At 40.6% G+C, this 135,966-nt stretch overlaps 2 protein-coding genes and 1 long non-coding RNA gene across 3 annotated transcripts; 2 read left to right on the plus strand and 1 right to left on the minus strand.

Annotated features, from left to right (window-relative positions):
- The first annotated feature begins 43,232 nt into the window (after positions 1–43,232).
- Positions 43,233–73,645, plus strand: FBXO28 (F-box protein 28). Its single transcript, XM_082833780.1, has 5 exons — positions 43,233–43,528; positions 53,924–54,033; positions 57,684–57,822; positions 67,060–67,255; positions 69,013–73,645. The coding sequence occupies exons 1-5, from the start codon at positions 43,262–43,264 to the stop codon at positions 69,405–69,407; spliced, it is 1,107 nt and encodes a 368-aa protein (XP_082689906.1). The 5' UTR covers positions 43,233–43,261; the 3' UTR covers positions 69,408–73,645.
- Positions 73,646–75,142: 1,497 nt separating this feature from the next.
- LOC309958142 lies at positions 75,143–111,141 on the minus strand. The gene is made up of 2 exons (XR_014326007.1): positions 110,384–111,141; positions 75,143–75,290 (listed from the first exon to the last, which is right to left on the minus strand). It is a non-coding gene; the product is annotated as an uncharacterized lncRNA (long non-coding RNA).
- Positions 111,142–112,454: 1,313 nt separating this feature from the next.
- On the plus strand, positions 112,455–121,058 carry DEGS1 (delta 4-desaturase, sphingolipid 1). Its single transcript, XM_082833782.1, has 3 exons — positions 112,455–112,665; positions 117,246–117,988; positions 120,554–121,058. Exons 1-3 carry the CDS (start codon positions 112,584–112,586, stop codon positions 120,698–120,700), a joined length of 972 nt encoding a protein of 323 aa, XP_082689908.1. The 5' UTR covers positions 112,455–112,583; the 3' UTR covers positions 120,701–121,058.
- The last annotated feature ends 14,908 nt before the right edge of the window (positions 121,059–135,966 follow it).

The raw sequence follows: 135,966 nt of genomic DNA on the forward strand, positions 1-135,966 counted from the left end.
GACCAGAGTTCGAACCCGTGTCCGCTGCATTGGCAGGTGGATTCTTAACCACTGCACCACCAGGGAAGTCCCAGTAATTGTTTTTTAAATTCTCTTTTCTCCTCTGTTACTAGTCTATTAAATTTTGTATTCCTTATAGCAGTTGGATGCAAAATTAAAAATTAAAAGTATTTAAAGAAACACGGGGAAAGTTCTACATAATCTTAGTGGAAGAAGCTATCCTAAGTGTGACACAAAACCCAGATACCATTTTTTTAAAAGATCGATGAATTAAATTACATTTTCAAAAAGAGATTCTAAGCAGAAACTAACACGCCATTGTAAAGCAATTATACCCCAATAAGATGTTAAAAAAAGAAAAAAAAGAGATTCTATTGGACACAGAGAAAGGAACTTATTAAAAGAAATTACTAACACAATATACCATTAGTGGGACATATTGTAAGGACAAAAAGAACTAGAAAGAAATATTGAAATTTATAGGTTTATTTTTAGTAGTTGCATTGGTGATATAGCTCCAAAACTATCTTGTGTATATTGTAGGGTAATGGGTAAATTCATTAATGTTCCAGGGAACAAGGTTTTCTTTAGGAAAAGGAAGATACAATAGGGAATAAGATAAGGTGGGGAAAAAACTTGTGATGTCAGATTTGGATGGTAATATAAACTCATGATATACATAATATATATACATATAAATGTACATATGTATTTTAATTGCACATATTTAATTTCATAAATATTAAAATTCTACAGGAAAATATGATTAACAAAGACAAAAGACAAGCGAAAAACCAAAGAAAATATTTATAACACATATGACAAAGAGCTCATATTTTTACTATTTAAAGAACTCCTATATATCAATTTTTTTTTTCTTTTTTTTTTGCCGTACGCGGGCCCCTCACTGTTGTGGCCTCTCCCGTTGCGGAGCACAGGCTCCGGACGCGCAGGCTCAGCGGCCATGGCCCACGGGCCCATTAATTAATTAATTATTTAATTAATTATTTTTAATTTTTGGCTGCATTGGGTCTTCGTTGCTGCATCTGGGCTTTCTATAGTTGCGGCGAGCGGGGGCTACTCTTCGTAGCGGTGCGCGGGCTTCTCACTGCGGTGGCTTCTCTTGTTGTGGAGCACCGGCTCTAGGCACGCAGGCTTCGGTAGTTGTGGCACGTGGGCTCAGTAGTTGTGGCTCGCGGGCTCTAGAGCACAGGTTCAGTAGTTGTGGCGCACGGGCTTAGCTGCTCCGCGGCATGGGGGATCTTCCCGGACCAGGGCTCGAACCCGTGTCCCCTGCATTGGCAGGCGGATTCTCAACCACTGTGTCACCAGGGAAACCCTACAATTCTTGCTATAGGGACTTCCCTGACAGTCCAGTGGTTAGGACTCCGTGCTTCCACTACAGGGGGTGCAGGTTCAAACCCTGGTGGGGGAACTAACATCCTGCATGCTGCGTGGCGTGCCCAAAAAAAAGAAAAAAAAATTCTTGTTATATATTCCCACATGACTTTACAAGAAAAAAATATATTTTTTTCAATTGTCACTTTTCCTAAAGCCTCTAACTCCTAATAAAAAATAAGTTGCTGGTATTTTGAGAAGTTGAAATATGCTCCCTCACCTTCCCCACTTTATGTATGACTTGCCACCTTCTCTATTCAATTGACTGTGAACTTGTTCCTTCTGAAAGATTAGGTAGGATGAGAACTTAAATGTATTTCAGCTGATACATATCAACAATGTTTAGGGAAAAGTGTTCAGACTCCATTCGAATGATAGAACCATTTCAAAAGTTTCAGGTTTATTGGTTTTCATCGTTGATAGTATAATGTTTTCTGCTTTGCCCGAATCTTTACTTCTTTCATTAGTAACACACGTTAGCCCTCCCCTGCAGTGATTACCTGTTTTCTATTTACTTGTCTGAAAATGACTCACCACCTCTGACCACTCGTCACGGGAAATCTGAGCACCAACTTTGTTTTTTTTAATATTTTGTTGGTAAGTTATGTTTTTCACCTTATTTTCCCGATTTTCATCAAAATTTTTGTTGCATTTTTCTTGTGAAGAAGCTGGGTTTTTTTTAAATCAGATGGTCATCAATTTTAAAATTTTTTATTTATTTATTTTCTTTATTTTTTTTGGCTGCATTGGGTCGTAGTTGCAGCACGCAGGGTCTCCGTTGAGGCATGTGGGATCTTTCATTGTGGCTCGGGCTTTTCTCTAGTTGTGGTGTGCGGGTTTTCTCTCTCTAGTTGTGGCACGCGGGCTCCAGGGCACATGGACTCTGTAGTTTGCCGACTCTCTCATTGAGGTGGGCAAGCTCAATAGCTGTGGCACATGGGCTTAGTTGCCCAGGGGCATGTGGGATCTTAGTTCCCCAACCAGGGATGGAAGCCGCGTCCCCTGCATTGGAAGGCGGATTCTTTACCACTGGAACACCAGGGAGGTCCCAAGGAAGCTGTTTGGAAATTAAATAATTAATTGCTTTCAAGTAGGCTAATAAAATCCAAAATGATCAATAGATTATAAGTGAAAAGGAGGTGTCCACCCTTCACCAAGTCTCCCAATTTCCTCTGCCAGAACCAACCACTGTTCTTGGTTTTTTTATATTTCCCAGATATAGTCAACGTATAAACAATGTGTATGTATTTGTATTTATATATGTGCTTTTGTTTTTTAAACACCGAGATAACTACATATATACGATTTTAGTACCTTGCTTATTTTTAAATTTTATGATATATCTTGGAAATCTTTCCATATCAAGATGTATGACCTGTCTCATTGTTTTAACAGCTGCAGAGCATTTCGTTGCATGGCTGTATCATAATTTATTAAGCAGTCTCCTTTGGATGGGCATTCATGTGATTTCCAAACTTCTATTACTACAAATAGTAGTGCAGTGAATATCCTGGTATTTATGTTTTGCATCCACTTGCAAGTGTGTCTGCCAGACAAATGTTAGAAGAGGAATTGCTGGGTCAGAGTATCTGAATTTGAAATTTGATAGCTATTGCCACTTTTGCCCCAGAGAATTTTTAATTTGCAATTTTAACATTATAAGTAAGGTCAAGTATTTTTTGATAAATTAAGAAGCCACCTGTATTTTCTCTTCTGAGGAATATCTATTCTTTTGTTTTAAAAAGAATTTATTGATGTGAAATTCACATAACACAAAATTAACCATGTTAAGGTGAGAAATCCAGTGGCATTTGGTGTATTTACAATATTGTGCAACCCCACCTCTGTCGCGTTCCAAACATTTTCATCACGTCAGACAGAAATCCCATACTCATTAAGTAGTCCTCACTCCCCTTCTCCTCAAGCCACCCCTGGCAACCACTAGTCTGTGTTCTGTCTGTGGATTTATCTATTCTACATAAGAAATATCTATTCTTGTCCTTTGTGTTTTATCGAGTTTTAAAAATTGATATATAGGGCTTCCCTGGTGGTGCAGTGGCTGAGAGTCCGCCTGCCGATGCATGGGACACGGGTTCGTGACCCGGTCCGGGAGGATCCCACATGCCGCGGAGCAGCTGGGCCCATGGGCCATGGCCGCTGAGCCTGCGCGTCCGGAGCCTGTGCTCCGCAACGGGAGAGGCCACAACAGTGAGAGGCCCGCGTACGGCAAAAAAAAAAAAAAAAAAAAAAAAATTGTAAAATCATTTTTTATCTTTTATTTCTATTTTGGATCAAAAAGCCTCATGCTCCTACCCATGCAATTTATAATAATGAAAACATGTGAAATGCACTGAAACAATATTTAACTTTCTAAAATATATGTATGTAGACTATACTAATTCTAATATGTGAAATAACATTGAATTAAAAGCAGAACACCAAATAGTAGATAAAAACTTGTTATATAAAGCCTGTGTAGAGGCATTATCAAAGATTTAAAAAAGTTAATTTGGAGGAATGGAAACAGTTTATAATGAAGTCTTCATTAGGCTTGGGTTGAATGGTTGCTTCAATTCTCAGAAAAGAGCACATCCATCTGGCAAGCATTAAGGCAGAACAAGGAGGGGCAGATGGGCACAGTAATAGGTCAGTACCGGCAGAGGAAAGAATACCTCGATCGGGCTACTGATATCCCACCTTTGGCACCAAGGCAGTCCAACTGGCCAGCTAGACTTGGCCGGTGCACACCCAAGGGAATTCAAGGCCACCTGGCGGCTGTATCATAAAATTACACCTCAATTGATTCCTGGAGTTCAGATGTAGCAAGACAAACTAAGTAGGACTTGGATTGACCACCATTTATTGGCCAACTTTACATGCACACAAAAGCACCTTACTGGCTCCTGGTTTATCATCACAATTTCCTACAAATCGTACTACTTCCTCTCATCTTTGTCAGGGTTCTTAGTCACGCCTTCTGTCACCCTCAATCAATATAATCTCTCTCTTTATCATCTTTCCTCTGGAAATACCACATACTACTGCACGTGAGCGATCAAGATTCAGTCCTTAATGACAGGAAAACCACCCCTTCACCGCAGCACATTCTCCAATTCTCCTCCAGAAACACAGCAATACATTTTATTATTAAACAATAAACATAATAAAGTAGCACTTGGTTCACAAAGATAAATACATATTATGTTTCACTGTTCTTTTTTTTAAATGGCCCAATCATTATAGAACATTATTCTCATCATTGTCAACTCTTGATTATCCTTTGGGATAGTCTGGGTAATAAAAAGAGCAGCATTTAATCTCAGGTCTATTTCTGTTACTGTTGTTATTAGTACTCTCCCCGGAGAGCTCTATCTGCCTGAAAGGACAGCCCCCTCCCACCAGGTGACAAGTTCTGCTATGACATTTGAAAGACTTTAAAAAGGTAAGGAAAGTCTCTCTGGAAAGGAACTTCTGGATGTGGACACTTGACTACCTTAGCTTTTGTTTGATTACTCTTTCTGATGACCTCTACTTCCTGATTACTCAACTTTCCATTCTGCATCATGAAAGTACATGGGTCATAGCAGGAGCTCAATAAACGTCAGTCCCTTCGCTTCTCATCCAACTGATCCAGCACACTTGTGTAAAGACCGGAAGTATGAAGCAGGATGGCGAGTACCAGTCATACAAGATATGAAGTCGGGGGAGGTGAGTGTGTGTGTGGTGGGGATGTCAGGCCCCTCCTTCCAATCTTCAGGTCCATCTATGGCTTTGATGAGTCCCAGGACCAAAGCTCGCCCTCTCTACTCAAAAGTGGGGCGCCCATCAGCCCTGCAGTTCATCTCCTCCCAGCCTCAAATTGTTTCAAATCCTCTTTCCCTAAATCCATCTTGTTACAGCACTACAATTGTTTGCTTTTTCCAAACTAATTGAAAATTAGAAGATGTGGACAAAAAGAAACTTGAAAACAGAGACACAAAAAAACTTCAGAAAATTTATGGCATTAGTCTGAGCAGTCCTCCACTTAACTGGGTTCCAACACATTTGTTATTCATTGTTCCCTCAGTGTTTACTGTGCTTGTCAGTGATTAAAACACCAGAAATAGTTAACCTCACCACTGGTGGAACACAGTGACAGTCTGAGTTTCCCAGGGTAATGCACCTGGAAGGGTGCACCACCACTTCTGTGCTGTTCTTCTAAAAATGAAACTACCCACGGGAAAACATAAAACAAACGCAAATCGAAAGACATTCTACAAAACTACAGACAGATACTTTTTAAAAATGGCAGAGTCATGAAAGATAGCAAAGGCTGAGGGGTTTGTTGCAGATCAAAGGAGGCTAAAGAGTCATTTCAAGGACATTATTGAGACAAGTGGCAAAATTTGAATATGGACTGTATAGTATTAGGTAATAGTATTATATCAAGGTTAAACTTCCTGAATTTTATAAATAAACTATTGATATACAAGAGAATGTCCTTGTTCTTAGTAGATACCTGCTAAAGTATTCTGAAGCAAAAGGGCACAAATAATTTAGTGAACAAAATAATGTGAACATACAGAGAGAGAACAGTGATAAAGCCAATGTGGCAAAACGTGAAAAATTGGGATAAAGAAAATGTGGGCGTTCTCTGTATTATTCTTGAACTCTTCTGTAAATTTGAATTTTTTTCTTTAAAAAGAAAGAGAAGGGGCTTCCCTGGTGGCGCAGTGGTTGAGAGTCCGCCTGCCGATGCAGGGGACGCGGGTTTGTGCCCCGGTCCAGGAGGGTCCCGCATGCCGCGGAGCGGCTGGGCCCGTGGGCCATGGCCGCTGGGCCTGCGCGTCCAGAGCCTGTGCTCCACAATGGGAGAGGCCACAGCAGTGAGAGGCCCGCATACCACAAAAAAAGAAAAAAAAGAAAGAGAAAAGAGGAAACACAAAAATAGAAGAACATTCAAGAATCAGGTCTTCCACTTCTATCTTTTGATAGGTTTTTCATGCAAGTAAGAGAAGAGAAGAGTTTACATGTAGCTCTTATAGCAAATGCATTTTTAAGTTGAGAATAATACTGGTCGACCATTGGGGGGTTAGATTATTTTTCTAGGTGGCCCTCGCTAGGTTACTCTCTAACCAGAAAGAAGGCATTGATTTGCTTCATAGATTCTCCTAATTAATCCCGAATTATTCTACACATTCAGTTCAAGGGAGGGTGTGCTGTTCAATGATCACAAATAATAATAGTTGATGAGTAGTAAGTGTTTATGTGTGATGTGTATGAAACACTGAGTTAATCTTTTAACGGTATTGGGACATTTGGTTCTCAACAGTCCTATGAGATGTGTACTATTATTATAGCCATTTTTACAAATGAAGAAACTGAGGCACAGAGACGGTAAATACATTTCACAAGGTCACAAAACTACTCCATGGAGGAGCCGGGAATGAATCGGGTCTATCTGACTCCAGCACTGATGCTTTTAACTGTTGCACTACTACCAGACATCCAGACACAAGGAGCTCTTGCTAAGCCAGTATCTTGTCAGGAGTAGCATTTATCTGCTGTGCCTACTCTTAGCGCTAGGATTGGATACCATGGTAAGTCTGGGTATCTCCCTAACCATCACATGCCAGAGAAGGCTATGAAGACTTTAAGGGCAGAGGAAGGGCCTCATCCCCTGCCCTGACCCCAGTCGTTTTTTCCACCTTCCACTCTGTACACCAGCACTGGATGGGGGCTTTAACTCAGGCTTGTAAAGACAGCCAAGACCATGAACGAACTCACACTGTGGAATGAAATCTACATGAAGTTGGCAGAGATGAACTCTGACGTTAACGTGCCTTGTCTTGCATTTCCCCCTTGCTTTTCGGGGCCTCTAGACCTTCTTCCATGCATGCCTCCCCCATCCCTTTCCCTTGAGCCTCTTCTACAGGAGAGGAGGCACTGGCTCTCCCCTCACTTTGTTCCACACCAACTCAGAGTTCAGCTGAAGTCCCAGATGGGATGGTTCTTCCCTCACACGCATCGTACAAAACACCCACAGCTTGTCACAGGTTCTGTCTCCCTCCACCCTGCATGTTTCTATAATTCCCTGGCAGCAACCACTGAGTTCCACCATTCTGTCCCCTGCCCTGTCCTCCTTGGGGCAACAGGAGGGGTATTTTTTATTCCACTACTTTGGGCAGGAAAAGCAAATTATAGAAGGGAGTTCAAGCTGAAAACAGATTGCTCTGTCAAGCAGAAGCATGGATGCCTGTGACACCTTCTGACTAATACCACTCAAAACCCACTCTGGACGCAGAAACCCATAAGCAAAGTGTAGGGAATGTGTAATGGAGAGGGAGGGGAGACCCAGTGCCTTCAACCTCCCAGAGGGAGAGAAACTTACAATGACCTGGAAATAATAAAACTGTTGGAAGCTTATGAAATCAGCCTTATAGAAAGTTCACCATTCCTGATGACACTGTTCCATTTGTTCTCCAATTATGTATAACCCACAAATGAGTCACCAAAATAGAACATTTAAACTTAACACCATCCCATTTGGGCATCTTTGTTTCCATACACTTGAGTCATGCTCAGGGCTGCACCTGTTTTGCATGTAGTCACATTTCTGTCACTCTGAGCTCTAGGCTTTGGCACAGCAGCAGGATGGGCAGATGGGGAGGCCCCAGATCTAAACTGGATCTGTCAGCTGGAGAATGGCAGCATTTGGACAGCATCTGGTCTAAGAGAAGACGGTCTCCAGGAAGGGCAGAGCATTGACTTAGGTGATATACAGGTCACAGCTAGTATCTGTGACTAACATGATATGTCATGTGCCCTGATAGGCAGGTGGAACCCTACCTGTAATAGTCAGAAATCCAGGGAGTTAACATCCGGTAATTGTCAGATGGTTGCACCAACCACTAGACTGTGCCTCTTGGGCAGATTCTAGTACTTGGTGGTAGGACAGTACTGGTGGGAAGAAGGCAAAGTACCCCGATTTTGATGGAGAGGGTACCAGGCAGACATAAGCACATCAGAGACCACACTGAACCAGTCATCAGGCTCCTGCAGCCTGGAAGCAAGAGTGCATTGGGAGCAGTCCTTGATGAGCTATAAGGTCAAATGCCCTTCTACAAGGTCATGATAGGTCCTAGACACTGATGCTCCAGGTCACACATGGCAAGGCCTGTAAACCCAGGGAAATGGCTTCAATCTGGGCTCTCCACTGTCAGGAAGAGATCCTTCATTCTTGTGGTCAGTATCTTCTGAGCACTCAGTATGTACCAAGCACTGGTTTACAACGGAGACTAGTCTCTGCCCTCAAGGAGTCTTGAGAAACAGGACTCATTTGACCATCAGTGGGAAAGCACTGAGACAAATCTTTACAGTGCCTCTGGTGCAACCCTTACAGACTGGAGGCCAGTCTCTACACAGGTCCTGCAGACTCGTTTTTTCTTTTTATGCTCTGCACAGCAAAATACATAATGCAGTAAAGTGCACAAGGAACCAGCTTGATGACTTTAAAAACCCACCAGCACAGTGTTTTAAAAGGTTACATACACATCGGGCTTCCCTGGTGGCGCAGTGGTTGAGAATCTGCCTGCCAATGCAGGGGACACGGGTTCGAGCCCTGGTCTGGGAGGATCCCACATGCCGCGGAGCAACTAGGCCCGTGAGCCACAACTACTGAGCCTGTGCGTCTGGAGCAACAGGAGAGGCCGCGATAGTGAGTGGCCCACGCACTGCGATGAAGAGTGGCCCCTGCTTGCCGCAACTGGAGAAAGCCCTCGCACAGAAACGAAGACCCAATACAGCCATATATAAATAAATAAATAAATAAATAAGGTTACACATAAAATGTCAACCCTGACTACAGAGAAGAGGAAAGGTAAGTTTGGTGGGCAGAATAATAACCCCCAAACATGTGCATCTCCTAATCACCAGAGCATGTGAATAAACACAGGACACTTACACAGCAAAAAGGACTTTGCATATGTGATTAAGTTAAGGACCTTGAGATGAGAAGATGATTCTGGACTATCTGGGTGGGCACAATCTAACCACATGGTCCTTAAGATCAGAGAAACTTTCTCAACCAAGTTCAAAGTCAGAGGGAGATGTGACAACAGAAGAATAGTTGGAGAAATGTAACATCATTGGCTATAAAGATTGAGGAAAGGGACGCCTTTATATGAGCTTTATATCATGCTTTGCGAGCACAAATCGTCACGAGCCAAGAGTCCTAGCAGCTTTTAGAAGCTGGAAAAGGTGGGGAGGATTCTCCCCCTGGAGCCTCCAGAAAGCAACACAGTGCACCTCGACTTCAGTCGGCCTTTTGTCAGACTGCTGACCTACAGACCTGTAAGATAATACGTTTTATTGTCTTAAGCCATTACATCTGTGGTCATTTGTACAGATGGCAATAGGAATCTAATAAAGTGAGAGATGGTGCCACATTTATGAAGCTAAAAGGATTGAATACTTTCTATTTCCTTCCCTAATATTCATTAAATCTTCCTCTATCATAACAGAAAATCAATAGGTAATGTCCAAAATCAATAAATCAAAAAATAACAGTTTAGCATATTCTTTATACATGGAGATAAGTACCAGAAGAAAAGCCTAAACGAAGGGAAAGTGGGTGACTCTGGGGAGTGAGATTAAAAGGCAGGGCAGGGTCTGCTGTTTTTAGTACCATTAGTGCTATTTTTAAAAATCTAAGGGGGGGACTTCCCTGGTGGCGCAGTGGTTAAGAATCCGCCTGCCAATGCAGGGAACACAGGTTCGACCCCTAGTCCGGGAAGATCCCACATGCCACGGAGCAACTAAGCCCATGTGCACAACTACTGAGCCTGCGCTCTAGAACCCGCGAGCCACAACTACTGAGCCCACGTGCCACAACTACTGAAGCCCGCACGCCTAGAGCCCATGCCCTGCAACAAGAGAAGCCACCGAAATGAGAAGCCTGTGCGCAACGGAGAGTAGCCCCCCGCTCGCCGCAACTAGAGAAAATCCCGCACGCAGAAACGAAGACCCAATGCAGCCAAAAATAAATTAATCAATTAATTAAATAAATTTAAAAAAAAGAATCCTTTACAAATCTAAGGGGAATTAAACTTTGATTTAAAAAATGCTAACGCCATGTAATTAGGCAGTTGTTATCCTTGGTCCAAGCATCTTATCATCTAATGTCTAGAGTTGTTCTGGTGTATATGATAGCCACTAGCTCTATGTACCTTTTACATTTTAAATCAAAATTAATTTAAAATTAGTTCCGGGTGGGGGATATACTAGGAGTTCAGGATTAGCAGATACAAACCACTATACATAAAATAGATAAACAACAAGGTCCCACTTTATAGCACAGGGAACTATATTCAATATCCTGTAATAAACCATAATGAAAAAGAATATATATATATATCAGAATCACTGTGCTGTACACCAGAAACTAACACAACATTGTAAATCAACTACACTTCAATTTAAGAAAAAAAAAGAAAAGAAAATTCAGTTCCTTAATCGCACTAGCCACATTTCATGTGCCGGACAGGGTGTATTAGATAGCATAGGTTTAGAACATTTCCATCATCGCAGAAAATTCCATGGTCTGTATCCTTCCTGCACTCTGCCCTACACACCCTGCATTCATTTTTGGGTTGGTGACCCCTGCCTAGAGGCAAGATAGGGCCGAAGATGTGAAGTATAAGAGACAACAGGCCAGTTAAAGAAATTCTACCTGCCAGCCAGGATTAAGGGAAATGGGATTAGGAAAGGAACAGATAGGCTAAATTCCAGTTATCTAGGGCTTCGTAATACACCACTTCAAAACCTATATGTCATAAAATAACCTGTTTTGTTTTGGTTTGTTTTGGCCACACAGCTTGTGGGATCTTAGTTCCCTGACCCGGCCCCTGGCAGTGAGATCTCGGGGTCCTAATCCCTGGACTGCCAGAGAATACCAAAATAACCATTTTTTATTGTACCCATAAACTCCATGGGATAGAAACTCTGACCGGGCACATAGGGGAGGCTTGTCTCTACTCCAGAATGCCTGGGCCCAAAGATGCAATGAGTGGGGCTTGTATCACCTGGAGTCATCTCTACTCACGTTTGGCAAGAGATACTGGCTACTAGCTGGGACCTCCAGCTGGAAGCTTAGGCTGAATATCTAAGCAGAGTCTCCCTGTGTGGCCTGGGCTTCGTCACCACATGACGGCTGGGTTCCAGGAGGGAGCAAGCAACCAAGAGACAGGAAGTGGAAACTGCCAGGTTCTTAAGGCCTGGGCCCAGAGATTGGTACCATTCTCTTCTACCATGCTTTATTGGTCAAGCAGTCACAGAGCCCAGATTCAAAGAGAGGGGACGTGAACCCCACCTCTCAATTAGAGGAGGGTCAAAGAATTTGGGGGGCATGTTTTAATACTGCCAGAGCTCACAACTCCCCTCCCTTCCTTATCAAAGCCTACTTTTCAAGGAGAGCATATTTTTCTTGACAAAACAAGTCTTTATAAAACTTGCATCAAAAAATATTCTAAAAGTATAATGTGCCCTACTCTGTGTCAAACACTGTTCGCCTACTTTTTTTTTTTTTTTTTTTTTTTTGTAGGCTACTCTTTTGAGTAATGATGTAAAGGAGAAAATAGAGACATGCAGTGTGGAGAAAGCTGCTTTCTTAAATGGGAGAAAATTTGAACATGTTTATAGGCTCAGAGGGAAAAGGGTGTTGCAGATATAGAAAAATAATCCAGATATGGGCAGGGAAAGTAGGGCTTGAATGAAGAGTACCAGGGAGGAAATTTACATCCAGCAGCAGGGGGCTATTCCTCCTTGGTCCCTTCCAGAGATTTCCTTTTAATGCAGATGTACCTTTTCCCTTCTGAACATTTAAAACACTTTTGCACAGAAAACTGTGTGTTTCTTAGTAGAAACACCCATGGGGAGTGGGACATTTAATTTAAAGGTGCTGGGGCCCCCAGTGGTATTATTTCTACTACTATTCCTCCCACTTAAAAGAGGGTGAACACAGTTAGTGTTAAATATCGCTCCCCCAAGGGAATTTGCAAGAAGCAGAAGAACTCAGACAGCTGCAATGAGCTCTCTGAGAGATTCTGATTTGCAAGGAATTGCAACATTTTGCCTTCACCCAAGTGTTCCCTGAAGTTTTGCTTCCATCTTCAAGAAAAGAACCCTTTACTGCTTTCCAACTCTTTTGCGGTACGCGGGCCTCTCACTGTTGGTGGCCTCTCCCGTTGCGGAGCACAGGCTCCGGACGCACAGGCTCAGCGGCCATGGCTCACGGGCCATAGCTCACGGGCCCAGCCGCTCCGCGGCATGTGGGATCTTCCCGGACCGGGGCATGAACCCGTGTCCCCTGCATCGGCAGGCGGACTCTCAACCACTGCACCACCAGGGAAGCCCGTCTTTTTTTTTTTTTTTTAAATTTATTTATTTATTTATTTTTGGCTGTGTTGGGTCTTTGTTGCTGCGTGCGGGCTTTCTCTAGTTGCAGCAAGTGGGGGTTACTCTTTGTTGCGGTGCGTGGGCTTCTCATTGCAGTGGCTTCTCTTTGTTGTGGAGCACAGGCTCTAGGCGCGTGGGCCTCAGTAGTTGTGGCACACGGGCTTAGTTGCTCCGTGGCATGTGGGGTCTTCCCCAATCCAGGGCTCAAACCTGTGTCGCCTGCATTGGCAGGTGGATTCTTTTTTTTTTTAACTTTTTTTTTTTTTTTGCGGTACGCGGGCCTCTCACTGCTGTGGCCTCTCCCGTTGCGGAGCACAGGCTCCGGATGCGCAGGCTCAGAGGCCATGGCTCACGGGCCCAGCCGCTCCGAGGCGTGAGGGATCTTCCCGGACCGGGGCACGAACCCGTGGCCCCGCACGAACCCGTGGCCCCTGCATCGGCAGGCAGACTCTCAACCCAAGGGCAATTTTCTTCCTATTTTTTTTAAAATTTTTTCAAAGTCAGTTATCAACCTTTATCATGAAAAATTCCCTGAAATATAAATTTATTCCAAGCCACAGCATACACGAAGACTCACTCATCATTGCCAGGTTTACATCTTAGATTCTGATCACAAGGAACAAATGAAAGGATGGAGGCTCTTCTTGAACTCATTTTCCATCTGCAAAAACCACTGTCTAAACAAATCTTTCCCCAGAAAGAAAGCATCATCTTTGTTGCAAAAGCAAGATTGTCTAATAGTGTTACCAGAGCTCTCTGTACCTCAGGTTCCTCATCTGTACCTGCCATGCACAGCTGAATGAATGCCCTAGGGCTGGTGTTTAAAGTGTACCACAAATATTAAGATGAGTTCCAAATGAAACTTTTGGTAGAGTTGAGTAATACAACTTGTAGCTTCCCCTTTAAGAATTAATTTCCCTGTGGAATCACTTAAAACCAAAAGGGCTCTACAGATTACCTCTGGGTTTAATCCTTTAAAGAAGCAAGAAACACCGGGATGAATTTAACTGAAACCCAACACTTAAGTACTTGCCTAAGTGCCTAAAATGGTTATAAGCCCTTCCCTGAGAGTTTTTAAGAAAAGAAGTTCCTTTTCCTGAAGTAGTTCAGGTTTCAAGTGAAGCTGCTACTCAGGGGAGTTAAATTAAATAACCTCTAAAAGTTTTTCCCAACCATTGGGGTTTTTTTGTAATTCTCTTATGCTTTCCCCTTCTCTCTCATTTCAAAGGTAATCAGGAAGTCTCCTAGGATAAGGTTATCATATTCATGTCTTGCCAAAAATGTAAGAAAAAAACTCCTCTTTGATTGGATCAAGAGGAACAATTATACTTCCTAAAATGAGCTTAAGCTAAGAAAATGAAAAGGTTTATAAATAAGAAGTTCAGTGCTTCTTTTTTGGTCTCCTTTCATCACTGTGTGATTTACTTTAATAGTAGCCTGTCATTTCCAACTAGATGACTAGTGGCCTGGTCATGGGTTCCAGGGCATTTCATCTGTGGTCACCCATCTTACCCATGAAGAAATTAATATTTAGTCTACTTTTTTTACTATTATTCTCTACTGTAACCTCCTGACCCTTGCCCAATCAAAACGATCGGTGCGGGTTTGAGAATCTGCAGTGGTTGAGAATCTGCCTGCCAATGTGGTTGAGTGGTTGAGTGGTTGAGTGGTTGAGAATCTGCCTGCCAATGCAGGGGACACGGGTTCGAGCCCTGGTCTGGGAAGATCCCACATGCTGCGGAGCAACTGGGCCGGTAAGCCACAGCTACTGAGCCTGCGTGTCTGGAGCCTGTGCTCCGCAACAAGAGAGGCTGCGACAGTGAGAGGCCCGCGCACCGCGATGAAGAGTGGCCCCCGCTCTCCGCAACTAGAGAAAGCCGTCGCACAGAAATGAAGACCCAACACAGCCAAATAAATAAATTTATAAAACAAACAAACAAAAAGATCGGTGCTATTCTGCTTTTACCTACAGAGAAAGAACAAGGAGAAGACAAAACAGGACCTTGCTATTAGGGGGTGCTGGTTCATTTCTGATGGTCAAACAGGAAAAGCTGTTTTGAACTTTGCCCCATCAGTTCCTAAAACTGCAGCATAGGAACTTATAATTGTAACTGCCCTTTATCTTCCAAGAATGAAACTGTTTTCTCCAGTTGAAATTTAAGGGAATGAATTAATTGGTGTTTCTGGCAGGAGTGCTCTATAATTGCAAAGCATTGTTGAGTATCACCATATAGTTTTTTCCTTAGATGGTCAATTAGGAGGAAGTATGACATTCTCAAAGCTATTCTCTAATTTGGTCAGCAGACCCTACCAAGAATATGATCCCCTCTCTGACCAGGTATAATCACAGTGATAAGTGACTCTCAAGCTTATGCCCATACCGTCCTAAATTCCTGATTTGCCCCGGAAGGAGGTTCCCATCACAGTGTTCTGAGTGCTGGCCTTTGGGCCTGACTTCCCAGTGTGCTTGGATTTGAGACTTTTTGCCTGTCCTTTAACTTGTGATTTGCCCCACCTCATGTTTAATTAGGGTTTTTATTCGGAGTGTAGAATCTTAAAGTTTACCCCTGTTGGATTTCATCTTGTTAATATTGAAAGATTCCATAAGAAAATCTCAAGGCAAAAAGGGATCATAGGCTTCCCTGGTGGTGCAGTGGTTGAGAGTCCGCCTGCCGATGCAGGGGACACAGGTTCGTGCCCCGGTCCGGGAAGTTCCCACATGCCGTGGAGCGGCTGGGCCCGTGAGCCATGGCCGCTGAGCCTGCGCGTCCGGAGCCTGTGCTCCGCAACGGGAGAGGCCACAACAGTGAGAGGCCCGCGTACCGCAAAAAAAAAAAGATCATAATGGACCTTCAAGGAAAGGAAATAGGAAAGAAGTCCAGAGAAGCAAAGAGTTAACTAGGAAGCCTAGTTGAGTGACTTCTAAATTAAGAGGGCAGACTGAACCCTGCATTTACTTTTGCTGCCTCCTAAAACCCAATAACAGGGATTTTTGGTTTAAGGCACAAACTCACAAAGATAAAGAGAATGGAGTGGCCATGACAGTAAGAAAATTTTGGCATCTGAAAGCTGATGGACAAGTGGTAACTAAATTAGCACTTCAGAGAATGCTAGTCCCTAAACCAGCAGTGGGGAAAGACACAATTCCATGCGCTCCCCCAAGTCCTAAAAGCTTTAAGAACTGATGGCTTCGGGTTCTACTGAGAGTGAAGAGGAAGATGGGCTAAAACAGTTGATTGGATGAAGGTTGCTATTCAACCCCTGGAGCCCCTTCCCTACCCTCTTCGTAGGAGGTGTATTATCTGGACAATAAGGCACCATGGAAGGTTGGCATACTGTTTTCAGAGGATTAAAGGGAATATTTTCGGCTCAGTATCATTCTTATAGACAAAATGTTAGTGGTTTCTTCTGTACAGAATCCAACCAGTCGAACAGGAAAGTGCCAAGAACTGAGGCTTTAGTGTTCCTCAAACACACACCTCAGCCGGGTCATCGTCATAGGTGAAGTCCACAAACAAGCCCCACCCACACCCTCAGAGTTTCCAAACAACCTGCAAGACTGCTTCTCTTAAATATAAGAAGCCTTCTAAGGCTCACCATGCATCTGAGGAAAATCCCCAGTGTGAAAAAACAGGTCACCACACACACACACACACACACACACACACACACACACACACACACACTTGGAGGAAACAGAAACTGCAGAGATAAAACATCGCAAAACAATGATTAATAACCTCACAATGTTAAGAAGATGTTGCATTCATGAAATAAGAATATTTAGAAACCATTAGCAGAAATGAAAATCCCAGTGAAAGGTTTAGAAGAGTTGAAGAAATTTCCCCAAAAGTAGAGGAAAATGACAAAAAGATGGGAAACAGGAGTGTGGAGATAAGAAAATAAAAAGATCATTCAAGAATGTCTAATATTTGAACAGTAAGTTTTCTATAAAGAAAGAACAGAAAAAAAATGGAGGAGAGGAAATCTTCAAAGAAGACAGGCCATAGATCATCAGGAATCAGAACGTCTGGAAGACAGAATAAAATGAAGCATTGCTGTCAAAATTTTGAGGGAAAATGATTTTTCAAACCAAAATTCTATCTCATATATCAATTAAGTATAAACATAAACTAAGATATTTTTAGATATGAATGGTCTCAAAATTTTCCCTCCTATGTACAGTTTCTCAGGAAGCTCCTGAAGTATGTACGCCACCAAAACAAGGAGTCAACAATGGGAGGGGAAGTTACAAGAAACAGAAGTTCCGAGTCAAGAGGAAGGCAAAGGGTTTTTCTAGAATGATGGTGCAGAGATATTCTGGGAAGACAGCCGTGCTGCAGGCACAGAGAGCAACCAAGTCAGACTGGAGCATGTTGGAAAGCTCAGGGAAAGATTTCTTCAAGAAGATGAAAATGATAGATGAGGTTGAAAGTGAGGAGATTTAGACAATTGTGGAAAGTTTGTGGTTGATTTAATACAAGTATAAAGAAAGTTTAAAGTATAAAGAAAGTTTGTGGTTGATTTAACACAAGTATAAAGAAAACCAAGGAACAACAACAATTTTTTTTAAAGACAATTATTAACCTCAGAGAAAATAAAAAGTTCTGTAAGAGGGCTTCCCTGGTGGTGCAGTGGTTGAGAGTCCGCCTGCCGATGCAGGGGACATGGGTTCGTGCCCCGGTCCGGGAAGATCCCACATGCCGCGGAGCGGCTGGGCCCGTGAGCCATGGCCACTGAGCCTGCGCGTCCGGAGCCTGTTGCTCCGCAACGGGAGAGGCCACAGCAGTGAGAGGCCCGCGTACCGGGAAAAAAAAAAAAAGTTCTGCAAGAAAGGGTAATCATAGTATGCTCCCTGGGTCATCTGTGAATAGTATCTACATAGTTATAATAATGAAAAGATGGAATCATCCTCTAAACAAGATGGGATGGTGTGATGGGAAGTGTGTGTACGTGTGTGTGTATATATATATATATATGTATATAATATATATGGTAGTGGAGGCAGTGGTGAAAGAGAATTAAATCTTTACCTTTCATGGAAGGAAGTCAACAGATAATGTCTAAAATGGGAATACCAAGAAATAACAATATAAACAATATCTCTAAATGACAATTTTTAGAGATAGGAAGATAAATATTAAAAGAAGCAGCTTAGGACTTCCCTGGTGATGCAGTGGTTAAGAATCCGCCTGCTAATACAGGGGACACGGGTTCGAGCCCTGGTGTGGGAAGATCCCACATGCCGTGGAGCAACTAAGCCCGTGTACCACAACTGCTGAGCCTGTGCTCTAGAGCCTGCAAGCCACAACTACTGAGCCCATGTGCCACAACTACTGAGCCCATGTGCTGCAACTACTGAAGCCCACGTGCCTAGAGCCCGTGCTCTGCAACAAGAGAAGCCACAGCAATGAGAAGCCCGCGCACCGCAATGACGAGTAGCCCCCGCTCACCTCAACTAGAGAAAGCCCGTGCACAGCAACACAGCCAAAAAAACAAAACAACAAAAAAAAGCAGCTTAAAGATTTGAAAGTCGTTACCTCTAAGGAAAGAAATACGATGCAGAGGAAAGCAGTACTTTTTGTAACAAGTCTTGTAGAATTGACTCTTTATGTGCACAAAAAATTGTAATAAAAATAAAAACTAATTTGAAACCAGAATGAATAAATGAAGGAAAAAAAAGGGAATTGAGAAAGCCATTTAGCCTTGCTAAGAAAATGCTTTGATGATGAGTGAAGAGGGAATAGAACTCATCCAACACTTCAAAGCCAAGTGGAAAAGGGTCCAGAAATGAAGCAAAGGAATAAAGACCACCACTTGAACATATCACTGGATTTGGAAGAAAGAGGACATAAATCTGTCACCAAGGACGGTCAATTAACGGCCTCTTCAGCTTCATTTCTCCCCACTACTCAACCATATGAAAATGGTATCTTTGCTCCATTTTACCCCACTCTCTCTCCACTGAGCTTTCACACTCTTGCCCCTATTCACCTGCCTAATTCCTACACAATCCTTCAGGATGTAGCTGTGCAAAACATTCCCTGACATCCTAAACTAGGGTGGTTTCCCCTACTGGGAATTCCTCTAGGACCCCATCACAGCATTCAGCACATGTATTCCAGTTTCTAGAACTCTCCCACTTAGCTCTACCAAAACTGAGGCAATGACTGGCTTCATGCCCCTATTCGTCATGACTCAACTTGTTGCAGATGAGAGATTTCCAATTCCAAACAGCTAACACAAATGGGAATTTATTGCCTCATAAGTGTTCAGGAGTGGAGTAGGTCTCAACCATAGCTGGAGCCCTCAGCTCTCATCCTCTACCTCTATCCATTCAGATTCTGTCTGTGAATTGGTCTTATTCTCTCCTACAATGGTCAGGCTTTCTCCATGTTGGGATTCAAAGTAAGGGGGAAGTCTTCTCTACTGGCTCCACAGAAGAGTCCTGGGAAACACTCAGATTTTCCTTGCTTGGGTATATGCCAATCCCTGAACAAAGGAACAGAGTACTCTGGCCAGGCCTGAGTTATCGTGGCTAAAGGGATTGGGCAAGGCCTGGATCTGTTATTAGAAGATGGAAAGGATAGGGACTTCCTTGGTGGTGCAGTGGTTAAGAATCCGCCTGCCAATGCAGGGGACACGGGTTTGAGTCCTGGTCCGGGAAGATCCCACATGCAGCGGAGCAACTAAGCCCATGCACCGCAACTACTGAGCCTGTGCTCTAGAGCCCACGAGCCACAACTACTGAGCCCGCGTGCCTAGAGTCTGTGCTCCGCAACAAGAGAAGCCACAGCAATGAGAAGCCTGTGCACCACAACGAAGAGTAGCCCCCCGCTTGCAGCAACTAGAGAAATCCCGCATACAGCAACGAAGACCCAATGCAGCCAATAAATAAATTTAATTAATTAATTTTAAAAAAAGAAGATGGAAAGGTTAACAGTGTTCTCAGAACAACACTTGCCACTGAACCTCTCTGTGGGTGCTCACGTTGTGTCCCCTCTATGTGCAGTGTCCTGGCTCATCAGACCTATTCTGGAGCAGCTCGAGCCATAATAAAGTGGCCAGTTGTGAAACTGAGCAGAGCCTAGACACTTAACAAGCTAGGACTGAGGGCAGCCAAGAAACCCAGCCTTGAGACACCCTAGTTCCAAGAACATTTGGGAGAATTTTTGATCACGGGATAAGGGAACATGAAACAGTTCCTGAAGAGAAAGAGGAAAAATAAAGAAAAATTAAGGGTCAAAACCAAGAGTCAATGGCAAAACAGAACAATTTCAATCACTGCTTAAGCCTAGAACCAACTCTCTCACTGGCTGACAATGCCACATCTCTTGACTTACCCCAAACTAGAATGATGGCTTGTTTTTGTGGCTTCCTTGTACCATAATTAGTTTTCTTTTTATTTGTTTGCTTGTGTGTTGTTTAGAACCTGGTTTATTAAAAAAAAAAAATTAGGTAGCATGCTACTATAATATGTTCAGAGAGAAACTGAACAGACTGTGTGGTTTACTTTACTTCTCATAAAAAGGGATTTCTACTGACTGGGGAAAATTATCCAAGTGGGAAAGGAGTACCATATCCTAGTATGTTAAGATAAGATTACAAAATTCTCTGCATCAACAGAATGACATCCAAAGTATGCATTTCGAAGCCAACATTTTGCAGAGGAAAGAATACTATGTGCTATGTAAATACTTAGAGGAAGTTAGATTTTTTTTTAAGCTACAGAGATGAAGGTGGTACTGTTGGAGATACCTCTGTGGTATGATGATGGGCCAAGCTTTGTGACAGAAACCATTCATTGCAAGAATTTAAAATGCAGTCATAAAATAACCCACAAATACTGAATGCCTAACCAGCAGTCAGCTCTCGATAATGCTAAGAACACATTATTTTTCACTGGTTATTTTTCTAGCCTGTTAAATATATTGATGGCTTTTTAAGCAAAAGTTTATTACTGTGAATCTCCTTCACTTGAAAAGCTTATTTCTGACATTTCTCACCTCACCTCTTCGGGGAGATCATTATACTGATGGATTCTTAAGCTTGTGTTATAGGAAAGGAAAGCCTGGGAAGATTAAGCCATTTTTCCTCGGTCACTGCTATAGGAACTGGCTGGAGCCATGTCCTTGGATGACAGCAGCTCTTTGCTGCCACCTCAAATTTTGACCTTCGATGACATTTCAGAAGGCCTGGGAAGTGTTTCAATGTAAATGGGAAGAAAAATACCTTAAGTTTTGGCATTCCCAAGCCTAGAGCAAGTTTTTCTGGAACCTCCCAGAAATTTCAATTTTCAATATTTTGCTTTTGTTCAAAATAATGCTGCATATATTTCCAATAACCATAAGTATGAGTAAAGTTTGATAAATAATGAGCAGTCCCCCACCAACTTGTACAGGTGGAAATGGGCCTGAGGGTCACTCACCATTCTCAAATATTTATAGAACAACAACTGTGTATGTAGCGCTATCAGATGCCAGCATCACAAAGTCCCAGCTAGAAAGGGTCCTTCAGGCCAGCGGGGAAATAAGACAATTACATATGCAAAATGAAACAATAGTATAGGGCCATGAATCATTAAACGATAAATGAATGGATGGGCAGCAAGCGGCTAGTAATTGCTGAGAAAGGAGGTACCCTTGAGAATGGGCAGCTATCGTCATCCAGTGGAACCCGGCCACCTGTGTTCACATCCACTCCACCGTCTGCCACCCCTACAACCTGAAGCAAATTATTTTACCTCTCTTTGCTTCCGTTTCCTGATCTGTAATGAGCCAAGATAGGGGTGGGGCATATGTAGAAGGAGAAACTGATACTTTGCCTTGTTTTCAACATGATTATGTTCTTTACGGTTCATAGTCAGATGAACAGAAACCACTGTGACTCCGAGATGAACCAAAAATGTCTGATTCTGTCCCCCCAAATAAAGAAATCTTCACTATTTCCCATAAACTCCCTTAAAAAAGCAATTCTATCTATTTCATGCAACGTTGTCTGAAAATACATCATGACTTTTTTTTGAATTTTATTTTATTTATTTTTTATACAGACATCATGACTTTTGAGAATATGATAATCACTTGAGAAAGCTGTTTTTTACTGTGAACAGATATGTAACCTTGGCAACTTGGTAGGTTTTATCTGTTTAAATCCTTGTGTTTGGGTTTGCTGTGCCAGACCTTCTGAAGTTTGACTCTCCTGCATTCTTTGCAAGTAAACTTTTTCTTTCCTTTTGGAAATGCTCCTGTCTCTGAGCCTTCCTTTGACAGTAACAATAGTAACCACCTCTTAAAGCTATTATAAGGATTGAATTAATATTTATAAAGCACTTAGCACAGTGCTAGGCTTTTGTTCAATGATAAAGTGGTAGTAGTATGAGAAGGCTTCCCAGAGAGGAGCAGACTTTATCTGGTCCAGAAAAATGAGGAAGATTTAGATGGAATAGGGAAAGGCATGAGGGCAAAAATGTCACAGCCTGACTGAGGAACCCTGAGTAACCTTGTGGGAATGGAACAAAGGATTCGCTTTGAGTGTGGCGAGAGAGACGACACTGCTGGGAGTATCGGTTGTGAATTACACATTGAAGGGCACGGTCTTATTGGTGAAGATAATAGAGTTAGTGATATTGTTTGTAGTCAGTGACATGACCACACTCTACTGTAAGAAGTCCTTTTGTCCAATAATGCCTTTGGAAGCCAGAGCCCCTGTTAGTCCTGAATCGCTGTTTGAAGTTTAACTTGACTTTGCAAGCTGCCTTCTGCCTTTGCTGAAAATGAAGCAGACCATTGCTTCTTACCCACTGCCTCCAACCCCGACAATGCCAAAGTCTGCTGTTTCCTGGCAACCTGCTCAGAAGTCAGAATCGAAGCTATTTTGTAAACCAATTAGAGAAGCCACAATTAGCTCCTTTATTATGTCCTAATAGCATTTTTTTCTGCCCATCTTATTTGAGCGGAAAATCAGCTCATCATATAATTTCTGCCAGCGTGTTGTGAGCTGTGCAACATTCATTTCAGTACTGGTTCTAGAACTCCTCTGCCACTGATCACGACACTAGTCAAGAAGCTGAATTCACATATGGACCAGTCTAGAGAACATGACTAATACTCTGTGAACTATGAGTCTGAAGCTTAATTCCCTTTTGCTTCTACATTTTGTTTTCTAACCTCTGAAATTCTAGACTTCCTTCTTAATTTGATTTTCTAATTTTTTAAAAATCACTGCATCAAAAAAAAAAATCACTGCATCATGTACTGGAAACAAAGAGCTTTTCCAATTTTCTGCCAGTTAAAATCTTTGCCTTTCAAAATCTTTGACCCTACCTGAATCTTCTCATCCTGGGAGTTTTTCTGCCTTGGCTAAGGAGCTCATAAGCTTTGTGAATGTACTTTAATGAATGTAACTATTTATCTATAGCGGTTTTAATTTACTTATTGGCTCGATTAAATAATTTAGTCAGCATGGTATTGGGAAAAGAGCATTGAGTTCTTGTCCTGACTTTGACACTGGCTCATCACATGCTCTCAAACAAGACACCTACACACACTAAGCTTGACTTTTCTCATCTGTAAAACAAGAGGGTTGAACGAGACTAGACAATACCTAACATCCTTTCCAGCATTAAAATTTCATAATCCATGATCTCATGTGCATCTAATCGATCAAGATGTTCTAAGACAGATCACCTTACTCCGTGGGGCTACACTGACTGTGATCAAAAACTTCTGACAAGGCTGCCAACGTTCTCTGCCTCCCGGGGTTCACACCCTAATGCAATCCTCTTCTCTCCAGTGTGAGCTGAACCTCGTGACTCCTTCTATCCAACAGAATACAGCCAAAGTGATGGGATGTCATTTCATGATTAGGTGCAATACTGCAATGCAATCTGACACTAGCCACTGGGAGTGACCACAGAGTCCACAGATTTAAGGGCACAGACCCCAACAAAATTGCCCACACTTTAAATGCCAGCCACAAGTTTGGGCATCCCCAAGCCACTGACCCTTCTAACCAGCTGGCTCCAGATCCAGGGATTCTCACTACCCTCTAGGGTTCAACAATTCATTAGAACAACTCACAGCACTCAGGAAAGTGCTATATTTAGAATTACAGTTTTATTGTAAAGGATACAAATTAGGACCAGGCAAATGAAGGCACACAGAGCAAAGTTGGGGAGGGCCTCAGATGCAGAGTTTTCACGTCCTCTCCCTGTAAAATTAGGACACAGCAACCTGACACACGTCAGGGCGTTCGCAAGCCAGGAAGCTCACTGAGCTTCAGTTTCCAAAGTTTTTATTGCAGTTTCATTACTTGTCCTGGGTTGATTTAATCATTGGTTGAGCTCAGTCTCCAACCCCTTTTTCTCCCTGGAGGTTGAGCTAAAAATTCCAGCCCTCTAATCTGACTTTGCATCCTTTTCATCTCATAAACTCAGGTATGGTTGGGGGTCCCACCATGAATAACAAAGACACTCCTATAACTCAGGAAATTCCAAGGATGTAGAGGTTATCTTCCAGGAACCAGGAGCAAAGATGAGAAAAATTCTTTATTATACTTTAGGTTACAAAAGATTGTAACCTTTCATCTTGCTAGCAGATCAAATCTATTACTGGTTTCGATGAAGCAAAAGGCAAGGTATTGAGGGAGGCCTCAGTCCAACAACCCTCAAAGAACTGAATCCAAATTATTAGAGAAATGCAAATCAAAACCACAACGAGGTATCACTTCATACTGGTCAGACTGGCCATCATCAAAAAGTTTACAAATAATAAATGCTGGAGAAGGTGTAGAGAAAAGGGAACCCTCCTACACTGTTGGTGGGAATGTAAATTGGTGCAGCCGCTATGGAGAACAGTATGGAGGTTCCTTAGAAAACTAAAAATAGAGTTACTGTATAACCAGCAATCCCACTCCTGGGCATATACCTGGAAAAGACTAAAACTCTAATTTGAAAAGATACATACTCTGCAATGTTCATAGCAGCACTATTTACCATATCCAAGACATGGAAACAACCCTAGTGCCTATCAACATACGATTGGTTTAAGAAGATGTGGTATATATATATACAACGGAATATTACTCAGCCATAAAAAGGATGAAATAATGCCATTTGCAGCAACGTGGATGGACCTAGAGATTATCATACTAAGTGAAGCAAATCAGACAAAGACAAATATTACATGATATCACTTATATGTGAATTCCAAAAAATAATACAAACGAGCTTATTTACAAACAGAAACAGACTCACAGACATAGAAAGCAAACTTATGGTTACCAAAGGGGAAGGAGAGGGAAGGATAAATTAGCAGTATGGGATTGGCAGATACATACTACCATATATAAAACAGACAAACAACAAGGATTTACCAGATAGCACAGGGAACTATATTCAATATCTTGTAATAACTTACAATGGAAAATAATTTTTAAAAAGAATATATATATCAGAATCACTTTGCTGTATGCCTGAAACTAACATGATATTGTAAATCAACTATATTTCAATTTTTAAAAAATCCAAAAGGAACTGAATCCAGTCAACAACCATGTGTGTGAAGTTGGAAGCTGATCCCTCCCCAGTTGAGCCTTCAGGTAACACCCTGATTTCAGCCTTATAGGAAATTATATATATATATATTTTTTTGGCCACGCCGATGTGGGATCTTAGTTCCTGGACCAGGGGTTGAACCTGTGCCCCCTGAAGTAGAAGCACGGAGTCTTAACCACTGGACCACCAGGGAAGTCACAGCCTTATAAGAAATTCTGAAGCAGAGGACCCAGCTAAGCCCATCACAGATTTCTGACTCACAGTAACTATAAAATAATAAATATGTGTTGTTTTAATTTGCTAAAATTTTGGGATAATTTGTTACATAAGAATACACATAACTACTATACTGACCACGTTGTGACTAAAAGACAGTGATGTCCTGAACGCAGAGAACCTAGAAGGTTAAACCAAATAAATGGATTTCCTAAGTAATGCTAAGTAAGTGAAAAAAATGAGATGGATCTGCTTAAGCAGAAAACTACTGGCATGGAGAGATTAAGTGACTTCCCTTAGATCAAACAGGAAGTAGTAAAGTGAAGATTTGAACCCCCAGTGGCCAGAGTCCAGAACCTGTGCAATAAAAATTCAAACTGCAAAACCACAAGATAACTGCCCAAGGTCCCTTACTATCAAGGCATTTCTCCCCGACAAGTTCTTATTTACATGCCATTGTTTCCAAAGAGGATATAGAGTGTCTCAGTAATCCTACAATACACTGTAATAAAATTAAAATAAAATCTAGTGAGGAAATCAGAATGAAGGGACTATCAGGATAGAAAAAATAGAAGGAAGCTACGAGGGCTTATTCACTGGGTAGAGGTGGGAGCCACAAATTCTGAACTCTGAATATTCAGGATTCTAGAAGAAAAAAATATGATCAATTACATGACGCACGGTGCTCTCAGACGTTTAAAGCAATTTGTTGCACAGGAAAAGAACAACTATTAAAATCAGAGAAAATTTTTTTCCTGCAGGCTCTCACAAAGGAAATAGTGTGTAATATAGTCATCGACAACCACAAAAACATCTATAGGGAACAAAAATAATGTTATGCAGCTTCCTGCTGATGTCTCAACACATGCACAGATTTTAGAGTAGCTAGAAAAACGGATGCAATGTCTAGCTTCTCTCTCTTTCATATTTTTTCTTTCTCAGTATTTTTTTTATTCCTCCTACTCTGATACCTGCTCTTTGGTAATTTGAGCATTAGAGAAAAAGCTGTGAAATCTTGGGCTGAAAATGAAAACCAAGTACAAAATCACTATGACAATTACTGTTTTCATAAAGAGGAATTGGAAGAGGAAGAAGAGGAGGATGTAGTTCCCTAAGTAAATCAACTGCTTCTTTCCTTTGGACAAACTAACCCTCCTCCATAGCTGTGTGACCTGCATTCCGCCATCCCACTAGTCAAAATTTAAATGTGCTATTAGGACACATTAGATTCCAACACTTGTATGCTCTCCGTTTGCAGTTGCAGTATGATACTATTTGCTTTCTTTGCTGTGAAAGCTAAATCCTACAACAGCCCAGCTGGGAATGTCCTGCCTCTTGTAACTATTTGAAGTCTCTGGATAACCTATTTGAACGCTCATTACTTCGTGGATCCCAATGACCTTATAAATGAAGCTATTATATGATTATGGAAGAGCTATTAAAAATAATATCAGGAAGCCAAGGGATATAAAACAAAAACATGAGTAATTGCTTTGGTCTGTGATCGTGAAATGTTTGGTTTCCATAAAAGGACAAGCCCTTTAAATCGAGGCAGGGAGAGGCAAAACGCTGTACAACTTCTTCCCAGAATGTCCTTTGGCAGATCAATGCCAATAGTTAGCCATTTAATTTCCATGTGATTGTTAGAAGAGACAAGCGATGGGATTTCCCTGACAGTCCAGTGGTTAGGACTCTGCACTTTCACTGCCGTGGCCCGGGTTCAATCCCAGGCTGGGGAACGAAGATCCCACAAGCCATCCCCTGGGACAAAAAAATAGACAAGTGATTCTCAAAGGTAAGGACCATCCCCCCACCCAAGATGGGGACTTCTCAGAATTTGGAGAAGTGAACTATGTAAGTTGAAATCACATTATAATGTTCTAATATTACTTTACATTGGAAAAAAGGAAAGTGTACATTTTCGATATGAAAATGTCTGAAAGTAATTCTCAACAAGATCTTTGCTGCAGAGAACACAAAGAAGCACTGTTTCTCAAGGTCATAAGTAGGGGACATGGGGGCATGCCTCGCTATGGACATACCCTGTAAATCAGTACAGGATCTGAGATTTCTATCGTTATCAACGAGGACACAGACTTAAAAGTTGAGAAACGTGCTGGACAGTTGACCATGACTGATTCATCTTCCTGTCCCCGGCACCTATCATTCCATTTACACAAAAATCCAGGACAAAAAAATCCAATCTGTGATTATAGAATGCATACCAGTGGTTGTCTGGAGCGAGGGGTATGAGGAGTGGGGATTGACGGGAAGGAACGCGAGGGAATCTTTTGGGGTGATGAAAATGTTCGGTTTCATTTTTACCTTAATTAAAAAATACGTCATTGATTAAAAATGCTAACCATCAGGCTTCCCTGTTGGCGCAGTGGTTGAGAGTCCGCCTGTCGATGCAGGGGACATGGGTTCGTGCCCCGGTCCGGGAAGATCCCACATGCCGCAGAGCGGCTGGGCCCGTGAGCCATGGCCTCTGAGCCTGCGCTTCCGGAGCCTGTGCTCCGCAACGGGAGAGGCCACAACAGTGAGAGGCCCGCGTACCGCAAAAAACAAACAAACAAAAAAGCCTATTCAGTTACTCTGCCCATTTTTTAATTGGATTGTTTGGGTTTTTTGCTATTGAGTTGTATGAATTCTTTATATACTTTGGATATTAACCCTTTATCAGCTGTATGATTTGCAAATATCTTCTCCCATTCAATAGGTTGCCTTTTCATTTTGTGGATGGTTTCCTTTGCTGTGCAGAAACTTTATAGTTTGATGCAGTGCCACTTTTTTTTTTTCCACTTTTGTTGTGTTTGCTTTTGGTGTCAAATCCAAAAAAATCATTGCAAAGACTGACATCAAGGAACTTTCTGCTTATGTTTTCTTCTGGAAATTTTATGGTTTCAGGTCAAATTTATTTCTTAATTAGTATAAACATATGTTTGTTTTAGGGTTTTTTTCCTTTGTACTTATACCACCTAATTCCTCTAAAGTTATACTTAGTAAACTTTTTTGGTAGTTCTCTCTTTCCTGCTAGACCATAAGATTAATGAAGGCATGAAACCTGTGAATCTGGATCAGCAGTGTATCTCAGGCATAAGCACTTAACACAAGTAAGTGTGAAAAAATGTTTGCTAAAAGCTACAAGCTTCGGGGCTTCCCTGGTGGCGCAGTGGTTGAGAGTCTGCCTGCCGATGCAGGGGACACGGGTTCGTGACCCGGTGCGGGAAGATCCCACATGCCGCGGAGCGGCTGGGCCCGTGGGCCCTGGCCGCTGAGCCTGCGCGTCCGGAGCCTGCGGGTCCGGAGCCTGTGCTCCGCAACGGGAGAGGCTACAGCGGTGAGAGGCCCGCGTATCGCAAACAAACAAACAAAAAAAACTGTGTTGTTTCTTACTGTTGTTACAAACACGGAGGCTCAGAGGAAAGCTTTAATAAAGGAATTTATTAAAAAAAAAGCTACAAGCTTCGGAAACACTGTCTCATAGAACCACAAATATTTTGTACGTAGTCTTATACTTGCCAATTCTGTTATATCTTTGTCCTTACTTCTTTGTGTTCTGAAATAACTTTTTATTTTTATGTTTTAAAATCATTTCTAAGATGTTACATCATTTTTCGGGGAAAAATCAGTTTTAAAGTACAATATTTTTATTTGGGATTTCAGAGAATGTTCTATATCTTGATTGTGGTACTGCTTGCGTGAGTATGCACATTTGACATAATGCATCAAAATGTGTGCACTAGGGACTTCCCTGGTGGTCCAGTGGGTAAGACTCTGTGCTCCCAATGCAGGGGGCCCGGGTTCGATCCCCGGTCAGGGAGCTAGATCCCACATGCTGCAACTAAGATCCAGCACAGCCAAAATAAATAAACAAAAACAAAATGTGTGCACTTTGCATGCAAATCCTACCTCTATAAAGCTGATTTTAAAGGGAAACTTAACAGGTAACCGAACTCTCGATCCCCTTCACCCCAACATTCTTCCCAGTGTTCCCCATCTCAGGAAATGTCTACTGCATTCTTTTATCCCCAAGGTCTCATCAGAGAGGCCATCCTTGACTACCCTAGGTAAATAGCATTCCTTTTCACTCTCTACCCCCCAATCCTGCTTTACTTTTCTTCATAACACATATCCTCATCTTACATATTATATATGTATTTTTTATCTCCCTTAACTAGAATGTATTTTGTATGTTTTGTTCCCTGCTGTATCCCAAGAACCTAGAACAGTACGTGGCACATTGAAGATGTTCAATACATTTCTGCAGAGTAAGTTAAGGAATCCGTTTTTCTTTCCTCTTCTCATTGAAAGTCCTCAGCCCACAAACATCTTAAAATTGACATTGCTAAAGCTCAACTCTAGAAAGAGAAAGCTAAAGCCTTCTCTCTGCTGAAAGCTGAAACCTGTGGCTCTCTTCATCTCTCCCTCCCATTAAACGGCCCCATCATTCACCTTGTTGCTAGGAACAAGGAACAAGGAATCATCCTTGATTCCTCTTTCTCTCATTTACCACCTTCAATCCATCAAAGATCCTTATTTAGGTTTATCTCCAAAATATATCTTTAATTCATCTATTTCTTTGTATCTCCACTGCCACCATACTAGTCCAAGCCAACATCATCACTGCTTGGCTTGTTAAAATAGCTCCTGACTTTTCCACTCACATCACCCAATCCTCTCCCAGTTCAATCTCCACACAGCAGCCAGTGACCTTTTCAAATCAGAACATGTTACGTCCCGCTGAAAAGACTACAGTAGCTTCCTGGAACCCTTAGAATAAAATCCAGTCTCCTTCCCATCGCCCAGAAGATTCTATGTGATATTTCCCCAACCTGTCACTTTTCTTCTCACTACCACCCAGCCACCTGGCTTTCTTTCAGGAGCACCAAGTTCATTCTGGTCCCAGGGCCTTTGCATTTGCAGTTCCCTCTGCCTGGCATTCTGTCGCTTGAATCCTTCATTGGCCAGCCCCTTCTTGTCATTCAGGTCACAGCTCAACCTCACCTCCCCATTACCACCCTCCTGAACTGTTCAGTCTCAATTACACTTTGCATGCATCCTGTCACATTCTATGTCATTGCCATCTAAGATTACCTTGTCTCCTTATTTGTATAATCATTTACTGTCTTACTCCACAATGAGCTCTATAAGGACCTTCTCTGTCTTGCTCCCCATGGCCTAGTGATTAGAAGAGTAACCGGCATACAGGAGGTTCTCACTAAACAGTTATTATACAAATAAAGGAAAATTCACTTTTAAATAGAAAGAGGTAGAGACATAAGTTTGCAAGCGTTTTAAACAGGAAACTAGTCAACCAATTTCTACCGAAGAGGAAATATTTTATATTCCAATATTCGACCCTTTAACCTTAAAATATTCACACTTTAATTCACTAATATCATTCCTGAGAAACTACCTTAAAGTTTTTTTTAAAGGTAAAAGCTATATACACAAAATGTTTATACCTCAGCTATAATGTAAATAAAAAGGTAGAAACAACCAAAATGGCTAATACTTGGTAAATGAGTAGGTAGATTATAGACATTTCACATAAAACTACCAACCCTCTCTAATATCAAGGAGAAATGTATCCGTTTTGTTAAAAAACAGCAGAACACAACTCTCTGTACTTTTCTGTTTACAAGTATGTACAATGTGAGTACAGTACACAGGGAATTGCAGGGGCAAAACTACTGTATTAGAATGACAGAAGTAGAGATAGTTTATGTTTTCAAACTTTTCTTTAATGTTGAATCAATTGATTTTTATAAGAAATTTCTTATACAAAACAAAATAATGTATACCCTCAGATCTCGTGGGATTGTTCAATAATAGATACTTGAAGACAGATTTTCCAAACTTGCTGGAAACAGAATTTCTTAGCATTCTTGTTAATGAAGGTGCCTGAGCCCCATCCCAGATCCACCGACTCCAAATCTCCAGCGAAGGTACCCAGGAATTCTTATTTTTAACAAGCACTGATGATTTGGCAACCACTAATTTAGGGCAGCAAACAACATCATCATGACCCGAAAGATTCAATGTAGTTTTCAGTCCTCCAGTTGGCTTGCTCCCATCCATAAGGATATGTTTCTCATTCCTCTGCATTCCCTCTTATTGAAGAACCTCAGTGAACCATCTTAATAAGCCTCTCAACCTACTTTTTCTATGCGCTCACAAAGTAGCAATGTTCTCAAGCAACACATGGTAAGAGAAAAGAAATGTGGAGGCTGACTTGGATTACTCAGTGAATTACAGGTAGAAAGTAGACCATGATATAGTTTATGAGATCTGGAGACAGAGCAAAGGAAGGTATTTTTTTTTTTAAGTAGCATTAAAGTGACTGTGATGGTAGTTTAGGGAGAGAGTACTAATGGAAGAAGGAAATCGATAGGAACACCAAATAGACCTTCCTATGTGCCCCTGTTTCTCATTTCCTCCCCACCCCTGGCCCAGGGTAAGAGTGAGAGGCCCAGACCCTATCCAGGGACCCAGCTCAAGTTTTATTAGGCTAAATGCTGGGAAGAAGTTCCCAAGGGGGGTGTGGTGTTCATATACTCATTCCCAACGTGCGACAACATGAAAGGGTGTTTCAAGAGCCTGTCAAATGAACTAAGGATGTATAACAGGGGAGTCAAGAGAAAGAACAAAGGACAAAACAGGTCAAATGGCTCAGTGGCTAGGTCCTTGAATGGAGCAAACTCTTTAGACAACAACGCAAATTTGATGGTGAGGGCAGCAGAGTTCCTAAATGGCCTTCACTGTACTGAACAAGAGCGTCCTCCTACTGGTCATTGTGCTGGTCCCATCTGTAAGATTAGGTCCCTGACTGCCCTGGTTTCTTGTTTAACTCTGCAAGTTCACGTTTAGTGTCAGAGTCCCATCCAGAACATGATTAGCTCAGCTAGAGATTCTAGCATGTGCCTTCCTCTCACTAGCCTCCCCCCTCACCTCCTGCTCTCTGAGATGATTTCCTAGAACTTAGAACTACTTCTTAATTCTGCCAAATATTGCCTCAACCCACCGGACAAAATGTCCTCTGATAAGAATGTTGAGAGAGTGGACGGCTGGTTACCCATCCTTGGGGGCAGTTTCTCCAGCTCTGGTTCCACCTAGTATCCTTCATCCCAGCCCTTGACACTATACTTGATTCAACATAAGAGATGACCAGGGACTTCCCCTGTGGCACAGTGCTTAAGAATCCACCTGCCAATGCAGGGGACACAGGTTTGATCCCTGGTACAGGAAGATCCCACGTGCTGCGGAGCAACTAAGCCCATGTGCCACAACTACTGAGCCCACGCGCGGCAACTACTGAAGCCCCGCACCTAGAGCCTGTGCTCCGCAACAAGAGAAGCCACCACAATGAGAAGACCGCGCACCGCAACGAAGAGTAGCCCCAGCTTGCCGCAACTAGAGAGAGCCCGCGTGCAGCAACAAAGACCCGACGCAGCCAAAAATAAAAGAGATGACCAATACCCAAAGAACATCTGAATGATGCTCAAGGACCTTAGTTACTTGCATGCACTTAATATTTTGTAACAGGGCCAATGATAAAGATATATTCAAAGAGGTAACAATTTCTTAATTCCTTCAGAGACAACAAAGCCTCAAGAAGCTCAGAACCTGAGCAGGAAGGCAGGCATCTAGCTCTTTAAAAGCCCCTCTCAGGGTATGCAGAAAGGGGAACCCATCCTCCCTGTAAACTGGTGCAGCCACTATGGAAAACAGTATGGAGGTTCCTGAGAACTAAAAATAGTTGCAACATGATCCAGCAATCCCATTCCTGGGCATATATCTGGACTGCACCCCTATGTTCATAGCAGCACTGTTCACATAGCCAAGACATGGAAACAACCTGAATGTCCATCGACAGATGAATGGATAAAGAAGATGTGGTGCATATATACAATAGAATACTGAGCAGCAATTTAAAAAAAAAAGAAGAATGGGGCTTCCCTGGTGGCGCAGTGGTTGAGAGTCCCCCTGCCGCAGTGGTTGAGAGTCCCCTGCAGGGGACATGGGTTCGTGCACTGGTCCAGGAAGATCCCACATGCCGCGGAGCGCTGGGCCCGTGAGCCACGGCCGCTGAGCCTGCGCGTCCGGAGCCTGTGCTCCACAACGGGAGAGGCCACAGCAGTGAGAGGCCCGCGTACCGCAAAAAAAAAAAAAAAAGAATGAAATAATGCCATTTGCGATAACATGCATGGACCTAGAGATTTTCATATCAAGTGAAATAAATCAGAAAGAGAAAGACAAATACCATATGATATCATTTATATGTGGAATTTAAAATATGACACAAATGAACCTATCTACAAAGCAGAAACAGACTCACAGACATAGAGAACAGACTTGTGGTTGACAAGAGGGAGGGGAGGTTGGAGAGAATGGATTGGGAGTTTGAGGTTAACACATGCAAACTATTATATATAGAATGGATAAACAACAAGGTCCTACTGTATGGCACAGGGAAATATATTCAATATCCTATTATGAATCATCATGGAAAAGAATGTAAAAAAGAATGTGTACATATGTATAACTGAATCACTTTGCTGTACAACAGAAACTAACACAACATGGTAAATCAACTATAGTTTAAAAAAAAATTTTTTTAAGCCCTTCTCACTGGCCTTCTGCTTTCTGAGATGTATTTGAATTGAGCAGCTGGGACCTGAACCACAATTGTTAGTTCAGACCCCATCAGATTCAGAAATATACCAGGCACCCCTAGTCTGCAGCTCTTGCCATCTCATTTTCTTTGATAAATTCTTGACTTTAACTCCCATTCCATGCTCCCAATTCTACCATCCACCCTCTCAGCTCTTGGCATCTTCTTTTCTGACATGCAATACATTGGCTTTGCTCCTTAACTCTGCCCTCACTTCCCAATGTGGCTCTGATGCACTACCGTACCTGCTCCCCATACCTATGTCCTAACATGTGCCCCCACCAGTAGGTATGGGACAATGACCAGGGGACAATCAAGACGGTAGAAATGCTGTATGTGGTGTTTCCATCCAAAGTTTTCAGGCTTTTCTCTATTTTAAGCTTCAGAATCATTCCAGCTTGCTGTTTAGGGCTTGAGACTCCAAACCAAGGTGTCACATTTCGATGAAGCCTAGGAAAGCATGAAGCAGTTATTAATGAGTCATGGACCATCGTTTCTTTTGAAGCCTCTGTAGGTAGGAGTCTCTAGTTAGTCTTGAATCAGAGCCACTTTTGATCTCGAAGCTTTGTAGATCAGGATCTGCCTTGGGGCATAATATCCTTCACACTTCACAGTGCTGTGGCTCACACTGGTGACAACTCCTCTACCGCTGCCCACCCCCTGCAGACGTTGAAGAGCTGACCGCCGCCTTACATTCCAATGACTAAGAACTGTAAACGCCCCCCTCCACTCTGCATCATGATCATTTAATCTAATTCATTGGCTATTTGTGAGCATCTACTCTGCCAATGCACCATGCCAGCTACTCGAGGCGTACAAAGATAAATGAGACAAGTTCGCTTTGAAAAGAATTACAAATCCAAACTTAAGGGGAAAAAAATCAAAAGTACTTATCAAAAAAAGTGGGATGACCTATTCCCCACAATGCTTTATGAAAATCACAGAAGTAGAGGCCAGTGCCTGAAAGCCAGAGAAAAGAAGAGTTCTTAAATAGTTAACTGATGAGAAAATCTGAGTTCTAACAGTACTATGAACCTCAGTACACAATTATGCAACCTAAAAACAGCAGCTTCCTCATCGATTATGCCATGGGAGTGGGGGTGGGAGGACACATAAATACAGAAAAGCCAACCCTGTAGCACGCCTAAGGAATAGGTGTGGAGTTTATTTACAGTAAAGATTCTCAGAGTTTCTGATCTAGGAAACTTCATTTTTAACAACCACTCCAGATTCTTCTGATGAAAGTTTCTGACCACAATTCTGAGACACGCTGACCCATAGCAACAGGAGATAGGGACAGATCATGCCTAGCTGTCCCAACACTTAATTGGAATATCGAGATTCAAATATCCTGCTTCCCTGCTATCATCGTCTCTCACCATCCTTCATTAAAATGTTGTCTGAATGTGCGATAAAGGGCCTATAGCAAGTGAAGGAGGCTGACATTTAAGCTTCCTTTGCTTTATGGTAAATCCACTTATGTGAAGAAGTGAACCATGGAGTCAAGAAGGTGGAGTCCCATGGTGAGACTAGTTTCCTTAAAAGAGGAACAAGATAGCCAACTCTCTGCTCTCCACCATGTGAGGACACAACAAAAATATAAGCATCCATAAACCAGGAAGTGTTCCCTAACTAGACACCAGATCTGCCAGAACCTTGATCTTAGATTTCTCAGCCTTCAGAACTGTGAGAAGTAAAGGAGTTTTTTTTGTTTAAACCAAAAAAAAAAAAAGAAGTGAGCCATGGAAACATCTAGGTAAAGGACTTTCCAGGGAGAGGGAATGACCTTGAGGCAGGAGAATGTTGGGCGTGAGGAGAGTAAGAGGCCGTGTGTCTGAAGCATAAGAGTGATGAGGAGAGCAGTAAACAATGAGGTCAGAGCTGTCATGGAGGCCAGGGTTTGTCAGGTCTTGTTGGCCTTTGTAAGGACTTTAGCTTTTACTGAGTAATGGAAACTATGAAGAAAAGAGATGGGATCTGACTTATGTTATAGTAGGGTCACTCTGGCTGCTGGGTTGAGAATAGATGAAGGAAGATGCAGGAACATCAGTTAAGAAGGCGTTACAATAACCCAGGCAAGAGGTGATGGAGGCTGGAACAAGCAGTAGAAGTGGTGAGAAGTGGAATATTCAGAACATATGCTGAAGGTAGAGCCTGCAGGACTTGCTGATGGATTGGATGTGGGCTGTGAAAGAGAAGGGTTAAGAATGACTTCAACACAGGGGTGCAGGGTTTCTTTTTGGAGTAATACAAATGTTCTCAAATTGATTGTGGTAATGGTCACCCAACTCTGTGAATACACTAGAAGTCATTGAATTGTACACTTTAAATGGGTGACGTAGGATATTTAAATTATATCTTAATACAACTGTTTTTTTTAAAATGACTTCAAGGTTTGGGTCTGAGCAAGAGGAAGGATCAAGTGACCATTCATTGAGATGAGGAACACTGTGGAAAGAGCAGGTTTGATGGAGCTCAGTTGGGGATACAGCCATTTGGAGATATACTAAATTTGAGATGACTATTAGACATCCAAATGGAAATATTCCTTAGGCAGTTGGATGTTTAAATCTCAAGTTCACAAGAGTGGATGGGGCTGGAGATATGTTTGTTTTAGAAGGCAATAAATGAGACCACCTAGAGAGTGAATATAGATAATAAAGAGAAGAAGGCCAATGACTGAGCCCTGAGACACCCCAATATTAGGAGATCGGGGAAATGAAGAGAGAATGAAAGAAGAGACTAGTCGGGTAGAAGGAAAACCAGGATGATGTATGACCTGAAATACAGCAGGCACAGCAAGTATTTTAAAGAGGGTAGAACAACCTTCTCAAATGCCTTTGACAAGTCAAGTAAGATGAGAACTAAATATTGGCCATTGGATTTAGCAACGTGTAGCTCCTGGAGATCTTAATAAGAGCAATTTTGAAGATGTGGCCAGCGTAAAAGCCTGACTGGAGCAGAATCAAGAGAGAATATGAGAAGAGAAATTAGAGGCAGGAAACATGGCCAACTCAAGAAGTTTTGCAGTGAAGGGAAGGAGAGAGATGGAGTAGTAGCTGCAAGGATATGTGAGGTCAAGAGCTGTTTTTTTGGGTTTTTTTTAAGATGGGAAAACTAATGACATGTGTGTATGCTGAGGAGAAATATTTGGTAAAGAGAGAAATTTTAATGGAGAGAAAGGAAAATTGCAGGAATGATTCCTTAAGTAGAGGAGGGAAGGTGGGATCTACTAGGGAAGCAGAAAGGTTAGCCTTCTCTGGGAGCTAGAAAATTCATCCAAAGTAACAAAAGAGAAGGCAGAGTACATGGGTAGGTACAGGTCAGTGGGTACATGTGGGATGAGAGCTTGTGGAAGTTCTATTTTGATTGTTTGTATTTTGTCTTTGAAGTAGTTAAGAAGCCAGATCAATAACTGAACACAGGTGGAGAGATGGAGGAGTATTGAAGGTTTGAGAAGAGAGGAGAAGCTGTGAAATAATCATTAGAAAAAATGGTAGAGGGCTTCCCTGGTGGCACAGTGGTTGAGAGTCCGCCTGCCGATGCAGGGGACGCGGGTTCGTGCTCCGGTCTGGGAAGATCCCACATGCTGCGGAGCGGCTGAGCCGTGAGCCATGGCTGCTGAGCTTGCGCGTCCGGAGCCTGTGCTCTGCAACGGGAGAGGCCACAATAGTGAGAGGCCCACATACCGCAAAAAAAAAAATGGTAGAGGAAGTGAACTTGGGAAATGTACAGTGATTGTAGAGCAGCAGTAAGGCCCACTTGAGGGTCATGATCATGAATTTAAAATGAGAACAGTCAGCATGGTTACTTTTTTTTTTCTTTTTGGCAGCCATATTCAGCTCTCTATTGCAGGCAGAAGTAAGTAGAGAGTTGGATCTAGCCACACTATAACCATATTAATACCGTAGTTTAGCCAGAAGCATGATAAAGCAAGAAAGGGCAAGTGAGTTGAAGATTTCTACAAGGGAGTAATGATAATGACTATCAATGGAATTTGAGCAGAGTTAGGCAGGAAGTGATGTTATGAGAAGGATGAGGGACAGGAGAAAAACTAGCATAATCAATGGAGGTGGGTCCCAGGGGGTTCAGACGATTATTAAACACTGAGGTATTAGAGAGAGTGAGCTGCAAAGACAGGAAGAGATGGCCAGAGACTGGGATGTTTGAAACATTTATAAAAAGTTCCATGGGCTTCCCTGGTGGCACAGTGGTTGAGAGTCTGCCTGCCGATGCAGGGTACACGGGTTCGTGTCCCGGTCTGGGAAAATCCCACATGCCGCGGAGCGGCTGGGCCCGTGAGCCATGGCCGCTGAGCCTGCACATCCGGAGCCTGTGCCCCGCAACGGGAGAGGCCACAACAGTGAGAGGCCTGCGTACCGCAAAAAAAAAAATTCCAGTCACTGATAATGACAAGGTCTACCGCATGACTATGAGAGTAAGTAGCTGAGATAGAATGGAAGACAAGACCACTGGGAGCAGAGGGGAGGTTAGAGAAGGTGTATTAATCAGGTTTCTTATTTTCTGTATTTTACTGATGCTTAGACATCTTGGGGCATTTCAACCTGGGGAAGGACTGCCTCTCCCAGGATTTGCATATTCCTAGAGATAGAAAACAACTTGCCTTTGAACATGTCTTTGATATGCACACCAACCAATTCAGAGTCCAACCACCTCCTTTTACCAGCCTCTGTCAGTTCAGAACACTATCCCCTTGCCCTAAATAACCCCAGAGCCAAGTACAGGACAACTAGAGACAACCTGGTAGCCCAGAGCCTGCTGAAATTATTCAAGCTATCCAATCCTAAACTTGGTCAACTTGCCTATCTCGCTTCACCCATTCCTTCCCCCGAGAAAACACAATAAAGGCCCTGGGCCATACTTTCCCCTCTGTTCCTTCTGCCTCATAGCTGATCGTGGTGCTTCCCCACATGATTTCACATGGAGTAGCATGGAGGTTGCCAAGGGCTGGGGGCAGGGAGGAATAGGGAGTTGTTGTTTAATGAGCACAGGGTTTCAGTTTTGCAGGACGAAAGTGTTCTAGAGATTGCACAACAATGTGAATATTCTTAACACTACTGAACTGTACTTTTAGAAATGGTTAAGATGACAAATTTTATGTTTTTTTTTTACTGCAATTAAAAAGGAAAAAAATACATGGTTAATTAGAATCCATAGAAACCCTCAAAACTCTTTTTAGTCTAGGAGTTCATCCTTCTTTCTATATGTTACAAATCTGCTAACAAATAGGAAAAACAATGTCTGGTTTTAGTTTCCTCTTTTCATATATAAAGTCCATCTTCCTGTGGAGGTGCCACTGAATAGCTTAGCCCCCAGCAAACCTCACTGCACCCAACCCAATCTTATCCTCTCAGAACACACCTTAACCAGGAAAGCAGATGGATAATGGGGCCAGGATAATGTACAGTGACTATATTACATTACAGTAAATTGACTTGAACATCTTTAATCTAAGGAATTCTAAAGTCCACCCACTTGCTATCTCAGCTCATCCTCATATTAACTTTGTGAAATAAAGAAGGAAGGTAATATTATTCTCTCATTAAATATGAAACTAGAAACACACAGATCTCAAGATGCGTAGGTCCATCCTGTACCAGAGATCATTATCTTGCAACGATCCTATGGTACGCTGATGGTGTAAAAAACACATTTAGAACTCAGAACTCCCAGAATTTCAAATATCTGTTTTAGTTACAAGTATTTGTTTTGATTGGGAAACATCTCCAAAACAAGCATTGGTTTCAATAATTGAAACAAAGCAATCATTTGTTTTGAAACTTTCTCTTCTAAAAAACAATATGTAGGGGCTTCCCTGGTGGCGCAGTGGTTGAGAGTCCGCCTGCCGATGCAGGGGAGGTGGGTTCGTGCCCCAGTCCGGGAGGATCCCAGGGGCTGGGCCCGTGAGCCATGGCCATAAAGCCTGCGCGTCCAGAGCCTGTGCTCCGCAATGGGAGAGGCCACAACAGTCGGAGGCCCGCGTACCGCAAAAAAAACCAAAAAAAACAAAAACAATATGTAGCGGCACAGATCCAATATACATAAACAGAAGACAAGTTAAATGGGCTTACTGGCAGGAAGTGGTTTAAATCGTTTCCAAAGTTTTATTCTGTTGTTTAGATCAGGGGTCAGCCTGGCCTAGATGTTAACTAGTTGACCACATGTGGAGCGATAAGGGAGTAGGAAGACTTTTCACAGGTCCATTTCAAACAAAACAAAACTGCATATAACTAGTCGATTTATCCAATAGACGAAGGGAGTGATGATTCACTTCTTAAAGGATTTTCTTTTTTTTAAATTAATTTATTTTTGGCTGTGTTGGGTCTTTGTTGCTGTGCGCGGGCTTTCTCTAGTTCCAGTGAGTGGGGGCTACTCTTCGTGTGGCACGTGGGCTCAGTAGTTGTGGCTCGTGGGCTCAGTAGTTGTGGCTTGCGGGCTCTAGAGAGCAGGCTCAGTAGTTGTGGTACACGGGCTTAGTTGCTCCGTGGCATGTGCGATCTTCCCGGACCAGGGCTCAAACCCATGTCCCCTGCATTGGCAGGCTGATTCTTAACCACTGCACCACCAGGGAAGCCCCTAAGGGTTTTCTTTATAAAGATAAAGCACGATTCCATTTACAGAAATTCAATTTCAATCCAACCTACCAAGAAAGTACATAACTCTAATAAAGCAAGGTAGAAAATGAACTCATTTCAGATCAAATTGTAACAGGTTCTATGAAGATATAGCAATACCCTAGGTAGAAAAATGAAATTACAATCTATTAGTGGAGATAAAGTTAACAGATTATAAATATGCACATACTTAGGCATAATTGAATGCTAAGCAATCCTAGGGTAGAAGAACTAAAGAAGTAACGTCAAAGAATTTTATGATCTGCAACAATGATGGGTAAAATGACCAATAGTTTACATACCCATGAATGGGGAAAGGACGCCAATTCTAACAAGCTAACCACTACCACCACCTCCAGTTCATCTTCTTGCTTTAGCTGCCACTCCCTTTCCTCTAGCCCTTAGTCATGCCTAGCTTCTTCTGCAGTTTCTACCATGCAACAATGAGATTCCAAACCAAAGCAGGAAAAGAAAGGACACATTGCAAACTTAAAGATTAAAGACCCAGAACGAAAGACAGAAAGCTTCAAAATTTAGTGATTTGTGCACCTTTAATCTTTGTCACAGGATAGTACAAGGATACGTAATGTACAACGTGAGAAATATAATTAACACTGCTAGAGGTGATATATGAAAGCTGTTAAGAGAGTAAATCCTAAGAGTTCTCACCACAAGAAAAAAATTTTCTACTTCTTTAATTTTGTATCTATATGAGATGATGGATGTCCACTAATCTTATTGTGATAATCATTTCATGATGTATGTAAGTCAAGTCATTATGCTGTACACATTAAACTTATACAGTGCTGTATGTCAACTATAGCTCCAGAAAACTGGCAGGAAAAAAAAAAGATAGTACAAACTTTCATATGCTCTTCATCTGGATTCAGCAATTGTTAACTTTTATCATATTTGCTTTATTAATCTCATTCTCTATCTATCTACATATTGAACCATTTAAGAGCAAATTGAGATATCATGCTCCTTTACCCCTAAACACTTCAACGTGTATTTCCTAAGAAGAAGGACATTCTCTTATGTGACTGCAATAAAATTATCCAAATCAGGAAACTTAATACGATTACAATATTATTATCTAACGTATATTCTATATTCAAATTTTGCCAATTGTCACAGTAATGTTCTTATTGAGCTTATTCCTACTCCATGATCCAATCCAGGATCACCTATGTTTAGTTATCTTGTTGCTTTCGTCTCTTTTAATCTGGTAAAATTTCATAGTCTTTGTCTTTCATGACATTAACCTTTTTTAAGATGATGGGATAGTTACCTAGATTTGTCTACCTCAAATACAGGTTATGTATTTTTTGGTAGGAATACCACATTATGTTATGTCCTTTTTAAGATAACACATCAGGAGCTGTATAATATCCATTTCCCCCCATAACTCATGATGTCAATTTTGATCATTTGGTGTGGTGGTGTCCACCAAATTTCACTATTGTAAATCTTTTTATTTTGTAATTGATAGGTAATTTATGGGGATTATTTTGAGACTATGTAAATATTATATTCCACATCACACCTTTACTTTCTAGTTTTAGCATCTTTTGATGATTCTTGCCTAAATCAATTTTTTATTAAGACACAATTCACGTATTATAAAATTCACTATTTGAAAGTGTACAGTTCATTGGTTTTTAGTATATTCACAAAGTTGTGCACCAATCACCATTATCTAATTCCAGAACATTTCGTCACCCCAGAAAGAAACCTTTCACCCCTTAGCAGTCATTCCCCTTTCCTTTGCTCTTTCCAGCCCCTGGGAACCACTAATCTACTTTCTGTCTTTGTCGATTTAGCTATTTCAGACATTTCATATCAACGGATTCATACAATACGTGGTCCTTTGTGTCTGGCTTCTTTAATTGAACATGTATTCAGAGTTCATTCATATGGTATTTTTAATCAATCCCTAATTCCTTTTTACCTAAATCAATTATTACTATGGTTCTTGAAAAATGATGATACTCTACATCATTCCATTGACACTTACTAGTTAACATAATTTTTATCTCCCTTTATCAGGAAAGCACTTTAAGAAAATTGGAAGCACTTTAAGAAAATTGCACGATGAAGTTCATTTTAGACAGGGTTCCCTTGCCCTCAAGTCGTTTCCAATCTTAGAAGAAAGGGCTTACAAAGACTATCTTTCTTCTCTGCTTCCCACTTGAACAAGCAGCAATGTGTGCCTCTCTCGTCTGTCATCCACGGGCTCCTCCCCCTTCTCCAGGTGCCCCTCCCCGGCGGCTCAAGAGGCGGAAGTGACGCACAGGAAGTGTCCCTCTTCCCCTTGCTGTGGGAGGAAGGAATCAAACCCCCAAGATGGCGGCGGCGTCGGAGGAGCGGATGGCTGAGGAAGGAGGCGGTGGCCACGGCGACGGCGGCTCCCCTTCGGCCATCGGCTCTACCCAGCGACTGCCCCCACCTCCCCCGCCCCAGGCCCCGCAGCCGGGGTCCCAGGCTCCCCCGACCCCGGCGCTGGCTCCGGACCAGCTGCCTCAAAACAACACGCTCGTGGCGCTGCCCATCGTAGCCATCGAAAACATCCTCAGCTTTATGTCCTACGACGAAATTAGCCAGCTCCGCCTGGTGAGGCCCCCACGGGACCCCCGCCGCCCTCTCCGCCGGGCCGAGGTTTGGGGAGGGCCCGAGAGGGAAAGAGCGTTCGCCGGGGAGGGAGCCCCTTGGGAGCCGCAGCCGGCGCCAGAGCACCGAGGGCGCCCCTCCCGCCCCAAAGTCTCTGTCGGGGCCGGTCCGCGGGTCTTGTCCGGATTTTGCCCTTGCTTTGGGGCTGGGGGCGACTGCGTGCGGGAACTTGGCCTTGGGGGGCTCCGTGCCCCCCACCCGGAAGCGGGGCCGCGGCCGAGGAGGCAGCGGGAGCTGGGCTTCCCACCTCCTCCCGACCTGAATGTGGACCCCGGAGGGGTCTCGCCACCTGCCTTTTGTATATCACCCTCCAGCCCCCGGCCGGAGTTAGGGGGCCAGCATTCCGAAGTAGGCGAGATGATCCCAGCCAGGTTTGGTTTGTCTGCGAGAATAACGTATTGTTACCCCGCCCCCCCCCGCTAAGTTTTTTTGTTGCAGAAAATAAAGTCGGATCGGTCGGTCCTCCCAAAAGCCGGTAGAGGTTTGGAGGAATTGGAACGTAGCCTCATCCCCAGCGCCCTAGTTGACCAGTAAAGTAGAGCCCTGAGAAGTGACTATTCCGGCTTTGCCTCACCCCTGATACTTCGCACCCATAGTGAAGCAACTTGCCCCTTGAGAAGGTTTTTTTTCTTTCCTGCAGTTCGTTTTCTAACTAGTGATTTACGCCCACCCACCAGCTTTAGGAGAGGTTTTATACCTTAAAATCACAGTAGTTTAGTCCATGATTTATGAAAATAAATTGCCATTGGGATTTTCTTCATTCCAGAAGTTTCACTGAAGGTTTGATGAATATCTTAGTTCAGTCAGGTATTTTGCTTCCTTTCAGTGAATTTAAGTGGTAAGGAAATTGAAGGAGGTGGACATTTTGAAATGATTGCAGACCGATTCTGTGTGGAAGCTAAATCTGTGGTCGGGTTGTTTTTAAGAGGACAAAGACACATTGCTGAATGTGCTGTGTATAGCATTTTCTTAATAATCAATATGCCATATTTTAGGTGTACATCTCCAATCTAAAATTGATTATAATTGTATTTCTGAAAGTATACTTATTTTTTAAAGGAAGGTTGTAAATATTCATTCAAACTGGTGGACAGTTGTTGGGTTTTTTTCTTGTCAACACAGCACATTAACCATGCCAGTCTGCAGGATGGAAAATTCTTCATTTGAAAAGTGATATTTCAAAATGATTGTCCCTTAATTTCCAGGACATGTCATCCAGAATTTCTTGTAGAATCCTAAATATTCCTTCAGATTTTTATAAAGGATGATGTTTGATCAGAATTCATGGTATACATTCCTGGTGTCTGGAAATTGGGCATAGCATTTGATTGAATTGAGCCTTTCAGCCAGACAATGCCTTTGTAAAGCTTGGGATGTTCACAGTTCTGTTTTATAAGTGTTGAGGAAAACTGGGGGGGGGGGTTGTTCATTTGTTAGTCATTTTATTTTTTAAAAAATTAAAAACGTTTTTAAAGGGGGGAAAACCAGCCTGTCCTAGGGGACAAAGTTAAAAACACACCCCACAATTTATTAGTAAATGACATCTCTTTCAAGTGAAGTATTCAGCTGCATTCTTCGTTTTTAAGTAGTTTTCTATTCTAGTGTTTTAAAGATACAAATTTGTAGTTTCAAAGATTTTTTTCCATAAGGAGTCCATTACCACCCCTCCACTAAGGAGTCCCTTACCACCCCTCCACTCCTACCCCCCAAAAAGATTCTGCTGCCAGTTTTACATCTTAAAAGATGGTTTTTTTCCCTCTGCTTTAGTAATGGGGAACTATTTATTCCTTTCTTAAGGTTAATGGATAATTTTTAGATTAAATGGATAATCTTTTGTGGGGATTTGGAAGTGTCTTTGGTTGTAGATTCATTTGTTTGATGTCATAAGGTACAATTCAAGTAACATGAAAGATTCTTTCTTGCCACTAGATGTCAGCATTAATTTAATTACGATCATTTAATGAAATTGGCTGCCTAGAGATAGTGCTTGTTAGGTCTTTTACAGGCCTTTTCTCATTTAAGTGACCATTTATACCTAAATGCTGTTTGCCAGAAAATCAGTAGCAGTGTGTGTGCTGCTATCTGGCATACAAATTACATAATTTCTTGAGTGGAGTTAGGTTGGATATAATTGGAAGAGAGTGATATTAATTAAGAACAGAATTGGTTTCCATAAAGCTAAATGTCAACTATTCAATGGTTGATGAGCTAGTTTATTTATTTTTCAGGTGTTTCTTTTTTCTTCCTTCCCAATTTACTTGCCTTATTAGGACCTCAGTCATAACTATTGTTAGCACCTAAATTAGAGGACAGTTGCTTGATCCATGTGCTTAACCACTCTGTATTTTCTTGAAAAGATTTGCTCTAAGTTGAAATGGCTAAAATAACATTTTTCAATTGCAGTTTAGTTGATAATTTGCTTCCTGTTGCCATGAATTATTGGTTTGACTCTCCAATTTAGTTATTTCCAAGGGACTGTCCAAATGCCTTATTAAATTGGATTTTGTTTTGTTTTTTCTGCCATTGACTATTTGCTCCAAAAATGTACATGGAACTTGGAAATCCTGGTTACATAAAAATAACTCTTTAAATATTTAACTTCTCCAATATATTTAAAATTAATTGGATGAACACAACTTTTGAAATGACAAAACATGTACTTTGAGTTGTTCTGCCAATAAATCACACAAGTTTGCGCTGATGCAGCATTAGATTGTCACCTAGGCCTCCTTGGCAGGTATGAGAGTTTTTGAAACAAGTGGCACAGGTTAAGAAGTGAGGTCCTACAGCTGGTTACAGAGCAGATCAAAGCTAACTTTAAACGTATAACTTTGACTCATGAGTACGGTGTTCTCGCTCACTGAAAAAATGAGTATGGGAGGCTTTAAAAGCTGTCTTTGGGAATTCCCTGGTGGCCCAGTGGTTAGGACTCCCGCTTTCACAGGGGGTTGGGGTTCAATCCCTGGTCGGGGAACTGAGATCCTGGAAGCTGCGTGGCACAACCAAAAAAAAAAAAAAAGTTGTTTTAGAGAGAGCCTATCATACCTTCTCCTCTGTGATTCTAGTGGAGCTCCTATAAAGTTAATGGAATCCTATTAGTGGTTCGGGACAAATTTGACTAAAAGTTAAATTCAGAAGTCCTGCTTATTATCTGGAATGAAATTTTCCAGTTGGTAACAAGGTACATAAATATATGCTTTTGTCCCAAGATATTTCTCTAAAGCACTGTATCTAGTTAAGTCTGTTACCCATTTCTAGTTCCTTTTACATCTTTTCTTCAAATGTGTTTGAAAACTTCAGTTGTAGAGAGGGCTGATTGGTAGAAAATATGAAGGAAAATGGGAAACCATTACTTGTTTTTTTAAGTAGGCAAGCTGTCTTCCTCCTATCTCTTGCTCTATACCAGTAGTTCTCAAATTTTTTTGTCTCGGGACCCCTTTACACTCTTAAAAGTTATTGAGGACCCTAAGAGCTTACCTTTGAAAAGTCTAGAAAACACAAGAGTACACAATGCACAATTCCCTTAGCTGTCATCACATGTCATGTTACCTCTAGAAAATTCTGCTGTTCTTGTGAGAGAATAAGCATGAAAATGGCAAATAACATCTTAGTATTATGAAAATAGTTTAGCTTCACAAACTCTTGAAAGGATCTTGGGAATCCCAAGGGTCACATACTTTGAGGACCACTGCTCTGTATCGCTGTATTATAGAAAATACACTCTCTGCGTTGCTGGGGTTTTTTTCTTCCCCTACCATGTCATCATCAGGTTATTGATTTATTAACAGGTACTTAAGTATAGGTAAGAAATTATAATATTTTGGGGACAGTTCACTCCTGCATAGTCTCAAAGCAAAGGTGTTCAATCAGTAACCCTGTCCACAGTATCATCATTGAGACAGAATGTAAACACCTTCCTTGAGCACATTTACAAAGCACTAGGACAACAAATGCATAGTAGTAAATACAAGAATGTAGAGGTTAATCAGGAGAGGCTTCCTCAAGATCATGAATTTTCATCCAGTCAGAGGTAGAAGAACATTCCCAGCAGAAAAAAGGCATGTAATTATCCTAATTGTTTTGCTCAGGCTTATATTAAAATAAATTTATATTTTCTTTCCAAGTGAATATTTAGGGAGGACACCCAGAGAATTTTTAATTTGTTGTAATTTTTTTTACCAGCAGACGATTGAGAATTAACTCTGTCTCTCTCTATATATAGTATTGTATCTTAAACAATCCATGCTAGGTAGATAGAATTTTTTTATAAAAGATTAAAGTATTCTTACGAAAGAGGGGGCAAGTTGTATCAATATTTTTAATAGGTAAGGGAAATTAAGAGGAGTTCACTGAAAAAAACAAATAGGCCTGGCTCATTCATTGTTCATCTTTTAAATGATTTTATCACCTGTCATTAACTGTTTGCCACATTTGCTTTATCTCTTTCACTTGTATGCTTATTCACCATTAGAAAGTAAGGTGCAAATATAATGACATTTACCCCTGAATACTTCTTCTATGTAATCACAATATCATCACTTCCAAGGGATTTAATATTACATTTTATATTCAGATTTTTCAGTTGTCCTCAAAATATTTTTTTATAGCTTGGAGGGGTTGGGGAGGTAGTTAAGGTTCTTTAATCTAATAAAACATTAGACTCTTTAATCTAGAAAATTCCTCCCACTTTTTCACTGTTTTCATTCTTTCATGACTTTTTGAAGAATCCAGCCCAGATGGCTTGTCAAATGTTCTACACAGCAGATTTGTCTGACTGAGAGGATTATAGGAAGATCTTGGTCTAGCTCCATCTCTAAACTTTAGTAGTGTAGTAGGAACCCCCCACTAATGTCCTTAAAATAAAGAAGTCCTACTTTCTAGACTAGTGCCAACAGTTTCTATAGCCGTGGAGTATTATTTGAGACTCTAATCAGTTGAGAATAATTAGGATAATCATTTCGATCTGTATAGCTACTGATCACTAAATTTAAAAAGATGCAAATCAGAAGACCTGGATTCTTTTTTTTCCCCCCCCACATAGCTTGGTTTTTATTGAGGTGCTGTCCTAGGCACGTCTCCAATCCTTCAAATAATCTTGTGCAGCCAATACAAAAAAATGAGGAAACTGAGAGTAATCCATATTAAAGTCCATATTAGACTGATACATATATATGTATATATATAAACAATAAGTATCTATTTGCTAGAAGACCCTTATTCTTAATTTCATTTTTTGCCTGTGAGTAGCTGGATGACCTTGGACAAGTCATATAAATTCTTAAGGCCTCAGTTTTCTCACTGTTAAAAGAAAGGACGGGTTCTGGTGTCTACATCCCTTTCAGTTCAAGGGTCTAATAAGCAGCCTAATCTTTGACAGTAGCTTCCTAATTAATTGGAGAAAAACATGAACTGTTCATTTGAAAACTGTAGAGCATGAAATGAGTACATAAAAATGTGATTCCATTACAGTATTTCCTTGATTCCAAGGTATAGTTTCATATTTTAACTTTTTTTATTTCCTCTATTTTTTTGGTCGCGATGCATGGCATGCAGGATCTTAGTTCCCTAACCAGGGATAGAACCCAAGCCTCCCCACAGTGGCTGTGCAGTGTCTTAACCACTGGACTGCCTGGGAAGTCCCCATTTTAACATTTTTGAAATGAGAATGCATCTTGATCAAATTGCATATATATTATTGTGGCAGTACTTTTTTCTTCTTCCAGAAGAGCTTTTATTAAATTGATAACATATCTTAAAGTCTTTACAGCGTCTTAAACAAAATTGAAGAAGCCCAGCATACTATATTTCAAGGCATCTAAGATATCTGAGAAAGAAATGCTGGCAGTTATATTGTAATATATCATATATTGGAAGACCATTCCACTGTCAAATGTTAAAAGATGAAAAATGTACATCTTAGAATCAACTAAGGTTTTATATTAGAGATTAGGTTTGACAGGAAAAGTGTGCATTTCATGGATTTATGGCGTATGTGTCTTGCATTAAGAAGGGCCATAGTGGCACAACAAAAAAGATTTCTAAATAAACACAAGTGAAGAAAAATTTTTATTACTGACCACTTAAGTTAGAAAATGATAAAAAGAATAAACATGGGGGCTTCCCTGGTGGCGCAGTGGTTGGGAATCTGCCTGCCAATGCAGGGGATAGGGGTTCGAGCCCTGGTCTGGGAGGATCCCACATGCCGCGGAGCGGCTGGGCCCGTGAGCCACGGCTGCTGAGCCTGCGTGTCTGGAGCCTGTGCTCCGCAGCAGGAGAGGCCGCGATAGTGAGAGGCCCGTGCACCGCGATGAAGAGTGGCCCCCGCTTGCCACAACTAGAGAAAGCCCTCGCACAGAAGCGAAGACCCAACACAGCAAAAATAGATAAATTAATTAATAAACTCCTACCCCCAACATTAAAAAAAAAAGAATAAACATGGCATTTTAAATCTTGAAGTAATTAACAAAGAAAAAACAAATCTGTTCTTCATACTAGAGCAGCAAGTAACAGAGGGGCCAAGCTAAACGTCTTCATTGTAGACTGATTTGTTCCACTAGTTCCCTTTTGTTTTTATAGTATATATTTTCCTAATCTCTAAATACACTGATTGTTTTTGACATAGTCATCATCTTTGTATATCAGATTCTAGAATTTTATTTTTCTGTCTTGGGTAAGTTGCCAAATTGCTAGGATTTTTGTTTTGTTTTAATAACTGGAGAAATGAAATTTCTTCCCTTTAGCCTTGGGAAATAATTAAAATATCCCCAAATTTAGAGCTACACTTTAAATAAGATAATTTTGTTTTGCAAGTTAACATACATTGTCAGCAGTTAACATTAAACTGCTCACCTTGGGGAAAATTAGTGTATTGCTGTTTTTCAGAGGTCACTTTGCTTCCTTCTGAATCCTAAACAAAAGATAGATGTATGCTCTATCGTGTCTTTGTTTTTATGCTCTCGGTCAGTCAGTGCTTATCGAACATTTATGAATGGAATAATACCACATTAAATACGGTTATTTTCCTACAATATTGACTAATGCTTCAAATCTTTTTGGCTTTTGTGGTGCTCTTCTAGTTTGTCTTTGTAACCTCCTATTTTCTAATTTTTTTTTTTTAGTTGAAGTATAGTTGATTTACAGTATTCGTTTTAGATGTATATTTTCTGATCTTTTTTTTACCAGCTTTTAGTTATAATGGTCAGTTGAGGCTCCATTTATAAGTCTTTGTTTTCTTGTCTTTTACTTCATTTGTGATTCATCTGCAGTGGTTTCAGCTATCTTCATGTGAAATTTCCAGAACCATATCTTTAGTCTTAACATTACAGTTGCTTACAGAAAATGACCAATCAGCTGTACCAATACTAGATCTCTCCCAAAATGGGTGATCTTTTTCCTTTTAAACTTACTTCTCATTACTGTCTGATTTTCCTGCTCAAAACATGAGAGATTTTATTCCTCTCAGCTTTGCCTACATATCTGATCTGTCTTCAGAAGTAGTTTGCTTGCTAATGGTTTATTCCTTCCAGGCTTTGTGCCTTTGTTCTGTCAGTATTAACTTGGCAGTCCTTGCTTGTCCTCTCTTCCTTTAAAGCCTAGTTCAAATCTTGTATCATGTGAAGTCTCTTGGTTGACCTTACCTGGTTCCCCAGTCAGTTGTATACTCATACCAGTCAGTACTCATTCCGTTGCATTTCTAGATTATTAAGAGATACCTAAATTCTAGTATTTAGCTAGATTCAGTGCAGCAAAATTCTAGTATAATAAAATAATTTAGAAACTACCTTGGAAATTAGTACAGCAGTAATTGACCTTAATTTTTCACTTTGTAAATAAACTTTTTTTTTCAGTTTTGAGATGTAATTGATATATAGCACTGTATAAGTTTAAGGTGTACAGAATAATGATTTGACTTTTAAAAAATTAGGAAATCATCACCACAGTGGGTTTAGTTCCAGTATTTAACTCAGAAATTATCAAAGAGGTTATAGAGTCCACAAATAGAAAAAGTATTTTTCTACAAAGTTGTGTTAGAGGATGTCTCACATCAAGTAGTTTTAACAACGTTAACAACAATGCAACCCCCAATTTTTATTCCTCAGAGGCACCACTTTCAAGTCTTTGGGTTGTTTGTCTTCTATTTGATAATATCTGTTGATATTCCTACTACGAAAGATGAGAATTTAGCCTGCTTTATTTCCCCTCATCACACACAAAAAGACATACTCTCTTTTCCTTCCTCCAGTAACATGATAAAATTTCTTTTTTCCTCACATAAAGTTCAGTACCAGTGTTCATGGCAACGTGTTTACGCAGGATGAGGGCACTGGTTCTCATTTGTGGTCCAGGTTTACCAGAGGGGTTTCCAAGACCCTTTCAGGGAGTCTATACAATATAAAATATTTTCATTACTTTACTAATATATTATTTGCAATTTTCACTCTCTTTAATGCAGAAGAAGCAGATATGAAAATTCACTTGTTTCTGTTAAACCACGGATCAGAGATTTGTAAAAATGTAACTCATTAAATATTTTGTTTTAGAAACAGTTACTTATGTTAATACATATTGGGTTTATTTTTTTTTCAGTAGACACTGAACAAATGTTTATAACTTACTAGTTAGAAATAGATTCCACCATATTTTAAAATACAATTTTTTAGAATTACTCTTAGTATCAGTACTTAAACCTTATTATGTTTTCATTTACTTTGAAATGAAAAGAACTGTTTACCTTCATATGTTTCATTTGCCATACTGGGATTTAGTGAATAGCTAGTATTTAATATTAGAGTATCAAAACCTTTATTAGCTCAACCCAGTTTACCAGAATTTTTGTCCCTATAATCTCAGGAGAAAGCAAACTTGTATCAAAAGTTTCATCAGTATTTCATTTCAAGTATTTGTCAAGCATTTGTTTTTAGGTGCTATGAGAGATAGAAGCATAAGACAGCCCTTGCCTAATTGACTTAGCCTTGATGTAGATTTATCTCAATAATATCTCAGTGTTGCACTTTCAGCAACACCTATACAGTGAGAATTAACGACCAGGTTGATCACTTTGAGTCACTGCAAAATACTCAGGAAACAAAGAACAAATGTATTTTGTGTAGTAGGTTTTATTAAGATAAAAAAGATACTGGGATATCTCAGAAATATAAGAACTAAGTATATGAAGCAAAGTTTTCAAATTAGTGGTAAGTTAAACAAAATTTATTTAACATAATTTTTATATGGCACTTTATAATTTACCAAGTGATTTAGTGTGTGTTATTTAATCCTAATGACATCCCTATATAGTAGATACTATCCATATTTTACAGATGTCTGATTCAGGCTTTCAAATAGAAGCTGACTTGCTCAAGGATGTATATTGGTTGGAGTCAAATTTAGGTGTTGTGACTTCAGATCCTGTACTTTTTTTTTTTTTTTTGCGGTATGTGGGCCTCTCACTGTTGTGGCCTGTCCCATTGCGGAGCACAGGCTCCAGACGCACAGGCTCAACGGCCATGGCTCACAGGCCTAGCCGCTCCGCAGCATGTGGAATCTTCCCGGACTGGGGCACGAACCCGTGTACCCTGCATTGGCAGGTGGACTCAACCACTGCACCACCAGGGAAGCCCCAGATCCTGTACTTTTTTTGTATAAAGACACCATGTTTTTAAAAGATTCAAAGTAGTTAAGTTTCTGCTGTACATGTTGAAATATTTTGGAGGATATGACAGTATCTAGTATAGGCTTTGGCCATCATAATCTGTCATACTTAACCCAAATCACTAGAAGAAATAATTAAAAACTATCATTCTGGTTATAGATCATAAAAACTTTGTGAGCAGTTAGACTTAAGTTTGAATATGTTTTTGGCCAAAGGAGAACTTTCTTATTTCAAACTGTTAAAAACCTTCAAATATGTTGCTTTAATGGTCATCAGGATTATAGTCTCTGACCATAAAAGCAGGGATACATCCAGAACATTCAACAAATACCTAAAGGCTCAGCACTTCCACTGCAGGGGGCACGGGTTCAATCCCTGGTGAGGGAACCAAGATCCTGTAAGCCATGTCTCACAGCCAAAAAAATTAAAAAAAAAAAAAAATATATATATATATATATATATTTTAAGGAGTAAAGTATTCCTTGCCTACACATAATACTAATTCCTTGCCTACACATAATACTAATTTTTAAATGCAATATTGTAATTTACAATTTACATATAGCGAACTGGGGAATAATACTGGCACAGAGAATTTTGAACCATCAGTTATGAGCCTAATTTAATTGTTACCAATTTGGTTTTTACTTTTTACAATTCTTCTTTCTCATTCTCTCTTCCCATAGGTTTGTAAAAGAATGGACTTGGTCTGCCAGAGAATGTTGAATCAGGGATTTCTAAAAGTGGAGAGGTACCATAATCTATGTCAGAAACAAGTTAAAGCACAACTCCCAAGGTATGTTATGGTTAGCATTGGCAATAATTTACAATTGGGGATTTTGTTTGTTTCTTGATTTTTGTTTGTTTGTTTGTGTTTAATCTCACTAAGGGTTTACTTGGGTTAAATGGTTTCCAAATTTTTGTAGCAAAGGGTACACAGATCACAATAAATCATTTTACTATGGTTTGTTCAACTCTCACCATATCTGTTCAACATTTTGGTTCAAACTAGGGCATTTAGGCAAGAAAATGAAATAAAAAGCATCCAGATTGAAAAGGAAGAAGTAAAATTCTCTATTCACAGATGATACAATCTTGTATACACATGATGTTGTATATAAAATACATTAATTATTAGAGCTAGAAATGAGCTCAGCAGGGATCCTGGATACAAGATTAGTACACAAAAATCAATTGTATTGGGACTTCCCTGGTGGTCCAGCGGTTAAGTCTCTGTGCTCCCAATGCAGAGGGCCTAGCTTCAATCCCTGGTCAGGGAACTAGATCCCACATGCTGCAACTAAAGAAAGATCCCGTGTCCCACAACTAAGACCCAGCACAGCCAAATAAATAAATAAATAAATGTATGTATAATCCTATGCACTAGCAATAAACAATCCAAAAATGAAGTTAAGACAATTCCATTTACAATAGCTTCAAAAAGAATTTTAAAAACTTAGTAATGAATATAACCAAAAAAGTATAAAACTTGTATATTAAAAACCACAAAACACTGTTAAAAGAAATTAAAGAAGACTTAAATAAACGGAAAGGCATTCTATGTTCATGGATTGGAAGATTTCATATTAAGATGGTAATACTCCTCAAATTGATATATATATATTCAGTGCAACCCCTGTCAAAATCCTAGCAGTCTTTTTGCAGAAATTGACAGGCTGATCCTGTAATTCCTATAGAATTGCAAAAGGCGCAGAAATCAAAACAATCTTGAAAAAGAGCAAAATTGGAAGACTACCATTTCCCAGTTTCAGAACGTACTACAAAGTTACAATAATCAAGAGTATGGTGCTGGCGTAAGGATAGACATATAGGGACTTCCCTGGTGGCGCAGTGGTTAAGAATCTGCCTGCTGCACCCTGGTCTGGGAGGATCCTACGTGCCGCAGAGCAACTGAGCCTGTGTGCCGTGGCTACTGGGCCTGCGCTGTGGAGCCTGCGAGCCACAGCTGCTGAAGCCCATGAGCCTGGAGCCCGTGCTTCACAGCAGGGGAAGCCACCACAGTGGGAAGCCCGCACACCGCAGCAAGGAGTAGCCCTCACTCACTGCAACTGGAGAGGGCCTGTGCACAGCAATGAAGACCCAACGCAGCCAAAAATAAAACAAATAAATAAAAAAATTTTTTTAAAAAAGGAATCTGCCTGCCAATGCAGGGGTCACAGGTTCGATCCATGGACTGGGAAGATCCCACATGCTGCGGAGCAGCTAAACCCGTGTGCCACAACTACTGAAGCCCACGCGCCTAGAGCCCGTGCTCCACAACAAGAGAAGCCACCACAGTGAGACGCCCGCGCACCTCAATGAAGAGTAGCCCCTGCTCGCCACAACTAGAGAAAGCCCACATGCAGCAACAAAGACCCAACACAGCCAAAAAATAAATTAATTAATTTTAAAAGAAAGGATAGACATACAGATCAATGGAATAGAACTGAGAGTCCAGAAAGTGAACCCTTAAATTTTTAGTCAATTGATTTTCAATAAGAATGCCAAGAAAATTCAATGATGAAGGATTAGTGTTTTCAACAAATAACACTGGGACAAAAGAATGAAGTTGGAAACCTTTCTCAAACCATATACAAAAATTAACTGAAAATGATTACAGGCTTAAGTGTAAATGTCACTGCTGTATTATAAAACCTTGAGAGGAAAACATAGTCATAAACCTTCATGAACTTGCATTAGGCAGTGGTTTTTTAGATATGACACCAAAAGCACAAGTAACAAAAGAAAAAAGTAGACAAACGAGAATTCATCAAAGTTTAAAATTTCTGTGCCTCCAAGGACACCATCCAGAAAATGAAAAGACAGCCTGCAGAATGGGAGAAGACATTTGCAGCTCATATATCTGTTAGAGGACTTATATCCAGATTGTATTAGAAACTCTTATAACTCAACAATAAAAAGATAAATAACCCCAATTTGAAAGTGGGCAAAGGATTCGATAGAAATTTCTCCAAAGAAGATACACTAAAGGCCAAAAAGCCCATCAAAGATACTCAGCATCATTAGTCATCAGGGCATTGCAAATCAAAATAGTATGGGATACTGGTTTACACCCACTAGGATGGATGGCTAAAATTTAAAAAGACAAATGTTGGGAAGGAGGTGGACAAATTGGAATTTTCACATGTTACTGGTGAGATTATAAAATGGTGCAGCCACTTTACAAAACAGTTTCTCAAAAGGTTAAACATAGAGTCACCAAATGACCCAGCAGTTTCACTCCTAAGTATATACTCAGGAGAAGTGAAAATATGTCTACACAAAAACTTGTACACACATATTTATAGCAGCATTATTCATCATAGCCAAAAAGTGGAAACAACCCAAAGGTCCATCAACAGATGAATGGATAATCAAAATAATGGTATGTCCATATAATAGAATATTATTCAGCAATAAAAAGGAATGAAGAACTACTGAGACGTGCTACAACATGGATGAACCTTGAAAACTATGCGAACTGAAAGAAGATAGACACAGAACACCACATAATATTATAATTATGATTCCAGTTATCTGAAGTGTCCACAATAGGGAAATCCATAGAAACCGAAAGTAAATTAGTTCTTGCCAGGGGCTGGGTAATGGGAGTGATTGATAATGGTTACAGGCTTGCTTTCTTTTTTTTTTTTTAAATATCTTTATTGGAGTATAATTGTTTTACAATGTCTTGTTAGTTTCTGCTGTACAACAAAGTGAATCAGCTGTATGTATACATATATCCCCATATCCCCTCCCTCTTGTGTCTCCCTCCCACCCTCCCTCCCTATCCCACCCTCCCTCCCTATCCCACCCCTCTAGGTTGTCACAAAGCATCGAGCTGATCTCCCTGTGCTATGCGGCTGCTTCCCACTAGCCATCCATTTTACATTTGGTAGTGTATATATGTCGATGCTACTCTCTCCCTTCATCCCAGCTTCCCCTTGGCTTTCTTTTTGTGATAATGAAAATGTTCTGAAATTGGATAGTGGTGATGGGAACACAACTGTGAATATAGTAAAAACTACTAAATTGTACCCTTTAAAAGTGAATTTTATTGTATGTGAATTATGTCTCAATAAAACTTTTTAAAAGTTTAAATGAGCTGATTTTGTGGGCAAAAATATATGGTTTCTTGTCTTTATGTCCATGTGTAATTCTTTCATTAATTCCTCTAATAGCCATTAGGCTTGACAAAGCCAAAGAACAAAACAAAAAAAAACTAATTTTTTTCAAATATTTTATCAGTGAGTATTGGATTAATCCTTGGCAAGGATTTCTAAACAGTGATTCATTTATCATGACAGTTAAACAAATTATGACCCAATTGTAGATTTCTAAATTAATGTGTAAATGTTAAACTTACATTAAGGCATTTTGTTTGGTTAACATTGTAGTCCACAGTACTTCTTTTAATGGTTGCCTTTTTTTTTTTTTTTTTGGTAGGAGAGAGTCAGAAAGGAGAAACCATTCATTAGCTCGTCATGCAGACATCCTCGCTGCTGTTGAAACAAGGCTGTCTCTCTTAAATATGACTTTCATGAAGTATGTGGATTCCAATCTCTGTTGCTTCATCCCAGGAAAGGTAAAATAGAATCCCTTACCTAGAACAGCTGGATTGCACTATGTAAACTTTAAATTATAAAGTTACAGAGTGATTTTTTTAAATAATAGAATTATTTCTACTTCTTTGGATGCATTTCTATGAATGGCTTTGTTTAGCTTCTGTGCAACAACATATACATATGTATCATTTATGTTATCTTTATATTTAAAATTATGATTTTGAAATATACTGTAGAAGTGCTACTATTCTTTAGAAAAGCTTTTTAAGGGTTCATACTCAAGAAAAAATTTTGCACTTTTACTTTTTGTTAAGATGCCAGAGATACAGCAATGAATAGGATAGGTATTGTCCCTGCCTTCAAGATTGTTATAATTTCGGGGAGGTGGAGTAGGAAAGACAAGCTGGTTTGGTTTTGTTTGAGAAATGTTTCATGAAGACAACTTACAAACTTCCAGATTTGACAAGAATAGATAATTACTGTGTAACAGTATACTCAGAGCTAAGTAATAGTGCTGTTTAACACAGAAATAAGTATATTGTGATATATTTATTGTTACTAAGTTAATAAAGATCCCAGCGTTCAACACACTACTCATACCTTCACTAGTATCTTGCTTCTTGAATTGAGTGTAAATTCAGAATGAAATAATGTCTATATCTTTTTATGTCCAAGAGATGGAGGTAGAATTAAAGATCATTTTGCTACTTAGTTGATACTGGCAAAACCAGGGAATCCCTCCTGTTTCTTATTTAAAGTATACTTTGGTATAGCGCACTTCCCTCATTAGCTACCGATGCTTCTGCACGGTACTATAAAAGAGTGACCGGGGCCTTCCCTGGTGGCGCAGTGGTTGAGAGTCCGCCTGCCAATGCAGGGGACACGGGTTCGTGCCCCGGTCCGGGAAGATCCGAGGTGCCGCGGAGCGGCTGGGCCCGTGAGCCATGGCCGCTGAGCCTGCGCGTCTGGAGCCTGTGCTCCGCAACGGGAGAGGCCTGCGTACCGCAAAAACAAAAACAAACAAACAAAAAATAAGAAAAAAAATAAATAAATGAAAGGGACCGGTTAGAAACTTTAGATTCTGATTCTTATGCCAGATTTTATCCAGGTCTGATTCATAGGCCTTAACTCTTAGGTGTTCCTGGGATGTTCACTGAGCTAGAATAGGTTGTCTCCTGTAGCCTTGTAGTTTTTATTGCCTATCATAAGGTTGTGAATAGTTAAGACGCATCTCCAAGCTTCATAACCTTAGAGACAATTCAGTCAGTTGTTAACGAGAGTTGAGTAGTTTGCAGCGAAGTCCATATGGCCTGCAAAGCCAAAGATATTTTAGTACCTGACCTTTGCAGAAGTTGCCCATCTTTTGTTCTAATTTATCAGGATCATGTGATTAGAATGATATTTACTATCTATACAAATGAAGTTGAATCTAGTTGAGTCCTGCTGGTTTTTTGGAAACCACTTGTCTTTGCTTTTAATTCTAGTACCAACTGAGGTGGTGGTAGCAATGGAGAATGTCTTCAGCTTTCAAGCTGATGTGTATCAGCCTGGGCATTTGCTCTGGACAGCTCCTTAACTGAGACCTTTACCTTGCCTGCAGTGGAAAAGTCTTCCATTTTTCCTTCATAGTACCCATTTCTTCCAAAGATCTTATCCTGATTTATTTTTCTCCTACAAATCTGAACTTGACTGGAAAAACAACCCCCAGAAAACAAATAATTTTTGTTTTTATTATCACCTTGGCTTCTTCTCTTTCTTACAAGTGCCATCTATATAGCTTATACCTTGCCTAAAACAACACTGTATACTCAGATTATTACTTTTTATTTTTATGTAGCTGGTACTTTTTAGCTTAGACTAAATCTAAACTGCTAACTTACACAGTTTGCCGTATTTGGGTTGTTTTATTATTGTTCCTTTTTGAACTTCTCATCCTTAAACTTTCACATTCTATCTTCAGAACATAAGGATGTGGCATTAATTTTCTCATCCTTGAGTGAAGACATTCTATAAAATAATTTTCTCTCAGTTGAGCACAGAATCTTGATTTGGTGTGTGATTCCTGTGGTAGTTCATTCTTGCTTTTCCCAGGATCTTGCTCCCGGGTTATACTTAAAAGTTCAGGTGCTCTTATACTTTGTAAGAGAACTCTTTTCGTGGTTTTGTATAGAATATATCCATTTTGTTAAAATTCAGGTCTCCAGTAGGGATTTCATCTCACAAATTACTTTTCACAAGTTACTTAAGTGAATCTGGGTGATATGCACATTAGTTTAAATTAGATTGCCTGATATGTAACAGAATTTTGGACCTTTAACAGTTGGGAAAATTTTTTTCTTTTAATTATTCTCTGAAAGAACAGTTGAGTTTGTTCATAAAATTAAATGGCAGGATGAAGATAGAAGATTAAATATATGTTTACCTCTTAATTTCTCCCAGAACTCTAGTCAGTGGAGTGGAGTAAATGATCTAATTTTTAAAAGGAAAAAAGATAAAGACCCATGAAAATGAGGTCAGAAAGTAGACAGTAGCAACAGAATTTTGGAAGCTGGAGAGTAGATGATAAATGGTAACTGACTTAGCAGAACTGAGAAAGTTAATTCCTAAACTGGGAGTGGGGGAAGCTGGGAGGCAACCCAGTATGCACAACTGAACCTCTAGAAAATTCTAGGTCGAAAGCTCCAAGCATTTCTGAAAATGGGGCTAAAACAGGAAGGTTGGTTGAGAATCTATATTTAAGAATGATGTAAACCTATAGGTCCCTTCTCCAGCTCTAAACAAGCTAGATCATTACCCTTCTACTCAGTGAAAACCTAAGGCTTATTCACTGGAGGGGTTTAAAATGGAGTCTCTTGACAAGGAAAGCATACTAATAGCAAGGGCATTAAAAGAAAATCTGTCTAAAGATTAGTTGAGAGTTTGCCACTATGGCTATGGCAGGGATCAGCAAACTTTTTCTGTAAAAGGCCAGATAATAGATATTTTTGGCTTTGTGAACCACATGGTCTGTGTCATGAATACTCAACTCTGAGAAACAGCCGTGATTCTACAACATGTGGTAAATGAATGGGTGTGTGCTTGTGTTCCAGTAAAAACCTTATTTACAAAAATAGGCACAGGTCAATTAGGGCCATAGTTGCAGACTCTGACCACTACATTGATGTTGCATTCGTCGTTTCTCAGAACTAGAGTTTAGATTCTTAGCTTATTGCTGTATACATTTCTCAAATCTTCTGTCTGACATATAGAAGTCAAACTTTTTATAGTAAGCTCTCGGTCAATATCAGCAGTTCACACATACTGAAAAACGCATGTGAGCAGAGGCCAACTAACCATTCTGGGAGATATAATAATGAAAAAAGACATGAATAATTTCTCTCTTCACCATTACTAACAGCCCCAGTAACCCTTTCGTGCTTATTGAAACACAAAAGTCAGTGTTTTTATAGCGTAAATGATTATGTAAGATCATGAAGCTAGATTTCCCTGAACAAACATAAAATCTACATATTATGTATTATTGGTTTGTTTTTAACGTTTTTGATGAAGAATAACTGGTGGTGGTCACTTTCTTTATTCCTTTTTTGGGGGGTAACTTTTTGTTTTGATGCATTTTCACATTTACACAAAAATTGCAAAAATATTACAAGGAATTCCCATGTATCTTTTATCCCGGTCAGCAATTATTTACCTTTTGTCTCATTTGCTTTTATTCTCTCTCTATACATATTTTTTTCTGAACCATTTGAAGATGAGTTGGAGCTACTGTGACCCTATACTCTTAAATATTTCAATGTATTCCCTAAAAACTAGGACATTTTGTTACTTAACCATAGTACAGATATCAAACTCAGGAAATTTAACATTGATCCAATACACTTAACTAATCAGTAATCTGTATTTAAATTTCATTTCTTATCCCAATAATAGTTTTCCTAGCTATTCTTTTTTTTTTTTCTTTTGGCTGCGTTGGGTCTTCGTTGGTGTGCGTGGGCTTTCTCTAGTTGTGGCGAGCGGGAGCTACTCTTGGTTGCGGTGGGCAGGCTTCTCATTGCGGTGGCTTCTCTTGTTGCGGAGCACAGGCTCTAGGTGCGCGGGCTTCAGTAGCTGCAGCACGCGGACTCAGTAGTTGCGGCACGTGGGCTCAGTAGTTGTGGCTCGTGAGCTCAGTAGTTGTGGCTCATGGGCTCTAGAGCACAGGCTCAGTAGTTGTGGCACACGGGCTTAGTTGCTCCGTGGCATGTGGGATCTTCCCGGACCAGGGATCAAACCCGTGTCCCCTGCATTGGCAGGCAGATTCCCAACCACTGCGCCACCACGGAAGTCCCCCTAACTATTCTTATTTCTGAGTCCAGAATTCAGTCTAGGATTACACATGGACTTGTTAATCCTCTTTAATGTGAAATAATTCCCTACTCTTTGTGTTTCTTGAGCTTCACATTTTTGAAGGTCATAGGTCAGTTTTTTGAGGAATAAATATCCTTCAATTTGAGTTTACCTAATGCTTCCAGAATATTGTATTTTTGTTTCTCTTAAAATTGGTTTTAATGTGAAGACATTCTTAAAAATATCTATTACTTGGAAGCATTTCCTCCTTTCACTGTGCTGGTCCCCAAGTAAATATATACAGTCCACGAACCTTTAAAATGAAAAAAGAAGAATCAATCTATTCTCATTGATTTTTTTTTTAGGTCCCTGCTCTTATCCCCCTATACCCCACCTTTCCCACCATCTTGGCTAACTAGGAGTTCTGATCAGCTTTTTGTGTGCTCCATTCTTAAGTATAAGCAAGGAGTAGAGAATTGCCAGACTAATATGAAACACAGAATGAAACAAATGGGGAAGAATACACCTTTGAGAAAGCAATACAAGGATCTGAAACTTAAAGAAACTGTGACTAATAGTCTAAGAGAAATAAGAAAATAGTCAAACACATGCCATATAAAGAAATATTTACAAATATGGAAGAAACAATTTTAAGTAAAAGGGGCGGAAAGGAAAATTAAGGAAATCTCAAGTGGAACAAAAAGACAGAAAATGAGAACATATGAGGTTCAGTATTTTAATAGGAGCTTTGTTTGCTAAACAGTAGATTAAACAAGATAGAAATTCATCTACAGTAGTAGAAATACTTAAATGATATTCATAGTATGTCATTTATTACTGTGCCAATTTAAACATAAGCATGATATAGTAAACTGCATGTGTTAGAAATATGATAGCTGTTCACATTTGGTTTCTTACCATACTTTTTTAAAACTTAAAAATATTTTCATAACTATTATTTTATTATCTCAAACTTGGGTAGGATTCGGCATGTGGCATATTATTTGAAAGGTGTACAGAGAGCCATTAAAGAGTTTAGGTGACCTGCCTGAAACCTGTGATCTTTACACTGGACACAAGACTCACACATTACATTCTTGCTGCTAAAGTAATTTTCAGAAAGTGATTAAACCTACTCAGAAATTGAAATGTTTTAAAAATCAGGTAAATACTATGCTTTCTTAATATGTGCCTCTAAAGCCATTGTAGCCACTGATGACTCTGAATGCTAGAAGCAGTTTGGTTCTAACATGCTGTGTCCTTTTTTCCTCACGTTGTCCTTTGCTTATAACTTTTGGACAGAGGAAAGAAAATTTTTTTTTTTTTTTTGCGGTACGCGGGCCTCTCACTGTTGTGGCCTCTCCCGTTGTGGAGCACAGGCTCTGGACGCGCAGGCTCAGCGGCCATGGCTCACGGGGCCAGCCGCTCCACGGCATGTGGGATCTTCCCAGACCGGGGCACGAACCCGCGTCCCCTGCATCGGCAGGTGGACCCTCAACCACTGCGCCACCAGGGAAGCCCCAGAAAATATTTTTAATTTTATTGAAAACGTGGATGAGTCCATTTAACTAAATAACCTCTATATAGTAAGCTTTGAAAACATTGTTCCCTAATGGAAGACTTGAACAAATGGAAAGAGATACCTTGCTTTCACACTATATTTAGAAGGCTGAATACAGTAAAGATTATTTCACAAATTTGTTTACAGATGTGATTTAGTATTAGTAATCCCTATGGAATAGTTTGATATGAAGTTAATTCTGAAGAATCAGGGTTACGGAAGAGGATTCACTGCATAATAAATTTCTTTTAAAAACCCAGAATAAAGGCATGGTACGTAGTAGCACTACATACATGTTGATTTCCTATGCTGTCACCTGTCCATCCACATCACCCATCTCCTCAGTCCACTCCTCCTTTAGTCACGCTCAGACTTCTCTTCCCCATTGAAATTCTGCTTATTTCTCATTGCCAGGTCCTTCATTAGGCCTGCCCAGTTCTCTCAAACAGATATTATTTCTCTCTACTTTCTTTTTCACACAGCACTTCGCTTGTACATTGAATTTACTCAGTTTGAGCTAGCCTTTCCTGTGTATGGGTCTTTCACTAAGTCATCTTGCATTGGATAAGATGTATGTTTTATTCATGCTTGAATCATTATAACAGTCATTTCTAGTCTAGTTCACATATACTGTAAATATTCTTCTGTCTACCAGTATTTATGTACATAAACATAATATAAATAGACCCATTAATAAAGCTGTGGATAAATACTCTTTCAAATATTATGTATTTTTTTTAAATTCCTCTCAATAAAAATTCTGTTAACTGTGACCTTTATATTCAAAATCCAGCCTCTAAAAATCATATTCTTGTATTGACTTTACCCCTGTGGCTTATCCCTAAACAGTTTTATTTAGATGGGTCAATATTAAGCAATTTATGATATTTGACCGTCTTTATCACTCATTTAACAGACGTTTATTGAGTATCTGCTCTGTGCCAGACACTGCTAGACTGTGGGGATCTGACAGTGAAACTAGGCATGGTCTCTTTAATTGAGCTTACTATATTATAGGAAGACAGACATTTATAGAAAAATGTAGTACTTAAAACTTGTGTATTCTGAAGGTAAAATAAAGGATTTGATGAAGATGTTAACATGATTTAAACTGAAAGAGGGTTCAGAAAAGACTGCTTACTCTGAGAAAGTGTTGCTGAGACCTCAAGGATGAGTAAGAAATTTGGGGCTAGAGAAGGTAGGGGAGATATGCAGGGAGAACATTCCAGAAAAGAGATCATAATGTGCAAAAATCCTGAGCAAAAAAGAGAGAGAGGGTTTGATGTAGTTCGAAGAGCTCATGGTTACTTTGTACCTGGAGCTGGAGTATACAGGCGTTGAGGCCAGCATAAAATGATACTGGAGTGTCACAGTACTGATTTATAACACACATGTAAACGCCGATGAACACAGAGCTACTGTGGGTCAGTTAATATCCTAGCACTAGTACACAGACTCTCCGTCAGTGTGAAGGACCTTGAAAAAAATACTCTATTACTACTTTAGCTTATATATTTTGTAATTAACAATTTTGTAATCATATAAATATTAAGTTGTTTTTTTTTTTCAAAGCATTGAGCTTATGCTAGCTTCCATAAATTTTTACTGTTTGGAGATACAGATATAGTTTGCATGTTTCTAACCCTTGAACTTAAACAAGCCAAACTGACTCAGACCTTGAAGCCATTGCCATTGTTATCCCTGCTTAAATGCTTTTCTTCCCAGATCTTCCAGTTCCTCATCATCATTCAGTTTTACCTTAAATATGTCAAAGAAGCCTCCCCTGACCAGTAAATGCTTACAGGTTAGGATTTGTTCACATAATTAAATTGTAAGCCCAAGAGAAAGTACTGTTTTCTTCATTTCTTTTTTTTTTTAATATACGTAATAGTTCCTAACATGGTAGTTCAGTAAGTTTTTATTGAAAAAAAATGTTATTTTCTTTTGGAATGAGTTCATAATCTAGTAGTAATGCCAAAAATAAATGTATCACTTAACCACTAGTGCCTCAGGATTCTGCCTTTGACTATCCTATTCTGTATCTTCTCCCTTAGCAATGTCAGTCCCTGTTATGCCATTGGCTATGCCAATTCCTAGTCATCTCTCCAGGCCCACTGACGTGGCCTCTTCTGTGAAGTCTTCTCTGATTCATGATAAAGACACATCCTAACAGTTTAATTTTGCTGACATTTATTTAGCACACATGATGCCAGACTGACAAGGATCATCTCATTGCCCTGAGAGTCTAGAACGTGTTAAGGACTGTAATTTGTCCTGGTACTATTCTGCAAGATTTTATGTTTCTCTAGCAGTACTCAGCAGCCTGAATAAAGGAGAAGAAAAGGCCAGTTATAAATAAGATTGTTCCGTAGTTGGGTACTGGCTAGGTAAATGCAGCAGTGGAAATGAGTGGGATTCAAGGTGGTTTGAGATACTGTGGTGACAGAATGGTTTGGCTGATTTAACCCACAAGTCTTGTGAGGTGAAGACCCATTGGAACAGATATCATCCAGACTGGAGATCTTCAGAGATGTACATTATTATCTTCAGGTCTACGCTGAAGCCATAGGAGAAAGTAAGGCTGACCTCACAGGGATTAAAGCTGAGGGCAGAATGCCTAAGGAAGGTTCAGTTACCATTCCAGCAAGAGAATTAGGAATCAGGACTGTCAGCTTTCTTCTCCATGTGTGTATGCCTTGTGTTTCCCCATTGCAATTATTATTAAAATGAAAAAGGATCTCTTGCTACCCTTTGGCGATAACAAGAAAGTGGGCTGTGAGGAGACTTCATTCCAATCCACAGCAAGTCTAAGAGAAACAAAACTTCAAGGATAGAGCAAATAGTGGCGGTGTGAAAGAGAAGGAAATCAGGCTGAGTCCCTGGGGCTTTGGGAAACAGATTCAGACTAGAGTGAAGTAGGTTCAGAGGATTAGTAGAATATGGGTTTGGGTAATTCCCCCACCCCGACCCCTACTTGCATACAAGATCTGATCTCTTAGTTTAGTCTTCTAGTTTCTTTTGCAATTTGTATATCCCTCTTTACGTCACTTCTTTACACATCTCTCTCCCCAGTTACACTGATTTCCTTCAGGGCAGGAGCTGTATTTTAATCATCCTGATTCCGTAGCACCAGTACAGTACAGAAAAGATGCTTAAATAAATATAAATATGAAATGTATAAAGTATTATAACAAGCCCAAAGCCATGTGTTACAGATGGTAATGTTATCAGTGGTCAGTATATCAGTTAAGTCACCTGTAGGTCTTTATAGGAATGGCAAAACAAGCAGTCACTTTGCTCCCTGTTTAGCTGTTTTTTTAAAAAAATAAATAAATAAATCTAAAGTGCTAATGAGAGCTCATTATTTTAGGTGATTGATGAGATTTATCGTGTGTTGAGATATGTCAATTCTACCAGAGCCCCTCAGCGAGCTCATGAAGTACTTCAAGAGTTAAGGGATATTTCCTCCATGGCAATGGAATACTTTGATGAAAAGATTGTTCCAATTCTAAAGAGGAAATTACCAGGATCAGATGTATCTGGAAGACTCATGGGCTCTCCTCCAGGTATCTTTTGTTTATAATACGTTCAGTTTATAATAATGTTCATATTATTATAATGTACATAGATTTGTAACTTGCTTTTTCCCCCCACCACTTAACCGTGTATCTTGAACTTTTCTGGGTCTGTAACTGTATCTGCAACATAATTTTTAATGACAGATTGGGCTACAGACCATAATTTATGTAGCTGGTCCGCTGCTGTTAGGCACGTTTGTTTCCAGATTTTCAGTATTTGAACTACACTCCGAAGAACAATCTTGCGGCTAAATCTTTGTACATATCCACAACTTTTAACTTGGCTTAAATTTATCAGAGCAAATTGCTGAGTGAAAAGCTATGTATATGTGAATGGTTTTTGATGTTTCTGACTAGTTAGTATTTGTTATCCTATAACAGAATCAAATATACCAGACAAAACCCAAAAAATTCTTCATGGAAATAACCAGTTAATTATTTCAGCCCCTGGAGTATCTGGCTGCTACTTTAGAAGACAGGGTGCATAAGGCTGTTTTGAACATTGTCGGATCCTAGAGATTTGTGTCCTTATCTACTGAAAGAATGAATTGTTCAATATCTTCAACTCTTGCAAATATTTTAAATCTGGGAACAAATTTTTAGTAAAATATTTTGTTCAGATCAGTTAGCTCCCTGGAGTACTCGGTGGGGTAACTGAGTGGCTGTCTGTAATTTAATAATAAAGCTTACAGCATCTCAGCATTAACACATCTGTTATTTATTGAGTACCTGTTATGTGCACAGCACTGTACTGTGTCCTGTGGGGACTAAAATGAAGTATAATACATGGTGTCTTCTCTCAAGAATCTTATTATTTCAGAAGGTAGGACATATCCAGACTCAAATTATCGTAGGCAAGAGAAATAGTTTAAAGGAGTGTCCATTTAAATGTCAAATGAGTAGCAGAGAGAATCTTAAGGAAGATAAAATCATTGTTGGCTGGTCTGATTGAGACTTCACAAGAGGTGAGAATTGATCTGAGCCTTGTTAGTTGGCTAAAGGGAAGCAGAGAGAGAAGGAAGAATGCACCAGCTAAGGAAAATATTCTGAGTATTTAAATGTATAAGGAGAAAATTAGCAAGATGGGTTTTAGGGTGTGGATGGATCCATCTGGTCCTTTTAGAAAAGCTTCAGGAGATAGGGTTTTAAAAAAGTAGGTTATTAGTTTAAAATAGTGATTTTTGTGCCCATGTTACATTCTATTATTACTAAAACAGAATAGTTCCAAAGCCTTCCTACACCATGTCAGAAGTTCTTCCTGATCATCACATGTGATGTAACCCACTTTTTGATGGTGTCCCTGTCGTTTGGCTAATGTTGAAGCCTTTGCATATAACTAAGTGCAGAGAGGATCTGCGAACATGATACGTCTGTACTTCTGACTCAGATGTTTTATGTTTGCTTGTGTGAAATGATTCTACTCTAATTTTACTATTTATATTTTCTTACTAGGTCCTAAAAATGCTTTATAATATTTTAAATCCAAGTTTATGCCATTAAATGCCCATCTCCATTTGCTTGCATTCCACATATTGCCACATGAACATGAGAATCAGAATTCAAACTCATTTATAGTTAAGACAAGGTGTCTGATTAATCCATTAGATCAAGTAGATTGCAAAGAAGAAATTATCAGAAGTGATTTTATCAAGGATATTTCTGTTTTTGAGTAAGTTTAATTAATGAAGTATTACTGGTAGCGAGGCATTTTAAGTGATTGACCATTTTAAACTATTTCTCCACAGTTCCAGGACCTTCTGCAGCCCTGACAACAATGCAACTCTTCTCTAAGCAAAACCCTTCAAGACAAGAGGTTACCAAACTCCAGCAGCAGGTTAAGACAAATGGTGCTGGGGTGACTGTTCTCAGGCGTGAAATTTCTGAGCTTCGCACCAAAGTGCAAGAACAGCAGAAACAGCTTCAAGACCAGGACCAGAAACTGCTAGAGCAGACCCAGATCATAGGTGAACAGAACGCACGGTTGGCAGAGCTGGAACGCAAACTGCGAGAAGTAATGGAAAGTGCAGTAGGAGACTCCTCAGGGTCTGGGCAGAATGAAGAGTCTCCTCGGAAACGCAAAAAGGCCGCAGAAGCCATAGACTCTCTTAGGAAATCTAAACGTCTCCGGAATAGAAAGTAAACCAGAATGTGCTTCTAGCTCCAGAGGAAGCCCTGACTTCGTAGCTTGAGCAGTTCTGCATATCAGGACACTGTGAGCAACATGGTGTCCCTTAGCTCTAGGCTTTCAGAACACAACGTAAACTTGAACTCTCATGGTTGGGACAGTCTTTTCCCGCTTCTCCTCGTTGAACTGATGCGCAGAATCCTTTTATTTTGCAATAGATTTGTACTAACCAGACCTATCCTATCATGTTTTGAGAAGTTAACTTTATTTCTGTGCAGATAATGTTTAAAGCAAGTTTATCTGTTTCTGCATATATGCACATTACATAAGGATCTTAAACCAGTCTTGACAGACTAGAAGTTAAGTTTAATACATAAAATGTCCTGTTCACTTGAAAGAAAAGACCTACTTTTTAAATGGACAGTATCTTGTTTTTAAAAAAAAAGTTGACTTTTTGTTATAAGTGACCTTTGTCTGGAATGTCTGAAAAGTAGTAAATGCTTTTTGGTATTGAAGTAATGGGTAACTAAAACGGACTTCCATAGTATTGGCTGTAGAAGGGGCCTCTACAGTATTGACTATATATTTTTATAAACTACTGGCAAGGGACTTACCCAGTTGTTATATACATGTTTTCGGTTCACTTTTGGGGCCATGTCCTACATTTGCATGGATGGATGCATGCATTGCCTAGTCAACTCACTTAAAAAGCTCTTGCACTGGTATTGATCTTGAACCTCTACACTTCTCCACTTTTTAGAGCAGCGTCTTAGTTCATCTAAGCGCTTAACATCTTCCACCACAACAGCTTGCCTCTGGGGGGGGGGTGGTATTTGTATGTCCATTTGTCCTCCAGTTTTACAAGAATAAGAGAGTATTAGAGCCCATTGCTTTATCTATTCTCTGCAGGGTTCAGGTACACTGGCTAAGGCAGAACCCCAATTCTTTACATTGATGTCAGACTTCTGGCAACTAGTACTCTTCCTTACTCACCGCTGTGTGTGCTCATTGATCAAATGTGGTCATGACCAGTGGTGTGAATAGGAAACCCAACCTGTGGGATGCAGTTTTGCCATTGAAAGAAAGTTCACTGAAGAAAATTATACTATGAAAAAGCATTTTGATCGTTTCATTTCTGGGGAATGACCTGAGGGAAGCTTTTTAATATTAATTTCAAGCTTTCCTTATCCTGCAACTTTAAACAAAAGCTTTAATTTCGTTTGCACTCCTGTTTTGAGCTTGTAACTGGAAAAGCATGTCTTGCACTGTTCAACCTTCTAAGTGGTCACTTTAACAACCTCCAAATTGTGTACAGTGGTTATTTTCCCCACTTGTTTATTTTTGAAACAGTCAACTATTACTGTCCTAGTTTTATTTTAATGTACTAAATTATGTAGTCATTATTTGCCTGTTAAGTTCTTTTAAACAACTGTTGCCTTGGGCTTCAGTTATTTAAGGTAAACTTAGGTGTAGTATAGAATACTATCCCTTTCCAGGTGGGAGTTTGACACCTGTATAAAACCTAAGGTTTTGGTAAGTACCTTAGTTGAATAAAAGCACAAGGTCACTACCTTTTTTTATCTGTCCAACATGACTTGGTTATGCATCCTTGAGATTAACCTCACCAAATGAAACGTTTTCTTATCAATTTTTAACATTGTCCTTACATAATATTGTCCTTAGATTTTGATCAATTCTTTGTCTAACTTTGAAACTCCATTTACAATGTAGTATGTTTTCAATGAAAAACCATAAAATAACATCCAAGTGTTTTCATGGTTTGTTGGGAAGGTAATTTTAAAATAAACAATTTCCAAAAAACATTTGTCAGCCAAGGTCATCCATAAAAGTCCCTGTCTGGAACTCATTTTCTCAGCAGGTCTCATTTGTTTAATCATAGGATTTAGCCATATTGTCACAACTTCGGAGGAGGCCTACTGGAATACTCATGGCCTTTAATAGTCTGCTTTCATGTCAATAGGAAGACTTTTAAGTAACAGAGTACATGTTTACAGGCTTACAAAGGGATATATCCTCAGATGATCTTTTTAATAGTTGTTAATGAATTATTTAAAGTTCCCTGGGTCTCTTTTTAAACTACATCTGGACACCCTAAATGTATCTACAGTCTCAGTTAACATGAGTATTTGGCTTCCATAATAAGCACTCACTATTAAAAGATAGATTTTCTGTTTCAAAATCCAAATTTCTGCAGTATACACTTGTAGTCATCTGCCCATAAGGTTAATGAGTTGCACTTGTTAATGCATGAATGTGGCATAACAGTAGGAGATAAAGCACTACAGTTTAAGTCTTAAATCTTAACTAGCTAAAACATGTTAGGATGTTGCCTTGGCCCATTTGATAGCTGTTATACTTGCCTTTGGGTAGTATAATGGTATTTAAGTTTCAACAAATCACAAAATACTTCCTTCACCTAAAACTGCCATATGTTACAGGAAAATTGTAAATTAGCCTCCCAAGAGAGAAACCATCCTGCCCTGGGTTATAGGCCGGTAATTTAAATGCTGTATGTTAATATTGTGTTGTCCTAGAACAACATTTTATAAAGTATTCCTGTCATCTTCCTTGGCTGTCTTTCAGAGGAGACTTCTCTAATAAGTCGTCCCACTTACGAATTGATTATGGTGCAATACTACAAACAGGTACCATGTGGAAGGGCCTATGGAAGAAATGGAGAGGACTGCCTCCTCGCCCCCAACATGATTCTCAGCTTATCTCCCATGTGGACTTGGCTTGGTTTTCACATATTCTGAATTATGTATTATTTTAGAACATGAGGATATAGAACCTGGTTTTTGTTTGTTTGTTTTGAGCTCCTCTTGATGTACAGAGCCTGGAAATAATGGGGCAAACACAAATGTAATCAGAGTAATCATACTGTTTTAAAAACCTGGGGTGCCATCAGGTCTAAAGCCACTGGCTTTGGAAGCAACTTTTTTTGGTAAAACGTGTTTTTGGAGTACTGAACTTTACAGGGGCTTGCCTTAATCTCTATTTAGTAGTTTCAAATGTAGGCGCTATTATTCTACTTGTTAAAGTGTTAAAATATTCTATGTAGCCCCTAAGGTGGGTAGAACAGAGTATAAGTAATGCCTAAATAAATAAGCTAAAAGGTGTCACTACAGCTGGATTTTTGAGCGAAAATGGACATATGAACATAGGCTATGTGTAATAAAAATAATGGCACCTTAAGATTGCACTATTTTATGCATTATTTTATATGCCATTTCATAGCCTGCACTTTAATCTCCAAAGAAACAATGTATGATGTCCCAGTTCCTTATTACTAACAAACTTTTTCCTAAGACAGGGCACTTAATTCTATTTTACTATACTGAAGTAGTTTCTTGGAGGTAGATTCCTCTTTTGAGTTCTCTATTTCCTTAGCCATAATATTTTCTAGGATCTAGGAACTCCCTATCTTGTCTATTTCCAACAGTATATAATTTTAATTTAATGTAATGTTAAATCTCATACTTGGTGATCAGCACATTCTTATATCCTGCTCTAGCAAAATGAGTACCCATTTTTTAACACTTACCAAACCTTCTAAAAATAATGATATGCTGTAAGTAAGATTTGAAGCCAGGGATAAAGGCATTCTCAAAGGAAGTGCCATGTATGATGCAGTCTCTTGGAAATGGCTGTTTCTAGTGTAAAATACAATTTGATAGGCTATTCAATGATTTGACTTGGGATCGGAATTCCTTTAACTAGTCCTCAAAAAGTTAATGAGTAAAGAACTACTTTAAAATAACAAACTTCTATAGCCTGCCATCTGAGGTGAATTATTTTCAAGAAATCCTATATAATCTACAAAATGAAATTAGCAATTAGTTGACTGCTGCCTACCATGATTTTATTTTTAATAGCAATACATTTATATTTGTGGTAAACACTATAGGCTTAGGTAATGGCCTTTTCCAGCTTCCTAAGAATCTTTGTTAAATTTCTGAAATTGAAACATTAAATTGAAATTTTTCCTGTTGTGTCTGAAGAGAACCATGGGATTTAGAAGCATACTGGTAATCTATTAGGTCCATTGCCAAAGTATACATCAAAGCTATACCAAAAGTTTAGACGTGTTTAAAATTACTTTATGTGGTACCATGTCTGTTTACTTACGGTCATGAGCAACAATAAATTACAATAGTTTACCTTCTGGAATTTTAATTGTTATAACCTAATTCAATTACTGGAAAGTGAAAAACACCTCCCGGGCACACGACAGGGTACGTAAATAAATGTGTTTTTACCAGTGTTACTTGTTTTCTTTGTATTTCATGCACAAAGATTATGGAGCTCTTCGTCTAACAAATGCCATGCTAATAGCTACCACCTCTTAAAGCAGTATATTGTTTTAGTTTAATCCTCATAGCCACTTTATAAAGCAGGTTTTACTCTATAAGGAAGTTAAACTCAGGTTAAGCAACATATCCAGAATGTTATACAAGGAAGTGCCTAAGTGGGATTTGAACCCAGACCTACCTGCCTCCAAAGCTTATGTATTTCTGCTACACTCTACTACATTTTAAAACAGCTGGGACCTAAGAGACTCTAGATTACATTAATTCCTTAAACTCAATATATAGAAGAACATTTCATACATCTACCAGAAGCAGTCTATGCCAAAAATCACTAATGTTAAGAGTAACATACAGAGCTTAAAATCATGAAGACTAGGCTTGAAGGAGGCAACTTTTGTCCTAAAGTTCTTTGACAATGGATTTACACTAGGCATACAGGTAAAAGAAAATATTTTTAAGGCTTCTAAGAACCTGTAGTCTTAAATAGGCAGTCCTGGCAAGAGATGTAGCTGGAGGCCACTAGCGCATGTCTGTAGTTGCCTTACTATAATGTTGGCTACCAGTCAATACAAAAGTAGTGACCTCCAATTCTCTTGTCCTGCCGGGGAAGAATACTCGTTCTCTTCTAGTTCTCTTTTCAAAATTCCTTCCAGCTCCAAGACTATTCAAAATTTCAATGCAATAAAATCATACAAATCAATTTCATCTCTGTTTCATAAAGATGTAACTGATAGGGAATTACTGGAAATGAAATTTTCTGAGGAAGAACACACTCTTCTTTGATAAATACTTTACCCACTCACTTTGTTTCCAACTTAGAAAAGAGATCACAGATGAATTTATGCTGAAAGATGAGGGTGACAGCCGTGGTATCAGTTACCCCAACACCATCACTGCATTCTAGTCATCAAGATACCACAGAAACATAGGGACTTCCCTGGTGGCTCAGTGGTTAAGAATCCGCTTGCCAATGCAGGGGACACAGGTTCGATCCCTGGTCCGGGAAGATGCCACATGTTGCGGAGCAACTAAGCCCGTGTACCACAACTACTGAGCCTGGGCTCTAGAGCCCGCGAGCCACAACTACTGAAGCCTGGGCCCCATGCTCCACAACAAGAGAATCCACCGCAATGAGAAGCCCACGCTCCGTAACAAAGAGTAGGCCCTGCTCGCCACAACTAGAGAAAGCCCGCACACAGCAACGAAGACCCAACACAGCCAAAAATAAATAAATATTTTTTAAAATTAAAAAAAAAAGATATCACAGAAACCTAGAAAAATAAAAACAGCTGCTCTACCTCCCAGTCTTCAGAGGGTAGATCAGGGTGGAGATCTTTATTCCTATCTCCTTCAGGTAGTTCAGTTGCTATGCAAAAAACACATTGTTGGGAAACCAAGAATCTTTACCAATACTGTTGCTTTAAAAATAAAAGGATATCTCTTTATTTATGAACTCCTCATGTTAATTTCTGAAACAATTCTTACAGGCTCCATTAAAGATTATTTTTCTCATCCAGAAAATGTGTTTCAACTTGCTTATATTCCTCAGGTTTTGGTGAGTCATTTCCTGAAAGCAAAATTATAGGAAATCGTGAGGAGAAAAACACAGTGGCGGATGTTTGAGCACAAAGTACAAATTATGACTGGAAAGGAAATACAAATCAAGGATGAAATTCCCAAAATTCATTAAATTTTGTTCATAGAAATACATTCAACCAAAGAGCTTTCTCAACTTTTATGGTTTCTTTAAATTTTTTTCCCCTGGGATCTTTAGATTGAACAAAAGTCAGTTTCTACCTGGAATCTGAAGCAGCAATGTAAATAATTGGCTCTGGGAATGCAAAACCTATGGCGTGCTTTCTCTCTTAGGACACAGGGAAAACCCCTGTCTTCTCAGGGCTAAGCGGAAGATGGGGAGGGGGAAGCAGAAGCAGGGGACCTAAAATGCTTGTTCTTCCTTCGAAGGGTTGCAGCAAACTTACAAGAAAGTGCCTTAGCTCTCTAGATAACCAGTTTCTATAACCCTAGGTGCTGCCATAGTAGCTGCTTTCCATTCCCAAAGCAAAGGCAGCTTGTGCCTTCCTTGTAAGAGGACAATAAAGGAATGAATGTCAAGGGGTTAACAGTGCTCAGCACATAGTAAGCAGGTAATAAGTAATAAACTGTGGTAAATATATATAGGGAGATAGATATGACTAAGGAAATAGAGATACAGAAGATATATTGCATTGGCTGCATGTATTTCCTTCAATCCTTGCTTTAGGCATATTTAAATTTTTTTTTTTTAAGCACGGAAAACAATTAGCTATTACAGGCTTTCTAGCCTCCTGGGGAAATTTATTTTCAATATTTTAAAACTTTTATTTTCAATATTTTTAATATTTCACAGGACTTTTTACACTGCCCGGCAGTGCTTCCTTGAGAGCCACAGGAGAGAAACCACTTTTTTTTTTTAATATTTATTTATTTACTTTTATTTTTGGCTGCGTCAAGTCTTAGTTGCAGCACGCAGGATCTTTTGTTGCGGTGCACAGACTCTTTGTTGTGGCACGTGGGCTTCTCTCTAGTTGTGGCGCACAGGCTCCAGAGGGTGCAGGCTCAGGAGTTGCAGCACATGGGCTCTCCAGTTGTGGCACGCGGGCTTAGATGCCCCATGGCATGTGGGATCTTAGTTCCCCATCAAGGGATCAAACTCCGCATTGGAAGGCGGATTCTTAACCACCAGATCACCAGGGAAGTCCCAAGAAACCAGTCTTGAAATGCTCATCCTTCTCCACCTTGGGCTGAGGGCTCTGATAAGGAAGGAGGACCTCGACCTGAACCTGGTAGAATAAAGAGAGGAGCCCCTTCAGAACTCCACTCCCTTCACCTTAAGACACAACCAAGTAAGAGTCAAGCATATGTGCAATGGAACCAGAATTGAGTGCCTACTCCCAGCTCTACCAATTATGAGCTATGTAATACCAGCTTGGGTGGTTAATACTTTGAGGCTCAGTTTCATCATCTGTAGAATACTTCCTACCTCAGAGAGTTGACACAAAAGCCCAAAGGATTCAGGGAGGGTGGTGGAGTAGGAAGAACCAGGAATCTGTCTCCCCACTTAGACAACAATTACACTGGCAGGATCTGTCTGATGTAATTATGCTGGAACTCTGGGGTCTATTGAAGACCTGCACTTCCAAGGAAAGATTTGTGGTTAATTTGGGTCAACTTCAGGTCTTAGCACAGGAGCAACCAGCCACCCATCCCCAACCCATGATGGGCTAAAAGGACCCTGTCCCCCAAATATTTGGGATCTGTGTTCTGATCACTGATCACTGCTTCTGATCACAGAGGTGCAGACAAAGATTACAGGAAGCCACTGTTGTAGCTCCCTCCATTGTTGTGAACCTCTCTCCCACCAGCTCTCCCACCGCCTCCTAGGAGATTTAAAGAGCCAGCACCCTTTCCACCACCACCCCTTCATCTTTCTCTTTTTTAATGTCTGGGAGCCAGACATTAAAGACGAAGACATTCAACAACCACTTTATGTACTGGGAAAATTAGAAAGTGACCAGGTATGCGGAAGGAAAGTCTCAAATAAAGACCTGAGAGGGCATTAAGTTTACACCTCAGGCAGACCCTCAGCACAGAGACAGCCTACAACAATCAAAATAAATAAATATACAAAAACAATTACCAAAATCCAGCAAATCCTGGGCATGCAGGAGAACATGATTCCCAGAGTTACCGCATTATTAGATTTAAATATCTAGTTTTCAATAACAACAACAACAAAATCACAAGGCATACAAAGAAACAGAAAAGGATGGCCCATTAAAGGGGAAAATATAAATCAACAGAAACTGCCCTTAAAAAGGACTAATGGCAGATATACTAGACAGATTTTAAGATAACTTTTTAAAAGATGCTCGAAGAACTAAGGGGAGATATGGAGAAAGTGAAGAAAATGATGTATGAACAAAATGGAAATATCAATAAAGAGGGAGAAAACCTAAAAAGAAAAAGAAATTTTGGAACTGAAGAGTAAATAACTAAATGAAAAAATTTACTAGAAGGCAGATTTGAGCAGGCAGAAGAAAGAATTAGGAAACAGAAATAGGACAAGGAAATTAAGTCTGAGGAACAGAAAGAAAAAGATTGAAGAAATGAACAGAAACTAAAGGATCTGTGGGACACCAACAACAGGCCAAAAAACACATTGCGGGAGTCCCAGAAGGAGAAGAGAGAAAAGAGCAAAGAGAATATTTGAAGAAATTATGGTTGCAAACTTCATACATTTTATGAAAGACATGAATATAAACATCCAAGAAGCTCAATAAACTCCAAGTAAGATGTACTTAAAGACCCACGCTGAGACACATATAATCAAACTTTCAAAAACCAAACACAAAGAGAGAATGTTGAAATCATACAAGGGAGAAGTAAATCATTACATACATATCCTCAATAAGATTATAAGCAGATTTCTCATCAGAAACTTTGGAGGCCAGAAGGCAGTGGGTCAATGTATTCAAAGTGCTAAGAGAAAACACTGTCAACCAAGAATCCTATATCTGGCAAAACTGTCCTTCAAAAGTGAGGGAGAAATTAAGACACTACCAGATTAAAAAAAAAAAAAAGAAAAGCTGAGGGGTTGTTTCCACTAGATCTGCCCTGCAAGAAATGCAGGGAGTCTTGCAAGATTAAATGAAAGGACACTAGACATTAACTCTAAGCTATATGCAGAAATAAATATCTCGATAAAATTAAATACATCTGCAATTATAAAAGCTAGTGCTACTGTAACACTGATTTGTAAGTGCACAGTTTTCCACAGAAGTGACAAGATTAATACGTTAAGAAAAAAATCACTAGTCTATCACAGACTTTGAAAACAAACTTATGGTTACCAAAGGGGAAAGGTGGTGGGGGGGATAAATTAAGAGTTAAGGATTAATGTATACACACTACCATATATAAAATAATCAACAAGGACCTACCATACAGCACAGGGAACTCTACTCAGTATTCTGTAATAACCTATATGGGAAAGGTTCTGGAAAAGAATGGATATATGTATGTGTATAACCAAATCACTTTGCTGTACACTTGAAACTACCATGACATTGTAAATCAATCACACCCCAATATAAAATAAAAATTAAATTTAAAAAATCACTAGTTTAAAAGCTAGTATTATTGTAAGTTTGGTTTATAATTCAAAATCTTGTTTTCCACATAATTTAAGAAACTAATGCATTTAAAAAAATTATTAGTTTATGTTTGGGGGCACACACTGTAAATATAAAGAGGTAATTCTGTGACATCAACAATTGACAGGTAAAGGGATGGAGCTGTGAAGGAGCAGAAATTTTGTATGTTATTGAAGTTAGGCAGACATAAATTCAACTTAGAGTGTTATAAATTTAGGATGTTAAATTTAATCATGGTAAACACCAAAAAAACCCTACAGAATATACACAAAAGGAAATGAGAAAGGAATTAAACATTTCACTACAAAAAAACTGACTAAACACAAAAGAAAAAGTGTGAGGAAAACAGGTAGAAAAATGACAAAAGTAAATCCCTCCTTATCTGTAATTATTTTACATGTAAATGGGTTAAACTCTGTAATCAAAAGACAGAGATTTGAAGAATGGATTAAAACACATGATCCAACTATCTACTGTCTATAAGACATTTCTGATGCAAAGACACAAATAGGTTGAAATTCAAAGGGTGCAAGAGTATATTCCATGCAAATAGTAACCAAAAGAGAGCAGGGGTGGCTATTCTAATATCAGACAAAATAGCCTTAAAATCAAAAAAGTTTACAATAGATAAAGGACATTATAAATTAGCAAAGGTTTCAATACAGTAAGAAGGTATAACAATTATAAACATTTACACACCTAGTGACAGACCCTTAAAATATATGAAGCAAAAACTGAGATAATTGAAAGGAGAAACAGATATGTGAAAATTAATAAAGGGAAACCTTATTTTAAATGGAGTCAGGAAGCCCTGAAGGGAAGCTCTCATGAACATACCATTTGTCACAGCTTACTTTACACTCTTGGACAGGAAGAAGTTTACTACCACATCAGAAGGAAGATTTTCTCCTTGCTCAGCAACAACTCTGCCAATGAGAAACCACCACTCCCTGAACTTTCCTGCAGTGGACTTTTGTTCAAAACAACCCTCCCATGGGGACTTCCCTGGCAGTCCAGTGGTTAAGACTCCACCCTTCCACTGCAGGGGGCACAAGTTCAATCCCTGGTCAGGGAACTAAGATCCCCACATGCCACGTGGCGTGCCCAGAAAAATAAAATAAAAAGTAAAACCCTCCCAACTCCCCACTTTCCTCGGCTTCCCTTCTTTGTTCTCTGGTTGCCTATGGGTTCACCATAGTTTGCATGTCCCCAGTTGCAATCCCTCTGCTATTCCTGAATAAACTTGATTCTACTGGCTAAAAAGCTTGCCTTTTTGTTTTAAAGGTTGACAAATTGTTCCACAGGAATAGTTGGAGACAACAATACTGCACTTACAATAGTGGATAGAACAGCCAGACAGAAGGTAAGCAAAGAAATAGAGGACTTAAACAACACAACAGACCAACTGGATCTAACAGACTTATACAAAACACTCTATCCACCAATAAGAGAATACACATTCTGCTCAATACACATCATTCTCAAGTCTTTTCCAGGACAGACCATATTTGAGGCCACAAATTAAGTCTCAAAAGATTTTAAAAAATAGATTACACAAAGTATTTTCTTCCACCACAATAGGATGAAGTTAAAAATCAATAACAGAAGGAAAGTAGAAAATTCAAAAAATTATGGAAATTAAACAACATACTCTAAAACAACCAATGGATTAAAGAAGAAATCACAAGAGAAATTAGAAAATACTTAGAGACTAATAAAAATGAAAACAAAACATACCAAAACTATGGGAAACAATGAAAGTGGTACTAAGGGGGAAATTTATAGCTTGCATTAAAAATCAAGAAAGATCTCAAATCAAAAACTTAACTTTACAATTTAAGGAATTAGAAAAAGAAGAATTAAACCCAAATCTACCAGAAGGAAGGAAATAAAGATTAGAGATAAATGAAATAGAGAGTAGAAAAACAATAGAGAAAATCAATGAAAAAAAAAGTTGGGGGCTTCGCTGGTGGCGCAGTGGTTGAGAGTCTGCCTGCCGATGCAGGGGACACAGGTTCGTGCCCCGGTCCGGGAAGATCCCATGTGCCGCGGAGCGGCTGGGCCCATGAGCCATGGCCGCTGAGCCTGTGCGTCTGGAGCCTGTGCTCCACAATGGGAGAGGCCACAACAGTGAGCGGCCCGCGTACCACAAAAAAAAAAAAAAAAAAAAAGTTGGTACTTCAAAAAGGTCAGTAATAGTTAAAAACATTTAGTCAGAGAGATGAAGGAAAAAAGAGAGAAGAATTAAATCACTAAATCAGAAATGAAAGTAGAGACATTACTACAAATCTACAGAAATAAAGAGGATTATTTATAAGAGAGTACTATGAGCAATCATGTGCCAACAAATTGGATAACTTAGATGAAACAAACAAATTCCTAGAAACACAAAAGTTACCAAGACTAAATCACACACAAAAAAATAGAAAATGTGAATAGACCTATAACTAGTAAGGAGATTGAATTAGCAATTAAAAATCTCCCAAAAAGAAAGGCCCTAGGTGTGATAGCTCCACGAGTGAATTATACCAACATTTAAAGAAGAGCTATTACCAATTCTTGTCAAACTTTTGAAAAAAAATTGAAGAGGAGGGAGCACTCCTCATTTCATTCTATGAGGCCAGAATTATCCTGATACCAAAGCCAGATAAAAACTTAAGAAGCAAAGAAAACTACAGCCCAATATTCCTTATAAACATTGATGCAAAAATCCTCAACAAAATACCAGCAAACTGAATTCAGCAGCATATTAAATGCTTATACACCATGACCAAGTGGGATTTATTCCTGGAATGCAAGGATGGTTCAATAATACACCACATTAACAGAATGAAGGGGAAAGTAACACATAATAATCTCACCTGACACAGAAAAAGCATTTGACAAAATTCAACACCTTTCATCATAAAACACTCAACAAACTCGAAATAGAAGGAAACTACCTCATCATAATAAAAGTCACATACCAAAATTTCACAGCAAACATCATATTCAACGGTGAAAGAACGAAAACTTTCCATCTAAGATTAGGAACAAGGCAAGGAACAAGAATTTCACCACTTCTACTCAACATAGTGCTGGAGGTCCTAGCTGGAGAAATCAGGCTAGAAAAAAGAAATAAAAGGCATCAAAATTGGAAAGGTAAAAGGAAAATTGTCTCTGTTCATGTATGATATGATCTTACATATAGGAAACCATAAGATCTCACACACACACACACACACACACACACACACAAACTGTTAGAACTAATAAACAAATTTAGCAAAGTAGCAGGATTCAAAGTCAACACATAAAAATCAGTTGCATTTCTATACACTAACAATGAACTATCTAAAAAGGAAATTAAGAAAACAATTCCACTTATAATAGTGACAAAGTGAATAAAATACTTAGGGATTAACTTAATTAACCAAGGAGGTGAAAGACTTGTACAGTGAAAACTACAAAATACTGATGAAAAAAGTAAAGAAGATGTAAATATTGGAACTCATTCTGAGTTCACGGGCTGGAAGACTTCACAGTGTTACCATGTCAATACTACCAAAAGCGATCTACAGATTTAATGCAACCCCTATCAAAATTCCAATGACATTTTTTGCAAAAATAGAAAAACCCATCCTAAAATTCATATGGATTTTCAAGAGACCCCAAATAGCTAAAAACAATCTTGAAAAAGAAGAACAAAGCTGGAGGACTCACACTTCTGATTTCAAATCTTACTACAAAGTTACAGTAATCAAAACAGTGTGGTACTGGCATAAAGACAGACATATAGATAATGGAATGGAACAGAGAATCCAAAAATAAACACTTGCATATAAAATCAATGATTTTTGACAAAAGTGCAAAAACCATTCAAAGGCTCTTCAACAAATGATGCTAGGAAAGCTGTATATCCACATGCAAAAGAACAAAATTGGATTCTTCCCTAATACCATATACAAAAAGTCACTCAAAATGAATCCATGACCTTAATGTCAGACCTGAAACTCTTAGAAGAAATTGAGACAAAACTTCATGACATTGGACTTGGCAATGATTTCTTGGATGTGACACCAAAGGCACAGGTCATAAAAGAAAAAGTGGATAAATGGGACTTCATGAAAATTTTTAAATTTTGTGGATCAAAAGACACTATCAACAGAGTATAATGGCAACCCACAGAATGGAAGAAAATATTTGCAAATCATGTATCAGATAAAGTGTTAATATCCAGAACATATAAAGAATTCCTAAAAATCAAACAAACCAAAAAAACCCGAACTACCCTATTCAAAACTGGACAAAGGACTTGAATAGACATTTCTCCAAAGAAGATGAATAAATGGCCAAGAAGCACATGAAATGATGCTCAACATCACTAATCATTAGAGAAATGTAGATCAAAGCTACAATGAGACACCACCTCACCACACACCTCACATTAGGATGGCTAGTATATAATTTTTAAAATATTTCTAATACAGAAAACAGCAAGTATTGACAAGGATGTGGAGAAACTGAAACTGTGCACTGTTGGTGGGAATGTAAAATGGTACAGCTGCTGTAGAGAACAATATGGTGGTTCCCCAAAAAGTTAAAAGTAGAATTACCATTTGATTCAGCAATTCCACTTCCAGGTGAATACCCAATAGAAATGAAAGCAAGGTCTCAAAGAGATATTTGCATACCTCTGTTCATAGCAGCAGTATACATAATAGCTAAAATGTGGAAGCAACCCAAGTGTCCACTGATGGATGAATGCATAAGCAAAGTGTGTTATATACATATAATGGAATATTATTAGCCTTAAAAAGGAAGGACATTCTGACACATGCTACAACGTGGATGACCTTTGGGCACATGATGCTAAGTGAAATAAGCTAGTCATAAAAAAACCAAAAACTGTATGATTCCACTTTGTTGAGGTACTTAAAATAGTCAAAGTTATAGAGACAAAAAGTGGAATGGTGGTTGTGAGGGGATGGGGAAGAGGGAACTTGAAGCTATGGTTTAACAGGTACAGAGTTTCTGGTTTACAAGTTGTAAATGGATCTGAAGGTAGATGATGGTGATGGTTGTACAACACTATTTATGTATTTAATAACACTGAATTGTACAGTTAAAAATGTTAAGATGGTACATTTCATGTTATGTGTGTTTTACCACAATTAAAAAATTGAAAAAAATATTCTTTATATACAAATATGGAAAGATCTACAAGACTGATTGTTAAGGAAAAAAACAATGTGCTGACAAGTATTATAGTATAACAACTTTTGTGTAAAAAATAAAAAAGGAGGAAATAACATACTGCGATCTAATTTCATGTATATGCATAAAGAAACTCTAAAGAAATAGCGAAGGAGTTAACAGGGGTTACATATTGGCATTGAGCAACTTTGCAATGGGGAACAGGAATCCACGCGAGAGTATCCCTAGATACTTGTTTGTATATTTTTCTATTTTTGAACCATGGAAATGTATCACCAATTCAAAAATTAAATTAACAAAACTTTAAATCTTATAAGCTATGTTTCTTTTTTTGAAAATAGTATACCTATATTATAACTGAATTTTGGAACATATGATATCAATGATGATGAAAGGGAAGAAGGTAGAGGGAAAATAAAGCACTTTAAAGAACTGATGATTGTCCGCCTGCCAATGCAGAGGACACGGGTTCGTGCCCTGGTCCGGGAAGATCCCACATGCCGCGGAGCGGCTGGGCCCGTGAGCCATGGCCGCTGAGCCTGTGCGTCCGGAGCCTGTGCTCCGCAACGGGAGAGGCCACAACAGTGAGAGGCCCGCGTACCGAAAAAAAAAAAAAAAAAAAGAACTGATGATTGCATTAGCCATCATTTTTAAAATTAACTTTATAGAGGAATACATTAAATGCAATGAAATGTATCCATTTTAAGTGTACAGTTCTTTAAGTTTTGACAAATGTACATACTCATGTAACCACCACCACAACTGAGATATAGAACTTTTCACCACAGCAAAATGTTTGCTTTGATACTTCCTAGTTGATTCCCATCCCAACACCAGCCCCAGACAACCACTGATCTTATTTGTCTTTTCCAGAGTTTCATATAAAAAGAATCATATATAAGATAGTCTTTTGAGTGAGGTTTCCTTCACACAACATATATTTCTGAGATCTGTGCATGTCAATGCATGTGTCAGTAATTTGTTCCTTTTTATTGCTAAGTAGTATTCTACCGTATAAATATACCAGACTTGTTTATTCTGTCACCTAGTGACAGATATGTAGATTGTTTCTAGTTTTGAGCTATTATAAATAAATCTGCCATGAACAGTCACAGCTATTATACGTAAATCTGCTATGAACAGTCACGGACAAGTCTTTGCATTAACATGTTTACATTTCTCTAGGGGAAATACCTAGGAGTGGAATGTCTGAGTCATATGGCAAGTGTATGTTTAACTTTATAAGAAGTGCCAAAATGTATCATTTTACATTCTCATCAGGAATGTATGATCATTCCAGTTTTTGTTTTGTTTTGTTTTTTGAGGTACGTGGGCCTCTCACTGTTGTGGCCTCTCCCATTGCGGAGCACAGGCTCCGGACGCGCAGGCCCAGCGGCCATGGCCCACGGGCCCAGCTGCTCCGCGGCATGCAGGATCCTCCCGGACCAGGGCACGAACCCGTGTGCCCTGCATCAGCAGGCGGACTCTCAACCACTGTGCCACCAGGGAAGCCTGAGCACTCCAGTTTTTCTGCATCCTCATCAACGTTTAGTATTGCTAGTTAAAAAATTTTTTAGCCATTATAGTGGATGTGTGGTGGAATTTCGTTGTTATTTATTTATTAAAAAAAAATAAGTTTATCTATTTATTTATTTTTTGCTGCACACAGGCTTTCTCTAGTTGCCGCGAGCGGGGGCTACTCTTCACTGTGGTATGTGGGCTTCTCACTGTGGTGGTTTCTCTTGTCGCGGAGCACAGGCTCCAGGTGCGCAAGCTTCAGTAGTTGTGGCATGCAGGCTCAGTAGTTGTGGCTCATAGGCTCTAGAGAGCAGGCTCAGTAGTTGTGGCGCATGGGCTTAGTTGCTCTGCGGCATGTAGGATCTTCCCAGAACAGGGCTTGAACCTGTGCCCCCTGCATTGGCAGGAGGATTGCTAACCGCTGCGCCACCAGGGAAGTCCCTCATTGTTATTTAAATTTGCATTTCTCTGAGGTCTAATGATAGTAAGCATCTTTTCAAGTGCTTATTAGACACGTGCTTCTTTAGCGAAACGTCTTTAAAACTTTTGCCCATTTTGGAGGATTGCTTGTCTTGTTATTGTTAAATAAGAGTTCTTTATGTATTCTGCTTACAGATCCTTTGTTGGATATATGCATTATGATGATTTTCTCTCAGTCAATGGCTTCCTTTATTTTCTTGACAGTATTTTTTTTTTTTTTTTTTTTTTTTTTTTTTTGGTACGCGGGCCTCTCACTGTTGTGTCCTCTCCTGTTGCGGAGCACAGGCTCCGGACGGGCAGGCTCAGCGGCCATGGCTCACGGGCCCTGCCGCTCCGCAGCATGTGGGATCTTCCCAGACTGGGGCACGAACCCGTGTCCCCTGCATCGGCAGGTGGACTCTCAACCACTGCACCACCAGGGAAGCCCTTGACAGTATTTTTAAAGAGCAGAAATATTTAATTTTGAGGAAGTTCATTTTATCAACTTTTTCTTTTATACTTTGTATTTTTTGCATCCTATCTGAGAAATCTTTACCTACCCTAATGTCACCAAGATGTTCTCTACTGATAATTTTAGGATTTTAAATTACATTGTTAAGGCCTAAACCCTATTTTGATTTAATTTTTTTGTGGATGATGTGAGATAAGAGTGGAGTTTTATGGTTTTTACATATAAATATCGGATTGTTCCAGCAACAATTGTTGAAAAAAAAAACTATCCTTTCCCCCTGTCGAATTACTTTGGCCCCTTTGTCAAAAGCCAGTGGGCTAGGTGACTTCCCTTGTGGTCCAGTGGATAAGACTCAACGCTCCCAATGCAGGGGGCCTGGGTTAGATCCCTGGTCAGGGAACTAGATTCCACATGCATGCCACGACTAAGGAGCCCACCTGCCGCAACTAAGACCCGGTATAACCAAATAAAAAAAGAAAGAAAAGCAAAAATGTCTTTTTAAAAAAACCAGTGGGCTATATATGGTCTCTACTCTGTTCAGTTGATCTATGTGTCCATATTTATATGCACACAACACTGTCTTGATTATAGTAGCTTTTTGGTATAATCTTAAAATTCAGTAATGTAAGTCTTCCAACTTTACCTTCTTTCAAAATTGTTCTGATTATTCTAGATTCTTTGTAATTTTTTTTACAAATTTTAGAATTAATTTGACAGCTGATGGGATTCGGATTGGGGTTACATTGAATCTACAGATCAATTCTGGGGGGGTGATATTTTTAATAAGCTACCCCAAATATGGAAGCTTGGTATATTGAATATTTTAAGCTGAAGGAGTTTGAGAAAATGGCTGAAGCAGGAAGGTCCCCCTAACCACCCCACTTCTCCCCTGACACAGTCATGAACCCCTCATGTGAGAGATGCCCTCCCTATACTCAGAGGAAAGGAGCGTCCTTATCTCTGAAGATAAAGGGATGCTGAGATGCTAACAGATAGGCCTTGCTAGGTTTCCTCCAGTTTTACCGCACGTACCATGTACCTTAACCTATCATACTCCTCTACACCGTCCACCCTTCATCAAGCCTAGCATAAAAATACTCAGGTTTAACTATTTCTTCAGGTCTTCATTTCCTTATGAAGACTCCCACGTTATGTAAAACTTACATGAAATAAATTTGTATGCCTGTCTTTTGTTAATCTTTTTTCTGTTGGTTTAATTTTCAGATTCTAGGAGGATCAAGAAAAACTTTTTCTTCCCCTCCAGTTTCTGGTGCCCACACAGGAACTCCTTCAGCTGGGAACACCTTGCTGAGTCTGGAAGCTGTAATAAAGAGATCTTGGACCTCTGACAAAACCCAACAGAGGTAAGAATTCTTACCTCATTAATCTCTCAGATCTCTACCTGTGGGGACCTGTCAAGTGAAGGTGGTAAGTGTCTTTCCCTTTCCAAATTCAGATTAGCAGGAGAGAAACATTTGAAAAAATTAGTTCTCCGGATTATGACTCTGGTTAATATTTGGTTTGAGGGTACCCACTGGTTGTCGATCCTTTCCCTCCTAGGAAAGGATTGCTTTCCTGTTTGTTTCTCTTTCTGTGCCCTGAGAACTTGACTTGGTTTTCCCCATTAGGGCATGCATGTTCTGCAGGTGCAGGGGCCAATTGTCAGATTAGGGGCCCCCAAAGTACAGAGGGGCAGAAATGTAGGTTTCACCCATTTTGTGGCTAGCATCCTAGAGGCTGTTGCCTGCTCTGGGGTGGAGGGTTGTCTAAGTCCTTCTATCTTTTGGCCATCTTTGGGAGTGGCTCTAGATATTGGGAGGGCTGCATCTTTTGCACTCTCTTTGAGGATGCACTTTGCATCCATGTTTTAGTCATAAAAGGCTTATTGGTTTTGGTTTCAAGTCACCTGATAGTCACTTTTTTTTTTTTAAGGAGCTACTTGGAAACTGGCAAATGAAAAATCTTAAAGGACTTCCCTGGTGGCGCAGTGGTTAAAAATCCGCCTGCCAATGCAGGGGACACAGGTACGATCCCTGGTCCAGGAAGATCCCACATGCCACAGAGCAACTAAGCCTGTGTGCCACAACTACTGAGACCGCATGCCGCAACTACTGAGCCCACGTGCTGCAACTACTGAAGCTCACGAGCCTAAGAGCCTGTGCTCCACAACAAGAGAAGCCATCGCAATGAGAAACCTGCACACTGCAACGAAGAGTAGACCCTGCTCGCCGCAACTAGAGAAAGCTCGCGCGCAGCAACAAAGACCCAAAGCAGCCAAAAAAAACAAAAAAGAAACTTAAAAGATCTTCTCCACAGATATTAGTAAAGTGTTTTAGCCATCTGAGTGGGTAACCTTAACTTATTCCATCTGCCAGAAGCACAGTTTGGATCCAAGTGTTCTTTTATGAACTAGTGAGTTTTATATTAATATACCTGACATATGGTTAAAATTTTAAAGCAAAAGCTGTAAGATCTCTGTATTTGTCTGCTTGTATGTTTATGTGTGTATGTGTGTGTGTGTGTATTATGTATAAGTGATATTTTTCTACCTCCAGATGGTATTACCATATTAATTTATAAAATCCCTTAAAGGAGTTCTATTCAAATTGGCTTAGAGATAAGTGAGTGCTCATATAAATTAAGTATTCCTAAAATTCTCAGAAATATAGACAATAACCCGAATTTTTTTAAAATTCATGTGATCTGGTGTAATTTTGATAAATAAAGTTAGTTTTCTAATTGTTGGTAAAATAAAAAATAGGCATGTCTTCAGAGTTGTCAACATTAAATATAATGCAGACATACAATTTTCTTCTACCTAGGTTTACTAGTCAAACAAACTTATATTATCTCTACTAGATGTTTAAGATTATAAAACTGTAGGGGACTTTGCTGGTGGTCCAGTGGTTAAGACTCCACGCTTCCAGTGCAGGGAGTGCAGGTTCCACCCGTGGTTGGGGAAATGAGATCCTGCATGCCCCACAGTGTGGCCAAAAAAAAAAGATTATAAAATTATAAATCCAACCTATAAACAAAATGTACAATTAGAAATGAATTGCTTAATGCATGTCAAGTACCATAGTGAAAAAGAGAGATAAGAACCATGTTTTTAGCTTCTTGCACTCTTTGCTTTTGTGATTTTTTTTGTTTTTTAAAATTTTCTTGGTCGCCACGGGGCATGTTGGATCCTAGCTCCCCAACCAAGGATCGAACATGCGCCCCCTGCATTGGAAATGTGGAGTTTCAACCACTGGACTGCCAGGGAAGTCCCTGTGATATTTTTGAAACTTACCTGATTCTCGACAAATAAGTTGATGATTAGCTTTGTTTAAAGTCTCATGAAATTTTCCTTACTAATCTAAAAATAATTGTTAAGAAGAAGTGAATTCTTAAAAAACTAAAAATATAGCTACCATATGATCCTGCAATCCCACTCCTAGGCATATATCCAGAGAAAAGCATAATTCAGAAAGATATATGCAACCCCAATGTTCAATACAACACTACAATAGCCAAGACATGGAAGCAACCTAAATGTCCATCGACAGATGAATGGATAAAGAAGATGTGGTGTATATATATATATATATATATATATATATATATATATACACACAATGGAATATTAGTTATAAAAAAAGAATTAAATAATGCCATTTGTAGCAATATGGATGGACCTAGAGATTATCATATTAAGTGAAGTAAGCCAGACAGAGAAAGACAAGTATCATATGATGTTGTTTATACATGGAATCTTACAAAATGATACAAATGAACTTATTTACCAAGCAGAAAGAGACTCACAGACATAGAAAACAAACTTATGGTTACCAAAAGGGAAAGGGGATAGGGGTAGGGATAAATTAGGAGTTTGGTATTAACATATACACACTAATATATATAAAATAGATAACCAAAAAGGATCTACTGTATAGCACAGGGAACTATATTCAGTATCTTGTAATAGCCTAAAATGGAAAAGAATCTAAAAAAGAATACATATATGTGTGTATATATATATACATATATAGAACTGAATCACTTTGCTGTACACCTGAAACTAACACAATATTGTAAATCAACTGTACTTCAATTAAAAAAAAAAAAGAACAGAGACTTCCCTGGTGGTCCAGTGGTTAAGACTCCGTGCTCTCAATGCAGGGGGCCCAGGTTTGATCCCTGGTCAGGGAACTAGATCCTGCATGCCACAACTAAAGATCCCACGTGCTGCAACTAAGACATGGTGTGGCCAAATAAATAAATAAATATTTAAACAAAAAATTTAAAAAAGAACAAGTGGGTTAAAAAGATGTGAGATTAAAGTTTACAAATGAACTTTTCCATAATAATTATGTTCTATAATATATCTACTTAAAATAGTTTCAAAAACCTTCTTGATATCTTAAAGTTCACTCAGTTAAGTTAAATGATGGATATTAATTGAATATCTATATCATTTTCAAATAAGATACAATACTGAAACAATTGTTGAACATAGTTTATCTACTTGTGGCATTGTCTTTGTATCCAATACAGAGAAGCTACATATATTTGGGTCTGTTAATAAACATGAGAAGTTGTACTATGAAAAAGATATGCTTCTAGAATATTATAAAAATGGTATATTCATAAATTTGCTACAGAATGATAGTATGTGGCAAACAGTTCACAATTGCCTGGTTCATAGTTGAAGAGATTATTGGTCTGCTATTAACAAGAAATAGTTTTTAAAAAAGGAAAGGAAAGGGCGGGTGGGGGGAGGATTACTTCTTAAGTAATCTACCTGGGAAACCAAGGTTGTGCATCTTAGAATAATTTCCTGTGCTTCACATTGTCTTTATCAGGTCTTTAATTACCGAAGAAAACCAAGTCTTCTTAATATTAAAGGAGCTACGTTTTGTTCACAACTATTTAGCCTTCTGTATTTGCCTTAAAAATCTTTTAATGCCACTTTGGTTAATAAGATAATTAAGTATTGTTTCATAAGGATCTGTGATCCTATTCAAGTGTTCAAACCTTTTGGCATTTTTGACAACTTCTAAAAATCAAATTCTTTTTTTTCATATTTATTTTTATTTATTTATCTTTTGGGCTGCATCGGGTCTTTGTGGCATGCAGGATCTTCACTGCGGCGCGTGGGCTTCTCTCTAGTTGTGGAGTGCAGGCTCCAGAGTGTGCAGGCTCAGTAGTCGCAGCGCATGGGCTTAGTTGCCCCTTGGCATGTGGAATCTTAGTTCCCTGACCAGGGATTGAACCTGCATCCCCTGCATTGGAAGGTGGATTCTTAACCACTGGACCACCACGGAAGTCCCCTGAAATTCTAAATAGAGTCTTTTTGACTTTGAACTAACTTTGAGATTTCCCAGAAGGCCTCTGGAAAAAATCTAAAAAAAAATTATCTCTCACCTTGTAACAGAGAGATGTTAATTAGGTTTATTTGGTATGTTAAATTACATTGGAAGCATTGTCAAATAACAAGTGATGAAAAATCCTCGGGTTATGTGTATGAATATGTTACTAATACAAGTATTGCAGATTGCATGAAGTTCATAGAAATTTGTCAATACCCTTGTTGTCTAATCATTATCTTAAAATATTGTATCCCACAGAAATAACTCAATTTCCTTATGAAATGAACACTCATAACATCTTTAATCATGGCCATTTTAAAGTATTTTGTCATTTACAGTTATTGATTCACTCTGATTCTTCTTCAAAAGTGTTTGCAAGCAGCTACTGTGAGAATGCCACTTGAATAACTTTGAGACCATGCCACTCGACTGAGTAAGAATTTCCAGAACAAATTAAGAAGCTGATGGATTCATAAAATGCTAATCTGAGATCAAGAAGAACAAGAATTAATTACATGGGACTGAATGAACTGATCGGGATGATTGTAATTTTTTGATGACTTTTTGTTTGAAGCATTGCTGGTTCTTTAATGTTTTGTTTTCCAGATTCAAGGAAATATTTTTCCCTTTTTTTTAAGGTATCTATAACTTTGAGCAATTTGGTAAAGTATACCTTCTTCCCTACTTCATGGTTTATTTCATAAACTCTGAACTCCAAATCAGTCAGCCTGGATATGTACTCTGGCTCTGGATATTAAAAGAGAATGCTCAAAAAGAGTCAACAGTTAGAAGATATATTGAAGGAAAACATCCACTTATAATAGCAAAAATAAATAAAGAGAACATTCAGATGACCTTTTCATGTACGGGGATTAGTATTTAATTCATACCAGCAGAAAATATAGACCATATAACAATGGAATATTGCTCAGCCATAAAAAAGAATGAAATAATGCCATCTGCAGCAACGTGGGTGGACCTAGAGATTGTCATATTGACTGAAGTCAGACAGAGAAGGACAAATATCATATGATATTTGTGGAATCTAAAAAAAAAGGTACAAATGAACTTATTTATACAACAGAGATAGAGTTACAGACGTAGAAAACAACCTGATGGTTCCAGGGGTGGAGGGATAAACTGGGAGTTTGGGATTGACATATACACACTACTATATATAAAATAAATAACTAATAAGGACCTACTGTATAGCACAGGGAACTCTACTCAATACTCTCTAATGACCTGTATGGGAAAATAATCTAAAAAAGAGTGGATATATGTATATGTATAACTGATTCACTTTGCTGCACAGCAGAAAGTAATACAACATTGTAAATCAACTATACTCCAATAAACTTTTTTTTTAAAAAAGGAAAATATAGACCAGAACCCTAACCCCAACCTCCTACCATGCCTTCCTATTTCAAGGAGTCACCACTTTCTGCACACCGGTCCTCAGCAGGTTGTCTCCCCTGGAAGTGGTACAAGTTGAGTCTAGGTCTGAGGATCAGTCAGCCTCCATTTTATAGTCTCTTTCTGTCTTCCCAAGTCTCCAAAGCCCACTTTAGCTTCCATATCATCAGCTACAGGTTCTTTATGGATACTGATTTTCCCACAATTAAAAGAGAAAGAGAATACACATGCTACTCTGAACTCTTAGCAATTGTCATGGAAACATTCCCACTTAAGGGCTATTCTCTCCATCTGGATTATAGAGTTCAAATGCAGAGCAATTCTACATAGCAATTTGCCCATTTTGCCCAAGCCAATCATAGTCGCTATAGACATTTCTCCCCTTGAGCTGATACTACCAGAACCACCCCAACCCTTTAGCAAGAAGTTTCTTTCTTCCAGACATTCTCATCAACCAATGTGAACAATGAGGCATTTTCCTCTCAATCTCCTGCCTTCATCCTGTATATCTATCTGCCCAGGAAATTTAGACCATCCTCTAGTATCCTTTCCAATTTAGTTTTATGTCCTAGCAATCCACTGTTTTAAATTCAGCAGAGACCTCAGAGAGGCTTTCTGCACACAATTTAAAGCTCTAGCTGCAGGATGATTTGACTCTCAGATTACAGTCTAGGGGTTTTGTAATGAGCCAGTACTGCAGATGTTAACTGTATGAAATAAAATTTAAATTAAAAATGTATTTTCTGGGACTTCCCTGGTGGTGCAGTGGTTAAGAATCTGCCTGCCAATGCAGGGGACACAGGTTCGAGCCCTGGTCCGGGAAGATCCCACATGCCGCAGAGCAACTAAGTCCATGAGCCACAACCCCACGTGCCTAGAGCCCGTGCTCTACAACAAAGAGAAGCCACCGCAATGAGAAGCCCACACACTGCGACAAAGAGTAGCCCCTACTCGACACAACTAGAGGAAGCCCGTGCACAGCAACGAGGACCCAACGCAGCCAAAAAGAAAAATATGCATTTTCTACTAATTTTTAAATTTATTGTGAAATATAGCATAAAACTGTTGTGTATAACATTATTTACAGTATAAAGAACAACGAAAAATACACTGTGTACTAAAGAAGAAATCAGCCCCTTCATAATCAACAGAACTCTGTTACATATTATAAGAGTTAAAAACATAGCTAACAACAACAAAAATACTATTGCCTTCAACAACCATAATGACCCCTTTATCCTTTCCATTCTTCTGAGTGAATAGCATAACTTCCTTTGTTTTCAAAACGTGTATTTAAATGTGTTCCCAAATGTACTGGTCTTTGGGAGTGTGTATAGTTGTGAGCTCAAGGTCCTTCCCACTGAATGGATCCCAAAGAAATTCCATTGAATCTTTAGATCAGTTTGGAGAGTATTGCCATCTTACAATATTAAATCTTCCAATCCATGAATATGGGATGTCTTCCCACTTATTTAGGGCTTCTTAAATTTCTTTCAACAATATTTTATAGTTTTCAGAGTACAAGTTTTATACTTGTTTTATTAACTTTATTTCTAAGTATTTTATTCTTTTTGATGTTGTTGTACATGGAATTGTTACTTAATTTAATTTTCAGACTGTTCCTTGCTAGGGTAGAAACATAACTGATTTTTGCATATTGAGCTAATTTTTTGTTTAAGTGTATTCTTTAGGATTTTCTATATACAAGATCATGTCATCTGTGAATGAGATTGTTTTACCTTTTCCTCTCCAATCTGGATGATTTTCACTTGCTTGCTTATTGCCCTGGTTAAACCCTCCTAAAATGTATATGGATTTTCAAGGGACCCCAAATAGCCAAAAACAATACTGAAAAAGAAGAACAAACCTGCAGGACTCACACTTCCTGATTTCAAATCTTACTACAAAGCTACAGTAATCAAAACAGTGTGGTACTGGAATAAAGACAGATATATAGACCAATGGAATAGAAGAGAGAACCCACAAATAAATCCTTGCATGTATAATAATAATATAATAATTTTTGAAAAGGGTGCCAAGGTCATTCAATGGGGGAACACATTCTTTTCAACGAATGGTGCTGGATAGCCACATGCAAAAGAACAAATTGAACCCTTACCTAATACCATATACAAAATTCACACAAGGAACTTCCCTGGTGGTGCAGTGGGTAAAACTCTGCGCTCCCAACGCAGGGGGACTGGGTTTGATCCCTGGTCAGGGAATTAGATCCCACACGCATGCTGCAACTCAGAATCCGCATGCTTCAAGTAAGAAGTCTGCATGCCACAACTAAATGTCCTGCACACCGCAACGAAGACCCAGCGCAACATAAATAAATAAATAAAATTTTAAAATTCACACAAAATGGATCCATGACCTAAAACCATAAAAGTCTTAGGAGATACATAGAGCAAAACTTCATAATGTTGGACTTGGCAATGATTTCTCAGATATGACACCAAAGGCACAGGTAACAAAAGAAAAATAAACAAATTGGACTTTATGAAAATGAAAAAAACTGTGGATCAAAAGACATTATCAACAGAGTTAAAAAGTCAACCCACAGAAAGGGAATAAATATTTGCAAATTATATATCTGATAAAGAATTAATATTCAGAACATATGTGAATTCCCCAAATTTCTATATTTGACTTTTAATTCACTCCACTGTGGTCAGAAAACTTACGTAGCATGTTGCAATTCTTTTAAGCATTTTGAGACTTGCCCTGTGGCCTAAAATGTGGTGTATCCTAGAGGATGTTTCATGTGCACTTGAGAAGAATATGTATTCTAGTGTTTTTTCATGGAGTGTTCTATGGACATTTTTGAGGTCTAGTGGGTTTAAATTGTTTTTCAATTCTTCTGTTACCTTGTGGAACATCTGTCTAGTTGTTCTATCCATTATCGGAAGTGGGGTATTGACATCTCCAGCTATTACTATTGAGTTGTCTATTTGTCCCTTCAATTTTACCAGTTTTGCTTCATGTATTTTGGGGCTCTGTTCTTAGATGCATATCCTAATGGATTGACCCTTTTGTCATTGTAAAATGTCCCTTTTTATCTCTAGTAACTCTTTTTTTTTAAGTCTATTGTATCTGATATTGGTAAAACCACTCCAGCTTTCTTATGGTTGCTGTTTGCACACATATCTTTCCTCACTCTCTTATTTTCAAGTTATTTGTATCTCTGAATCTGAAGTGTCTCCTGTAGTCACCATATAATTGGATCTTTTTTAATCTAGTCTGTCAATCTCTGCCTTTGATTGGATTGTTTAATTCATTCATATTTAATATTATTATTGATATACGTGATTTACATTTGCTTTTTTACTTTTTGTTTCCTATATGTCCCATCTCTCTTTCCCTCTATTCCTCTTTTACCTCTTCCTTTTGCATTAAATGAATATGTTCTTCTGTAAAATTTTAATTCCAGTAATGATTTTTTTCACTGTGTGTTTTCATTATGTTCCTTGTGGTTACACCAGGACTTACAATATGTATCTTAACTAATCAGAATATTTCAAATGTATTCTAACTTAATTCTAGTAAGATGTAGAAATGTTGCTCCTATATAGCCCTATTTCCTTTTCCTCCATTTTGTGCTATTATTGTTAAACATATGATATCTATATGTGTTACAAGTCCAAAAATACACTGTTATAATTGTTACTTTATATAATTTTATGTCTTGTAAGGAAACTGAGAGGAGAGAAAGTACATATAGAGTTTGTTATACTAACCTTCTTATTTACCGTTTCTAATTCTCTTCATTTGCTCCTGTGGAATTGAGTTACCATCTGGTATCATTTCCTTACTCCAAGGCAGCTTTGCTCCCATCATATCTTTTGTGCTGTTGTTGTCAAATATTTTACATTTCTATATGCTCTAGGCCCAATAATACATATATATATACACACACACACACACATATATATACACTGCTTTTATAAATTGCTTTTAAAATTAGTTAAGAGAAGAAAGTAGAAGAAATAGGCACTTCTGCTGTCTTTTATCATTACTTAACATTTACTAGTGCTATTTATTTTTTCATGTGGACTCGAGTTACATTCTGAGGTCATTTGCTCTTAGCCAAAGAACTTCTTTTAGTATTTCTTAGCAAGTGGCTGTTAGACAACAATTCTCTCAGTTTTTATTTATCTGAAAACCTCTGTATTATGTCTTCACTTGTGAAAGATAGCTTTGCTGGATATAAGGTTCTTGTTTGACAGTGTTTTTTCCCAGCACTTTGAATATGTTATCCCACTGCCTTCTGGCCCTCATTGTTTCTGATGAGGGGTCAATTGTTAATCCTTTGGGGTCTTCTTTTATGTGACAAGTAATTTTTCTCTTGTTCTTTCAAGATTTTCTCTTTGTCTTTTAGCATTTTTACTCTAATATGTCTGGGTATAGATCTCTTTGTTTTGTGTTCATCCTGCTAGGAGTCCATTAGCTTCTTGGATGTGTAGAATAATGTTTTTCATCAAATTTGAGTAGTTTTCAGCTATTTTTTCAGCTACTATAATTTTTATTGGAGTATAGTTGATTTACAATGTTGTGTTAGCTTCAGGTGTACAGCAAAGTCAGTCAGTTATACATATACATATATTCACTCTTTTTTAGATTCTTTTCCCATATAGGCCATTATAGAGTATTGAGTAGAGTTCCCTGTGCTATACAGCAGGTCCTTATTAGTTATCTGTTTTATATACAGTAATGTGTATATATCAATCCCAATTTATCCCTCCCCACCTCCTTCCCCCTTGATGACCATGAGGTTGTTTTCTACATCTGTGACTCTATTTCTGTTTTGTGAATAAGTTCATTTGCACCATCTTTTTAGATTCCACGTATAAGCAATACCATATGATATTTGTCTCAAAGGGATCTTTTAACTGGTTGTCTCAAAGGGATCTTTTGTCTCAAAGGGATCTTTTAATTGGTTGATTTTTTTTGCTTTGCTGTATACTCTTCATTTCATAGATCTACACCAAGATGGTTCTGCTTCCCCACCACCTCCACTGCCAGAAAGAACCTTAGAGTCCTTCCTTCTTGTTGATACAGATTGTAAGGGCAGTACTCGCTCTCAAAAAAGTTATAAAAATGAGACAGTTAAAGGTTAATAATAAAGGAGGCCCTAAATGGAAAATGTACAAAGAATTATTAAATTAGACAAAAACAATACATTTCTAAAACCCATAATGTATTGCAAAAATAATGCATAAAAAAGTCAAGCTAAGGGGCTTCCCTGGTGGTGCAGTGGTTAAGAATCCACCTGCCAATGCAGGGGACACATGTTCGAGCCCTGGTCCAGGAAGATCCCACATGTCGTGGAGCAACTAGACCCATGCGCCACAACTACTGAGCCTGCGCTCTAGAGCCCGCAAGCCACAACTACTGAGCCCGCGTGTCACAACTGCTGAAGCCCACATGCCTAGAGCCTGTGCTCCGCAACAAGAGAGGCCACTGCAGTGAGAAGCCTGCACACCGCAACGAAGAGTAGCCCCCGCTCACCGCAACTAGAGAAAGCCCGCGCACACCAACGAAGACCCAAAGCAGCCAAAAATAAATAAATAAATTTATTTAAAAAAAAAAAGTCAAGCTAAGAATTACTGAATGTATACCTGTATATAATGCAAAGGCTTAAGAAGCTATGCAACAAAACCCTTTTTTTTAAGGTATAATTTTCAGCTATCTTTTTAAAAAACTTTTTCCTGCTTCTTTTTCTCCTCCCTTTCCAGTATTTCTATTACATGCATGTTGATGACCTTAACGGTGTCCCACATTTCTTTGAGGCCCTATTCATTTTTTCTTATTGTTGTAAAATATACATAAAATTTACCATTTTAACCATCTTTAAACATACAGTTCAGTGGTGTTAAGTATATTCACAATGTGGTACAACCATCACCGCTATCCATTTCCAGAACTTTTTTTTATCATCCCAAACAGAAACTCTGTACCCATTAAAAAAGTACTCCCCATTCCCCCCTTCCTTTGCCTCTGTTAACCTCTATTATTTTTTCTGTCTCTATGTCTGGTCAACTTTTAAACTTTAACCACAACAGTTCCATTTTTAATCAGACTTTCATGTAGGGAAGGAGGGGCAATTCTTTGGCTTAAAAATATAATTTAAAGAAAATAACTGCCTGGGGAAAAAATAGAAAAATATAAGCAATTGCCACAGGTGGAGGTGGGAATGGTGATGATTCATCTCACCCTGAAGTAACTCCAGATACTCCAGGATATCTATGTTTATCAGTAGGACAAATCTCAGCTTAATTAACAAAGGTAAAATATGTGAAATTAGTTGATTCCCTTATCTGACCACACAGCATAGATGAATGCTTGCAAAGGCAAGCCTGGGGAAGGGAATGGTGCCTGAGTATGTTGTCTGCTGGTGTTCCCAAAGATTATGGGCCTCAAAGTTTGCGGTTTCAAGGAATTGCTATTTATATCAATTGTTCGTGGTAAGATGATAAGATGATTAAGAGTCCTTTGCACAAGATTTAACCTGTTCTTCAAATAACACATTGGTCAGCCATGGAGAGAAACTCCTTGTATAATCAAAATCATTTCAAAGCATGTCACCAGAAGTGCATTCAAAAATTATTAGAGCATTTGTACCTCCTGAGCCTGATAGGCATGGTAAATAGCATCCTCTTCAGGACTGAGGGAGAGTATATGTCTCTCTGAATGTCCAATGTGGAGAACCTTTTTTAGCAAGAGTGGCTAAACAGTACCTGCTCCTGTGATACAATAGGAAATATATATATTTGATCTTTATCCCTGGTTCTTTTTTTTTAAATTAATTTATTTATTTGTTTTTATTTTTGGCTGCGTTGGGTCTTTGTTGCTATGCTCGGGCTTTCTCTAGTTGCGGCGAGCAGGGCCTACTCTTCGTTGCGGTGCGCGGGCTTCTCACTGTGGTGGCTTCTCTTGTTGCGGAGCACGGGCTCTAGGCGTGCGGGCTTCAGTAGTTGTAGCTCGTGGGGTCTAGAGTGCAGGCCCAGTAGTTGTGGCGCATGGGCTTAGTTGCTCTGTGGCATGTGGGATCTTTCCGGACTGGGGATCGAACCCGTGTCCCCTGCATTGGCAGGCGGATTTTTAACCACTGCGCCACCAGGGAAGCCCTATCCTTGGTTCTTGACACAGAGCTCCTAAATGGCTTGGAACACCCTGAGGGATGGGAGTGTCTTTTTTTCTAATGAAGTGTTTCTTGGCAGGGCCCTAGATGGCTTCAGGTTGGGGCCTTGTCACCAGAAAGAAAAGCATGATTAGGGTTAGAACTTTCAGGCTCACCTCCTAACATCTGGGGAGGGGAAAGGGACTGGTGATTGAATCAATCAACCATAGCCAATGATTTCATCGGTCATACCTTTGGAATGAACCCTTAATAAAACCCCTTAAAGGATGGAGTTCAAAGAGCTTGCAGCATGGGAGATCCATGCCTCTCCCCAAGCCCCCCACTTTGCCCTATGTGTCTCTCCCATCTGGATGTTCCCCAGTTATATCCTTTATAATAAACCAGTAATAATAAGTAAAGTACTTTCCTGAGTTCTGTGAGTCATTCTAGCAAATAATCAAACCTGAGGAGAGGGTTATGGGAACCCCCAACTTATAGCTGGGGTTGGTCCAAAGTTCAGGAGGCCAGGGACTTGTAACTGACATCTGAAGTGGAGGACCACCTAGTGGGACTGAGCCCTTAAATCTGTGGAATCTGATGCTAATTCCAGGTAGTTAGTGTCAGTAAGCTGAAGAAATGGTGTTGGAAAAGACACCACATATTTCTTTGTTTGTTTGTTTATTGGCTGTGTTGGGTCTCCGTTGCTGCATGTGGGCTTTCTCTAGCTGCGGCGAGTGGGGGCTACTCTTCGTTGCAGTGCGCGGGCTTCTCATTGCAGTGGCTTCTCTTGTTGTGGAGCACGGGCTCTAGGCGCACAGGCTTCAGTAGTTGTGGCACGTGGGCTCAGTAGTTGTGGCACACGGGCTGAGTAGTTGTGGCTCGCAGGCTCTAGAGTGCAGGCTCAGTAGTTGTGGCGCACAGGCTTGGTTGCTCCGGAGCATGTGGGATCTTCCTGGACCAGGGATTGAACTCGGGTCGCCTGAATTGGCAGGCGGATTCTTAACCACTGCGCCACCAGGGAAGTCCACCACATACTTCTTGTCAGGAGGAAAAAAACCTCTTACTTGGTGTCAGAAGTGTTGAGGATAAAAACAGCAAAGAATCTCCTTAACACATCTGCCAGAAGAAGAAATAATTTCTTTATTTTCATGTTCAGGTTCTACGCATTTTATGGGCAATAATGTGAAAATATTTCCTTTTTTTCTTTCTTTCTATTTTTTTTCCCCACGATGGTCTGCACAAATTCTAATGCCTCTCCAGGCATCAGTGGACAAGAAACATAGTATTTTTAGGAAGGTGTGGGCCTTTTATGGTTTTATTTTGGATATGTATTATAAAAGCCTAGAAAACAGCCTCTGTTTTCTAGAAAACCCAAAGCCTGGAAAAGCCCTAAGTCCCTTGTAAGTTTATTATCAAACACAGTCACTCAGTCACTTCCAGACTCTGGAAGAATAAAAGCTACACACCAGGGCTTCCCTGGTGGTGCAGTGGTTAAGAATCCACCTGCCAATGCAAGGGACACAGGTTCGAGCCCTGGTCCAGGAAGATCCCACATGCTGTGGAGCAACTAAGCCCGTGCGCCACAACTACTGAGCCCACGCGCCACAACTACTGAAGCTCGTGTGCACTAGAGCCCGTGCTCCAGAACAAGAGAAGCCACAACAATGAGAAGCCCGCGCACCACAACAAAGAGTAGCCCCCAGTCGCCTCAACTAGAGAAAGCCCATGCACAGCAACGAAGACCCAACACAGCCAAAAATAAATAAATTAATTAATTAATTTTAAAAAAAAGCTACACACCATTTCTTCCACTCATGTGTGTGGTTGGCTTCACACAGATGATAAAACTACTTCACCCTATGAACTGTTCTGTCACCGGTTCGTGGTGTTCACTGGGTCTTGAGCCCTGCCTTCGCCACAGTGCACGTCCCTTCCAGATCATTCCCTCTTCCATTTGGGATGTGAAGCCAGACAGCCTTGGTTCCTTCTTAGCGTCTGCCACTATGTGAGCTGTGTGATCTAAGATACATCACTTACCCTCTCCAGGTGCTAACTTCCTCTTACGTACAACGCAGGGAGTGTGTGACATATCTCATCAGAAGTCTGAAGTCCAGGACTTTTCTTTCTAGCCTTTGCCCTTTGCCCCTCTTCCAGATCATGACTTTGCTTTTGCATAAGCCGTAGCTGCTGAAGGATGCAAGAGTCATCAGAGCATAACCGCTTTTGGATGAGCTGGACGTGGAAGGGTGCTGACAGGAGCAGATTACGTTTTCTTCGATAACTGTCATTCACCCTGTTCTGCTGAATTGTTCTGCCCTGACTCAGATAAGTCTCAAGCAGAGCTCAGAGCCTTTCAGTTTCTCTTGGTCACTAACCAAATTAATCCCCTTTATGTGGGTATTTAAAACTGCAGTCTGATCCCAATAAACATGATATTGTCTCACCGGACTAAAAGCTTCTTTCCGCTTTCTACCGGTCAGGCCTGATTCAGGCTTAGATGTTTACAATGGAAAAGGGCCGGGAGGAGGATGTCTTCTGTTTCCTCTCTCTTCCTGGCTTTTCCTCTGCCCCCTCTTGCAGGACTCTGTGGCATCTAACTTGGGGGAGAGGAGGGTGGGGAGATGGAGGGGTGGTGATAAGGCAGATTTTTTTTAAAAAGGACAGAGTCCCACATTACTGGTACAATTTTCCTCTGTTACGCCAGCAACCATGAAGGTGCAAATCCAGCCCTTGTCAAATGGTGGTAATCTGGCTCACCTCGCCTGATTCACTTACTGGCAAAGCCACAACCTGCAGAGACCCTCTGTCCACAGGCAGCTCCTGAGTACCTCTCACCTTTAGGCATCGTCAGGCCCGAGCCGGAGACCAGCCTCGTGTGTCCCCAGACACAAAAGTCAAGTTCTAGGGTTGGTTCCATGAAACCCTCCTCACTTGGCCGGGATTAACAAAGCGTGCAGAGAAGAGACGCCCAGCCCACCACCAACTCACTCTAAAGAAATTCTATTACCTTCCTTTTTTTTTTTTCCAATGATTTAATTTTTTTTTCTTTATTTTATTTTATTTTTTTGGCCACGCCATGCAGCTTATGGGATCTTAGTTCCCAGACCAGGGATTGAGCCCCGGCCCCCAGCAGTGAAAGTGTCAAGTCCTAACAACTGGACTGCCAAGCAATTCCCCTCTCTTACCTTTCAGGATTAGTCTCTTTGATTCTTCTTACACTTCAGGGGGGTGATAAGCTAATAATAGCAAAATGTATTCATCATCTTTGAGCATGACCTACGTGGCACATCTGACCCCCTCCTGTTTACAGTTTTGGAGCCTCTGATAAAACTCTTAAACAAAAGGAAAAGCCAAATTTGTATCCAGCTCTAATATACTTAGGATTATACTTCTAAACTTGCTGCCTAGAGATGTTCTCACAAAACCTATCACACAGTCCACAAGTTTGAATTCCCTCTCTCTGATTTCATATCTGCAGGTGAGCAGAGACTTGACATTGATTCCTGCATACACTGAAAATGCATATGTATTTTTCTGTGGTACCAGACTATCAGGAAGCAAAGGTGTCTGGCTCCCTTCAGCAGAAACAAGTGAAAGCCCACGTGAGCGGGAGGCAGAGTCATGCTTGCAGGACTTTCTCATAAGATTCCTTCCTGACACACTGATTTTTTTGCTTTAACTTACAGCCTGTGTCTCTTCAATGCCTCTAGGGTTGACGGAAAGAAATACATTTGGGAAATATGATGGCCTTTTCCACTAGTCTGCTCCTTCAGCAATTTTGCCACAAGAGTAGTTTCTTCTAAAGTGTTTTTCTACAGAAAAGTATCACTTTACCCCTATTTTCCAAATAGTGACATAGGTGAAAGAAGACGCAAGCAACTCTGTTCTGTATCTTCTGTAGTGTGCATGGACCCATCGTAGGTCAGCATTTTTTGCTTACAGTAACATCACTTCAAAGGCCAACCTGAACTGGTTGTACACTTTTCTTTTTTTTGTTGTTTTTGTTTTGTTTTTTGCATTTAAACATATAATTTTATTTTTTATTTAATTTATTTTTTAAATTAATTTTTATTGGAGTATAGTTGCTTTACAATGTTATATTAGCTTCTACTTACAGCAAAGTGAATCAGCTATACGTATACATATATCCCCTCTTTTTTGGATTTCCTCTGCATTTAGGTTGTACACTTTTCTTATTTGAAAACTCGTTCTTATTGCTGAATCAAAGTTTATGCAGTCGGTGAGTTTGTGCTAGAAACTACTACTACAGGCACCAATCTGTCATCTGCTGCTAATCTCTCCAAAGTGAGTCTGAAAATGTTTTAGCATAAACTTTGATTCAGCAATAAGAACAAGTTTTCAAATAAGAAAAGCGTACAACCTAAATGCAAAGGAAATCCAAAAAGTTGCTTTACAATGTTGTATTAGCTTCTACTTACAGCAAAGTGAATCAGCTATATGTATACATATGTCCCCTCCTTTTTGGATTTCCCTGGTCTGTTAAGATGTCTGCTTCTGTTTGTGTTACACCCAGCTGTTAGGTTTCTCTAATTGCTGGCTGATAGCTCTATTATTTTTCGTAATGTCCTTGAGCATAATTTGCTCCAAAATCTGATCCAGTTAAATTTGAGTCCCCTTCCAGGGATACAAGCAAATTGAAGTGAGGATAAATGAGGGCCCAGTATTCTCAGTCTGCCACAACTGTTGTAGAGCCTCCACTCTATGAGATGGCTGAGTGGATGAATGGACCCTTGACTTCCTGGCTACATTCTCCTGGAATTTAGCCTCTGCAACATGGAACTGAGGTGAGGGGCTTGAGGTGAAAGCATGAGAAATGCTGGCAACCTGCCCCTCCTGGGAGGACACCATAGCCCTTGACTGGGAGCTGGGGGAATAGGGAGCCTTATCTTCTTGGCCACAGCTACCTGGAGAGGAGCATCTGTTATGCTGAGCTTGGGTTAAGGGGAGAAGGAGTAGGTCATGGTTCAGGTACCATAGACATTTGTTGTTCTTACTGAGATTTAGTAGATTTTCTTGAATAAATATTTCATTTGCTGTACGTCCTTAGGGCACCTTCCAGAGACTTTAAATAGCTGTTGTGTTCTAAAACTTTCACCGGTTATAGTTGTTTTGCTGGAAAGGAGAGCTTCTAAAATAGTATTTTATTGTGGATTTTAATTGCCTGTCCTTGATATGTAATAAGGTTGAACATTTTTCACCTCATCCTGGGTCATTTGTGCTAGTTTATGCCTGTGTGCCCTCAGATCCACTCCTCATGTTTTCCTGCAGTGCACGGCAGAGGGGCTCACCCTTGTGGGCTCCCACATCAGCTGGATTCTGGCCGAATTTGGCTAATAGTGTCCCCCCCACTGTGGAGGACACTTGAAGGCAGGAGAGTGAAGCCAGGGATTTCTCCCCTCCCTTCTTTACCCTGGGCTTTGCCTGCTGTGGTTGTGACTTGAGCTCTTCCCAGACATGCCCACGGCGATTTCAGCTTTCACTGGATAATGTTGCCTTCTGGGGTCCTAGAACATTTTCTCCTACATTTGTCGGCCCAGCTGAGGGGATGAGAGTGGTTTCCCACATTGTCCTCACTATCCCATTTGCCTCTCAACTCCTCCGTCACCTGTATAACTAGTGCCTTGCATTAAATTCCCTCTGCTGTACGTACTTGACGCGGTGTCTGTTTTTCAGGTTAGACTCTGACTGATACACCATTAGTGCTTCCTTTTCTGTTAAATTATTATTTTTTTCTTTTTTCTATAGTCTGCCCTCCTTTTCTTTTTAATTCTTAAGAGTTCTTTATATATTTTGAATACTTGTCATTTATTGATTGTATGTGTTGGAAAAACATACAATCAATAAATGTATGTATTTATACATACAAACTCTTCTCTCTGTTTATAGTTTGTCTTTTCACTCTTTTTTTTTTGCCTGTGTTGGGTCTTCGTTGCTGCGCCTGGGCTTTTTTTAGTTGTGGTGAACAGGGGCTGCTCTTCGTTGTGGTGCGTGGGCTTCTCATTGCAGTGACTTCTCTTGTTGTGGAGCATGGGCTCTAGTGCACACAGCTTCAGTAGTTGTGGCACGTGGGCTCAGTAGTGTGGCTCACGGACTCTAGAGTGCAGGCTCAGTATTCGTGGTGCACAGGTTTAGTTGCTCCGCAACATATGGGATCTTCCCAGACCAGGGATTGAAGCCGTGTCCCCTGCATTGACAGGCTGATTCGTAACCACTGCACCACCAGGGAAATCCTGTCTTTTCACTCTTTATGATGACTTTTGATGAACAGTTTCTACAGTTAATGAAGTAGTCTACTTTCAAAATATGTTTTCTTGATCATTTGTGCCTTTTGTGTCTTCTTTTAAGAAATGACTTTTCTAAACTTCCCTAAATAATATTTTCTTCCTAATTCAAAATCTTCTTCGTTTAACCTTCCACATTTAAGTCTATAAGATGCGTTGAACTAATTTTAGTGTAAAATATGAGGTGGCTTCAATCTCATGTTTTCTCATATTGATAACCAATTATCCCAGCACCATTTTTATTGAAAATCTTCCCTTTTCCTTACTGATCTTATATTTCTATATACTGATAGGATTTATTTCTGCACCCTCTATTCTGTCTCATTATTATATTATTTATCCCTGAATTAATACTATGCTATCTATATTACACTACACTGTATTATTAATATGCTATCTTTATTTATTAATTTATTTATTTTTGCAGTACGCGGGCCTCTCACTGTTGTGGCCTCTCCCATTGCGGAGCACAGGCTCCAGACGCGCAGACTCAGCGGCCATGGCTCACGGGCCCAGCCGCTCCGCGGCATGTGGGATCTTCCCGGGCCAGGGCACGAACCCGCGTCCCCTGCATTGGCAGGCGGACTCTCAACCACTGTGCCACCAGGGAAGCCCTATAAGAATTTTTTTATCTGGTGAACTAAGTCCACTTACCTTGTTCTTTTATTGATATGCCTTGGCTATTCTTGACCCTTTTACTCTTCAATATAAATTTAAAATTAGCTTATCAAGTTCCACCAAAACCCATTTGAATTTTTATTAAAATATATTAAATTTGTAGATGAATTGTAAGAGTGGGGAGAATTGACACCTTTGTGGTATTTAGTCTTTCAATCCATAGACATGGTCTATTTCACAATTTATTTAAGTCTTTTATGTCTTTCAATAAAGTGTTATTATTTTCTTTTGAAGATCTTACACATCTTTCGTTAGATTTGTTTCTAGGTACTTTTTTTATGTTATCATAAATGTATCTTTCAGGCTTCAGCAAATGAACTGCTGAAATTAGAACACTCCCTCACACCATATACAAAAATAAACTCAAAATATTTTAAAGATCTAAATATAAGACAAGACCTAAATAGAAGACCATAAAACTCCCAGAAGAGAACATAGGCAAAACATTCTCTGACATAGATCATAGCAATATTTTCTTAATTTGTCTCCCAAGGCAAATTTTAAAAAAAGCAAAAATAAACAAATGGGACCTAATCAAACTTAAAAAGCTTTTGTACAGCAAAGGAAACCATCAATAAAAAAGACAACCTACGGAATGGGAGAAAATATTTGCAAATGATACGACCAACAAGGGGTTAATTTCCAAAATAGACATACAGCTCATACAACTCAATATCAAAAAAAGCAAACAACCCAATCAAAAAATAGGCAGAAGACCTAAATAGACATTTCTCCAGAGAAGACATACAGATGGCCAACAGGCACATGAAAAAATGCTCAATGTTGCTAATTATTAGAGAAGTGCAAATCAAAACTACAATGAGGAATCACTGCACACCAGTCAGAATGGCTATCATCAAAAAGTCTACAAATAATAAATGCTGGAGACAGTGTAGAGAAAAGGGAACCCTCCTACACTGTTGGTGGGAATGTAAATTGATACAGCCACTATGGAAAACAGTATGGAGGTTCCTTAAAAAACTACAAATAGAACTACCATACGACCCAGCAGTCCCACTACTGGGCACATATCCAGAAAAGATGAAAGCTCTAATTCAAAAAGATATATATATACCACAATGTTCACAGCAGCACTATTTATAATAGCCAAGAAATGGAAGCAAGTTAAGTATCCAACAACAGATAAATGAATAAACAAAATGTGGTACATATATACAATGGAATATTACTCAGCCATAAAAAGGAATGAAATTGGGTCATTTGTAGAGATGTGGATGGACCTAGAGACTGTCATACAGAGTGAAGTAAGTCAGAGAGAGCAAAACAAATATTGTATATTAACGTATATATGCGGAATCTAGAAAAATGGTATGGATGATCCTATTTGCAAAGCAGAAATAGAGAACAAATCTATGGATACCAAGGGGGAAGTGGGGTGGGAGGAATTGGGAGATTGGGATTGACACATATACACTATTGATACTATGTATAAAATAAATAGCTAATGAGAATATACCATATAGCACGGGGAACTTAATGCACTGTGGTGATGTGAATGGGAAGAAAGTCCAAAAGGGAAGGGATATATGTATGTGTACGGCTGACTCATTTTGCTGGGCAGCAGAAACTAATACAACATTGTAAAGCAACTATACTCCAATAAAAATTAATTAAAAAATAAAATAATCAAAAGTTGATCCAAATAGTTGGACCTCACCAAGGTAGAGCTGCAGATCCAAGTTTCCCAAGTGTGAAATAGACAAGAAGACTTGCCATTCAATTTTTTTTCTTTCCGTATAGGATTTGTTGGGAAGACAAAAACGAAGCGATTGGTGCCATGTACAGGTAAGGATACAAGACTGGCACTTGTCTTATCTTAGGAGAACACAACCGGAAAGGATCTTAAAGATTATTTAAGCAGGAGTTCCTAACCTGAACTCAGAAAACTAAGTTGTGATGGCCTTCAAAAAGTATGTAAATACTACCTGCTCCCCAAAATTGTATACTACATTTTATGTATGTGTGTTTCTCTGGAAAGAAGATAGTTTTCATAATATTTTCTAAGGGTTTGTAACCTCCAAGAGTATTAAGTATAATTTAATTAACCATTAATACTATGATCTGATTACTCAGGTAAGAATGTTATTTGCTTTTCCTTCCCAAAGTTTCTTGTTCATTAGAACTCAACTAAACAAACAAACAGACAAATAAATGATATATTTGAAGTTAAGAGGGAAAAAAAAAGATACATGTACCCCAATGTTCACAGCAGCACTGTTTATAATAGCCAAGACATGGAAGCAACCTAAGTATCCATCAACAGATAAATGGATAAACAAGAACAAGATGTAGTATATATATGCAATGGAATATTACTCAGCCATAAAAAAGAATGAAATATTGCCATTTGCTGCAACATCAATGGACCTAGAGATTATCATACTAACTGAAGTCAGAAAGAGAAAGACAAATATTATATGATATCACTTATATGTGGAATCTAAAACATAATACAAATGAATCTATTAATAAAACAGAAACAGACTCAAAGACATAGAAAATAAACTTATGGTTACCAAAGGGGAAGGAGACAGGGAGGATAAATTTGGAGTATGGGATTAACAGATATGACTATATATAAAATAGATAAGCAACAAGAATTTACACAGGGAACTATATTCAATATCTTGTAATAATCTATAATGGAAAATAATCTGAAAATATATTTATATATATAACTGAATTATTTTGCTGTATACCTGAAACTAACAATATTGCAAATCAATTATACCTCAATTTTTAAAAAATGAATTGCCCATTCAAAAATTTTAAAAAATGGAAAATGAAAAATCCACATGGAAGAACACCTTGATTTCAAAAGTATGGCTGCCCTCTTCTGAAAACTACATTGTCTGATATTTCCCAATATCACCAGGAACTACTGGGATTCTCCCACAGCTTTTTTTTTTTTTTTTAATTTACTTACTTTTGGCTGTGTTGGGTCTTCGTTGCTGCGCGTGGGCTTTCTCTAGCTGCGGTGAGCAGAGGCTACTCTTTATTGCGGTGTGCAGGCTTCTCATTGCTGTGGCTTCTCTTGTTGCAGAGCACGGGCTCTAGGCACGCGGGCTTCAGTAGTTGTGGCACGCGGGCTCTAGAGCTCAGGCTCAGTAGTTGTGGCACACGGGCCTAGTTGCTCCTTGGCATGTGGGATCTTCCCCGACCAGGGCTCGAACCCGTGTCCCCTGCACTGGTAGGCGGATTCTTAACCACTGCACCACCAGGAAGTCCTCACCCACAGCTTTTAACAGCAGACTGGATAGTGCCTTTCTAGAATAACTGGTATGATTGCTTCAAGATAAACTACCTGGCAGGAGTAAGGAAAAGATATGAAAGATAACACATTAAAAACTTTTAAAAGTCCACACTAAAAAAAAAAAAAAAGTCCACACTAAAGAAACATGCCTAAGTGTAATGAAAATACTTGTTAATCCCCACAAAAGTCCTGTAGCCGAATTCTTTTCCTTTTCTTTAGAATGTCAAAATCCACATTCAATTCAAATGTAAAAGGTGAAAAGGATTAAGTGAAAACATTCCCTCCCAACCCTTTCCCCTAGATTCCCACTTACTCTCTTACAATAATAATCATTTCTTGTTGTCTTTCTAAACCTATATTGTCTTTCTAAACCATATCCAAGGAAACACATATTATATATGTATTGTGTATGAAATATACTCCAGGCCCCAGCCCATACCCAGTGTTTTGCATTTAACAGTACGTTTTGGAGATCTATTAAGACATAAAGACCTTACTCATTTTTTTTTTTTTAGTGTGGCATAGCATAGTAAGGTTAATCGCATGTGCCATTATGTGTTTGTTTTAGTTTGTCTGAAAACGCTAATAGATCTGGACTTCAAAAAAAAACAAAAACAACTGTAATCATAACACTATTATCACACTTAAATTAACAATAATTTCTCAATATCATCACACATCTAATCGATATCTGAGTTAAATGATCTCATGTCAATTTTAAAAGCTTTTGACAATTTGAATTACAATCTAAATAAGAGCAATACGTTGCAGTCGATTGATGTTTTTAAAGCCCCTTTTAATCTGTAGGTTTTCCCTCTTTTGTTTCCCTTGCGTTTTATTTATTAAAGTACCCAGGATGTTGTCCTGTAGAGTTTCCCACAGTCAAGATCTTGCTGATTCTATCTCTATGGTGTAGTTTAACATGCTCCTCTGTTCTATTTTCTATACATTAGTAGTTGGATCTAGGGGTTTGATCAGATTTCGTTGTGGTTTTGTGTGTGTGTGTGTGTGTGTGTGTGGTGTTCTTTTATTATAAGAACACCCTGTTGGTTATCTTCCTTTTTGTAATCTTAGTCAAAGTTTCTTTTTTAATGGAAAAGTGGTAATTAATTTTGAAACAAAATGTCCTCTCTTTCAGAAGGAGGTGGTGGTTCAAACGACTTCTGTGACAGATGTATGGCTGAGCAATAACCTTGTAATAGAAATAGTCACACAAGAATAATTCAGGGAAAACAACAAATTCCTCATCATTTTTCACTCTCAACAACAGTGATTTCCTTTTTCTTAATTAGCTCTTAATCACCACAAGCTCCGCATTTTTTCCTGAGGTATTACTTCCAGGAGGCAGCCAAAAACGGCTCAGTGAATAAGCTGCTTTTCAAAATCAAACAACATTTGGGCGAGTCGCCATTTAGGACCAAGGATCCTCGTGATCGAGCTCCGGCCTTCCCCCGAGGCGCTAAAAAGCAGTCTTATTTAACTCGAGACCTTTCTTTCCTTTTTCACCTTTTTCCGGCCTTGGGCACCGGCACCGCGCAGGACAGGCCGCAAGGAGCCTGGACTTGCAGGAACTCGGTCTCAGCCGGTCGCCGAGTCACAGAATCTCAGAACCCCCAGCCAGTGAGCCGCGGAATCCCGTCCACCGCTGGGGCCTCCGCCCGGCCTGCCACGCTCCGGGGCGGGCGTGGTGGTGGTTGGGGCCGGAGGGGCGGGGCCTCGAGGCTCCGCCCCGCTCGGCGACTGCTCTCCGGCTCCGCAGCAGCCAGCTGACACTAGTCGCGGAGCCGCCGCCTTCGCTTTCATCTCCGCCTCAGCTTCGGAGGATCCCGGCCAGGAGCGAGAGCCGGCAGCTGGCCCGCAAGCCGCCGCCGCCATGGGGAACCGCGTTTCTCGGGAAGACTTCGAGTGGGTCTACACCGACCAGCCCCACGCCACTCGGCGCCAGGAGATCCTGGGTGAGGTCCGGGCCCGCGCCCCGTTATGTGCGTGCGCGGCCTCCCGCTACCGGGACGCGCCCTCCTCGCGCGGCCCTTGCGCGCCCGAGGCCGGTTAAGAGTCGACTCCCTGCCGCGTCCCGCCGCCCCGGCCGCCTGGCCTCGCGGGAAAAGCCGGGGGAGGCGCTGGGCCGGAGCGGGAGGGAGGGAGGGATCCCCGCGCTCCCCCGTCCCACCGCGTAGCCCCGGCCCTTCGGCTGGGAGGCGCAGGCGCGTCCCCAAGCGCGGGCGTGCGGTCGAGGCCAGGGTTTGCTCAGAGCCGAGTCCCCGCGACTAGGCCACCCTTGGGTAGATCCTCTCGCTTGGAAATTCTCGTGCCGCCGGTCGGCACCGTTTCCTCCCCGTCTCCGTCCTCCCCCTCCCCCCTCCTCCTCCTCTCCCCTCCTCCTCCTCTCCCTCTCCCGGTAGCCGGCCCCGGCAGAGCCAGGCTGCGAGCGTGTGCGCGGCAGGGCGTGGTCCTGGAGCATCTGGCGGCCCACGCGCGGGGCGCGCTGACGTTGGTCAGCGCCAGCCGGTCATCCTGCCGCCGGCGGCTGCCGCCTTGGGCCGGGGAGGGAACTCGTGGTACCCGACCCGTTTGACCGCAGGGGCTTCTCGGGCCGGAAAGGTAAGCGTTCCAGGGTCCGGATGCTGCTGCGGTCACGGTGTTCTCATTGATCCTCTCAACGAGGCTCATGCAAGAAGGGCAGATTTATATATATTTTTCATCCATCCCAGTTTTGCGGACGAAAAGGCTGAAGTATGGAAGACTTGCCAAGATTAGCCTTCTGGTCCCCTGACTGCTAGTTTAGGGCCTTTACACCAGGTTAACTAGGCCTTATTCAACTCTCTAGAGGTGTAAGGCGCTCAGCTATTTGCAGCTTCTACATTATATAGAGAATTCTCTCATTTCTCCCAGGGTACTCTTAATGGTAAGCTAGGCATTGTGTTGAGTGCTTTACAAACATTACACAATTTAATCCTGCCAGTAATTAGGTAGGTGTTATCCCTGTTTTAAAGATGAAGTAAGAGTGAATAAGTAAACGTTAGAGGGGAATTCTGATCTGGGTTAGATTACCTTCAAAGCATTGCTTTTAACCTCTTTGCTGTTGTTTCAAAGATCTGGAAACTAGTGGGTGGTAAATTGAATAGGAGGAATTCTTTCTCATACACAGTATTCCCCTAGTTTTTTTTCTCTGCATCCATTTGTGCAATGAAAAGAAAAATCAAGCCCCTGATTTTTGTTGGGTAAGTTAGAAATTTCATGTTTTCACAAAAAGAAAGGAGTTAACCCTTTAAAAACTTTCATGGTCGAGCAGACCCTTCAGAGTTGTCTCTTGGACTAGAGTTCACCTTCTCCAGGTTGCCTGCCTCCTGAATAAAGCAACCTTTCCTTTCCAGCCAATACTTGTCTCTTGAGTCCCGCAAACAGTGGAACCAGAGTTTGGTAGCATGTGGTCACAGATCTAGTAAATGGAGGAATCTAGATTTAAATCCATATCCTTCTGACACTAGGGACTATTTTACACTGTAATAGAACTTTATAAATTGTTAAAAAAAAAAGAGTTAGTAGATCCCTTTGAAATGGATTTGTTAAAATTGAATCAGTAAGTTGGGAGCTTGAACCTTTATAGTTGCTATTAAGGGTATACTTTTAAGAGAGTTTGGTTCGTGGATGCTTTCCTTTTTATTTTTAATCAAAATGTGTATTTTGCAAATCACACATAGGAGATAGCATATGGTACATTTTATCTATGCCTGATCAATACATTACATAAGAATAATCTGGTATCCACGCTATAAAAACCAACTCCTGAATACTGGAACTTAGCTATCTATTTAAAATTCAGAAAATCAAGGAAGTCAAAAGGTGCTTGTTCATGCTTATCTCAACACTGAACCTTTTTTCCACAAACTTATCATCACTGGACCGTTTCACTTGGAAAGTAGAAGGACTACATATTTCTCAATGAAAACATCATTTTCCCTGCAGGTGTAAATAAATACTGCTCAGTGTTCCATCTCAGGGGTGGAGATGGAATACCCTCAGGAAAGATAAAAATCTGGAAATTTGTTTAAATTATACTTAAATGGTGAGATATTTCTCAAATGTATCAGGTTTTGGGGGAGAGAGAGACACCAGAGAACATGGATATGTTGTTTAACAACCACCATCTGTATGCTAAATTTACAAAATTTATGTACAAAATTAATGAAGGCTAGGAACTAGACCATTATTAGTGGGTCAGATAATCACAAGAAATGCTCCTTTTACTGCTGTACTTCCACAGTGAAACAGCATTTTTTTTAACAGCCTTATTAAAATATAATTCACAAACTATAAAGTTCATCCTTTTTTTCTTTTTTTTTGGCCATGCCGCAGGGCATGTGGGATCTTAATTCCCCAACTAGGGATCAAACCCGTTCCCCCTGCACTGGAAGCGCAGTCTTAACCACTGGACCGCCAGGGAAGTCCTGAAAGTTCACTCATTTAAAGTGTACGATTCAGTGAGTTTTTATAGTGTATTCACAGAGTTTTAAACTATCACTACAATCTAATTTTATAAAGTTTTAGTCACCCTAAAAAGAAACCCTATACTCATAAGCAGTCTCCATATCTTCCAGTCCTGGGCAACCACTAATCTTTCTGTTTTTATAGATTTGCTTATTCTGGATGTTTCTTATGAATGAAATCATAAAATATTTGGTCTTTTGTGACTGACTTCTTTCACTTTGCATAATGTTTTCAAGGTTCACCCATGTTGTAGCATGTATCAGTACTCAGATCCTTTTTGTAAGTTTCGTGTTTGGTGTAAGAGAGAGGTCCAGTTTTATTCTTCTGCACATGGATGACCAGTTTTTCCAGCACCATTTGTTGAAAAGACTATTCTTTCCCCCCATTTAATTATTGGCATGCTAGTATTGATTTTTATATACTATTACAGCTTTGCAAAAATTTGGTACAGAATTACTTGGAGGAAGTTGATTTGTCTGAGAAAAATGTGCCATCTTTGTTTCATGATTTTAGTGTAACTATGAAGTGTGTGTTATCTTCTATCCCTTGTCAGATGTGTCAATTTAATCTAGTTTTATGTAAGGTAAAAATGCTGGAGCTCTAAACAGAAATAACACATTTTAATACAAAAGATTTATTACTTATCCACCAATGAATTAAACACTTGTTTGGAGGACTGCTCAAAATGCCCATATTTTAATGAATGACTTATTTGAGTTTTTCATTTATCCCAGGGTAGTTAGTTTTAGACGCAAACCTATTGAGTAATCAATAATCAAAAAGTAACCCTCAAAAGGATTATTTTTTTTGGCCTATTGCCTACAAAATTGTTAACATTGATGAAATGAACTAATACCAACAAAGATGAGAGGTTAGGGAGTGGAGACAGAAGAGGGGAAAGGAAAGAAACAAGAATAATTACCTCGAATTAACACTACCTTTATTTCTTATATCTAAAACTAGACTTAAATAACTTCCTGTCTTGCATTTTAAGCTTTTATTGAATTCTTCATTTCACCTTTAGGGAAAAGAGGGTGAAGCTGCTCTTCTTTTTTCTGAATCTTTTCAAGAACACTCTGAAAGACCTGTCCCAAGAAAAAGGTCCTTCTTCCTTTTGCTGTCCTGGGTCAAACATACTTGACAACACACAAAACAAAAGATGTTCATTATATCTGGGCTTCCATCTCTGGAGTGCCGGGATACAGAGAAGAATCTGCATTTGCCTGTAGGAACACTTGCCTGAAATGCAGAGATTTTTATTACTGGCCCTTCCCATAATACTTGGATATTTGCATGTGAATTCAACAAATAATCTAACACAGATTAGTATTGTTCAGTTCTAACGCAAAAAGAAAGAAAGAAGGGGGCGTGGTGTTGTGAATCCATAGAGTTCTTTGGAAATTACCCTAATTTCCAGGTGACTAGAAAAAGTCTACATTGGCAAAAATTTACATATCTAAATGTCTAAAAATAGGAAAATGGTTAGAAGTTACAACTGGCAACTAGAAGTGATTTAGTCATTAAAAAGGAAATTATGAAATCTAAGTATATAATATGTATATATTATATATAAGTATATTGCATATATAGTATATTGTATATATATTACATAAAAGCATATTGTAATAGTCTGTAATCTGCCAGACACATAGGTTTACCAGATTATGATTACCACTTTGTAAAACTTATAAATTTAATATACAAAAAATTGTTAGGAGTGAAAAGGCAACTAGATAACATGAAATCTTTACTCATTTGTGACTATCTTTCTGTTATTGTGGAGAGTCTAGATTTTGAGCCTTATTTTTTTCCGCATAAATTCTCAATTTGTTGTGACATAGTATTTAGTAATTTTACTGTTGAATACACTCCTTCCCTGTAGTAGACAAATATTTGATAAAGTCTCTAATAGAGGGCATATAATGACTTGGAAAAAAGAAAAAAATTAATCCATGTGTTAATGTAATTGATGTTAGTTTAATTATAATTGCAGAACTATTGTGCACTTTTCTCAGTCTCTGAGTTTTTGTTTGTTTTTCCCTTACAGCAAAGTATCCAGAGATAAAATCCTTAATGAAACCTGATTCCAACTTGATATGGATTGTAATTTTGATGGTTCTCACTCAGTTTGTTGCATTTTACTTAGTGAAGGACTTGGACTGGAAATGGGTCCTATTTTGGGCGTATGCCTTTGGCAGCTGCATTAATCATTCAACGACTCTGGCTATTCATGAAGTTTCCCACAACAGTGCCTTTGGCCAATGCAAACCTATGAGGAATCGTTGGTTTGGAATATTTGCTAATCTCCCTATTGGTGTTCCATATTCAATTTCCTTTAAGAGGTATCACATGGATCATCATCGATACCTCGGTGGTGATGGCGTCGATGTGGATATTCCAACTGATTTTGAAGGCTGGTTCTTCTGTACCACTTTCAGAAAGTTTATCTGGGTTATTCTTCAACCTCTCTTTTATGCTTTTCGGCCTCTGTTCATCAACCCCAAACCAATTTCTTATCTGGAAATCATCAATACTGTGATCCAGATCACTTTTGACGTTGCGATTTACTACGTTTTGGGAATTAAATCTTTAGTCTACATGTTGGCGGCAACCTTACTTGGCCTAGGTTTGCACCCAATCTCTGGACATTTTATAGCTGAACATTACATGTTCTTAAAAGGACATGAAACTTACTCATACTATGGGCCTCTGAATTTACTCACCTTCAATGTGGGTTACCATAATGAACACCATGACTTCCCCAACATTCCCGGAAAAAGCCTTCCCCTGGTAAGTAAAGGATTTGATACATGTTCTAATTTCTGATGGTTATATGATCAAAATTACTTTTGACTTGCTCATTTAAAATAGAATCTAGTATATTTCGTCCATCTAGGCTGTTCATCAAAGAAAACAGCAAGAGTCCAAGTCCTGAGTTGGCCAGCCTAACTTTACAAAGAGTTCACTGTCCTGGATCCCTAAGCCTAGCGGTAACACGTCTGGTTTAGAATGTTGGGGGATCTGCAAAATTGGCTAACATGTGAAGTAATTCAGAAATAGAGAATGAATTCCCTCTGTGAAGGGAGCAAAAGTTCACATAACCGTTATCACTGTTAAGCTGAATACACTTAGCTAAGGTTTGTGTTGGTTTGTTGTGAAATACAGAGGTCCTACATAATTGCTCTGCAAAATAAGTGAACTTCAGTTTCCAGTACCACAGACTTCCCACAGGTAGGGACCATCTGTTTCCTGTCACATAGACTTTCAGTGTGTCGTTTGTGGAGTAAATGAAAGACAGCACATTGACACTCATCCTTTCACCCTTCCCAAAACAGGATGATCCTCTCCAAACTTCAGTTGTATTTCTGATGAGTTCTCTTATTAGACTTGCCATCCTCAGAATGGATAACTTTTACAATTCCATTACCAAAAAAATGTTTCCGTAATTCTAAAAAGGGGAAGTAGTATGATGTGTAATATCAGGTTTTTTTGATTTTTTTTTTTTAGCTGTGATATAAGGGAACCATAGCCAGGTATTTTATGCTATCATATCCACCCAACCACATTTTATAGATTTCCTCTTCAGTTTTTAAATGTTGACTGTCTGCAGACTCGTATACAACATGACAATGAAATACAACGTTTGATTATTGATTGGATTGCCAATTGAGGAAAGAAAGCTCTAGAAAGGACATTGAGTTAGTGGGGAAATTTTGAATCTGGACCGTGTGATACATAATACTGTGTCATTGTTAAATTTCTTGGGTGCGGTAATGGTATTATGGTCTTGTCGGGGAATGTCCTCGTTCTTAGGAGATATGTGTAGAATATTTAGGGGTGAAGTATTCGGGGTTAGTTTTCATATAATGTCTGCAGCTTTCTTTCGTCAAAGAAAGAGCAAAGTATGTGGCGTGTACTATATATGGAGAGAGAGAAAGTGGCCGTGACATAGTGTCAATTGGTGGACCTAGGTGAAGGGCATATGGGTGTTGGTTTTTCTGTTCTTTCAACTTTTCTGTCGGTTTTACAATTTTCAAAATAAAATGGGGGAAAGCACCACATAACTGGCCAAAGACAGCTTTGAAACGGTGTAATGTGGTGCTAGTGCAGCTACTTTGTGTCATTGTGGCCTGAAAAGTGCAGCCCACCTTTGCTTGCCTCTTCCCTGACTAGGACAGTACATTTTTATATTTTAAGAGGTTATGGTTTAAGGAGAAAGCCAGTCACCTTCGGAGCAAAATAATTAATTTTTTCCAATATAAACCACATACTTTGACTTGTAATTTTCTTGAACAGTCCCTGAACTGTTCAGCTCAAAAATTACTTGACCTAAGGCCCATGGTTCATCAGTGAGTATTGAGTTCCCACTCCATTCCACACTGTTTTCCTGTTGCTTAGCTAAACTAACACACGTTCTCAGAGTTCTCTTAAGTCTTCCTTTTCCGGCTTTTCTATGGTGTATACCAAGGAGTATCTTGTTCTACAGTTGTTGTGCTGCAGTAGTTATGTTGCATATAACTGTCACGTGGTTAGTTAACAGGTATGTATAGCAAGGTTTCTTTTAACAGCTTTATTGAGATGTAACTCATAGACACAATTCATCCATTTAAAATTCAATGGTTTTTAGATTGTTCAGAGTTGTACAACCATCGCTGTAATCAATTTTAGAATATTCTTATCACAATAACAAGGTTCTTTAATTTTTTCTATGTTTTTCGTGCTGTCTCTCTTCAACATCTTGGATTCTGTGTTTTTGTTTTCCTTCGGGATTTATTAGGGTAGTTTTTGTACATTTTGTTGAAGCCACAGAATTTTTTCTTACTCAGCAGTAACTAGTTTTGCTTGCTTATCACACTGGCAGTAATTTTTTTAAAAGACATTCTCAACTTGAGACGGCTGAATTGCACACTTGATAAGTGATTAATTTCTAACTGGCATGCCACAATAATTGATCAGTATTTGTAGGTTCCTTAATGGCAGGGGATCAAGTGGTGCCTTTAAACCCTACAGTGGCGGCCGTGCAGTACCACACTTAAAAAGCAGCGAGCTGACTGGATTGCAAGCATTTGTTGTTAAAGATCCCAGCTGCCAACTTTTACAAGTAAACCAGTATATTTAGTCCCTCAGAGCTTGTTGGAACGTCATTAACTCTAGAGGATCAAGTATATGTCACTGCTGAAATGGAAGCTGCTTTTTGTTTATAATTCCCAAAGCTGCTGCTTTTATTTATTTATTTATTTGAGAGGGAGGCGGGAGAAAGTCTCATGGTTTCTCCTGAGTGTGTGTGTCAGACGTTCATCTGTCATCTGTAATAGGACTCAGCACTCACTCATCTTGCTGTATTTTCCCTTCCAGGTGAGGAAGATAGCAGCTGAGTACTATGAGAGCCTCCCCCACTACAATTCCTGGATAAAAGTACTGTATGATTTTGTGACGGATGATACAATAAGTCCCTATTCGAGGGTGAAGAGGCATCAAAAAGGCAGCATTGTTCTGGAGTAAATGTCATTAAGGCCAAAGGAATTCCTCTCTGAAACTCCAGAATAGCTGAGAAAGTGGAATTTTTACTAAAAAGACCAGCGACGTTCAGAAGCTGCCCTCCTACAAATTCGAAGTCTGATCTTCATGGTATCAAGAAGCTAATCTGGCTGTAAACAGTCAGCCTGTCTGTGCAGCATTCAGCTTTACTCACAGGAAACTTGTTCACTGTATTACCACCGTGGTGGATGTTTTCACTTAGGTCTGACACTTTGTAAGCATATCATAAAAAAATAGCTTTTCAAAAGCTATTTCTAGTATGTTGTTTTCACTATAAGGGTTTACTTTATTAAAACATCTAATAAACTGAGCTGTTGATCACAATAAATAGTGTGTATCATATTTTTTTTAATTTTACTGTCTTTACACTATAACCAGAGTACTGGGGGTGAGCTTACTTTAAAATTTAAAAAGGCCTGGAACTATCTTTCACTGCAAGCTGAACGACTCATTTTTATTCTTTTCTGTTGTAGCAAAATACATGGAACCTAAATTAGTGCTGAGTCCTGCACAGCCTATTCATAAGTCAAGACATCACTGAGTTTAATCACATAGAACCTTCAACTTCCTTTTCAGATGCGTGGACTCTCAAATTAGAAGCAACTCAACTAACTGATCAAGGGTTTCTTATCATTTCGTTTCAGCGGAAGCGGGTTGGGTCTGATGGTAGATGGTTGGTGTCAAGTAGCCAGTATCGAGGGCTGTTAGGCCGGCAGTCCTGGTTACCTGAAACGTGTCATTTGGGTAAATTTAGTGTACTATGGTGAACTATTTTTTTATCTTTTTTTTGGCCGGGCTGCACAGCATGCGGCATCTTCCCCTGACCAGGGATCGAACCCTGTGCCCCCTGCAGTGCGAGCTCAGAGGAGTCTTAACCACTGGACTGCCAGGGATGTCCCTGGTGAACTATTTTAAAGTAGTCCATGGTATCAAAAACTCAAATAGTCTACAATTTGTACATAACACCAACCCTCTGTCATCCTGAATACGAGATATTATAAAATTCTTACTTTTATAATTCCCAGCTGTATTGCAGTTTCACATGCTGGTGGTGAAGCGTACAGCACTCATCCTCAGAAGGATTGGGTTTTCACAGACCTCATTTGGGGAGACAGAGTACTTTGCTTTCCCTTCCCTATCCTCTTGCCTGGGAAAATTCCTACTGTCTTCGAACTATTGCTTAATGACCCTTTGCTTTAACGTTTAGAGTGATAACAGAACCAACTTGACAATTCAGATGTACGGGCTCAGTCAGTAAAAGTATCTGTGAAACCTCCCCCTGGGTTTGACACTAACTGAGCCCTCCACTCACTCCCCTTTGCTGTAGAACTTCAGTCAGTGGCTCAGCTGCCTTGCAAGTGCTGAAAACCCCCAGCTCTGCCAGCTCAGCCCCCTCTCAGTTCCATTTCCTTCCTGGTCCGTAGACGGGGGTGCCTCATTTTCCTTCCCAAAACTTGCCAGTTCTGCTTACATGACCTCTTGCCTGACGGAAGGTTCAGCCTCCTAGCGGTCTCCAGGCCAGTCTAGCTTCCATCTGCCAGCTTGGGCCATTCTTTCTGTCACTGGCGGTGACTTCCAAAGAGAGACCTACGAATCAGGGCGGCAGGAAGGCTGGGTAGCAGAGCCTTGAAGGCACAAGGATAGGTCCTGAGACATGGTTCAGTAGCTTTGCACGAGTTCTCCCTTCTGCCTAGATTCCCTTTCCCCATTCCTGGTCTGGGTCCTTCGGGCTCACACCAGTATTTGGTAGCCCATCCCTCTCGCCAGCAGGTCAGGTGCCACTTTTTGGACTCTCCAACCAGTGTTTATTTATCTCATTCATGGTCCACATACTATTTTGTAAATACACTTTGTTTTCCCCTGAGGCTGTAATTTCTTAAGGGCAGGGATGACCTTTTATTTCTCTGTTCCCCAACGCTAACAAGAACAGTGCTTGGCTCAAAGTAAGTGCTTAATGAATGGAGAGAGACCAACAGAGGCTATCCTTAAACTTGAGAAGCTTTTCATTGAGAAGCTTTTCATTGAAAACAGAAACAAGGGCTTCCCTGGTGGCGCAGTGGTTAAGAATCCACCTGCCAATGCAGGGGACACGGGTTCGAGCCCTGGTCCAGGAAGATCCCACATGCCGCAGAGCAACTAAGCCCGTGCACCACAACTATGGAACCTGCGCTCTAGAGCCCGCGAGCCACAACTACTCAGCCCGCGCACCTAGAGCCCGTGCTCCGCAACAAGAGAAGCCACCACAATGAGAAGCCCGTGCGCCGCAACGAAGAGTAGCCCCCGCTCGCCGCAACTAGAGAAAGCCCGCATGCAGCAATGAAGACCCAACGCAGCCAAAAATTAATTTAAAAAAAAAAAAAATGAGGGCATTTGAATAACCTTTAAGTGAGTGTGTATTCAGTCCACTGAACACTGTGGCCATTTATTGAGAATTCTTATTCACTGAGCCCTGAACTAAGTTTATGCATTATCTTATTTCATTCTCAGTATGTCTGTGATGTAGGTAGTACTATTAATATCTTCATTTTATAGACGAGAAGACAGGCTCAGAGGTCACACTTAGTGAGTTGCAGAGACAGGATCTGAGATTGAGACAGTGACTCCAGAACCCAGACTCTTGACCGTGCTTCCCAGGGCTTGTCTAATGAGCCTAGTCCTGCAACGGGAGCGGGAAGGAAAACATAGTTCCCATGCGTTACCAGATGTGCTTTCGTTCCACTGTCTTGTCCATCCCTTCCTGTGTGCCAGCAGTTCTGGCTAGATCTCTGGGGGTTTTTGACTTAATGATCTAAAATTCTTTTTTATTTTCTTTTAAGAGGTCAGCTTTTTATTGAACATAATACAAAGGAGATTTAATCAAAAAGACCAAAGCCTATGCCATTGTCAGACTCCTCAGAGCCTTCTTTCTTGGCTCCCATTTTGTCCTCCATCGGTGCAGGACCTCCTGCTGGGCAGGGCCACTAGCCCTATGCTGCAGATAAGCATCTTGGTGTTGACATTGGCCAGGGCCTTTGCAAACAAACCTGGCCAGAAAGCTTCGACATTCACACTGGCTGCTTTAATGAGGGCGTTGATCATACCCTATGTTAGTGGCATCTCATCCTCGTGCAGGATAAGGGTTGGGTAGATGCAGGTGAGCTCGGAGACGGAGGCTGTGGAGGGGTGTGTGCCGAGTGGGCGGCTGCCAGGTGCAGGTGCCCCCAGAAATGAGGGCCTCACTTCAACACTGCCTTAGCTTCCGTGGAAAGATCAAGCATTTTAGCAGAAGCTGAGGAAACGGCCCATCTAAATTCTAATATGAAACACTAAGGTTTAAATTCAAAGTAAAAATGCACTTACTTATTCATTCTACAGGTACTTGGCCAGGCACTGCATTAGGCAGAGAGGATGCAAAGACAGATCATGGTCCCCAGTTAAGGAGCTGATGCTCTAGTGCTGGGATATGCAAATGGAATCAGAATTCAGTAATAAAGCCATTTGGGCTTCCCTGGTGGCGCAGTGGTTAAGAATCTGCCTGCCAATGCAGGGGACACGGGTCCAAGCCCTGGTCCGGGAAGATCCCACATGCCGCGGACCAACTAAGCCTGTGTGCCACAACTACTGAGCCTGCGCTCTAGAGCCCGCGAGCCACGACTACTGAGCCTGCATGCCACAACTACTGAAGCCTGCGCACCTAGAGCCCGTGCTCCACAACAAGAGAAGCCACTGCAATGAAAAGCCTGTGCACCACAATGAAGAGTAGCCCCCGCTCGACACAACTTGAGAAAGCCCGCGTGCAGCAACGAAGACCCAACACAGCCAAAAATAAATAAATACAATAAATTTAAAAAAAAAAAAATAAGGGCTTCCCTGGTGGCACAGTGGTTGAGAGTCCGCCTGCCGATGCAGGGGACACGAGTTCGTGCCCCGGTCCGGGAAGGTCCCACATGCCGCGGAGCGGCTGGGCCCGTGAGCCATGGCCGCTGAGCCTGCGCGTCCGGAGCCTGTGCTCCGCAACGGGAGAGGCCACAACAGTGAGAGGCCCGCGTACAGCAAAAAAAAAAAAAGGAAAAAAAAAAAAAAAGCCATTTGCAGCAACATGGATGGACCCAGAGATTATCATACTAAGTGAAGTAAGTCAGAGAAAGACAAGCATCATATTATATCACTTATATGTGGGATCTAATATAAAAATGATACAAATGGAACTTCCCTGGTCCAGTGGCTAAGAATCCGCCTTCCAATGCAGGGGATGTGGGTTCGATCCCTAGTCAGGGAACTAAGATCCCACGTGCTGCAGAGCAACTAAGCCCGTGCACCACAACTAGAGAAAAGCCCGTGTGCTACAATGAAAGATCCCGCGTGCCGCAATTAAGACCTGGCGCAGCCAAAAATAAATAAATAAATATTTTTAAATAAATAAAAATTGTGAATCACTTTGTTGTATACCTGAAACTTACATGATATTAAAAAAATAATACGAATGAACTTTTCTACAAAACAGACTCACAGATCTCGAAATAAAATTTATGGTTACCAAAGGGGAAACGTGAGGGGAAGCAATAAATTAGGAGATTGGGATTAACATACACACACTACTGTATATAAAATAGATGACTAACAAGGAGCTACTGTATAGCACAGGGAACTCTACTCAATACTCTGTAATGACCTATATGGGAAAAATCACTTTCCTGTACACCTGAAACATACACAACATTGTAAGTCAACTGTACTCCAATAAAAATTTTTTTAAAAAGAAAGAATTCAGTAACAAAGGACTCAGTGCCTTACATAGGAGAGTCACGACGTGGCTGGAACTGAATGGAGGGCACATAACAGTGCCGTTGATCAGTGTCTGAACTCTGCTAGACTGTGTCCACGGGCTCGCATTTTAATCCATGTTGGCCTGGGGGAGAGAGATACCATATCCCACATGCTCACATGAAGACACAGAGATTCCAAGAGATCAGCGTGAGGGTGTGCGCTGCAAGCAGCGGGGCTGTCCACGCCTGTACTCTTGCTGTTCCACTGGCACAGCTGACTCAGAAGTTACTTTGCTTGGATAAGGAGGGAAATGTGTTATTTCTTGTCTTCTTAGGAAAACTCTCCAGGAGCCTTAGTCATTTGAAATGAAGCAAGGATAGTCTAACCCTAGGGCTGGGAAGGCCCTGAAAAATCTTTACCCTCAGAAACCCAACAGCACTAAACCCCTGAGACCGTCTCGGTGTATCTGATTCTGAGATAGGACAAGGATGAGGGTGGCACCTGCAACGGGGGCTCAGAGTGGAGGAGAGGTGGCAGCAGAGACCTGAAGACATCAAAGCCAGAGATCCCCACTGGGCTGAGGGTGAGGTCTGCGATGGGGATTAGCAAAACAGAGTGTGGTAACAACCCAGGGAGGGTCCCCGTTGGAAAAAGGAGCAGGATTTGACAACAGAAGGATATGCAGGTCAGAGCATGCCGGTACTTTTTGGTTGGAAAATTGATGACATGGTAGAGGAAGAAGAAGAATGGGGAGCGTCATCTGAAAATGGAGTTTGTTTTCGCCGAATTTAATCCAAATTGGCAGATGGTTCATAAAGCAAATAACTGGACCCAGCAGAGGGGAAGCTTTCAGATGCTGACAAGTGAATGCATCACTGCTGCTCAGAGGTAGCTGCTATAACAGGTGTGTGTGAACTGGCACACAAAGATCAAAAGGAAGGGGTCCGAGGGGGTCTGGGGCACACACTTAGAATTTTCTTCAAAAGACAGAACCCAAAGAAACCCAGGCAGCATTTCTAGAGTTACGAGTGGATTACATGGACTTCCCTGCTGGCACAGTGGTTAAGAATCCACCTGCCAATGCAGAAGACATGGGTTCGATCCCTGGTCTGGGAAGATCCCACATGCCGTGGAGCAACTAAGCCCGCAAGCCACAACTACTGAGCCAGCGCGCCTGGAGCCCATGCTCCACAACAATAGAAACCACCGCAATGAGAAGCCCGTGCGCTGCAAACGAAGAGTAGCCCCCGCCCACCACAACTAGAGAAAGCCCACGTGCAGCAATGAAGACCCAAACACAGCAAAAAAAGAAAAGAAAAGAAGAGTGGATTACGTGTTACCAGGCACATATCCCTGTATTTGTAATCCTCAGCAAAGACACAGAATCGTTGCATCATGAAATGACCTGGAGGAATAGAGTTGGCCTCAATGTTGGGTTCCTTGTAGGTCAGCAATTCATTAATGCAAGGAGGGCCACTAATATTCCTCCCCTGTGAGGTCATTATGCAAGGCTGCTGGAATAGGCCCTTGGACCCAGAGTAACCCTTCATTGGTCAAAAAGGGAAGGGGATAGTCCTTTGTTTCGCAGTGGTTGAAGCCTCCAATTTCCTTCCCACTTATGAGCTGAGATTTTTTTGGCACATGGAGGGTATGGTTGAGGTTTCCAGCCCCCTGAACAGCAGTCTCCGATCTTAGCCATAACCACACATCTTTTTTTTTTTTTTTTACAATTTTGCAAGCAAATTTTATTTATTTTTAAAATTTTTATTGGAGTATAGTTGATTTAATAACCACACGTCTTGACAACTGGTTTCCCCTCCAGGCTGGGCCTTAAGTGTGCCAGAAAGTGGTTCTTTTCTGCTGTTGTCTTGAGTGAAAGCACTTTCATATCACGTTTCCATGCTTTGTCATGTCTGTTTCAGCGCTGACAATGAAAGCGCTGGCCTAACCAGCCAGGCTTCTAAACCCTGCATGTCCCCTTGGTTCCGTGCACACCCGACCAAGTGCCCCCGCTGGGGTCGCCGCTTTCTCTTCACAGGCTCAGAAGTAAATCTGGTAGCTCACCCACTGCACTCGACTTTAACGACTTTTAGAGTTGAAAACAACTGCAGATTCTAATTCAAACTCTGCCATCCCTCGATTTCGTAAAAGAAAGTTTTTCATCTCCAGCTACCTTCTCAAAAACAGATAAATAAAAGCAAGAGGATTCACCAAAAATCAACTCTGAATGACAGATTCATCAAATTCCTGAAGATTTCATTCTTTCCCTTCAGAGTACCTGATTCCCTCTGGGGCCCCAGCCCAGGGCCACCAGACAAGCTGGGTCTAAAGCAGTTTGACCAGAGCTGTTTGTTTCCACCAGAGGGAGGAGCCGGGCCAGAGGAAAGGGCAAAAGTCAAATTCCAAAAACCTCCTTAGTCCTTTGGGAACTGAGTTGGCCTTTAGCTAACTGATCTAGAGTCCCTGATTCTCTTCCTTTGTAGAGTCAGGAGATTTCTCCAACTATGTGTGAGATTCCTCCGCCCCTAAGCTCTCTGGCCAGGCTCCCTGGGAGGTGCCTGGGTGGACTCCGATGGTCTCACTCATCCCTTTGATCCCTTTGTTGTCTCCTTCCTTAAAGGATCAGAGATAAGTGTGATCATAGGGACTTCCCTGGTGGCGCAGTGGTTAAGAATCCGCCTGCCAATGCAGGGGACATGGGTTCTGGCCCTGGCCTGGGAAGATCCCACATGCCAAGGAACAACTAAGCCCATGCGCCACAACTACTGAGCCCACATGCCACAACTACTGAAGCCCGTGCACCTAGAGCCCGTGCTCCGCAACAAGAGAAGCCACTGCAATGAGAAGCCCGCGCACCGCAATGAAGAGTAGCCCCTGCTCTCTGCAAGTAGAGAAAGCCCGCGCGCAGCAACGAAGACCCAAAATAGCCCAAAATAAATTAACTTAAAAAAAGAGTGATCATGTATTAGGAAAGTCACTGTCTTTTCTCTCTTTCTTTCTTTTTTAAAATAAAAACCCTACATCTTGACAAGAATGGTTAAGTGTTTGTTTGTTATTTTAATATTTGTTTATTTATTTGGTTGCTCCAGGTCTTAGTTGCAGCACGTGGACACCTTAATTGCGGCTCGCGGGCTCCTTAGTTGTGGCATGAGAACTCTTGGTTGCAGCATGCATGTGGGATCTTAGTTCCCTGACCAGGGGCAGAACCCGGGTCCCCTGCATTGGGAATTCGGAGTCTTACTTAACCACTGTGCCACCGGGGAAGTCCCAGTGTCTTATTTCAATTTAGCATCATTATTTCCTTTTAAATCTCACAATGTAAAGTCGGTAATCTTACTTCCATTTACAGGAGGAGGAAACAGAGAATCCAAGAAGTTACGTAACTTGCTTCAGGCTAGCCAGCTTTTTATCTCCCAGAACCCAGACCTTAAGTAGCTTGTTCCCAAGCCCAAGCCCTAGCCCACACAGCGTTGAGGCTTCATGACTGAAGTTACTTACTTATCTCTGAAGAACCTCTGTTTGTTCGTGTGTGAAGCAAGGGTGTTGGGCTACAGTGCCATGCAGTTTGGAATCCTGGGGTCTCTGAATGCTCTACCATAAAGGCTGAAACCCATCCGCTCCCCATTCTCCTCCTCATATTCCAGGGAGAAACACCTAACGATGCCACAAGCTGTCTCTGCAACTAGCTCAGGCCCATGGTTGAACTTCTAGGGAAAAGTGACATTGCTCCAGACCCATTTGGACCTGCCTGCCCTGAGGGTTACCTAGGCTCTGTAAACATTTACTGAGTAAACGCATAATGTAAGCACAGGTGTAGGAAGAATTTAATCTACTTCACAGAATGATACGGTAAGAAGCCAAACTTTCTGAGGACGAAAGGGCAATAAATCTACTTGTTCCCAGAGAACCCTAACTGGGGGGCTGCCAATATTGACGGGGGTCCTGCCATGTGCCAGGCACTGGGCTGTTGCCTGGGCTGGTCTCTTCATGCCCTGTTAATCTTCCCATTGGTATCAGCCTCATTTCGCAGCCAAGAAAACAAATGAATAGGAAAGCATAAGTAACTTGTCTAAAGCCACAGTCAACTCAAGTCCAGTGTCTAAATTCAAAGTCCATGAGTTTTGCATTTGGATTTACAATGAACATTTTTCTTGAATTCAGAGCCCTCTCCTAATTAGTGTAACGTGTGAAGTTTTTTTACAGATAATATCAATTCCAACACTCCCAGGAATTTGGGCAGCAGGCCCAGCCACATGGTGGCACCCAAAAGGGTGGGAGTGGGGATGGGTGGCATAGCCTGTAACCCCCTCAAGTTATTTCCACATTTGACGGGACCACAGGGTGCTTAAGCAGAAGTCAGAACAGGAGCCTGTGGCCTGGAGCTCACTTTTTTTTTTTTTTTTTTTTTTTTGCGGTACGTGGGCCTCTCACTGTTGTGGCCTCTCCCGTTGCAGAGCACAGGCTCCGGACGCGCAGGCTCAGCGGCCACGGCTCACGGGCCCAGCCGCTCTGCGGCATGTGGGATCTTCCCAGACCGGGGCACGAACCCGTGTCCCCTGCATTGGCAGGCGGACTCTCAACCACTGCGCCACCAGGGAAGCCCAAGAATTTTTTCTTTTTAACTGTAGTAAAGTCCACATAACAAAATTTACCTTCTTAACCATTCCTAAGTAGTATTAAGTACATTCACATTGTTGTACAACCAATCTCCAGAGCCGTTTCATCTTACAGAGCTGAAAGTCTGTACCCATAGAACAAGTCACCCTCCCCCAGCCCCTGGCATCTGTCATTCTACTTCCTCTCTCTATAAGTTTGACTTGAGTGGTTTCCTCTTTTCAGCAAAACTCATCACTGGGTATGTCAATCCACACCACCAGCATTCCACAGCAGGCCTGTCTCACACTAGAGTAACAAAGGCAGGTAATAATTAGTCAGAGAGGGAGCCACACCCACCGCAGCTGCAGGCGAGGGCAGCTTTCAACACCCTGACTCATTCCCCCTTTGCAGCTGGGGCTTATTAAATAGCTGCCGATTGTTCTACTGGAAGCGGTGCCCCAGCTTCGGAGCCGCTATTGGGCAACTGCAACTGTGTTTCCGTCATTAGCCAACACACGGGAGCTGAAGCTGGGTCCCGCTTACTCAGGGTTCTCCGCACTTAGCGCAGCTGTTGAGACGATTTGGTTCCTAACGACCTGATCTGAATAGATACTTGTCGCGGGACCCGAATGGGTAAGTGAAATGGGGTTTTCAAAACACAGCTTCCTGTGAGTGTGTGTGGGGACGTGTCAGGCCGCAGGGGTGAAAAGGGAAGAAGGAGGAGGCCTCTCCCCACAGGGGCCCTCACCCCACCTCCCACGTGACTCGCATACCTGCGGACGCACAGCACAGACACACACACACACACACACACACACACACACACACACACACACACACACACACACGCAGGATTTCCAGGCTTCCGCTGCCTCTCCCGTGCCTGTGCTGCAGCCACAGCGGGCTTCCTTTTGTTCCCCGTGCACCCCCGGGCCCACTGTCCTGGGGCCTCTGCGGTCGTCGTGTCCCGCCTCCCCGCACCCTGCCGCCCCCCAACACTAGGCCGCGTCCCTGCATGGCCAACACCTTCTCAACACCCAGGTCTCACCTCAGATGCCATCTCTTTAAAGAGGCCTTTCCTTACCAACTGCCTGCTTTTGAGTTTCCCCCAAAGTGGACCCAGAAACAAGAATTCGGTGCAAGCCACTTATTTGGAAGGTGGTCCCAGGAGCACGACGAAGGGATGGGGAAATAAGTCAGATAAAGGTCACCTTGGTGCTGCGGCTCCTGAGACTGGACGGACCACACCGCAGAATGTCCCACCAGTGGTTACGGGGTGTCTGCCTTAGAGTAGTTCAAGAAGCCCTGGATGTCTTCGCTGTGTTTGTCTGCATCTGCACTTACGATAAAAGATCTTTTAAAAAAGTCCCTCTGGGGCTTCCCTGGTGACGCAGTGGTTGGGAGTCCGCCTGCCGATGCAGGGGACACAGGTTCGTGCCCCGGTCTGGGAAGATCCCACAGGCCGCGGAGCGGCTGGGCCCGTGAGCCATGGCCGCTGAGCCTGCGCGTCCGGAGCCTGTGCTCCGCAACGGGAGAGGCCACAACAGTGAGAGGCCCGCGTACCGCATTAAAAAAAAAAAAAAAAAAAAGTCCGTCTGAGGGAGGAAGAGGCTGAGGTGTACATTCACCAACCCCTGTTCCTCTCTGGCTGGTGGATTCTCCTGAGGCCACTTCTAGTCTGCTGGGGCTGGGGGCAGAGGAAGCCCTTGAGAGACCCAGGAGGGCTTCTGCTAACGGGGGACTGGGATCTCCAGAGTGGGTGGAGAGCACAGGAGGGGCACTGATGGGTCTGTTGGGCCCCTCGCCACACAGTTTGCCACCCACATCCCAGGGGTAGAGCTGCTGCCACGCTGAAGAAGCTTACACCTCAGAGCCCCCGCTGGCACAGGCCCCCTGCAAACCCTGGAGGAGCCCTAGCCTTGTGTTGGGGGTTGAATCGTGTCCCCCAAAAAAGACACATTGAAGTCCTAGCGCCCATACCTCAGAATTGGAACTTATTGGACATAGGGTCATTGTGGATGTGATTAGCCAAGATGAGGTCATGCTGGTGGGGGGTGGGAATAAATTGGGACTTTGGGACCGATATATATACACTGCTATATATAAAATAGATGACCAACAAGGACCTACTGTATAGCACTGGGAACGCTGCTCAGTATTCTGTAATATCCTAAATGGGAAAAGAATTTGAAAAAGAATAGATACATGTATATGTAAAACGGAATCGCTTTGCTGTACACCTGAAACTAACACAACATTGTTAATCAACTATACTTCAACATAAAATAAAAATTAAAAAAATAAAAGACAAGGTCATGCTGGAGGAGTGGGGCCCTGATCCAACAAGACTTAGAAGAAGACGTCAACACAGGGACAATGCCATGTGAAGGTGAGGATGGGGGCGGGGGGGGAGTGCATCTACCAGCCAAGGAATGACTGGAGAGAGGCCTGAACACATGCGCCCTCAGAGCCCTCTGAAGGAACCGACACCTTGGATTTCTAGCCTCCAGAACTGTGAGAGAATTGTTGAGGCTCCCAGTTTGTGATACTTTGTTATGGCAGCCCTGGGAAACTAATAGCCCATGTATTCTTTTTCTAAAAGAGGGTCCCCAAATAAGCTTCAGGCTCCACAAAACTGGGATCTGCCCTTGCCCATTTCCCTTGTTTTCTTCCTAGTACGCCTCTCCACCGGAAATCATCCTATCCAGATATTTGTTCAGTTCAGTCATGAACCATCACATGGGCTTTGTGACAGCAGAAGCCGTATTTGTGTTTGCCACCGTGTCCCCGGCTCTCCTACAGAGCCTGGAAGTGCTCACTAAACTTCTGCTGAGTAATAAGTATTTAACTGGCTTCCAAGGGGGTTTGGATACATGGAGCATGGCATTGCTACTGAGCCAAACTTGGCCTGCTCACCCATAAAGCCTATATGCTGATACTGGGTTGTGGTGAAGGAAAGTACGCGTTTACTGCTGGGCTCCAAGCAAGGGGTCCAGGTGGCTAGTGCTTAAAAGGCCCGCACTACCGGAAGGCTATCAGGAAAGGGTTTGTTTGTTTGTTTGTTTGTTTTTCCGCTATGCAGGCCTCTCACTGTTGTGGCCTCTCCCGTTGCGGAGCACAGGTTCCGGACGCGCAGGCTCAGCAGCCATGGCTCATGGGCCCAGCCGCTCTGCGGCATGTGGGATCTTCCCGGACCGGGGCACGAACCCGTGTCCCCTGCATCGGCAGGCGGACTCTCAACCACTGCGCCACCAGGGAAGCCCAGGAAAGGTTTTTAGACAGGATAAGGGAGGGTTGGGGCGGCGTGCATGATCAGCTCATGGACATTCTTCTGATGGGTTGGTGGTGAGGTCATCAGGAGTCAACATCACCCACCTTCTGGTTCTGGGGTCTGCATGCTTGAGGGCAGCATACAGTTAACTTCTTCCACCTGGTGGAGATTTCAGTATCTGCAAAACAGCTCAAAGGACATGGCTCAGAATATTATCTATAGCCCTTGAGGAGAAACTAAAGATTCCTGACCTTGTTTAGTGGCTAAACTATTTTGTCTTGCTTGACTGTTTTCCTTTGCTTCTGCATTTTCTCACTTCTCTGATGAAATTTATTCTTTAGAACTCAGGGAAGGCCTAGGAGGATAAAGTTTTTCTATAAACAAGAGCCAGGCAGAGGACATGGGTGGGAGGGGTCTGTCCCAGAAAGGCCAGCATAAGGCAGACAATCCTAGAATGGAGTCCAGAGAAGCTGGTTGGCAGCCCTCACTTTACAGACCTTTCAAAAGTCATTCTTTCTTGATGAGGGTTGGTTCACAAAATCATTCAGGGTTGGCAGACCTGGCATGGTGCTATGGACTCAATGTTTGTGTCCCCTTGAGACTGATATGTTGAAGCCCTAAGCCCCAATGTGATGGCACTAGGTGGTGGGGCCTTGAAAGGTATTAAGTTTATTTTATTATTTATTTATTTTTGGCTGCGCTGGGTCTTCGTTGCTGTGCGTGGGCTTTCTCTAGTTGCAGCGAGCAGGGGCTACTCTTCCTTGCGGTGCACGGGCTTCTCATTGTGGTGGCTTCTCTTGTTGCGGAGCACGGGCTCTAGGTGCGTGGGCTTCAGTAGTTGTGGCACGTGGGCTTCAGTAGTTGTGGCACGTGGGCTTCAGTAGTTGTGGCGCACGGGCTTAGTTGCTCCGCAGCATGTGGGACCTTCCCAGGCCATGGCTCGAACCCGTGTCCCCTGCATTGGCAGGCAGATTCCTAACCACTGTGTCACCAGGGAAGTCCGAGAGGTATAAAGTTTAGATGAGGTTGTGAGGTGGGTGTGGGGGAGACTTCATGATGGGATTAGCGCCCTTATGAGGGGAGACACCAGAGCTTCCTCTCTCCACTCACACAAAAGAGGTCATGTGAGCACATGGTGAGGTGGTGACCTCTACAAGCCGAGAGGGGAGGTGTCAGAATGAAACCTACCTTGCCGGCACCTTGGTCTTGGACTTCCCAGCCTCCAGCACTGTGAGAAATAAGTGTCTATTGTTTAAGCCCCCCAGTTGGTGCTATTTTGTTAAGGCAGCCACAGCTGACTGAGAAAGATGATATCAAGTAGTTCACATAAGAAACATCTTGGATTTTTTAAAACTGGCTGCAAGGAAGGTGATTAAAAAAAAAAAGACAAAAAAAAGAAACTTAGTGCAACTTGGGTTACCCATCCAGCGTGCTGTGTTAATGATCAGACCTCACCTGGAGTCTACCTCTAAGAGAGAAAAGCTTTCCAACAATCAGAATGGCCTCAGAAAGGCCTGGGCCAGCCTGCAAAGCAATGAGGTGCCCTTCTCTGCAGGGGCTTCTTAAGAGATGGTGCCTCCCAGTAAGAGACAGAGCAAATGGATTCTGGTCCCAGGGCCTTGGAGTCAGGTGTCGCCAGGGTGCCCTTTGGATCTCGGAGAGGCAGCAGTGAGTGGTGGCGTGAAGTGAGATCTTAGTTCCCTGCCCAGGAATGGAACCTGGGTAGCCTGGATGAAAACCAGGAATCCTAGCCACCATAACCCCTGGCTCCTGCCCCCAGTGAAAAATGCATTTCTCACGAGGCAAAAACTGTAAAAACAGATACAAAGTTTATTATTAGAGACACAGCACAACAAGTGGGAGAGCACACAGAGAAACAGTTTGTTTACTTAAGACAGAAGCAAGGCAGAGAAGCACACCCAGAGAGAAAGGGTGTGGGCATCCTGCCTAATGAGCAGCTCAGTAAAGAGGCGTTGAAGTCATCTATATAAGGCAGTTCTTCCGTGTCTTTGTTTACCTTTGGCCAATTATCTGGTTTCTTTTTCCACACCTGATCTGCCTCAGGACCCTCTCGAACATGCATGCGCAACTTTTTTCCAAGACGGATTATAGCCCAGAGGCCTATGGGACGGCCTTAGCATCACATATTATGGAGTGGCGCCCTCTCCTTTTTGCCCCCAAGGAGTCTTTCTGCGCACCTGCAATGTTTCCCTTGCCCCAAGGATGGGAAATGTATGACCTTTTGATCTTTTAATTAGTCCCACTCTATCCCTGCCATAAAAATGTCCAATGTCTGGTTATTTACCCTATCTCTGTTGCTGGTTTTTATATTGAGGTGCAGATCTGGAAACACAGACAGGAGTCTGGTCAAAAATATGTAGTCCTGGAGCCCGCTTGTCTCTTGCTTCAGGAAATGTAAACAGGGGGCTGGTAATGAATGTCCGGCCTGGAGCCCATCTTCTTCTCACCCCAGGAAGTGTGAACAGGAGGCCAGTTCTAAGTGTCTAGTTCTAAGTGTCTAGTCCTGGACCCCATCTATCTCCTGCCTCACTTTCACCTTGGGGAGTCATTCTTCGTAGGAATGAAGGTGGGTCACTGGGACAGGACCCCGAAAAGG

This window comes from Leucopleurus acutus (assembly GCF_964270905.1).
Source record: "Leucopleurus acutus genome assembly, chromosome: 2".
NCBI lineage: Eukaryota > Metazoa > Chordata > Mammalia > Artiodactyla > Delphinidae > Leucopleurus > Leucopleurus acutus.

Coding starts and splice junctions, on each gene's coding strand:
- DEGS1 (XM_082833782.1), top strand. CDS start 112,584: ATGGGGAACCGCGTTTCTCGGGAAGACTTCGAGTGGGTCTACACCGAC. Junction 112,666..117,245: donor TCGGCGCCAGGAGATCCTGG/GTGAGGTCCGGG, acceptor TTTCCCTTACAG/CAAAGTATCCAGAGATAAAA. Junction 117,989..120,553: donor CCGGAAAAAGCCTTCCCCTG/GTAAGTAAAGGA, acceptor TTTCCCTTCCAG/GTGAGGAAGATAGCAGCTGA.
- FBXO28 (XM_082833780.1), top strand. CDS start 43,262: ATGGCGGCGGCGTCGGAGGAGCGGATGGCTGAGGAAGGAGGCGGTGGC. Junction 54,034..57,683: donor GTTAAAGCACAACTCCCAAG/GTATGTTATGGT, acceptor TTTTTTTGGTAG/GAGAGAGTCAGAAAGGAGAA. Junction 67,256..69,012: donor ACTCATGGGCTCTCCTCCAG/GTATCTTTTGTT, acceptor ATTTCTCCACAG/TTCCAGGACCTTCTGCAGCC.